This window comes from Malus sylvestris, chromosome 15, assembly GCF_916048215.2.
Source record: "Malus sylvestris chromosome 15, drMalSylv7.2, whole genome shotgun sequence".
Classification (NCBI taxonomy): Eukaryota; Viridiplantae; Streptophyta; class Magnoliopsida; order Rosales; family Rosaceae; genus Malus; species Malus sylvestris.
The window spans coordinates 8,681,863-8,819,359 of NC_062274.1; the positions used below are offsets into that span (position 1 = coordinate 8,681,863).

The 137,497-nt window shown below is 38.6% G+C and overlaps 14 protein-coding genes, 3 long non-coding RNA genes and 1 other non-coding gene across 23 annotated transcripts; 10 read left to right on the forward strand and 8 right to left on the reverse strand.

Annotated features, from left to right (window-relative positions):
- Positions 1 to 10,008: 10,008 nt before the first annotated feature.
- On the forward strand, positions 10,009 to 12,852 carry LOC126603287 (uncharacterized). 2 transcript variants are annotated; one of them, XR_007616230.1, is made up of 5 exons: positions 10,009 to 10,217; positions 11,336 to 11,383; positions 11,472 to 11,688; positions 12,115 to 12,222; positions 12,344 to 12,852. It is a non-coding gene; the product is annotated as an uncharacterized LOC126603287 (long non-coding RNA). The 2 variants fall into 2 exon arrangements; XR_007616229.1 differs by having other exon boundaries at positions 12,115 to 12,852.
- A 7,461-nt stretch (positions 12,853 to 20,313) lies between these two features.
- LOC126603288 (uncharacterized) lies at positions 20,314 to 22,224 on the forward strand. The gene is made up of 4 exons (XR_007616231.1): positions 20,314 to 20,496; positions 20,575 to 20,681; positions 21,283 to 21,345; positions 22,027 to 22,224. It is a non-coding gene; the product is annotated as an uncharacterized LOC126603288 (long non-coding RNA).
- A 105-nt stretch (positions 22,225 to 22,329) lies between these two features.
- LOC126602623 (G-type lectin S-receptor-like serine/threonine-protein kinase SD2-5) lies at positions 22,330 to 23,751 on the forward strand. The gene is made up of 2 exons (XM_050269545.1): positions 22,330 to 22,910; positions 23,439 to 23,751. Exons 1-2 carry the CDS (start codon positions 22,330 to 22,332, stop codon positions 23,749 to 23,751), a joined length of 894 nt encoding a protein of 297 aa, XP_050125502.1.
- A 3,036-nt stretch (positions 23,752 to 26,787) lies between these two features.
- LOC126603275 (uncharacterized) lies at positions 26,788 to 28,672 on the reverse strand. 2 transcript variants are annotated; one of them, XM_050270083.1, is made up of 2 exons: positions 27,562 to 28,672; positions 26,788 to 27,220 (listed from the first exon to the last, which is right to left on the reverse strand). In XM_050270083.1, the coding sequence occupies exons 1-2, from the start codon at positions 28,592 to 28,594 to the stop codon at positions 27,183 to 27,185; spliced, it is 1,071 nt and encodes a 356-aa protein (XP_050126040.1). In that variant the 5' UTR covers positions 28,595 to 28,672; the 3' UTR covers positions 26,788 to 27,182. The 2 variants fall into 2 exon arrangements, with proteins under 2 accessions (XP_050126040.1, XP_050126039.1); XM_050270082.1 differs by having other exon boundaries at positions 27,532 to 28,672.
- A 4,340-nt stretch (positions 28,673 to 33,012) lies between these two features.
- On the forward strand, positions 33,013 to 58,038 carry LOC126603286 (uncharacterized). The gene is made up of 3 exons (XR_007616228.1): positions 33,013 to 33,112; positions 56,833 to 57,746; positions 57,965 to 58,038. It is a non-coding gene; the product is annotated as an uncharacterized LOC126603286 (long non-coding RNA).
- Positions 35,204 to 40,855, reverse strand: LOC126603270 (UPF0481 protein At3g47200-like). 4 transcript variants are annotated; one of them, XM_050270067.1, is made up of 3 exons: positions 40,792 to 40,828; positions 39,547 to 39,637; positions 35,204 to 36,856 (listed from the first exon to the last, which is right to left on the reverse strand). In XM_050270067.1, the coding sequence occupies exon 3, from the start codon at positions 36,820 to 36,822 to the stop codon at positions 35,410 to 35,412; it is 1,413 nt and encodes a 470-aa protein (XP_050126024.1). In that variant the 5' UTR covers positions 36,823 to 36,856; positions 39,547 to 39,637; positions 40,792 to 40,828; the 3' UTR covers positions 35,204 to 35,409. The 4 variants fall into 4 exon arrangements, with proteins under 4 accessions (XP_050126024.1, XP_050126023.1, XP_050126025.1 ...); XM_050270066.1 differs by lacking the exon at positions 39,547 to 39,637 and having other exon boundaries at positions 40,792 to 40,855; XM_050270068.1 differs by lacking the exon at positions 39,547 to 39,637 and having other exon boundaries at positions 35,204 to 36,826; positions 40,792 to 40,843.
- Positions 58,039 to 63,330: 5,292 nt separating the features above from the next.
- LOC126605551 (uncharacterized) lies at positions 63,331 to 66,014 on the reverse strand. The gene is made up of 3 exons (XM_050272965.1): positions 65,723 to 66,014; positions 64,366 to 64,597; positions 63,331 to 63,843 (listed from the first exon to the last, which is right to left on the reverse strand). Exons 1-3 carry the CDS (start codon positions 65,848 to 65,850, stop codon positions 63,541 to 63,543), a joined length of 663 nt encoding a protein of 220 aa, XP_050128922.1. The 5' UTR covers positions 65,851 to 66,014; the 3' UTR covers positions 63,331 to 63,540.
- A 1,218-nt stretch (positions 66,015 to 67,232) lies between these two features.
- On the forward strand, positions 67,233 to 69,428 carry LOC126605782 (protein OVEREXPRESSOR OF CATIONIC PEROXIDASE 3-like). The gene is made up of 4 exons (XM_050273216.1): positions 67,233 to 67,587; positions 67,678 to 68,091; positions 68,555 to 68,884; positions 69,005 to 69,428. Exons 1-4 carry the CDS (start codon positions 67,393 to 67,395, stop codon positions 69,143 to 69,145), a joined length of 1,080 nt encoding a protein of 359 aa, XP_050129173.1. The 5' UTR covers positions 67,233 to 67,392; the 3' UTR covers positions 69,146 to 69,428.
- Positions 69,429 to 72,583: 3,155 nt separating this feature from the next.
- On the forward strand, positions 72,584 to 75,189 carry LOC126605783 (transcription factor HY5-like). The gene is made up of 4 exons (XM_050273217.1): positions 72,584 to 72,772; positions 73,243 to 73,423; positions 73,538 to 73,694; positions 74,609 to 75,189. Exons 1-4 carry the CDS (start codon positions 72,676 to 72,678, stop codon positions 74,666 to 74,668), a joined length of 495 nt encoding a protein of 164 aa, XP_050129174.1. The 5' UTR covers positions 72,584 to 72,675; the 3' UTR covers positions 74,669 to 75,189.
- A 2,853-nt stretch (positions 75,190 to 78,042) lies between these two features.
- LOC126605780 (cellulose synthase A catalytic subunit 1 [UDP-forming]) lies at positions 78,043 to 85,027 on the forward strand. Its single transcript, XM_050273214.1, has 14 exons — positions 78,043 to 78,311; positions 79,215 to 79,410; positions 79,507 to 79,688; positions 79,985 to 80,066; positions 80,153 to 80,339; positions 80,476 to 80,742; positions 80,847 to 81,192; positions 81,638 to 81,775; positions 81,862 to 81,987; positions 82,368 to 82,580; positions 82,683 to 82,947; positions 83,230 to 83,426; positions 83,532 to 83,882; positions 84,043 to 85,027. Exons 1-14 carry the CDS (start codon positions 78,231 to 78,233, stop codon positions 84,628 to 84,630), a joined length of 3,219 nt encoding a protein of 1,072 aa, XP_050129171.1. The 5' UTR covers positions 78,043 to 78,230; the 3' UTR covers positions 84,631 to 85,027.
- A 507-nt stretch (positions 85,028 to 85,534) lies between these two features.
- Positions 85,535 to 87,365, forward strand: LOC126605785 (uncharacterized protein At2g34160-like). The gene is made up of 5 exons (XM_050273218.1): positions 85,535 to 85,793; positions 85,964 to 86,012; positions 86,288 to 86,350; positions 86,443 to 86,507; positions 87,036 to 87,365. Exons 1-5 carry the CDS (start codon positions 85,665 to 85,667, stop codon positions 87,138 to 87,140), a joined length of 411 nt encoding a protein of 136 aa, XP_050129175.1. The 5' UTR covers positions 85,535 to 85,664; the 3' UTR covers positions 87,141 to 87,365.
- A 379-nt stretch (positions 87,366 to 87,744) lies between these two features.
- LOC126605781 (adenine nucleotide transporter BT1, chloroplastic/mitochondrial-like) lies at positions 87,745 to 90,970 on the reverse strand. The gene is made up of 3 exons (XM_050273215.1): positions 89,923 to 90,970; positions 88,903 to 89,064; positions 87,745 to 88,822 (listed from the first exon to the last, which is right to left on the reverse strand). The coding sequence occupies exons 1-3, from the start codon at positions 90,469 to 90,471 to the stop codon at positions 88,352 to 88,354; spliced, it is 1,182 nt and encodes a 393-aa protein (XP_050129172.1). The 5' UTR covers positions 90,472 to 90,970; the 3' UTR covers positions 87,745 to 88,351.
- A 5,982-nt stretch (positions 90,971 to 96,952) lies between these two features.
- On the forward strand, positions 96,953 to 98,177 carry LOC126602051 (EG45-like domain containing protein 2). Its single transcript, XM_050268864.1, has 3 exons — positions 96,953 to 97,334; positions 97,579 to 97,861; positions 97,983 to 98,177. Exons 1-3 carry the CDS (start codon positions 97,199 to 97,201, stop codon positions 97,987 to 97,989), a joined length of 426 nt encoding a protein of 141 aa, XP_050124821.1. The 5' UTR covers positions 96,953 to 97,198; the 3' UTR covers positions 97,990 to 98,177.
- Positions 98,178 to 99,490: 1,313 nt separating this feature from the next.
- Positions 99,491 to 100,042, reverse strand: LOC126602624 (uncharacterized). Its single transcript, XM_050269546.1, has one exon. The coding sequence runs from the start codon at positions 100,040 to 100,042 to the stop codon at positions 99,491 to 99,493; it is 552 nt and encodes a 183-aa protein (XP_050125503.1).
- Positions 100,043 to 109,821: 9,779 nt separating this feature from the next.
- Positions 109,822 to 111,480, reverse strand: LOC126604070 (probable sugar phosphate/phosphate translocator At5g25400). Its single transcript, XM_050271147.1, has one exon. The coding sequence runs from the start codon at positions 111,258 to 111,260 to the stop codon at positions 110,211 to 110,213; it is 1,050 nt and encodes a 349-aa protein (XP_050127104.1). The 5' UTR covers positions 111,261 to 111,480; the 3' UTR covers positions 109,822 to 110,210.
- A 9,766-nt stretch (positions 111,481 to 121,246) lies between these two features.
- TRNAG-UCC (transfer RNA glycine (anticodon UCC)) lies at positions 121,247 to 121,318 on the forward strand. The gene has a single exon. It is a non-coding gene; the product is annotated as a tRNA-Gly (tRNA).
- Positions 121,319 to 124,361: 3,043 nt separating this feature from the next.
- Positions 124,362 to 126,796, reverse strand: LOC126602625 (probable L-type lectin-domain containing receptor kinase S.5). Its single transcript, XM_050269547.1, has 3 exons — positions 126,502 to 126,796; positions 125,406 to 126,143; positions 124,362 to 125,173 (listed from the first exon to the last, which is right to left on the reverse strand). The coding sequence occupies exons 1-3, from the start codon at positions 126,794 to 126,796 to the stop codon at positions 124,362 to 124,364; spliced, it is 1,845 nt and encodes a 614-aa protein (XP_050125504.1).
- A 3,089-nt stretch (positions 126,797 to 129,885) lies between these two features.
- LOC126602627 (uncharacterized) lies at positions 129,886 to 130,764 on the reverse strand. Its single transcript, XM_050269548.1, has one exon. The coding sequence runs from the start codon at positions 130,762 to 130,764 to the stop codon at positions 129,886 to 129,888; it is 879 nt and encodes a 292-aa protein (XP_050125505.1).
- Between the last annotated feature and the right edge of the window lie 6,733 nt (positions 130,765 to 137,497).

Here is a 137,497-nt window from a genome sequence, read left to right on the forward strand (position 1 = left end):
CTTAAGAACTCAGAGGGTGGCTCTATGTTAAGAGTCCATGCTTATTTTTAATTTCACACTTCCTGGTGACATGCACTTTGGTTTGCATGGGCCCGTAACCTGGCTTTGATACCATGTTGGAATTTTAGATCGACGGGTCTGGGAGGGTCCTAATTTAACGACACTGATACTGTCCCCCAACTTGATAATTACCACTTGCCCAATCCATCAGGTGTGGGGTTTTATCACCAAAAGCCTCAGTATTAGTTAGAGTGAAGTAATCATATTTAAACTCATTAAAATTTCTTTACCACATCGATAGGGATAGCCAACAAGCCCCGCACGTGGAACCCCATTGAGTGGGTCACACGTGGAGATCCATATATCGGCAATTGAAAATTAGAAGTCGGCTCCAATGGAATCCATAATTGTTTCTTGAGGATTTGTTTTTAGTGCTTCTTGGAAACTTAAGGGCGGCTCTATGTTAAGAGTCCATGCTTGTTTCCTAGCCCACACTTCGTGATGACAAGCCTTTGGCTTGCACGGGCTCGTAACTTGGCTTTGATACCATGTTGGAATTTTAGAGGCCTAGGGGCCTACTCTAGCGACACCGATATGGTTCCTAGCTTCGTAATTGTCACATGCTTAATCCGTCAGGTATGAGGTTTATCACAAAAGGTACCAATATTAGTTAAAGTGGGGTAATCATATTTAAACTTGTTGATGCACAAAATCAGCGAGGACTTTGGTACAACAGAAAATGTTAAGTTTGTGACCTTCGCTAGATTGCTCCGGTCACTAGTGTGGATAAGTATGTAAATAGATAGAGACAGGGAAGTAAACACAAGATGTACGTGGTTCACCCAGATTGGCTACGTCCACGGAGTAGAGAAGTTCTCATTAATTCTGAAGGGTTTACACAAGTACATAGGTTCAAGCTCTCCTTTAGTGAGTACAAGTGAATGATTTAGTACAAATGACATTAGGTAATATTGTGGGAGAATGATATCCTTTTATAGAAGAGTTTCTAGCTTTGTTCTGACATTGACACGTGTCGTGTTGTGATTGGCTTCTGATGTTGACACGTGTCGCACTGTGATTAACTTCTGATGTCGACACATGTCACACTGTGATTGGCCTCCTGGTTGGAGGGAAACTCTTTTGGGTCCTTGACGGTATAACGTTGACCGGTGCTCAGTAGTTTCGGGATTGGTCAAGTATGGTACAAACAGTGCTCCCCTAAGTTCTCGAGTGAGGGAAGCTCCTCAGTTGGGGACTTGCAAGATCCAAGCCGCTGAGTAATCACGAAACTTCTAAGTACCGGAGTGTGGTATCGTCTTCACTTGCCTTATCTGTCTCTGAAAGTACTATTCCTCCATCCAGGGGTGGTATCTTTAACTGGTGGAGATGCACAAGGTAATGTATCAATTTCACTTGAAGCTTACTTGTAGTTTCAGGCTTGGTCAAACGCGATACAAACCATGTAGTAGGAGTCCCCCAAGTCGCCGAGCTAGGAGATCTGCCAAAAAAGGTGACAGACAAGGTAAGCAATCAGAGCTCCAAACAATCAGTCCTAGATCAGAAGTTTGATTTTGAGTTCCGGCTGATTGCTCTCATTCTCCCTATCTTACAGGCAGCATGAAGGATAAAGAGAAGAAAAAGGAGATGAGATGATATGAGATACTTTTGCTTTTGAAGAAGTAACTTTCCACAGGCTTATTCTTGAACTGGGCTGGAGGGTTTTCTGGTTTCCTCCAGAGTATAAGGCCGACTCACGAATTTGAGGATCAAAACAAGTCCATCAAATCTAGAGTACGTTTGACCTTGATGATATGAGATACTTTTGCTGTTGACAAAGTAATAGATGAATCGGCACGTGTTATGTTGCGCTTGTCTCCACATGCTTCCTTGTATCCTTCTCACTTGCCCTATCTATTCCTCAGGCAGATGTGGTATCTTTTCTGGAAGCATAAGATGTTGAAGATGAGTACTCGAGAGCAATGCCAGGTAAGTAATCAGGCAAGGAGTTCCAGGTAGTCAGTTCTTGACTGGAAGCTTGATTCCAAGTGCTGACCGATTGCTCTCTTTCTCCTTGTCTTGCAGGTAAGAACAAAGCCAAAGGAAAAGACAGGAAAAAAGCATGATATGGGATACTCTTGCTTTTCAGTCTGATGATATGAGATACTCTTGCTCTGGTGTGGCTGGTTTGCATAGGTAATATTGGGGGGAAGAAAGCTGAGTATTTCGAGAGGCTTCGTTAGGAGTGCCCTCTCAGATACGAGGAAGGGTTGAGCATTTTTGTTGGTCTGCCTGTCCATGGAGGATAGAGGTCGACATATATAGGAGTCTCCCTAACAACAAGTAGTAATGCTATTCCTTTACCCTTCTTGGTCATAGCAATGTAGTGGGAGCTGCAAGCTTCACATGTTTTAACTTTGTCAAAGCACTTTGAAAAAGTGGTCTGTGGTATCTGGAAAGCTGATGTTGCGTGTGAAGATTGCAGACAAGCTTTATCCAAGGAAATTTGGCTCTCGAAGTTCGGAGAGCAGTGCCTCTTCGGTTTTTGAACAAGCAATCCTATTGGGGATCTGGCTCTCGAGATTCGAAGAGCATTGCCTCTTCGATTTTTGAACAAGCAATCCTATTGGGGATCTGGCTCTCGAGGTTTAGAGAGCGGTGCCTCTTCGATTTTTGAGAAAGCGATCCTGGTAGGAGTCTAGCTCTCGAGATTCGGATAGCGATGCCTCTTCAATTTTTGAGAAAGTAATCCTGGTGGGAGTCTGGCTCTCAAGATTCGGATAGCAGTGCCTCTTCGATTTTTGAGAAAGCAATCCTGGTGAGAGTCTGGCTCTCGAGATTCGGGGAGAGGTGCCTCTTCGATTTTTGAGAAAATAATCCTGTTGGGAGTGTTTTCTCGATGTGAGTAAAGGTTGGGCATTTTTGCCAGTCTGCCTTGCCACAGAGCACAAAAGTTGTCACACATGGGGACTTTCCAGTTATCAAGCAGTGGTGCTGTTCCTTTACCTATATGGGTAATAGTAGGGTAGCTGGACCTTCAAAATTTATGTGTCTAAACTTTGTCAGATATCTTTGGCAAAGTTATCTATGGTACCTGAAGAGTTGATGTTGTGTGTGGAAAATGGTGCCTCTTCGAAATCCGGAGAGTGGTGCCTCTTCGATTTTTGAACCAACGGCCATGTTGCCCTTTCTTTTATAAGGGCACCAATTGTGTGCAAGAAGTACATTCAGAGAGTTATTGCTTGTAGGAATTTTCCCCTTATTTTTGTACTTCAGAGATTTATTGGACCTCATTTCTCCTTCATCATTTCTGAAAATGTCTGGCCCATCAGACCGTCGTTTTGACTTGAACTTTGGTGAAGAGGCAACTATGTCTCCTCAAGACAACATATGGCGCCCATCCTTCTTATCCCCTACTGGTCCTCTTATCGTTGGAGACTCTGTGGTATATGACCGCTACGGTGGTGGCCAGGAACCTTCTCACTTCCAAAGATAACAGACTACTTTCCAAACGGTCTGATGAGTTGGCTGTTAAGGATTCCCTGGCTTTCAGTGTTCAGTGTGCAGGTTCTGTGTCTAATATGGCCCAACGCCTATTTGCTCGAACCCGCCAAGTTGAATCATTGGCGGCTAGTGTTCTAAAAATCGGCCTAGGCGGTGGGCAACCACCGGGATTAACGTAAAATCGGAAGAAAAATCGGGACAAGGATTAGGCGGGTGTCGAGGTGGCCTGAGCGGCCCTTGGGTGGCCTAGGAGGGCAACTGGGTGGCCTAGGCGGTCTGAGAATTTCAATTTTTTTGTGTTCGAACTTGAGAAATGATGAATGCTTCTGGTTTTTCTGGGCTTCTGGTGGTCTGTGTTCGCAAAGGAGGAAGAAGATGAGAGAATTAGTTTCTCTCTCTTCTTTCCACACCCACCCACGTGATCTTTTAAACTTTTTTATTTTTATTTTTATTTTTTATTTTTTATTTTTTGTCCATTCAAATGTGGACAGCTAGCCTTGACTTTTCTTAAAGAATAAAGGTTGTCAGGATATTAATTTTTGTGGCATCCATGAAGTGCTATGGATTTTTTTGTAGATAGCGATGGAGCACTCATCTCTTCCTGGACAAAGGGCAGACTAGCTGCCATCTATAAAAAATTAATAGCCTGACAAAAAATTAATTTTTTTCTCATTAAAAAAACATTGATTGTCAGGTTATCAGTTCATAACATCAAGTGATATGGATTTTTTGGACTTGTTAGATAAGCATTTTATTATTCTTTTACTATCTTATTCAGAGATTTCATATAAGTATAATTTTTTGTAAGTATCAGTATACATTTATTTACAAGATATATAAGAAATTTACCTAAATCCGCCTAGGCCGCCTAGACCCCGCCTAGCCGCCTAGCCGCCTAGGCGCTAGGCGCCAGTCCACCGCCCGACTAGCGCCTAGCGTTTTTTAGAACCTTGTTGGCGGCTGAAGTGATAAGTCTCAAACAGGAGATTAGAGGACTCAAGCATGAGAATAAACAGTTGCACAGGCTCACACATGACTATGCTACAAACATGAAGAGGAAGCTTGACCAGATGCAGGAATTTGATGGTCACTTGATCATCAAAGGTTTATGGGTTTGTTCCAAAGGCATTTATTGCCTTTGCTTCTGGGGCTATACCGCGTAATGAAGCTCCAAATGATCAACCTCTGATGCCTCATCCTTCTGGGGTTCTGTCCAGTATTGAGGCTTCGAATGATCACCCTTCGGTGCCTTCTCTTTCTGGGGCTCTGTCGACTACTGAGACTTCTCCTAAGCAACCTTTGTGAAGGCTCTTTCTTGTTTGTTTACTTTGACTCATGTATATGTACATATTTGTAACTTATCAGAGATATTAATAAATAAGTTTTGCTTCATTTCAACGTATTATGTTAAATACACCAAAACCTTCTTCATTAAGTTCTTTGAATTTTTTCTTTTGTTGAAACTTGTATGTTGAAGCTTTGTGAGTGCAGCATGTATGTTGAGGTATTGCTCTCTTAATTTCCCAAGTGAGGAAAACTTCTCAGTTGGAGACTTGAAAAATCCAAGTCACTGAGTGGTCGTGAGACTTCCGAGTATCAAGGTGCAGTAGCATATGGTAGGAGTCTCCCAAGTCTCCAGTCGAGGGAGTTAACGAAAGAGGTGTCTTGCTAGTAGCCAAGCTTCTAAAGTAACAAAACTTCACCATTTTCCTTTCTAAGTGGTAGCCCAAAACTCCCCCTTCATATATTTGTTATGAAAGTTGTTAGGCCCAAAGAAGAGGAGGCCTAGGCAAATTTTTATTTTATTTTATTTTTTGAATTTTTTGAATTTTTGAATTTCCAAATTTTCAAATTTCTGAATTTTTGAATTTTTGAATTTCTGAATATATATATTTTAAGCTTTGTAGGTGAAGCTTTGGTGTTGAAGCTTTGTTGGATACCATGAATTGATTTTACTTCACACTATCTTGATCAAAAGTGTGTGAAGCTTTTGTAGGTGAAGCTTTTGTAGGTGAAGCTTTTGTGGGTCAAGCTTTTGTGGGTCAAGCTTTTGTAGGTGAAGCTTTGGAGTTGAAGCTTTTGTTACTAGAGCTCTGTAAATGTGCTTTCGAAGTTAGAGTTCTATAAATGAAGCTTTTGAAGCTAGAGCTCTGTAAATGAAGCTTTCGAAGCTGGAGCTTTTGTAAATGAAGATTTTGAAGCTAGAGCTCTGTAAATGAAGCTTTTGAAGCTAGAGTTCTGTAAATGAAGTTTTTGAAGCTAGAGTTCTGTAAATGAAGCTTTTGAAGCTAGAGCTCTGTAAATGAAGCTTTCGAAGTTGGCGCTTTTGTAAATGAAGCTTTTGAAGCTAGAGCTCTGTAAATGAAGCTTTTGAAGCTAGAGATCTGCAAATAAAGCTTTTGAAGTTAGAGCTCTGTAAATGAAGCTTTTGAAGCTGATTAACATGAGTGATGCTCATGAATGTTTATGTTGATTGACATGTGTGATGCTCATGAATGTTTATGTTGATTGACATGTGTGATGCTCATGGATGTTGACATGAGTGATGCTCATGAATGTTGACATGAATGATGGTCATGAATGTTTATGTATGATTGACATGAGTGATGCTCATGAATGTTTATGTATGATTAATTGACATGAGTGATGCTCATGTATAATTTGAAGTACTGGGCGTACTTTTGATCACCTGGTTGGTGGTAATAGCGGCAGGTTGCCGAATAATTTTGGAGTACTGAGCGTACTTTTGATCACCTGGTTGGTGGTAATAGCAGTAGGTTGCCGAATAATTTTGGAGTACTGGGCGTACTTTTGATCACCTGGTTGGTGGTAATAGCGGCAGGTTGCTGAATAATTTTGGAGTATTGGGCGTACTTTTGATCACCTGGTTGGTGGTTGGTTAGTGGTAATAGCGGCAGGTTGCCGAATAATTTTGGAGTACTGGGCGTACTTTTGGTCACATGGTTGGTGATAATAGCGGCAGGTTGCCGAATAATTTTGGAGTACTGGGCGTACTTTTGATAACCTCGTTGGTGCTATTTTGGGCTTATGGGCATTCACCCTCCACACAACATTCCAACCCATTTATTTTGGGCTTTGCCCTTTTTATTTTTTTTATTTTTTTTTATTATTATTACCCTCTGATGGGGTTTATACAGACATCTCCGAAAGATTCGAAAAATAAATTACATCATTCAAAAATAAGGAAAGCAAACCACATCATTCTGGTGGGGTGTTTATTCCTTGCTTTTGCAGTGTGTGTTTATTCCTTGCTTTTGCTTGTGTTTTTTTGCTGCACTCTCTCTGTCTCTTCATCTTGCAGACATAAGGAATCATAATAATAGGAAGATCTTTTGCTTTTCTTCCTTTCTCTTTTCCTTTTTCTTTTCACTTTTGCTTTGCACATCTGTCTCTGCTTTTCTCCAGACATCATTCTACTTTTTTCTAACAATCATGGCTGGTCTTAGTTTGAAGCCATGATCGATGGTGATGCACACAAAAATGTAAAAGAAAAACAAGGCAAGGAATGTATACGTACCAGGCTGGAGGAGGTGTGGGCGGGGTCGTCAGATAAGTAACCATCGCGAACGTGAACCGGGTCATGGAGTGGGTCAGAGCTCGAAGAGTCCATGTTCGGAGACGAAGAGTGGTAGTGCGCCACCGAGTCATTGTGCCCGACTCGGGTCGAGCCAGGCCAAGGATTAGCGAGCGAGAGGGCGAGCTGAACATTACATCATACCTGTGTGGTCTGCTCCTCCATCTCAAAATATCTCTCGATTGAATTCTCAGAGAAATTAATCAGAACGGCCAAGAGAGATCGTCCTCCTCCTGCTCCTTGATCAATATCCCTCAATGTATCAATGTTTGCCTCTAACTTAGAACAACTGATCAACAGAGCAGCTCATCGCCGATCGCCGTCGGAAAGTGCTATCTCTCATCCGTCTCTCTGTGTTTCTCTTATGAGACTGGAATTTGAAGACATTAGTGTCAGAAGAGAAGAGAAGACTGCATCACCAAATTGATTCTGTCCTGCATCGCCAACACCTCCTGCATTGCCACGTCAGCATCCCCTCTGTTCTTTTAGGAGAATCTCTCCCACCTGGGCCGGCGTGAGTACCCCGCCCGACCTTCTCGAACATCCCGCGGTTGGCTAAGGTTTCTAGCTCCTTCTGCAACTTGGCTTTGGTGTAGACGTCGTCGGGTCTCAGGGATACCATTTCGAAAAATGAGTCTTTGGTGCCGACGATGCTCTATAGCCGCCGATCGAAGAACAAGATCTCGGAGACCTTGTATTTCTTGAACCCACCAAGCTTGTTGAGTTGGACAACAATGTTGGCCGGTAACCCATGCGAGTCCTACTCTTAGGACTGAGGCTCGTCTGCAACGACCGTTTGTGACCCAAACAACAGCCTCTTCAAAAACCCACCAAACCCATCTTCACCGCCGCCGAACCCATCTCCCCTTCCACCTCCGCCACCGCCGGAATTTTCGTTCCCGGAAAAAGATCGTAAATTTAAGATGAGGATGATGGTGGAGGCGGCTGCAAGAGCTTTGGAGGGGAGCACCGTGGGCTTGGGGTTGAGGTAGGCGGAGGAGGGCGCCGCTGCAAACATTATGTTGGGGGTCTGTGTGGGTAAGACCAGGAGAGAAAACGTGCATTTAGAGAGAGAGGGAGGGAGGAGAGGGAAACAACGTCGTCTAGATTAGATATGAGACTCCATTAACAAGCTTATTTGTTGCAAGTATGCAGATGAGAGAGAAAGTAGAGAGAGGGAGAGATGAGACTGAAGCAGGAAGTGAGTCAGCTGATTTTATGTTTGTAGAGGACTGGTTTATTAGGTTTTTGTGTTTGTGGGGATTTTCTGGAAAAGCTCAAGGAGGTTTTCTGCAGATTTTGCAGTGTTGATTTTGTAGATTTTGCAGATTTTACGGTGGAGCTGAAAAAATGAAAAAGAACCGATATAGTTTTTTGTGTCGTTTCCCACAGACGGCGCCAAATGTTGATGCACAAAACCAGAGGAGACTTTGGTACAACATAAAGTGTTAAGTTTGTGACCTTCGCTAGATTGCTCCGGTCACATGTGTGGATAAGTATGTAAATGGATAGAGACAGGGAAGCAAACACAAGATGTATGTGGTTCGCTCAGATTGGCTATGTCCATGGAGTAGAGGAGTTCTCATTAATTGTAAAGGGTTTACACAAGTACATAGGTTCAAGATCTCCTTTAGTGAGTACAAGTGAATGATTTAGTACAAATGACATTAGGCAATATTGTGGGGAATGATCTCCTTTTATAGAAGAGTTTCTAGCTTTGTTCTGACATTGACACGTGTCGTGTTGTGATTGGCTTCTGATGTTGACACATGTCGTGCTGTGATTGGCTTCTGATGTCGACACGTGTCGCACTGTGATTGGCCTCCTGGTTGGAAGGAAACTCTTCTGGGTCCTTGACGGTATAACGTTGACCGGTGCTCGGTAGTTTCGAGATTGGTCAAGTATGGTACAAACAAAACTCATTATTTTTCTTCCTCCACCGATATGGGATAGCCAACAGAAACTCCCATATCTCAACTACGGCAACAAACAAGTGAAACACAATGTTAGAAACTTCAGCAACTATTACTTAAGAGGTCACAAGTCCAACCACTTGAGTACCAGACCATCGGTCAAACAAACTCCACAAAAACCTTCTCAAAACTTTAGGGCCAACAACATGCCATTCCCATCTTATCCATGTGGGCATCAACATGCCCAACAAGTATTTTTCTTTTCTTTTTTACTTTATTTCCAAATTTATGCGGTTTGGTACGGGCACAACTGGTGCAGGACATATTTGGAGAGTATGATTCTCTTCCCTTTTTTTCCCTCATATTCCCTCCTCTCCTATTTGAACGGTCACGGTTACGCCACGTCAACATTTTATATTAATTTATATAGAAAGAGAAAGACAAAATAGAGAATATGAGATGAGGAGATGAAAAAGGATGAAAAGAAGAAGGGAGAGAATTTGATTAAGAATCGGTTGAGTTACGAAGCTTTGAAAATTGCCTAAAGAGTTTTTAACGGAATGACTAAAATCATGGATGATGGACAATCTCAGGGACCATTTCTATTAATTTTCAATTTCAAAGACCATTTCTATTAATTATGCAAATCTTAGAGACCATTTTGACTATTTAGCCAAATAAAAAAATACCGAAGGAATAACATTAGAACCCCAAATTGTAAAGGAGGTGGATTGTCTGCCCTCCCATTTCCATACTCTTCCCATCCCCTCCTGTTTTGTGTGGTCACGGTTAAGCCACGTCAACATTTTATACTCCTATTACTTTTTGTTTTATTATTTTTATAAAAAAAATCAATATAAAATGTTAACGTGGCTTAACCGTGACCACACAAACAGAAAGGGATGGGAAGAGTATGGAAATGGGAGGGCAGACAAACCACTCCAATTGTAAAACCTAATTCCTTCTGTTCTCACTCATGCCTGCTATCTTCAGCTTCCCTTTCTTAACTCTCTCACCCTGACTCCGACAACCAACCACATGGTGGTTGCGAACAACGCGACCACCACCTCTCCTTCGTCTCCCTACCTTGGCCACCCTCTCACCCCCTGCTGCTCATTTTATAAATCTCTCCTCTCTCTGACATAACAAGACCCAAATTGGGGAAAGAGAAATTGGGTTTTTTTATCGAGTTCTTCAGTCGCAACAAGGTATCTATTTCTTTCCCTATATTTCTTTAATTTTTTTTGGATTTTCTTCTTCAATCAGTTCTTTGGTTGCCAAGCTTAGACATCCAGTTATCAATTTTCTCTTTCTTTTGAAGATCAATGATGAAAAATGGGGTGAATTTGTAGAAAGAATAAAACGAACCAATTTATTGTGATTGTGTATTTATTTTGTGGAAGAGCGATGTGGTAGATCAATTTGTAGGAGTCAGTTTAGTATGCGAGACGTTCTTCAGTTTTACCCAGGTCCATAGAATGTGAAACTATAGTTTTAATTTGTCACTATTTCTTTACCTTCCTTTTTTTGGTCACGGCTAGTGGCGACCAATAGAAGCAATGAGCAAATGGACATGGGAACTATAGAACTTTTTGAATGAATGTTAAGAAATTTGGTGTACACCTTCATACATACACTCAACCCTTTGTAATTCTGATGTGCTTTTTTTTTTTTTTTAAATACAGACTAATTATGGGTTTACACTAGTTAATTTATCCGTCTATTATCATATCAAATCCTTGTCACCAAATACCATAGACCAAATGTGAGGTATGCAAGTTGAGTAAGGTAGTGTGCTCATCCATTTGCACTTTAAGTTCGAATTTCCCTTTCTGTAGTTTAGAATATGATCTTGTGAAAAAATATCAAAGACAAAGGCACCATCTATTGATATATAATGATGTATAAGTTTGGTGTTTAATTGGGTCAGCCTTAAAAGGCGCTAGATTAATACTAGAAAATCCTATGGTTCAACAATTGAATTGATACTAAATCATTTTGTTGACTTGGAATTATAACAAGTAAACATTTTTGGCTTCCCAGTTTGGTGGTGCTCTTGTTATGATGAATGTTGTTGCAGAAATGTGTTATGCCAGTACTCTAATAAGTAGGTTAATTATTAGGGAATAAGGAAGCTGTGATTTGATACATGGAAAATCTTTTGTTGGGGGGATAGGAAGCTAAAACTAGTAAATTGATTTTACGTCTATAATTTGATAAGTCAGCTTTTAAAATTTCTATATTATGCTCCCATCTAATTATGCTTTGATGCAGATTTACTTTTGTATATACATATATGAAATTCTTATACTTTCATGATTTTTAGGATTGAAGGTGCCTAAGCTCTGATGCAGATTTACCTTTCAAGTTGCTTGTGAGTCTGAATTTAATTCAATTTATATATAGTAATTTCAAACACTCACTTGCATATATTTGTGTTCAATAATACGTATTATTTGTAGTGGACCTATTCCATAGAAAGATGATTGAATACATTGAAAAGAAGATGGCGAAGTTGTACTCTCAGTTTAGGCACCGGTTACATTGGCACTACTGGTCATGTGTGAAACACCTGTGAGAGGATGAGCTAAACTTCCAAATGATCTAATGTGGAATGGGAGACCAAAGAGTCATTGGGACTGGTTATGCGATAATGTTTACACTACTACACTTTTTTTGGTATGTATTCTATATAATATTTCCTAGTATAAGTCCAAGTTAGATACCAACATTCTCTTATATAGTTGAACAACAATTTTTTATTAAGAGAGAATTTTGTGATAAAGCTCTAATAATCTATATAATGTTACCGTATGGTAATATAAAGGTGCTTTACATGTATTTTGTTAACATTAGGCATAACCATATGCATATATTGGTTGCATTCGTTATGCTTTCTCATCGCTTTTAATTATGCATTTCAAATTGGTAAAATTTGAGTGAGTACTAGAGCTGAAAGCATTTTATAGTGTTTATGAAAATTTGAATGAATATGTACAACTGAAATATGTGACATTATATATTACTAGTATGGGATTTTGGAACTTTCCAAATTGTACACATTTTTAGTTAACTAAATCTTCTTTTGTATGGCATATACCACAGTTAATGTAAGAGCTTTCAAAGCAAAATGCTGATAATTGGAAGAAACAAAAGTATCACCACAAGGGAAGGGCAAGGCTATTCATCCAACATGCTAGGAAGGCTCCTGAGGTAATGAAATTAAATTTCTTATAATACTCATTATGCAGTTTATGTATTCTAATATATGTTTCTGCATTATTGAACATGATCTCCATTATATGTCATTGACAATTGGGGGCTCTCCACAAAGACAAGAACGGCCAATGGATCAATGATGTTGCTCGAGACAAATATTTAAGTTATTCACTTCACGGGCATATCATTTTTGTCATTTCAAGGAAGTTGGAGATTAACTTGCAACTCCCTTGAAATGACTAGCTAGAACTTTTGGAAGAAAAAAGACAAAAAAAAAAAAAAACTTGATATAACTAGCTAGAAGCTAAAAGGTTTAGAGTCGGCCTTTATGAAATAAATTACAATTGTGTTCTTAATTAGTTTATGTTTTTCTTCATTTTGTTTGTCCCACCAGTAAATGCTTATGCTATTGACGCTTCTTGTTACTTTTTGAGAAAAACTTTTAGTGCCTAGTTCAATTTAACCCACGTTCAAACAGAAACTACAAAATAATATGTGAAGACAGGTTATACGTACCTGGTGATTTTCTTTTTACATCCGTTAAGGATCACATACAAATGGTTAAGTTGTGTTTTCTTAAGCATATTGTAGCTGATCTGGTCGAAACATATAAAACTGATATATTTCTATTTTATTAAGGATAACATCAAGAAAAAGAAAGAGGAAGTTAGGGAGTAGCTTCCAAGAAGCACCTAGGGTACTCCATTAGATTTCATGCAAGTGTCTTTATATGATGAGTTTGGAATCATGGCTGAGCTTGAAGCATGCACATGGTAGACCTCTTTGGTTAGCACCTCAATGTGTCTTAGCATTTTTTTTTTTTGGTTAATACCTCAAGCTGTTTATGTATAGACGTTGGTGCCCTTCATGATAATTTGCTATTATTGAGATAGGTCACCATGAATTAGATTGATTTTGGGATGTTTATGTTATTTTGGGGGTGTACGCTTGGTTAATGTATTCGACTGAAGTATGTGTTTTAATTGTTGACTAATGAAAGTGCGGAGTATTACCTTATGTTATGAATTACAATTCTAGATTACGAAGCGGGAACAAGTAATTAATTTGTCACATATTATTCTTAAATAGGTATTTGATTTTAACATATGCGAGACATAAGTTGCGCCACGTATCAATAGAATATGTGACGATTTCAGCATGATTTAGACCATCTCCAATGGTGGGCTAAATACTAAATTCCCCCCCCCCCAAACCCAATCCAACCCAAGGGGAAACTTTGGGCTAAAAGCTAAATGGGAAACTGAGGCCAGATTCCGCCCAAAATTTAGCCCAAAAGTTGGTGTGGGCCCCACCGAAGGGATTGCATTTCAGCATTTGGGCGCCAAACGCAACCCACTGAATCGCCCAACGCGCCTAACACGCGAGGCTTCCGACCGCTAGGGACCCACCCACGTGGGCCTGTCGGCCACATTCTGCATGAGCCCAACGACTTCTTCCATCCAACGATTGTGATCATCAGGTCGTTGGTTAATCCAACGACCTAGATTCAAATTTTTTTTTGTTTTTATATTTATATATTATTGAATCCAATGGCTGAAATCGAATATAATCAAATCTAATTGTAAAAAAAAGATCTAACGGCCCAAATTTAAATCAAACGCTAAAATAATTAAAAAAATTATTTAACTCAAAATTCGCCCAAAAACTCTATAAATACCTATGTATTTGTTCAAACATTCATACAAAACTCAATTTTCTCCTACAATTCTTCCAATTTATCTTTCTACCATTTCTTTCCATTTCCAAATTGTTCAACATGGCAAGAGAGCATATTAGAGGTCGTAAAATTTAGTGATTTTTCAATATTTATCGGAATTTAAATTTTTTTAGATTAAAATGTTCATAAAATTAATTTACGATAGTCTACATATTTATTTATTTTTTTTAAATTTAATTTAAGAAAAAAAAAATCACCTAAGTTCATTCTTTAATAATCCCGGACTAAAATTTTAGGCCAGAACGGTTGGAGCAGAAAAACTACTTCTGGGCTAAAAGCTAAATCTTCCGGGCTAAAATATTTGACTTTTAGCCCAACCATTGGAGATGGTCTTAGTGTAAATTATATCAATCTGGGATCATATTGGGTGGCGATAAAATCATCACTTATAAGTCTGATATGTGACGAAAAGCATTGGTCATTGACTTTTTTATTTTGTGACACTTATTTCATCACTTATAAATCTTAATATGTGATGAAAATAACATCACATAATAGGAAAATATGTGGTGAATCTAATATTTGTCATGTAAATTATCAGTGACGTTGTGTAGGTGACAATAATTGTGACGTTAGGATTTCGTCACATATCGTCAAATGTGATGAATTTTTATATTTATGTGACGAATGTATGTTGCCACAAAAGCCCTATTTTTCTGTAGGCTGCAAGAAGATAATAAAAAATGAAATGCGAAGTTGCAGATCGCAAATTAAGGAGGCGAGTATATACGTACCTGTTTACCAATGAACCAGTATTTGCAGAAGAATTCACTAGGTCTAGTCTCTCTTTTATTTTCCTCCTTCATGATAAGGATGGCGGTGGAGCACTTTATGGACGATGTTTGGTTCGGTGGTTTGTGCTAGTTTTCTTCAGCTCTAGGTAGTAGGTATTCAATTTGGTGAGAGTTTCGAGCAGTTTGAAATGTGCACTTCTTCTGGTCAGAAGAAACAAATAAAGTTCATATAATCATTAACGAACGACGCAAGTATGATTAAAATGTCATTGCTCAAATCCGACAGGCAGCCGACTCGACTTTGGATCTCATTATTGAGCACAGAGTTAAAGTGACTTAAAAGTTAGAAAATTAGCCAAAATAATCATTTTTAAGACTAATTACCAAAATGATTAGTTTTTATGGTGTTGTAATTGTTATATTGTCAATATTTAATTTTGATCAACTCGCAGTTGAGCATTGATCTCCTCCTGATCAAATAATTTGGGCCGTTGGATGAAAATTCAACGGTTACAAACAGGAATGTCTCTTTAAAGTTATAATAATTATAGCCGTTGGATTTTCATCCAAAAACCCAAGTCCTTTGGTCAGATCCTCTCCTTGGGCTCAGGAGAGGATCCAAGTCCCATCATTCTAACCAATTTCTATAAAATTGCTATTTAAGCCCAAAACATGGGTTTAATTAACAACTTAATAAATTGAGACTATACCTTCACTGTGTAGGCTTATTTTAGGCCATTACTCGACCCAAGTCAAATTCCAATCCAAATCCGTCCCAATAAATACTCCAGGTCAAGCCAATCTTACATAAAATGTGCCCTAAAAGTGAAACTTGTGATAATCTAGGTACAATTGCATAGGGAATGCATCGGTGATTTTGGTATATACATGCAGTTGATAAAATGTGCAACAAGCTTCACCAGCAAAGATTATATTCCACAAGAAAGAAATATGAGAACACATCATGAATGGTCATAATTCGATTACACTACACAATCACTCTTCTTTGCCTTTAGACTTACAAATACATGAGCAACATACACAAATCCATGAACATCAAATTGATGCAACTGAATATATAGAAGCTGCAAAATAATTTATTTTGAAGCACACATTTTACATGAAATAGTCGTGGTTGATGCTTAGGGGACAGATTAATTAGAGCACGCTGTTTGTATGAGAGTGAGTATGAGGAGAGTAATAGTACAACAATAACAACAAAGCTTTATCCCACTAAGTGGAGTCGGTTATATAAATCTTAAGACGTCATCGTCTTCGATTTTGTGTCATATTAAAATAATGGATCAAGACATGTAAAATAATTTTGTATCAAATTCGACATTTATTTGTATATTCAAGTTCTGCAATAATTGTTCAGGTCAGCACTTACCACTGTAAAGGGTATTTTGGTCATTTCAAGATTTGTGTAGAAATAAATAAAATAAAATTAGGATTGGGTCTTAACAAAAACTGTTCAAGAGCCGCAAGATTACTGATTGTAACCTGTACTTACAGTAAAGACATGCTTTCCAGAAAAGAAAATTAAATAAATAAATAAATAATAATTTGTTATTCAATGATCAAAACTTTTTTTTTTGTTGTTGATATAAACGATATTTTATACCAATGTAAACCTGCCATATTGTATATCAAACTCATGGAAGTTGAATCTGGACCTTTCTACTTCGAGTAAAGATACATGCTCCCACTTGGATACAGTGAATATTTTGCTCACCATCTGATGGTGATACTCGGTACTTTCTCTATTATTATTGCATGAATTTAAATTTAGAAATTAATATAGTGGATAGATATAAATCTTAAAATTTAAATTTATGCAATGATAATAAACTAAGTGGTGAGCATTACTACTCCTTGAAAGTGGTGAGCAAACATGCACTCCTTTCTCCTTCCTTGATATATCATATAAAGAGATTTTTCAATGTGATCGTCATACAAGATGGTACATCATGTATTCCTATATAAATGGTGAGTTATATGTATTAAAAGGTTAATAATTTAAAAATTAAAATTTTTCATCACTTGCATAAAAACATGTGGTACACTATCAGTGTTCGCATCACAACTAAAAATTTATCTACCATATATGCTTGATTTGGGACCCACACCGTTGAAATTGCTTCAACACCGTAATCGATATGGCACTTGACTAAAACTTTAAGGACCCTCTCTCACCTCACTCCAAACCAAACCGATAAAGTGTCCCATTTTTCAATCATATTAGGATTATGCAAGAGGAGTCATCAACCAATCTTGACAAGCGAAAATTTCCAATTATATAAATTCGAAACACAATTGACATCATACACTTCCGAGTCCATACATAACCATTAATGTTTTTTTCAATTAATTTAAATTTAACTCTTATTTGTACAGTTTGAACGTGTAAACTCATTAGAACTTAAACGAGTAAAATGAAAGACTAGACGTCATTAAACACACGATGATCAATAAAATGTATCTCTTTTCTTCTTCAAAATTGACATATATGTTGTGCCTTGATCCGTTCGTTAGTGCGGAACCAAGATTCATATTACAACCTCACCAAATTACAATTGAATAGAATAAAATACAAGAAATAAGGATACCGAGAAATTTACGAGGTTCGGCAAAAATTCTGCCTACGTCCCCGGAGAAATATTGTTTTTCACTATGAGAATAACAGTACAAGTACACATAAGTTAAATCGACATAACCCAATCTCGAATCCTTTGTACACCCACTTATAGAATTTTCCCAAGAGTCTCACTCTACCCCAAGAGTTATTTCACCAGAGACCTTTCACTCTAGCTCTCTTGATTTCTCTCACCCGTGCCCATGGTTTCCCATGGGAGAGCCGAATGCTCTCCCCCTTTGGATGCTCTCTGATGCAAGCCTTTTCACTCGGCAAGCACACCTAATGCAAGCATTTCCTTGCATTAAAAAAGGCCAAGCCATCATCACATTTCTTGCATAATGCTGCTAAAGTTAAAAGGTAAACTCACTTTTGCTTTTACTTTGCAGCAATTGTCTATCACTTTCATGCAACCCACACCATGTGATATTTCCACCGAAAGCAAACACATGCACTTCATTGTTGCCAGCTTAAAATATGAGCCAATCACAACAATCTCCACCTTGGCGAATACACTGTGCAAAAAACCTTGCACCCATCACCAAAGCCCATTGGCCTTATGTACTAGCATGCACACCCTGAATCAACCTCGTTAGTCCTGTTCCGATTCAGTCACTGCCAATGCATGTGCAGCTGCTGCAAGCTAAAATCATCATTTAGCTTCAGACAGGATCTCGACACATCCTCGTCTCCTCCAGCAGGTTTTCCTCCTCTTCATTGTCTGCAACTTGGAAACTTGTCAGTGCACCCATTTCCAGCAACACCCGTCGAGCCAGACAAACATTCCTCACACTTCTCCTCCTTTAGGACCATCTCATCACCTGTGAATCCCATAACTCCACCTGCTGCAAAACCCCTGCAACACTTGAGACTATACATCACCAGGAGAAGTGTTGCTTCGAATACCTAGAGGGCATACTCGAAGTCTTCCACCACAAAATTACTGCAACCCGGACTTGCACCTGTAGCATTGTGGACCCTTGCCTCCGGAACCGGATCTGAACCTGCTGTCTCTCTCAGATCCTCTTTCCAATTTTCTTCCACGATTCCAACCTTGAATAGCTTAAGCAGTCTCTTGCCCACCATCATCCATGGTCTCCTTTGTGTATCATTCCACACCAAAAAAGCTTGCACCTGCTCCAAACTTACTGTATCTTTCCATGCAGTAAAGTTTCACAAGGTTCTTGTACGAATCTGGAAGTGAGGTAAGAAGAAAGAGGCCTTTGTCTTCTTCCTCAACATCAACTTTCGCAGTTGATCAAGCATCCCATGAACATGTCTTCTTCTTTAGGCTTCCATTACTCTCATTTGCCAAGAGTTAAACCGCCTCTTCCTTTAAACTACTCAACTGAAAATTCCATGGTGGATTACAAATCTGGACCTCCAACGAACCAAAGCCCCCAACGATGTTCTGATACCAATTGTTGTGCCTTGGCCAATTCGTTAATGCGAAACCGAGATTCAGATTACAACCTCACCAAAATCACAGTTGAACAGAATAAAATACAAGAAATAAAGACATTGAGAAATTTACGAGGTTCGGCAAAAATCCTACCTACGTCCCCGGAGAGATATTGTTTTTCACTTTGAGAATAACAGTACAAGTACATATGAGTTAAATCGAATGCTCTCCCCCTTTGGATGCTTTCTGATGCAAGCCTTCTCACTCGGCAAGCACACCTAATGCAAGCATTTCCTTGCATTAAATAAAGGCCAAGCCATCATCACATTTCTTGCATAATGCTACTAAAGTTAAAAGGCAAACTCACTTTTGTTTTTACTTTGCAGCAATTGTCTACCACTTTCATGCAGCTCACACCATGTGATATTTCCACCGAAAGCAAACACAGGCACTTCATTGTTGCCAGCTCAAAATATGAGCCAATCACAACAATATAATCATATATAAATATCAGCAGAAAAGTACGAGTCCAATGGTTCAGTTTAGACTTGTATAGTTGAAAATGTATCATTTTTCTTTCTGTAAACTTGAAATGTTGGTCTGTTTCTTCCATTGCATTGTCATGTCTCTTAATCTCACATCTCCAGTTTAAGGATTTTCATCTTGATCCTTCCTCTGGCTCATAGTTGTCTGCTGCTTTTCACTGGTAACTCCCCCCTCCCCCTCTTCTCTCTCTTTCTTTCTTTCTCTCTCTCTTAGCTTGACATGCAAAGTTTATATGCTTTCTTTGGTGTTGTTTGGTTATGTCTTGATCCTTTTGAACAAAACTGGGGATTATGTGACAGATTCAGTTTCTGAGCCTTCTAGATTCTGTGATTTGATTAGTTGTATTGCTCTTTAATCTCCGAACTTTAAAATCCTACCAACATTTCATAGTAGCAAGCAATGGGAGATCGGAACTTCATTCATTGAACCATTTCACGGGCTTCATATTTTTTTTCTGTTATTCTTCTCACTTCCGAAACTTGCCTCCTTATTAGAAATTTTGGCACGATTAATCCGCCGTTTCAAGGTGCTCAGATAAATTGGATTGATAATGGTGGGTTGTTTCTCTTATCTAACCAGTTCGAATTTTGGCTTCAAAAGATTCAAAATTAGTCCCCAAGATCGATTATTTCTGCTTTTTATTGTTCACATGGACAGTTCGAGGGTAGGTTGGACCGGGAATAGGGGTTCCCCGGTTTTAAATCCTGATAAATTTGTGTTTAATGCTAAGAGGGGTGTGTTCTTGCAAAGCGACGGAAGTGTGGTTTGGTCTGCAGATACTGGTGGTGTAACACCCGCCCCCATTTATAAAATTATATGTGTGTAATGTTCCTTAAATATTCTGAATCTATCAATTTTACCCTTTTTGGACTACCCTATCAGGATCTAAACATTGGATCCCTTCTTTCTTTTCAAGCTGCCACGTGGCAGTTCCCTAACAATTTCCCTTTCTTCTCTATCTGTCCCCCCCCCCCCCGTGAATCCCTTCTTCTTTCTTCTTCTTTTCTGTTTCTTGTCTTTCCTGTCTCTATCCCTCTCGGCTCTCTCTCATCTCTCACTTTTTTCTCTCTCTCTGCACCGCAGCAGCACGCACGCACGCACCCATATCCCCGCACGAGGAAGCACCATCTCGTTCTTCTCTCCCTCTGTCCCGTGCTGCAACCCCAGGAAACCGGAAAGGAACTCCGGCGAAACCTTTATATTTCCCGGTTGGGTAAGCTCCAAACCTTCACTTTTTCGTTCTAAAATCTGGTGAATGAGTTTTAATGGAGGTTATTTTGTGATTTTTGAGGTTTTTAGGACGAATCGAAGCCAGGTGTAAGCACACCCAACTCTGGCGATCCCGAGGGTGTCGGGGCTTTTTCCGGCCATCTCCGACCGTTCCACGACGAAAGGAAGGTATAAAAACACTCTCTTCATCTTGCTCTTCGTTTTGGTACCTAGATCGGGGTCTAAGGTTATGTATGGTGGTCGGCCGGAGCTGTTGAAGCTCCGGTGGTTCTTCCCGTCGACGCCAGGCTTTCTAGGCCAGTTTCAAGGACAAGCGGGCCTTAGGCCTGTGTGGTGAGGCTAGCCAAGCCCAAACCCATTTCCTTTTTATATGTTTTTATTTAATTATTTGTTAAGACCAAGGCCCTCGGGCCGTTTATATTTAGGGCCGAAGCCCATTAGCCAAACCCAAAACCTTTTCAGGTTTTATTTATTTTCTGCTATAGGAAAAGGCCTTGGGCCAATCTGAGTTGGGTTTTCAACCCAAACCCTTAAGGCCTTTCGGCCCAACCCAAATTCAAAGCCCAGTTGACTTTGACCTCTGACTAGTTGACTGTTGACTGTTGACTCGGTCAACGGTCAACGTTGACTTTTTAGTTGACTTTTCGGGGTTTCGTTCAGGACCTCTCCTAGGCTAATTTCGACGTCCTGGACCCGTTTTTGAAGTCCGTTTTCCCAAATTCAATCGTTTGAATAGAGTTTGACCAAAGGTACTCCTTTATGTGAATAGGTGCAATTATTAACGGTGATTCCGTGATACCTTTTTGGTATAGCTTTGCACCATCGGTGTACGGTGAGTGGACCCCTTCAAAAGCATGTTTTAACAATAGAAATGCATACATGAAAAGCATGATTTAATACTTATGTTTTATGAAATACTTTATGATATAATATGCTTACTGAGGCTAGATTGAATTATTACTATTTTTCCTATAACCCATGTTCTTATAGAATATCCGATGGATGACGATATGATATTTAGAACATGTTTAGAACACCTCTTTGTAGTATAGATGATGGATGACTTTATACTACGAAGTTGTTTTTCAATATATATGTGTTCAATGGTTTTGTACTTACCTAGTGGTCATTTCCGCTACGGGACGTAGAGATAGATTCTGGTCCGTCCCAGGCGACAGTTTGGTGTTGGCATAGGGCCTGGAGTGTGTTTCCTCTGGCTATTTAGCACAGGGACGGGGAGCCGGCATGGGGCCTGTAGTGTATTTTCCTCTGACTGTCTGCTCAGAGACGGGGAGCCGGCATGGGGCCTGCAGGTTATCGGACAATTCACTAGAGTGTTTATTACTTATACAAGTTATGAATTTGAGATATTGCACGGCATGCTAGGTTTCGGAAAACCTATTTCGATCATGATATATATGTTTTCATAAACCTGGGGGTTTGTATGTTGATAACTGTTTTATTATATTTATATCAAATTGGTCCACTCATGTTTGTTTTGCGCCCCCTTCAGGACCTACGAACGAGGATTACGATATAAGCTACGAGGCATTTCCCTACCAGTGATCCAGTGTTATATTTCTTCTGCTTCGATATCTATTGTAATATAGCACATCTCTATCTTAAATTCTGTTTGTACTCTGTAATAGACGTATGCTCTGACATTATGCGTTGATCCAAATGTTATTAATTAGAAGTTGAATTTGTAGTATTATTGTGGCTAGTCTTGCTGCCTGTTTTAGCTTATTTTTTAGCTTTTACTTAAATTAATGGCTTTCGTCACCCTTTGGGTGTCGGCCAGCACGTGATCATCCCGATGTCACGAGGACATCGGGATCGGGGCGTGTCAGGTGGCAAAAGAGGATTTGCAATAGAGTTGCAGGACTCTGGAAATTTGGATTTGCATGGTGATGACGGTGGAGTAGTTTGGCAGAGTTTTAGCCATCCAACTGATACCCTATTATGGAACCAGGAATTTTCAGAAGGAATGAAGCTGGTAAGCAATCCTAGCTCCAACAACTTGAGTTATATTCTCCAAATCAAGTATGGCGACTTAGTTCTTTCATCAGGTTACCAAACACCACAGCCGTATTGGTCTATGGCGAAAGAAATCCGTAAAACAATCAACAAAGACAGTGGTGTAGTCACTTCAACAACTATTAGTAAAAATTCATGGAAGTTCTTTGATCGATCCAAAGCGTTGCTATGGAAATTTATTTTCTCGAGCAATATTGATGCAAATGCCACATGGATTGCAGTTTTAGGAAGTGATGGATTTATCTCTTTCTACAGTCTTCAGAATAGAGGGTCAAGTGGTCCTTCAGGAACAAAAATACCAAGCGATTCGTGCAGCACACCAGAACCTTGTGATTCTTACTTGGAATGTTTTAGTAACAAGTACCAGTGCCCTTCACGTCTCAGCTAGCGTTCTAAATTGCAAGGCAGGGGTTGTCTCCTCATGTGATCCTTCAAGGGGTTTTACAGAGCTTGTAAATGCTAGGGACGGGCTCTATTATTTTGCGTTGGGATATATTCCACCTTTTTCGAAGACTGATTTGAACGGTTGCCAAACGTCTTGCCTAGGCAACTGTTCGTGTGTTGCTCTGTTCCTCCAAACCAGTACAAGAAATTGTTCTGTTTGACAAATTAGGTAGCTTTCAAAATTCTGACAAAGGCTCTGGCTTTGTTTCTTATATTAAAGTCTCGAGGGATGGAAGCAGTGGTACTGGGGGAGCAGAAGCAGCCAGAAACGCTTCCCTTATGTTATGATCATAGCCATCTCAACAGTACTTGCAATTATTTGTGGCTTACTTTATGTGGGATGCCGATACTGCTGGAAGAAGAGAAAATCGCCAGAATCCCCTACGGAGCCATCACAAGAAGGAAATTTCTTTGAAAATTTGACCGGGAAGCCCGTCCGTTCAGTTACAAGGATCTTCAAACTGCAACTAATAACTTCTCAGTAAAGCTAGGGCAAAGAGGTTTTGCTTCGGTTTACCAAGGGATTCTCCCAGATGGGACTCGACTTGCTGTGAAGAAGTTGGAAGGCATTGGTCAGGGACAGAAAGAGTTTCAAGCCGAAGTTACCATCATTGGCAGCATCCATCATCTGCACTTGGTTTGGCTCAGGGGCTTCTGCGCAAATGGCTCCCTTGATAAATGGATTTTCATGAAATACAACAAAGAATCCCTGTTGGATTGGGAGGACAAGGTTCAATATAGCAATGTGTACAGCTAAAGGACTAGCTTATCTCCATGAAGATTGCGAAAGATCGTTCACTGTGACATAAAACCTGAAAATGTTCTCCTCGACGAAAATTACCTAGCTGTCGTCGACTTTGGTTTGGCAAAGCTAATGACTAGGGGGCAGAGCCATGTTTTCACAACGCTAAGAGGAACCCGGGGTTACCTTGCACCAGAGTGAATCACCAACTCCCCCATATCAGAGGAGTGATGTGTATAACTATGGAATGTTGTTGCCAGAGATCATTGGTGGGAGAAAGAACTACGACAGGACAGAAACTTCTGAAAAGTCTATTGAATTTTGATGTGTATTTGATACTTCTAACAATTACAAGATGAAACTTATATATAGGGAAAAGAAATAGGACATAAGCCTAACTTGCCTAACTTGCCTAACACTTGCCTAATTTTCTAACTTGCCTAACTTGCCTAATTTACACAAAGAATGTTGACTAGCCTAACTTCACTAGTCATCCAACATGTTTATTTCATGCATTTTAACACTCCCCCTCAAGTTGGAGTGTGGATGTCAATGACACCCAACTTGCTAAGTAAGACCTCAAATTGCGTCGAGCTTAGTGGTTTGGTGAACAAATCTGCAGGTTGATTCGAGGTTCGTATGTAAGCTATTTGCACCATTCCCATCTGAATCTTCTCACGTACTAAGTGACAGTCGATCTCTATATGCTTCGTTCGTTCATGAAACACTGGGTTCGAAGCAATGTGCATGGCAGCTTGATTATCACAAAACAATGTGACTGGTTGTGCATGATTCACTCGTAAGTCCTTCAAAAGGTTCTTTAGCCATATAACTTCACAACAGGTGATAGCCATAGAGCGATATTCTACCTCTGCACTAGAACGAGATATTGTGCTTTGCTTCTTCGTTTTCCAAGATATCGGTGCTTGCCCAAGGAAGATACAATAACCGGTTATTGACCTTCTAGTGTCTTTACACCGAGCCCAATCAGCATCACAAAAAGCTTGTAACTGTAGTGAACCTGTAGAAGGCAAAAGAATTCCCTGGCCAGGAGATTGTTTGATGTATCTGAGAACCTTATGCACTGCATCAAGGTGTGGTTGTCGCGGCTTGTCCATGAATTGGCTTAACATATTAACCACGTAAGTCAGGTCAGGCCTCGTGATGGTTAAGTAAATTAGCCTCCCTACGAGTCTCCTGTATGAAGAAGGATCATGTAGGAGCGTCCCTTCAGTTTGTGTAAGGGACAAGTTTGGTTCCATCGGCAATCGTGAGGGCTTCGCACCAAGGAACCCAGCATCTTCTAGTATCTCCAACGCATATTTGCGTTGGCACAAGGCAATCCCTTGTTTAGATCTTGCAACTTCTATCCCCAAAAAATATTTGATTTTTCCCAAATCCTTTAGCTTAAAATGTTGGGAAAGGAAGAGTTTAGTTTCTTCAATTTCTCTCAAATTGTTACCTGCAAGTATCACGTCGTCAACATACACAAGTAATGCCATGAAACTGCCTTGACGGTTTCGGACGAACAAGGAGTAATCTGACCATGATTGATGAAAACCAGCAGTCTTGAGAGCACTAGACAGCTTGATAAACCACTGTCTTGAGGCCTGTTTTAAACCATAAATGGATTTGTGTAATTTGCATACTCGTGTCTCCCCCTTTCGTCCGAACCCAGGAGGTAGGGACATATAAACCTCCTCGTATAAGTCACCATGCAAAAATGCGTTGTTTACATCAAGTTGGTGAAGATGCCAACCACGGATGGAGGCAATACTGAGGAAGACACGGACAGTGGTGAGCTTGGCAACTGGAGCAAATGTTTCCCGATAATCAAGCCCTTCAATTTGACTATAGCCTTTAGTAACGAGACGGGCTTTGTAGCGTTCAACACTGCCGTCAGGTTTAAGCTTCACCTTATAGATCCATTTGCAGCCTATGGGATGTTTGTGAGGTGGTAAGGGCACAAGAGTCCAAGTGCGATTGTCATGGAGGGCAGCAATCTTTTTTTGCATGGCGTCATGCCATTTTGGATCCTAAACAGCCTGCGAAAAACTGGTGGGTTCTTTGATAATGGTGAGGGTGGTGAGAAAGGTTTTGTGAATGGTGGAGACATGGTCATAGGATAAATAACGAGATAGGGAGTGAGATGTACCTGATGACTGAACCATGCTTGTGGAAGATGTGGGTGCAACACGGGATGGGAGGGCCACCTCAACATGAAAGTTCTGCAAAAATATGGAAGGTTTGGTTGGTCGAGTGCTACGACGGAGTGGAGGGGGTGGATCTGGTGATGGAGTGGTTGGAGGTGGGGAAGAGTGTAGGGTAGGTGAAAGTGTGGATAAGGTATCTGGTGGTGGAGTTGTAGAGGGTAAAGGAGATGATGGTGGTGTGATGTCGGCAAGTGTGGGAGATGCGGTGTTTATGTCTGCTGGTGCAAGGCTTGAATGCGACTCTATGGGAGAGGTCGAGTCAAACAGGATAGGTGTAGTGTTTGATGGTGACGGGCAACGGAAGTGTTACAATTTTGGAATGGAAAATGATCTTCAAAAAATACGACATCCCTAGAAACAAAAGTCTTATTGTGTTTTATATCAAACAATTTATAACCCTTTTGACCATAAGGATACCCAAGAAAAATGCATTGGATTGCACGAGGGTCGAATTTAGAGGGCATTTGGGCATGTGTAGAAGCAAAACACAAGCTACCGAAAACCTTCAAATGAGAATAGTTAGGTGCTTTGTGAAACAGTTTTTCGTAAGGTGTTTTACCTTGGAGAAGTGGAGTGGGTGTTCTATTGATGAGGTAGGCTGAGGTTAGGATTGCATCTCCCCAAAAACGTTTTGGCAAACAAGCTTGAAAGAGCAAAGCCCGAGCAACATTGAGCAAGTGCCGGTGTTTACGTTCAGCAACACCATTTTGTTGTGGTGTGTTGACGCAACTAGATTGATGTATGATGCCTTTGAGAGCATAAAATTGCTCAAGTTTAAACTCAGGGCCATTGTCACTTCGTATGATTTGAACTCTGGTATTGAATTGAGTCTCAATCATTTGAATGAATTTGACTAAAATGTCTTTTGTGTCAGATTTATGTTTCATCAAATGAACCCAAGTGCTTCTAGTGTAGTCATCTACGATGGTAAGGAAATACTTGGCACCTGAAATAGAAGCAACTTGATAACCACCCCAAATATCAATATGCAATAATTCAAAACATGATTTGGTAGAAATAGAGCTCAAAGGAAAGGGTGATCGTGTTTGTTTGGCCAATGGGCAAATTGAACATTTTTCCAAATCACAAGCTTTATTGTTAAAGAAAGGTAATAACGAAGTGGCTTTATGAGATGGGTGTCCTAGGCGTTGGTGCCAAAGCTTTGGTGCGATGGTTTGAATATTGTTGCATGTTCCTTTCCTTGATGAGTCGAGGTAGTAGAGTCCCTCCCTTTCAGTTCCCATCCCAATCATCTTCCCCGAGCGAAGGTCCTGAATGACACAAAATTGGGTGAAGAAAATTGTGACAGATAAGGAATCATAGGCTAGTTTACTGATGGATATTAAATTTAATTTAAAGAACGGCACACATAGGACATTGTCAAAGATAAGATTATGAGAGAAAACAACTTGTCCAATTTGAGTGACTTTGGCAACAGAACCATTTGGCAGTTCAACTGTATGATTTTCAACTGCTCGTGAGTGTGTAAAGAGACTAGGGCTGCAAACTATGTGATCTGTGGCACCACTGTCCAGGATCCAAATACTTTCAGTTCCTTTATAGGAAAAAGATAAGGCTTTACCTGAAAGTTCTTCATGACTAGAATGATTACCGACTTGATTGGCAAATGATGATTTGTTCTTGTTCAACATTTGAAGGATTTGCTTGCAATCCTGCTGAGAGAACGGGAAATTGGGCAACGTCTCTTGCTTGTTACTTTGTGAAACTTGATTCCCTTTTGAAGAAAAAGGACGACTGCTTTCTGTTTCTGTGGCTGCTTTCCGTTTTCGACAGAAATCGAAGGTGTGACCTTTCCATCCACAAAAAGTGCACTTGAGATGTGCAAGACAGTTTTTGGTGATGTGATTGGTTCTATTGCACTTTCCACATCGCATCTCTTTGTCTTCCGGTGTAGGTTCTTGCGACAAATTCTTCATTGCAAAGACAACAGCCTCTGGTTGTGTACTCTTCCCATTGGAAACCTCTGTCTGGCGTTCATGTCGAATGACCAACGCATATGCCTTGTTCACCGTAGGCAGTGGTTCGAGAAGAAGAGTATTGCTTCGAACCGTAGCATACGATTCGTTCAATCCCATAAGGAACTTCATGGTTTTCTGAGTTTCAACATATGAGTTCATCTCATTCTTTGTTCCACAACTGCATGCTGGAATGGAACACAAAGTATCACGTTCATCCCATAAACTTTTAAGTTTAGTGAAGTAAGAACTTACACTCATATTGCTTTGGACGCAATCATGGATCTCGTTCTCAACATGGAACAGCTGAATTATATTCACATGTGAGAACCTCTCCTGCATATCGGTCCACATTTGTCGAGCATCCTTGTAGTTGATGACACTCCCTGAAATCTCCTTTGACATGGAGCCTAGTAGCCATGTCTTGACCAAGTTGTTGCAGCGATTCCATTGCTGCAGCTCCTCAGAATTGTCCTCACTTGGTTTGTTAATTGTCCCATCAACAAAACCAAGTTTGTTCTTGACCGTTAAGGCCATACTCATGGATTGAACCCATGTGCTGTAGTTGTCTTCCACCAATGGTTGTGGTACAAGTATTGCACCAGGTTGGTCCGAGTGGTGGAGATAGAGTGGGTGGTTGGGATTTTCCCATTTTGAATGAGAAGCCATGCCTGGAATGGTTGACCTCGTGACTGCCTTAGAGCTTGTGTTTTGTGGTTTTCCCAGATCACAGCTCTGATACCATATTGAATTTTGATGTGTATTTGATACTTCTAACAATTACAAGATGAAACTTATATATAGGGAAAAGAAATAGGACATAAGCCTAACTTGCCTAACTTGCCTAACACTTGCCTAATTTCCTAACTTGCCTAACTTGCCTAATTTACACAAAGAATGTTGACTAGCCTAACTTCACTAGTCATCCAACATGTTTATTTCATGCATTTTAACAAAGTCAAACTTTCCATCCTATGCCTTCAAGGCGTTGGGAGAAGGAAAACTGAAGGACATCCTCGATACGAAGCTAGGGATAAATAAAGGCGACGAGAGGGTAGAGACAGCCATTATGGTTGCACTGTGGTGCATACAGGAAGATACGTCTTTGAGGCCATCAATGACTAAGGTTGTCCAGATGCTTGAAGGCCTCTTTCTTGTTCCTCGGCCTCCAACCTCCATTGCACGGGGATCTTAACTTTATACAGACGTCTTTAAATCGGACTGCAACAATTCTGCAGTGTGCCTTTCAGGGCCAACAAAAAATTTATTGAACATGAGAGACGTGTGACATATATATTCTGTGCATAAGTGATAAACTAATGCCTACTCCAGCGTATTTAGATACTGTGTTTTAGTTAGGCACTTGTACGATGTGTTTTTCCATGGTTGATATGCCACATAGACTGTCATTTCTTTATTTGTACCAGTATCTCCATATTCGACAAATCTAACTTAACATTGATGCTTAGCGATCACCTCGGAAATAATTGCACACACAATTTGTATGAAAGTGCGTATGATGATAAAAATAGCGTTAAGGACAGAAATAGTTGTCCTAGGTGTGTGGAAATATTTTTGTTTCAGATTTGCCTTCCATTTGTTCAACGACTTTTTGTAGTAGTTGTGGAGCTCCTATGAAAGAGTAGCAAAATGAAATCTTTCTTTGTCCAACACAACACCTTTGCCACGGTTGTAGTCAGAGAGTAGACACCTGATTGTTGTCACCAAGCATATTTTCAACAATTATACGGGTTTGATCTCCACCGAATGTCCCTAACAACTATCTAACCCACTAACGCTATCATTGTACTAAAAAAAAATTCATGTGATCAGATGTATACAACAACAACAACAACAACAAAGCCTTTTCCCACTAAGTGGGGTCGGCTATATGAATCCTAGAACGCCATTGCGCTCGGTTTTGTGTCATGTCCTCCGTTAGATCCAAGTACTCTAAGTCTTTTCTTAGAGTCTCTTCCAAAGTTTTCCTAGGTCTTCCTCTACCCCTTCGGCCCTGAACCTCTGTCCCGTAGTCACATCTTCGAACCGGAGCGTCAGTCGGCCTTCTTTGCACATGTCCAAATCACCGGAGCCGATTTTCTCTCATCTTTCCTACAATTTCGGCTACTCATACTTTACCTCGGATATCCTCATTCCCAATCTTATCCTTTCTCGTGTGCCCACACATCCCACGAAGCATCCTCATCTCCGCTACACCCATTTTGTGTACGTGTTGATGCTTCACCACCCAACATTATGTGCCATACAACATCGCTGGCCTTATTGCCGTCCTATAAAATTTTCTCTTGAGCTTCAGTGGCCTACGACGGTCACACAACACGCCGGATGCACTCTTTCCATCCAGCTCGTATTCTATGGTTGAGATCTCCATCTAATTCTCCGTTCTCTTGCAAGATAGATCCTAGGTAGCGAAAACGGTCGCTTTTTGTGATCTTCGCTAGATTGCTCCGGTCATTAGTGTGGATAAGTATATAAATGGATAGAGATAGGAAAGCAAACACAAGATGTACGTGGTTCACCCAGATTGGCTACGTCCACGGAATAGAAGAGTTCTCATTAATTGTGAAGGGTTTACACAAGTACATAGGTTCAAGCTCTCCTTTAGTGAGTACAAGTGAATGATTTAGTACAAATGACATTAGGAAATATTGTGGGAGAATGATCTCGTAATCACGAAACTTCTAAGTATCGGAGTGTGGTGTCGTCTTGACTTGCCTTATCTGTCTCATAGGTAGATGTGGCATCTTCTCTGGAAGTACTCTTCCTCCATCCAGGGGTGGTATCTTTAACTGGTGGAGATGCACAAGGTAATGTATCAATTTCACTTGAAGCTTACTTGTAGTTTCAGGCTTGGTCAAGCGCGATACAAACCATGTAGTAGGAGTCCCCCAAGTCGCCGAGCTAGGGGGTCTGCTGAAAGAGGTGACAGACAAGGTAAGCAATCAGAGCTCCGACTGATTGTTCACCTTCTCCCCATCTTGCAGCAGCATGAAGGATAAAGAGAAGAAAAATGAGAAGATATGATATGAGATACTTTTGCTTTTGAAGAAGTAACTTTCCACAGGCTTATTCTTGAACTGAGCTGGAGGGTTTTCTGGTTTCCTCCAGAGTATAAGGCCGACTGAAGAATTTGAGGGTCAAAACAAGTCCATCAAATCTAGAGTACGTTCCACCCTACTGATATGGGATACTTTTGTTTTTGACAAAGTAATGGATGTATCGGCACGTGTGCTGTTACGCTTGTCTCCACATGCTTCCTTGTATCCTTCGCACTTGCCCTATCTGTTCCTCAAGCAGATGCGGAATCTTCCCTGGAAACATAAGATGTTGAAGATGAGTACTCGAGAGCAATGCCAGGTAAGTAATCAGGTAAGGGGTTCCAGGCAGTCCGTTCCTAGCTGGAAGCTTGATTCCAAGTGCTGACTGATTGCTCTCTTTCTCCTTGTCTTGCAGGTAAAAACAAGGCCAAAAGAAAAGACAGGGAAAAAGCATGATATGGGATACTCTTGCTTTTAACCCTGATGATATGAGATATTCTTGCTCTAGTATAGCTTGTTTGCAGAGGTATTATCGGGGGGAAAGAAAGCTGAATATTTCGAAAGGCTTCGTTGGGAGTGCCCTCTCAGATATGATGAAGGGTTGAGCATTTTTGCAGGTCTGCCTGTCCGTTGGGGATGGAGGTCGACATATATAGGAGTCTCCCTAACAACAAGTAGTAATGCTATTCCTTTACCCTGCTTGGTCATAGCACGGTAGTGGGAGCTGCCAGTTTCACATGTTTTAACTCTGTCAGAGCACTTTGAAAAAGTGGTCTATGGTATCTGGCTCTCGAGATTCGGAGAACGATGCCTCTTCGATTTTTGAGAAAGCAATCATGCTGGGGGTCTGACTCTCGAGATTCGGAGAGCAGTGTCTCTTCAATTTTTGAGGAAGTAATCATGTTGGGAGTCTGGCTCTCGAGATTCGGAGGGCGGTGCCTCTTCGATTTTGGAGCAAGCAATCTTGTTAGGAGTGTTGTCTCGAATGTGAGTAAAGGTTGGGCATGTTTGCTAGTCTTCCTTGCCACGAAGCATAAAGGTTGACACACAGGGACTTTCCAATTATCCAGCAATGGTACTGTTCCTTTACCCTCTCTTCGATTTTGAGAAAGTAGTCATGTTGGGAGTCTGGCTCTCGAGATTCGGAGGACGGTGCCTCTTCGATTTTGGAGCAAGCAATCTTGTTGGGAGTGTTTTCTCGAATGTGAGTAAAGGTTGGGCATGTTTGCTAGTCTACCTTGCCACGAAGCACAGAGGTTGACACACAGGGACTTTCCAATTATCCAGCAGTGGTACTGTTCCTTTACCCTTGTGGGTAATAATATGGTAGCTAGACCTTCAAAATTTATGTGTCTAAACTTTGTTAGTGTTGTTTCTTTGCTATTCTTTTACCTTTCTTGGTCAGAGCGATGTAGTGGGAGCTGCAAGCTTCACGTGCTCAACTTTGGCAGAGAACTTTGGCAAAGTTATCTGTGGTACCCATGAGCTATTGTTGCGTGTGGGAAGTGGGTGATTGAACAGTAAGATTCATGTGCTTTCTACTTCACCAGAAGTCTTCGACGGAATGCCCATAATTTCTGCAAAGCTGAGTGTGCGTGTGACAGGTGCTGACAAGGCTAGAAAAGTAGGTGCCTCTTCGATTTCTGAGATCGGCCCTCGTGGTCTCTGAGCAGCCCAGCTTTTGAGAAAGCGAGCGTCTCTTCGATTGATTCAGAGAACGATGCCTCATCGATTTTTGAGAAAGCAATCATGCTGGGGGTCTGGCTCTCGAGATTCGGGGAGCAGTGTCTCTTCGATTTTTGAGAAAGTAATCATGTTGGGAGTCTGGCTCTCGAGATTCGGAGGGCGGTGCCTCTTCGATTTTGGAGCAAGCAATCTTGTTGGGAGTGTTTTCTCGAATGTGAGTAAAGGTTGGGCATGTTTGCTAGTCTACCTTGCCACGAAGCACAGAGGTTGACACACAGGGACTTTCCAATTATCCAGCAATGGTACTGTTCCTTTACCATCTCTTCGATTTTTAAGAAAGTAGTCATGTTGGGAGTCTGGCTCTTGAGATTCGGAGGACGGTGCCTCTTCGATTTTGGAGCAAGCAATCTTATTGGGAGTGTTTTCTCGAATGTGAGTAAAGGTTGGGCAGGTTTGCTAGTCTACCTTGCCACGAAGCACAGAGGTTGACACACAGGGACTTTCCAATTATCCAGCAGTGGTACTGTTCCTTTACCCTTGTGGGTAATAATATGGTAGCTAGACCTTCAAAATTTATGGGTCTAAACTTTGTTAGTGCTGTTTCTTTGCTATTCTTTTACCCTTCTTGGTCAGAGCGATGTAGTGGGAGCTGCAAGCTTCACGTGCTCAACTTTGGCAGAGAACTTTGGCAAAGTTATCTGTGGTACCCATGAGCTATTGTTGCGTGTGGGAAGTGGGTGATTGAACAGTAAGATTCATGTGTTTTCTACTTCCCCAGAAGTCTTTGACAGAATGCCCATAATTTCCGCAAAGCTGAGTGTGCGTGTGACAGGTGCTGACAAGGCTGGAAAAGTAGGTGCCTCTTCGATTTCTGAGATCGGCCCTCGTGGTCTCTGGGGAGCCCAGCTTTTGAGAAAGCGAGCGCCTCTTCGATTTCTGAGATCGGCCTTCGTGGTCTTTGAGCAGCCCAACTTTTGAGAAAGCAAACGCCTCTTCGATTTCTGAGATCAACCCTCGTGATCTCTAAGCAGCCCAGCTTTTGAGAAAGCAAACGCCTTTTCGATTTCTGAGCAAGCGCCTCTTCGATTTCTGAAGCTCCGTCGAGTGCAGATTTTTATAGGGGTTGGCATTAAGTTCCAAAGCACACTTGAATCTCCACCAGTAGAAGCTTCATTCTTGCACTTCTAAGATCTTGATTTGTCCGACCTCTTCTCTCTTCAACACCTTTGAAAATGTCTGGCCCCTCCGACCGTCGTTTTGACTTGAACCTTGTTGAAGAGGCAGCCCCGCCTTCTCCAGACAACATATGGCGCCCATCCTTCGTCTCCCCTACTGGTCTCCTTACCGTTGGGGATTCCGTGATGAAGAATGATATGACCGCTGCGGTGGTGGCCAGGAACCTTCTCACTCCCAAAGATAACAGACTACTTTCCAAACGGTCTGATGAGTTAGCTGTTAAGGATTCGCTGGCTCTCAGTGTTCAGTGTGCAGGTTCTGTGTCTAATATGGCCCAACGTCTATTTGCTCAAACCCGCCAAGTTGAATCATTGGCGGCTGAAGTGATGAGTCTCAAACAGGAGATTAGGGGGCTCAAGCATGAGAATAAACAGTTGCACCGGCTCGCACATGACTATGCTACAAACATGAAGAGGAAGCTTGACCAGATGAAGGAAACTGATGGTCAGGTTTTACTTGATCATCAGAGATTTGTGGGTTTGTTCCAAAGGCATTTATTGCCTTCGTCTTCTGGGGCTGTACCGCGTAATGAAGCTCCAAATGATCAACCTCTGATGCCTCCTCCTTCTAGGGTTCTGTCCAGTACTGAGGCTCCAAATGATCCCCCTCCGGTGCCTTCTCTTTCTGGGGCTCTACCAACTACTGAGACTTCTCCTAAGCAACCTTTGTGAAGGCTCTCTCTTGTGTGTTTATTTTGACTCATGTATATGTACATATTTGTAGCTTATCGGGGATATCAATAAATAAGTTTTCCTTCATTTCAACGTATTGTGTTAAATACACCAAAGCCTTATTCGCTAAGTTCTTTGAATTTTCTTTTGTTGAAGCTTGTATGTTGAAGCTTTCTGAGTGGAGCATGTAGGTTGGGGTAGTGTTCCCTTAATTTCCCGAGTGATGAAAACTTCTCGGTTGGAGACTTGGAAAATCCAAGTCACTGAGTGGGATCGGCTATATGAATCTTAGAACGCCATTGTGCTCGATCCTGTGTCATGTCCTTCGTTAGATCCAAGTACTCTAAGTCTTTTCTTAGAGTCTCTTCCAAAGTTTTCCTAGGTCTTCCTCTACCCCTTCGGCCCTGAACCTCTGTCCCATAGTCGCATCTATTAGCAACAGGGAAATCTTCGATCCTGTGTCATGTGATCAGATGTATAAGAGCAGAAAATAATGTCAACTCATTTTCACGAAAAATAGGGAAATCTTCGTAAGTTTTCTTAGAATACACACTGGTGAGAAAGTTTGTCTCTGTGTAGTTGTCTTTTTCAATGGGTCTAACTACCTACAGGTGAAATTGTAACAACTTTTTTGACATAATACTTTATAGATGAGAAATTAAGCAGAAATAAAGTACAAATCATAAAACAGACCGTACAGCTCTTATTAGCAACAGGGCTTACAATGTGTACAACCCAAACATGAATCTCAATATGGAACAACCAGACAAACAAATAAAAGAAGCAAATAATACGGAAAGGATAGGAAGAAAACGGCGAATTAAGGAGACGACTAATGAATGGAAGAGATAATAGAACACACTGTTTGTATGATAGCGAGTACGATGACAAAACCAGCTCCAATGACAGAAATAATTGCCCAAGGTGTGTTGAAATACTTTTGTTTCAAGCTTGCCTTCCATTTGTTCCACGGCTTACGACAGTAGTTGTTCAGCTCCTTAGAAAGATCAGCAAAGTAGTAGTTTTTGTGGTTCCAAGAAACCCCGATGCAAAGCTTGTTAATCAGTCTAGAAACCTTATTGTTGTCGCCGAGCGCATTCACAATTATTCCATACTCAACAAGGAAATCTACATCCATTGGGGTGTTTACAAAACCATCCAAGATGCAGAAATAATCGCTTATGTGATTCTCCGTGCAATGGCATTGTTCAAATGCAAGGAGATTTCTGAGTGTAAGCTCCGTGTAATCGTTTATTTCTACTTGTGGAATTTGCAGAATACCTTGATTATCGAATTGTATATCAAACAAATTTTTGCTTGAACTGATCTCAAACTTGACTCCAGCCTGGTGTAGCTTCTTAGCGCTTGGTGTATTTAGAGTACTTGGGAGTGGCTTTTCAGTTTGTGACTTTTGAGATGGTAGAAACCTTCTTCTACGATCACAGAAGTGCTTAACCTTAGGAGTACAAGAAGATGTGGGCCCTCCAGTTTGTGTGCTCTTCAAAGATGGTAGATGTAAAGTTCTTATCAAATCAACAAAGTGTTTTACTTCCGAAACAGACTCCAAATTGTCTTTTTCCCCCTGTAAACGCACCGTCTCCTGGAAGAACTTGTAAGAGAGCTCTGTTATTGAAGGCAGCTCATCTTTTTGCCATTTAGATTTAACATCTGCGAAAAGATCTTCAAGAATGAAAAATGGCAGCTGATTTTCAAGTAAAATCATGTCAGGCGCTATATTTTGCAACATCCATGTTTTCTTGAATATCCAGTCACTATCATCCCTCAAATCCTCGAAAAAGTTCCTCAATAAGAGCTCAATCATGAAGGCGGCATCAACTAAAATGATACTTACAAATACATCACTCTTAAACTCACTGGCTTTTCCTTCATAACAACCACGCAGTCTTTCTTCTTGGGCCTTTATTTTCTTCACATAATCCTCCAAGCTTACCCCAGTCCGATGTAGAAATTGTTGTAGGTACCTCTGTTTGTGTTCTTCCATGTATAACAAGTCTTTATTATCATAGTGGAGTGGGCCTACTGAGACTACTTGAGGTGTGTAGGCCTTCTTATTCACAGACCGTAGTCGCTCAGGAACTTTGTAGATACAACAGTAAGGGGACAGGGGTGACAAGCCTTTCAACCGCTCTGTCATCGAAGTCACTAGTACTACTGAGTTGCAGGCACTTTCTATGTCATCTGGAGCTTTATTGGTGCTATGTTCCACTTTCTTCCTGGGCGGCATTGTCCTGATTTTAATAGATGAGGATTATAGATCACTGGCACCATAATAAAAAAAAATATTTCATTCATTATTGACATTCCAAGATGTTCGGACAAAAATTTAGAAAACATGCATCACGAAATACCAACTCAAACGATACATACATATATATATATATATATACATATATATATACATATACATATATATATATACATACATATATATATATATATATATATATATATATATATATATATATATTCTGGTAAAAAATTACAAAGTCAATCTCAATGCTATCATAGAAGGTTGATAAAATCCACAGATTGAAAATACTTTCAATTTGATTGATGACTGACTAAAGTCTAAAGCCCAATCAAGGTAAGCAAAGGCTATACATGTTTGGTACGTCATTGTGGCATCCCCGACCTATCTTGAATCACTGCATGTTTTAACTTCTTTACATGACAATGCATATAGGTTTACGACCTATCATCTTATCAGACATGAAATTGTAAGTCATTCCCATAGACTCAATATGTACAAGTTAATCCAAATTAAAATCAATATTTTCAGAGGGATTGAGACTTCGAGCTGTCTTTCTCCTACAAATAGGTCACTCTATATGCTTCAATGAAAAATGCTATGTGTGTTCCTTCTCAGATCTCAAGCTTCCAGTCAAAACATGCAAGAGACAAACAAAATTCTACTAAAAGTTAAAATAAGACGTGTTTCCATAACTACGTAATCTACCTTTCCTTATAAAAAGTAGATTTTTGTTTGCCAAAAAAATGAAAGTAAATTTTGTTTTATATATTTATGAGGAGGGCATTTAGTCAGATTGAATTAATTGCTTCTATTTACCCTTATATTTTTTAGGATCAACGTGGGATGAGAAGAAAAAAAAAAAAACTGGTATGAGAGAAAAATATAAAACATAGTAATATTTGCAATATAGAGCAAAATAATGTCATAAACTTGTAGTCTCGTAGTGGGTTGTCATGTTCCACTAGAAAGAGATTTTTTGGTACCTTGATATTTTTGGCAACAACCAAAAAAATAAGACCCAATAAAACTAACAAATTTTCGACAATAAAAAAAACTAAAAAATCATTGAATTGTTCCTCTATACAAATTGGTCAACAATTGATCTTTTGTCTCTACAGGCAATTGTCTAAAAAAAAATATTAATTGATTTAACAAACCAAGATGACGTGACGTCCCTTTGGGATTGCGACATAACACTTTACTTCATCACCAAGTACTCAAGTTGGCTCAACACAACCTTCTGAGACCAAATCTTCTGCATTCAAAATGGATTTGGCATCTCTGTGGTTTCAATAAGTATCTGATACGTATTCAATATCTTAACTTTTCTTAATTTTATTAACATGAATTTAATATATGTTAGACACTTATTGGGACCATAGAAATACCACACTTATTTAAATGCAGAAGATTTGATCTTAAGAGGATATGAAGAAGTATTCCAATAATTTAGGATCATAAAAGCAGTTCACTCCTAAATACACGGAGCCTTTTGGTGATGAAACACAATAATTAAAATCTATTATCAATACTATCTATATATTAATAAATCTAAGTGGTTAATTGAAAAGTTAAACATATATACACAACTAAACTATTCTAAAAGATATTAGAGCAAGTCCACCCATGGACCTTGCTCGGGGGATAGGGGAGAGGAAAGGGCTCGAGGCCCTATGAACTTGCTCCAGCGTTGAAGGAGCCCGAGCGGAGGTGGAGCCCGAGCTCCGGGCCTGTGAAGAGTTGACAGCTCGAGTGGGTGTGATGCCAGCACTGGCGGCTGACCCTTTTTTTCTTTTTTTCTGTCAGGCGCGTGCACCCCACTCGCGTGTGGGGGCGCTTTGCCGGACCATTTTTCAAAAAAATCAACCGATTTTTCAGACAGAAAAGTTACCGTTGGGAAGCCACGTGGCTTCCCACGGTCCGTTCGATCTCAACGGCTCTTTAACTTGGACCGTTGGATCTCAACGGTAAAAAAAAATCTTATTTAATATCAACTGTTCGATCTAAGATCAACGATCGATATTAATATGCTTTATAAATAAAAAAAAAGTTTTAAAATTAAGAAAGGTTACAGTTGTGACACGTGGCACAATCTGGAGTGTTGGAATTCAATTTTTTTTTAAATCCAACGGCAGAGATTAATTATTTGAATAAAAAATTTTAAAATTGTAAAAAATCCGAAAAAATATCTGATTTTTTTTTAAAAAATGTCGTTTTGGATAAATAACACGTGGCGCAACGAGAACGATTTAAAATATCTTATCCGAAATTACAAATAAATTTATTTAGTATTAGTTTGTAAAAAAAAAATTAATAATATTTTATTGCCTATTGCCATGGCTATTCAAGTGCAACGGTGAAAATGCATATGATAATTACTGTTCACATGGTGGATTAAATAGTGGATTGCCTGGGGGGATGGCTCCAAGGGCGGGGTTGCTCTTAAGAAGAAGGCTGCACCATTCCATTTACCGGTAAATATGAATCTAAAAGCTTCAAAACTATGGATATGTGCAAACATAGCAATGGAGAAGAAACAAGCGAGATGAAAGATTATAAATTGAAAAGTGAGTTATTATTGGTACTAAAAATGAGTCATCTAATACATTTTGAAGTGAGATTAAAGAATGAGTGCGTGATAATTTTTTGAAGTGTCAATAACAATACTTAAAAAAAAAAAAGTGAATTGATTCACACCTGCTCCTATGGGGAAAAGGATCATCTCCGGATTCCTTCCTCCTAATCCATCAAGTTCGGGGATCTGAGTCGTTGAAATCTGATTCAACGGCTACAAACAGAGGCCCACTTTAAAAGTTATAATAATTTTAGAGGAAGGGATCGGAGATGATCCATTTCCCTCCTATGGTAGATGAAAAGTATATCATATCCAGATTGAATAATTTTTTTTTTTGTTGCATACATGATCTTTAGATGATGATAGTGAACGGTTCCGATTACGAAGTTCATACATAGATATATTAATCATAAGAAAAGAGGGGGAGGTTGGGGCAAAAAAGTTCCCCATGGAAGGAACAAAAACATTATCCGCTATCTAATTATGATCATTATTCATGGATGGTTAAAGTTTAGAGTAAATTGTAGCAATGGTCCCTGAACTTTACTCAAATTGGAGCAATGGTCCCTCAACTAAAAATTCATTACCATTGGTCCCTCAACTTATCAAAATGTGTAGCTATAGTCCTTTTCATTAATTTCTTCAAAATTTTGTCAAAATATGTTATGTTGGAATAACCATTTATTTAATTAGGGTCCCTCAACTCATCAAAGTGTGTAATTATGATCATTTTTGTCAACTACGTAAAAAATTTTGTCAAAACGAGTTATGTTTGAAGGATCATAGCTACAATTGAGATAAAGTTAATGGACCATTTCTCCAGTTGAATTAAAATTGAGGGACCAAAGGTAATGGATTTTTAGTTGAGGGACCATAGCTGCACGTTTTAATGAGTTGAAGGACCAATGGTAATGGATTTTTAGTTGAAGGACCATTGCTCCAATTTGAGTAAAGTTCAGGGACCATAGCTACAATTTACTCTAAAGTTTATTTTGATTAAGAAAAACTTCTACTATTCATGGGAGTTCATACGAAAATGTTATCAGGATGGATAACTTGAAGAAATTTTTTTAGGCGATATGGAGGGAGAAACTTAGAAGAAAATATGTGGATTTGGCAACCAAGCCAAAAAAATTGAAAACATTTCAGTCCATGTATATATATATATATTTTTTTAATCAAATTATGATGCTGTATTAGAGATAACTAGATGAAGCACATTTGATGACTAATCATTCAAATTTTAGCATACATAATTTAATAGTCTAAACAAATAATTATACCTTATAACCTCATTGCCTACTGTCCTAGCTTTTTCACAACATCAAGGCTTTAATAATAAACAGATATGTGCAAGAAGAGCTTACCCGAAATTCAAGACTTCCTCTGTTGGCGAATTTGAGGCCTGCAAGTTATAAGTTACTGTAAACAAATAAAAAAACAATACTACCATATAGTGACACAGGCACTCTTATATACTGGAGATAAAGTTAATAATATTCTTAAACTATATTTTAATCCACAGAGGGGTGGGGAGCATCGAAAAGCTACTTACTTGCCTTTGGGTGCGGAGGTGCTCTGCAACATCGGCAAGAAATCATCACAGATTCCTAAACCATTTTCAAAGCATTTAAATTTGAATGAGTATCATTTAGCAGAAAAGTGGATGTACTTTTCTATTTTTCCAAACATAAAAACGAAAAATAAAAAAGAAGAAAGATTTGCCTTCCAGTAAGGTTGTTTGATCATAGTCGATTAGACCCTAATATTTTTGACCAATTCACACCTGCTCACGAGGGACTCTATAAGATATCTACAGGGTGAATAGATTATAGGAGTGACGATATGCACATGATCAGTTAGTCTTGTGACGTCACTCTTTATTAGTTGGATCGTTAAAGGAGGTCTCCTTCAATCTTTTGGAAATGGGTTTTTGAACGTTAGTCCTTGAAAAAGATTAAAATATAAAAAAAAATTATTGGTGTTAGATTACATATTCAAATTAATCCCTTGAAGTGTACTTTTATTAAAATTTATATTCTATTTTTATTATTTAATGTCTCGACATTAAAATTTTGATTTTATTAATATGCACATATTGGTTCTTTCAATTATAAATGAACCTAAATGAGAAAATATTAAAAGAAATTAGTGACACATAAATACTTAAATGCATAAGAGTACATAAATGACTATACCGACATATATTAAATTGACTTCTTTATACCGAAATGTCTGTACCTAAATGTTTGGAATGAAATATATTATAATCAACCTAAATTTATATACCTAAATGTATGGACTGAAATGTATGTACTGAAATGTATTATATACCTAAATGTCAATACCGAAATGTGTGTATCAAAATGTACATACCGCAATGTATTATATTGAATTAATGTATCTAAATATTTGTATTGATGGATATACCAAAATATATCAAATGAATTAATGCGCCTAAATGAAGTACATACAAATTGTATCGGAAAATATTATATAAAAAAATTAGTTTACCTAAATGTCTATAACAATATGTCTTATGATGAATGAAACAAAATGAAATTTAAATGTAATTAATACATTAAAATTAGGAATAAAAAGAGAAAAAAAATCAAAATATAATTAATAACATGAGATGATTAAATGTATGAGGGATGAAAATCAAATTTTAATCTTACACAAGGTTATAGTCTAAAACTCATTTTCTTAAGGATTAAAATGAAGTTTTTTATTTTGTAAAGAAATATTATATTCACACACCTCAAATTACTTCCCTCGCACACATTTTTATTTTTTAATATTGTTGATATTCTACTCACCACTAAACACTTGATAAAAATTATTAAAATATTAAAAATTTAAAAAAATAATAAGGAAAGTAATTTAAGGTTTGTGAATATAATATCTCTTTTGGATTGCCAAAAAAAAGAAAAATCTCTCTTTTGGAGTTGTGTGTGGGTTTAGCCATGGAAGTGCGACAAGTGGCTCAGGAGTACTTGTTAGAAGAGGGGTCTCCATCTCCATGGCTTTAATCTCTGTTGAATGTTCATGTGGATGTAATCATGTCGTCTTCTTAATAAAATCTTGAACTCAATCCAAACAAAACCAAAAATTACATATAAGATCGAGAGACCATTATTTATAACAAGGAAAATTTAAACAAGTTCATGAGATTGGTCACACTACAATCATGTTCTTACATATATACAAAAGAAAAAAAAACAAATAAGCTCTTCAATCACAGCACAATATTGAGTTTCATATCCCCGTATACTTGAAGAACACTTTCCACTCGAAAAGCTCTAAATTCCTATATTCTCTTTGTCAGTTATTTCATCCCTTTCTTTAGGTGCTATTAGCTTTGTACCTAAGTTTTGACGTCCGCCTCTTGTTGGATGAATTAAGGTTAACACAGCTGGGTCTTGTAAACTAAATGGTCATGTGGGTAGTGGTAGTGTTTTTCATGATTCCAATGGACCTTTTTTAGGGGCGTTTGCTTCCTCATTTTCTTATCCAATTGCAATTGTTGCTGAGATTGTTGGGGTGATCAAGGCAATTCCTAATGCATGGGATACGGAGTGGCATCATATTTGGTTAGAGACAGATTTCATATATGTCATCTAGCTTCTATCACCTCGTTCTATGGATGTCCCATAGTTTCTCAAAGTTTCTTCGGCAAATTGTTTATGTTATAATGCTTGCTTGCACTTCAATTTTTCACACAATTTCATGAAGGAATTTTTTTTTACGGATTCTTTTGCTAATTTTGATGCAATGAATAGTAGTTTTACGTGGTGGGACTTGATACTTGATTTTGCAGAGACATCATTGTGAACACGAAAATTTCCTAAAATGAACGAGACAAGAACAACGTGCACAAAATAATATTTGTATTTGATGATTTTGGGTTACAATCTCTCTCAAATTTGATCCTCTGATTCGATCTCCGTAAGGTGTTGATTTATGGATGTTGTTGATCCAAGGGCCGTCGAGGCTTGATCTTGGATGAACGGTTGAAAGTTTCTACAAGGGCCGTTGAGGCTTGATCTTGAATAACGGTGATGAACAGATCTTCAAGGGCTTTTGGGCTTGATCTTGAAGAACAGTGATTGATGGATCTTCAAGGGCTTTTGGGCTTGATCTTGAAGAACAGTGATGAACGGATCTTCGAGGGCTTTTGGGCTTGATCTTGAAGAACAGTGATGAACAGATCTTCAAGGGCTTTTGGGCTTGATCTTGAAGAACGGTTGGATGTGTGGATTTGTTGATGTTGTTGATCCAAATGGTCGTTGGGGCTTGATCTTAAGATGAACGGATGATGAACGATGAACACTTTCTTCAAGGGCCGTCGGGGCTTGATCTTGAAGGTGGATGATTGTTGATCCAAGGGCCGTTGGGGCTTGATCTTAGAAGAACGATGAACGATGAACGAAGAACGAAGAAGGCTTTCTTGATTCTTCGGGATGAACGGATTATAAACGATGAACACTTTCTTCAAGGGTCGTCGGGGCTTGATCTTGAATTGGTGGAAGTTCTTCAAGGGCTTTTGGGGCTTGATCTTGAATTGGTGGAAGTTCTTCAAAGGGGTCGTCGGGGCTTGATCTTGGAAGAACGATGAACGAAGAACGAAGAAGGCTTTCTTGATTCTTCGGGAACCTGGATGCTTGAGAGATTCGGAGTTTAAGAGCTTCAGAGTTTCAAGGTGTAATATGAATTGGTTTCTTGAAATGAATGAAATTGGCTTCTATTTATAGAATTTTCCAAGGCCTAATTTTGAATATAATATTCCAGATAAAATAAGTTGTTTCTGCCAGGTGTTGACACGTGTCCTGTTTGATGACTTTTCCAACTTATTTCGTTTTTTGTTTAGACACACGCTACGTGTAAAATTCATGTAATACATGAGCGTTGAAACTTTGATTTATTGGTTAACATTTATTTACCGAAATTTCGATGTCTACAAATGCCTCCACTTCAAGGCGCGTCGTATACATGTGCTTGTCACGTGTAGGAGATGCGTTTTGAAGTCCCTTACTGTAGAAGTCGATCCAGGGGCCATCGAGGCTTGATCTTGAATTGGGTTGGAGATTTCTTCAAGAGCCGTTGATGCTTGATCTTGAATTGGGCTTGAGATTTCTTCAAGGGCCGTTGAGGCTTGATCTTGAATTGGGCTTGAGATTTCTTCAAAGGCCGTCGAGGCTTGATCTTGAAGGTTGAAATTTGGACCACAAGGAGCTTCATGTGGTAGATGATCTTTGGTTTTGGTAGTGGATGAATCGGCACGTATTTTGTTGCACTTGTTGACTTTCCACAGCTTTGATCTTGAACTGGGTTGGAGGATTTTCTGGATTCCTCCAGTTGTTGACTTTCCACAGCTTATTCTTGAACTGGGTTTGATTCAAGGGTGGCAGACGCTTGATCTTGAATCTGACTTGTGATTTCCTCAAGGGCCGTCGAGGCTTGATTCTTGAAGGTTGACTTGAACACATGGCAAGCAAGCACGAGGTGAAGGTGACGACTTGTTGCTTTATTCAATCTTTCTAATTCACACCTGAGCAATTTGGTCAACGATATAATCTTCAAGATTGATGGGCTCTTCTTCCAGTTTGTGACTTGATCTTTAAGGATTTGATTCAAGGGTGGTGAATCGGCACGTGCAGCCCACAACGCCTAGCGAGTCAACCCAAGAATTTGAGGGTCAAAATGAGTCCTCCACCCATAGTGATTGCAACCCTGATGATATGAGATACTTTTGATTTTGAAGAAGTAGCGGATGAATCGGCACGTGCTTTGTTGTGCTTGTCTCCACATGCTTCAATGTATCATTTTCCCTTGCCTTATTTATTCTTCTGGCAGAATATGGCATCTTCTCGAGTTCCACAGCTCAAACTCCTTCTGCTGAGTTGACTGTGCTGGCTGCATTCTTCTATGCTTGTTTCTTTTGCACGTTGTCTCCACATGCTGCAAGGTATCATTTTCACTTGCCTTATATGTTCTCCAGGAAGATGTGGCAGCTTCTTTGGAAGTACAGCAGCAGTGGAAGACGAGTACTCGAGAGCGGTGCTAGGTAGGCAACCAGGCCAAGGTTCCAGGTAGTCAATTCCTTACCTGGGTTTGAGTGGAGGTTCCGGCATATTGTTTTCTTTATCCTTGTCTTTGCAGGTAAGAACAAGGACAAAGGAAAGGACATGGAGAAAGCATGATATGAGATATTTTTGCTTTCTACCCTGGTGATATGAGATACTTTTGCTTTGGTGTTATTTGTTTGCAGAGGTACCCCAAGGAATAAGGAACACTGAGTGACTCGAGAGGCTTCATTGGTAGGCATTCTCGGAGATGAAGAAAGGTCATGTATGTCTGCCTTGCTATGGAAGGTGAAGGTAGACAGTTATAGGAAGTTCTTTAATACCTGTAGAGGTACGATTTTTTCACTCGTGTCGGCAACCATTGAGTGATTGATCAGTATGGTTTCACGTACTTTCTTCTTCATCAGAAATCTTTGACAAATTGTCCGTAATTTTCGCCAAGCTGAGTGTGCATGTGACAGGTGTTGACGAGGCTGAAAAAGAATGGCGCCTCTTTGATATCTGGGATCGGCGCTTCGATAAATTGCCCGTGATTTCCGTAAAGCTGAGTTTGCGTGTGATGGGTGCTGACGCATTTGGAAAAGCAAGATACCTCTTCGATTTCTGAGCTTGCCTCTTCGATTTTTGAATTGACCTCTTCAATTTCTGAGCTCTGTCGAGTGCAGAGGTTGCATGTGACAAGTGCAGACAAGTCTGGAAAGGAAGATTAGCCCGTGGTTTCTGAGCAAGCCCAGCTTTTGAGAAAGCTAGTGCCTCTTCGATTTCTGAAATCTCGTCGAGTGTTGATTTTTATCGAGGTACGCAGGACGTTTCAAAGCACACTTGAATTTCTGCCTGTAGAAACTCCCTTCTTGCACTTCTACGATCTTGACTTGTCCGACCTCTTCTTTCTTTCAACATCTTTGAAAATGTTTGGTCCCTCCGACCGTCGTTTTGACTTGAACCTTGGTGAAGAGGCAGTCCCGCCTTCTCCAGACAACATATGGTGCCTATCTTTCATATCTCCTACTGGTCCTTTTACCGTTGGGGATTCGGTGATGAAGAATGATATGACCGCTGCGGTGGTGGCTAGAAGCCTTGTCATTCCCAAAGATAACAGACTACTTTCCAAACGGTCTGATGAGTTGGTTGTTAAGGATTCTCTGGCTCGCAGTGTGCAGTGTGCAGTGTGCAAGTTCTGTGTTAAGGATTATCTGGCTTTCAGTCTATTTGCTCGAACCCGTCAAGTTGAATCATTGGCGGCTGAAGTGATGAGTCTCAAACAAGAGATTAGAGGGCTTAAGCGTGAAAACAGAGAGTTGCACATGCTTGCCAATAGTTACTCGACAAGCATGAAGAGAAAGCTCGACCAGCTGCAGGAATCCGAAGGTCAGGTTCAGAGTTTACCATCCGAAGGCACATATTGCCTTCGTCCTTTAGAGTTCTACCGAGTGTTGAGGCTCCAAACAGTTAACCTCTGGTGCTTCTTCTTCCTGGAGCTTCGCCGAGTGGTGAGGCTTCAAACAGTCAACCTCTGGTGCCTCTTCTTCCTGGAGCGGTGAGGCTTCAAACAGTCAACCTTCGGCGCCTCTTCTTCCTGGAGCTCCGCCGTGTGGTGAGGCTTCAAACAGTCAACCTCCGGTGTCTCTTCTTCTTGGAGCTCCGTCGTGTGATAAGGCGCCACCTGATCATCCTTGAAAATCCCCCCTATAAATTTGATTTGACCTTTTTTTTTAAAGGTATGTATAATGCAAATTTATGTAAAATTTCCAGAAAAAATAAATAAAATGGACTTTTATTTCTCTTAGTGCATTTGTTTTTCTTCTCTTTTTTTTTTTTTTTTTTTGCTGGTGTGCCAGATGCTCCACCATTTTTTTTATCATATATATATTTTGCACATGGTGCCAGATGCACCATCCATTTTTTTTATATTTTCTTTTCTTTTCCTTTTTCTATTTTTTTTTTTTTTTGCACATGGTGCCAGATGCACCATCACTCTTTATATATATATATATATTTTTTCCTTTTCGCGTGGTGCCAGATGCACCATCACTCTTTTTATATATATATATATATATATATATATATATATATATATATATATATATATATTTTAGTGGTGACTGCCACTTTCATCCATTATCTTTTTGTTATTATATATTTTTTTATATAAATTGTAGTGATGGGATGAAGAACTTGCAGGGAAGGACGAAGTCAAGGGAGGATGCAGAGCACAACAAGGACGGACGCACAAGCATCAACTGCCGAGGATCCTATTGCTCTGAGAAGGTCACGAGTATGGTGATAAAGTTGGAGGTTAGAGAACGAAAAGCAAGTTGTCCCAAGATCACCCCGAGATCACTGGAGCTCCGACGAGATCTGATCTGGGGTCGAGGGAGATTGCCTTGTTGCTGCCGCTAGCGTTGATCAACGGTTGGTGCTGCATCGACACTCTGCTGCTATCGGCTGAGCAGGGAAGAAGTAGAGTACCTCTCAAGCTTTCTTCATGGGTCTCGGTGAATAATCTGGCAGAGAGAATGGTGTATTGCAGTTGGGTCTTGTCTAATGTGGCTTCATCTCTCGCAGCCATGACTCTACAATCCCTGTGTATTTCTCAAACCCAGCAAGGTTTTCAGAAACCCAGCAAGAAGGTTTCAAAAATCAGCAACTATGCTCAACTTCTCGACCACGCTCTTTGCCAGCGGAGTGCCACTGAGCCGATCACTTGCAGGGAGTTCAAATCGCAGTCGTCCATCTTGTTTCTGTCCCCGTGTTTCAACAAAGTTACGACCGTCGGTAGGGCACATGCTATGTGGATGTTTTGGAATCGCTTGATGGATCTCGCCAGACACCAATTTCCCCTGATTTACGACCTTCGCAATCTAATGAGCGAAGAGAGAGTCGACGTTATGCAGGTTACAGAATGAAGTGGAAGAATGAGGGATCGAGGCCGTGGTTCTGGGCCTGACCTGAGGTGGTCTTGCAGTTGTTGACGATAAGCAGGAGAGATAGCTATGGTGACGAGTGACCTGCAGCAGGTGTCGTAGATGATGCTGATGGCTAGGCGGACCCAGAAAAGATTTGAATCTCTCAGAGTTCCAAGTCGAGCTTATCCAGCTTGCACCCCAGCTTAATGGTGATCACGTCCTCAGCACTTACCCTAATACTGGCGAGACCATGACAGTGCATGAAGCAAACATTTACGCGGAAGTTCGTGCATGAAGGTTCACGAAAACGGCGATTGGGGTATCTGCCGTAGCTGCACATAAACTTGACTTCGTAGGAGGAGGAAGAGAACAGTAGGAGTAGAAGTTGGTGGCATCGAGAGTACTAAAGCTTTGGGGATCCATAGAGGAAGAGCACCGGTGGGCCTGCTTCTATTGAATAGAAGTTGGCGGCGATTTCTATGCAAGTCACAGCTTTACAAACCTCATCGACGCTGATTATGGAAGAGTCGAACTGGATGTCACAGAGATGGTGGAGCTTAGTGGTTCGTTGGATGACGTGCTTGGAGTCGTCGAGGTCGAGCTTCGAATCTCTCTGCACACCTATTCTCAAAAGCTTCCTCTGGCATTGCGGCGATGGGCCTGATGTTGGTCTTGATGCAAACTTGGGCCTGGTGTTGCTTTGGAGAGATCTAGGTTTGGGCTTCTTCTCATATGAAGAGCCGAATTGGGCTTGTGGCTTTAGCCTTTTGTTGCAGCTAGGCCGAGACACCCATACATATACATTATTTCTTTTTCTTTTCTTTTGTTTTTTTTTTGTTTTTTTGTTTTTTTTTTTTTTTTGTTTTTTTTTTTGTAAATACATAATAACATATGTATTCATTTTTTTTTTCTTTTGTAATATAATTGACTTTCTTTAATAAAACATTTATTATTTTTTTATTTTGATATGACTGAACTCGAAATTAAATGTTCGAGCCGCCTACGTACCCTCAGTTGAGGAGGGATCAAGTCATAACGTAGTTCAAATGAGTGATGAATTTAACAATGATTTTGATGATGATTTTTCCTACAGAGTTTATGCTCTTGTGGGCCAGGAGCTTTGGTTCATGCAGTTTAGGCTCGTGTGAACAAAGAGCATTGGTGTCACCTTTTAGGCTCGTGCGAACGAGGAGCATTGATGTTGCCTTTTATGCTCGTGCAGACGAGGAGCATTTGGTGCCATTTACAGTTTCAACTCATGCAGACGAGGAGCTTGGGTTCTCGCCTTTTATGCTCGTGCAGACCAGGAGCGTTGGAATTGCCTTTTATGCTCGTGCAGACCAGGAGCGTTGGTGTCCTGCAGTTTAGGCTCTTGTGGACAATGAGCTTTGTGAATTTGTCAAACGATCCTGGAGAGGCATTCCTTGTAATTTTCATAGCAAGGAGTCTTGACCGAATGATTGAAGAAGTCTTCAGGAAAGAAATCGCGTATCGTGATAGGGATGGACGATCTATGTGTCGAAATTTCATCATCTTCAACACGTTCACGTTGCTTTAAAGGTTGACAAGAGCTGCTTTGCCCCCTTTCCGATTGTCGGACTTGTGGAGGATTCCTTTCTGAGCCAGTTTCATGATGAGATCTTTCAGCATGAAGCACTTTTCTGTCGAATGACTGATGAAGGGGTGGAATTTACAGTATCTTGGACTGTCGGTACGATTCATCTCTTCCGGCCGTCTGCACTCAGGCAAACCGATCACCTTCTTGTCCAACAGGTCATTCAGCATGGCAACCACATCAGAGTCGGGGAATGGATAAGTCTTCTCATCAAGCTCCTTCAAAGTGCGTCTACGCATCTCTTGATCACGAAAAGCTTCGGTTTGAATCGCCTTGCCTCGTGTGAAGATTTTGACGGGAGATGTGTTGACCGTCTTTACTTCCTTGGTGGGTTTCCATGCAGCCTTATCCACCTTTGGCCCCAAAACTTTGTCGTTCTTGTAGTCTTCGATTGGTTCTTTCTTCCCATGATGGGCGATGCTTAACTTCATGTCATGGGCGCGAGTGGCCAATTCCTCGAAGGTCTGTGGTTTAATGCCTTGAATGATGTATTGCAAACCCCAATGCATGCCTTGGATGCACATATCGATTGAAAAGGTTTCCGAGAGCCTGTCTTTACAGTCAAGGCTTAGAGTGCGCCATCTGTTGATGTAGTCAATGACTGGCTCGTCCTTCCATTGTTTTGTGCTCCTTAGCTCTAGCATGCTCACAGTACGGCGGGTGCTGTAGAAGCGTTGAGGAATTCCCGCTCCAATTGCTCCCAGTTGTTGATGGACTCAGGCTCTAGGTCCGTGTACCACTCAAAGGCGTTTCCTTTCAGCGAGCGCACAAACTGCTTGGCGAGGTAGTCCCCTTCGGTCCCTGCGTTGTTGCAAATTTCAACAAAGTGGGCAACGTGCTGTTTCGGGTTTCCTTTTCCATCAAATTGCATGAACTTTGACGGTTGATAACCCCTCGGCATCCTTAAGGCGTCAATCTTCTTTGAATACGACTTCGAGTACAACCCGGAGGTATTTGAGCTCCCTTCGTACTGTGCCTTGATGGTGTTGGTGATCATCTCCTGCAGCTGCTGGATAGAAAGAGATCCCATGAGTGCCGCTGCTTGGTCTGGCTCCCGCTTCACATCGATTCTCTCCACTTGAGGCTCATCTTCTCCGCCAGCTCCTCTCTTTAATGGATCATCCTCCAGGTCGGGGTTCTCGCTGTCATGTGGCTCCAGTCGGCTGACGAGTGCAGCGATTTGCAAGTCTTTTTCTTCAACAATCCGTGTTAGCCTTGTGATCGCTTCATTCATTTGAGCCAACTTTTCTTCAATGGAGGTAACGCCGATGGTCATGACTTGTGCAACCATCATACGCGACTCTTCAGGCATCCAGGGTGCTGATGAATGACCCCGTTGGCCGCTTTGGGATGTTATCTGATATGCCTTAATGGCATGCTTCGATGCCCTAGCGAGGTTAGGTTGATGACAGGCTCGTGTCTTTGATGCTCCACTTGCTCTCTCAACGACACCGACTTTGAAGTGGTTTGTTGAAGAGTAGTTGTGGCGCCAATGGATGCTCCGTTCATGGTGGAAGTGCTCATGCTTCTTCCCTTTGTGAGAACGGCTTGTCCTTTGCTTGATGCCATTGATTTTGGAAGTGTGCTTGAATATCTTGAACAGAGAAAGAGATAAGAGGTAGAGATTGTCCCACTGGGCGTGCCAAATTTGTGAATACAAAAATTTCCTAAAAGGAACGAGACAAGAACAACGTGCACAAAATGATATTTGTATTTGATGATTTTGGGTTACAATCTCTCTCAAATTTGATCCTCTTATTTGATCTCCGTAAGGTGTTGATTTATGGATGTTGTTGATCCAAGGGCCGTCGAGGCTTGATCTTGGATGAACGGTTGAAAGTTTCTTCAAGGGCCGTTGAGGCTTGATCTTGAATAACGGTGATGAACAGATCTTCAAGGGCTTTTGGGCTTGATCTTGAAGAACAGTGATTGACGGATCTTCGAGGGCTTTTGGGCTTGATCTTGAAGAACAATGATGAACAGTTCTTCAAGGGATTTTGGGCTTGATCTTGAAGAACGGTTGGATGTGTGGATTTGTTGATGTTGTTGATCCAAAGGGCTGTTGGGGCTTGATCTTAAGATGAACGGATGATGAACGATGAACACTTTCTTCAAGGGTCGTCGGGGCTTGATCTTGAAGGTGGATGATTGTTGATCCAAGGGCCGTTGGGGCTTGATCTTGGAAGAACGATGAACGAAGAACGAAGAAGGCTTTCTTGATTCTTCGGGATGAACGGATTATAAACGATGAACACTTTCTTCAAGGGCCGTCGGGGCTTGATCTTGAATTGGTGGAAGTTCTTCAAAGGGGTCGTCGGGGCTTGATCTTGGAAGAACGATGAACGAAGAACGAAGAAGGCTTTCTTGATTCTTCGGGAACCTGGATGCTTGAGAGCTTCAGAGTTTAAGAGCTTCAGAGCTTCAAGGTGTAATATGAATTGGTTTCTTGAAATGAATGAAATTGGCTTCTATTTATAGAATTTTCCAAGGCCTAATTTTGAATATAATATTCCAGATGAAATAAGTCGTTTCTGCCAGGTGTTGACACGTGTCCTGTTTGATGACTTTTCCAACTTATTTCGATTTTTTGTTTAGACACACGCTACGTGTAAAATTCATGTAATACATGAGAGTTGAAACTTTGATTTATCGGTCAACATTTATTTACCGAAATTTCGATGTCTACAATCATATAGAAGAGACCACATTAGACTTTCTTTTTTAGTTCGAGGTAATCTTTTTCGAATATGGTTTTGTAGATTGTCGCTTGGTTGTAGTGACTTCTATTATTTGTCTATTGTGAAAAGCCTGTATTTGAATGAGTTGTTAACCATTGCATAAGACTTGGTTAAATTCACAAAATTTGTCTATAGTGAAAGGAAATTGTTATTGGCATTCCAAAATCTCATTTGACACTCCAAATTTCTATATTTTAAAAAGAAAAATACACTTTTGAGGAGTGCCAAATGAGATTTTTAAAGTGCTAATAATAGTTTTCTTGTGAAAAGCCTCTATTTGAATAAATTCTAACGGGATGGGGATGGGGGATTGTGGCAATCCCTCTAGGAATATAGCATGTAGAATTCCAATCATTTAGGGTTTGTAGAGGAAGAATGTTTCTTTTGCAAAAATTCATTCGACTTGAGATATCATCATGAGCTTAGCCTTCGGCCATGGTCATATGGTCTTCACCTAGATACCAAAACATGAAAAGGCTCTGAAATGTAGACCGACTAGCAAATGCAGTTATAACAACTTTCTTCACATCTATCTCACAAGAAAGATAATACACTGCAAGGATCACAAACATGACCAGTCGTCATTAGATAACAATACAACAAGGCTTTTGACATACACGTTTATGTTTCCGAAATCCACTAATCACATCAACTTGAGGCAATAAAATAGAAAGCTACAAATGAATTAGTAGCTCTGTCTGAATCTTTTCGAGTACCCGAGTACGAAGACCATCCCAAGAGTGAATGATCGGACCACCCCGCTCATATTAGAAACGCGTAGATAACGTTGTCTACGACGACAGCCCTCCCCACGAAAGAAGGATAAGGATTAGTAGCACTGATATCATCACCAACTGTAGGTATGTAGACTGGATGCCATGTTTCACTGGCAATGTGGAAACCCACGAACTCCGATGGTCCACAGCCGTACATATCGAAATCAGAATACAACCGTAACAAACAGCGTCCATAATCTCCACGTATGACTGTCCCATTTTCTGACCTTGTTCTGGAAAAGGTTTGAGATGCTCCCAAGTGTCCATCACGGGATCATAACATTCGAACGACTTATTTATCATATATATGGGGGAAGGATGCTGGATCAGTAAGATTATAAAAGCTTTCTGTACGCAGCTGTAGGTAACGAGGATCGCTTAAATGCATTCTGATGAATTGTTTCAATGATTTTGTGACCGTGTCAAAAGTATACAAATGGTGCCGGTCTCCATCGGGGACCATATCTTGATTAGGTCCTGGAATCGGCAACAAGTATAACTTGGAGGGGCTGCCGAACGTCACACCGCCCAATATAGTCTAGTCTCTGACTGGAACTGGGAACTCAGATGACTCTTTTGGGTCAAAGAACCAGTGAACAGGATCAAGTGGTTGAGTTTGAGCTTCTCCTCCCATGATTTCTCCTGCATGGTTGATTTTCAACTCGTATGAACAAAGTTCATCAGCATGGATACAGATGCCGTAGTCCTCTCCTTCTCCATGAGCCGTGGCTGGTGAGTGGAAGAAAATCCGATCCAGTAAGTGTGTTGGAGAGAAATCGGACGGAATCAGTGACAGGAGACTGATCGACTGTTATCAAAATATAGACTGAACACTGAAGTCTCCTCCACGCAGTGGCACAGGCTTGGAAAACTTGTCCGGCCAGGAAAAGGAGAACTATAATAAAACCGGATAACTCCTACTCCCATCCGAAGTCCAATTTAAGAGATAATGATAGGGAGACAAAATTTGTAAACTAAATAATGTGTCACCAATAGGAATAAACACGTTTATCAACGCTTACACTAATGAGTTGCTTATTTAAGTTGTTATAAATATTTAATTTCTTCTAATACAACAACAACAACAACAAAGCCTTTTCCCACTAAGTGGGGTCGGCTATATGAATCCTAGAACGCCATTGCGCTCGGTTTTGTGTCATGTCCTCCGTTAGATCCAAGTACTCTACGTCTTTTCTTAGAGTCTCTTCCAAAGTTGTCCTAGGTCTTCCTCTACCCCTTTGGCCCTGAACCTCTGTCCCGTAGTCACATCTTCGAACCGGAGCGTCAGTCGGCCTTCTTTGCACATGTTCAAAATCACCGGAGCCGATTTTCTCTCATATTTCCTACAATTTCGGTTACTCCTACTTTACCTCGGATATCCTCATTCCCAATCTTATCCTTTCTCGTGTGCCCACACATCCCACGAAGCATCCTCATCTCCGCTACACCCATTTTGTGTACGTGTTGATGTTTCACCACCCAACATTCTGTGCCATACAACATCGCTAGCCTTATTGCCGTCCTATAAAATTTTCCCTTGAGCTTCAGTGGCCTACGACGGTCACACAACACGCCGGATGCACTCTTTCCATCCAGCTCGTATTCTATGGTTGAGATCTCCATCTAATTCTCCGTTCTCTTGCAAGATAGATCCTAGGTAGCGAAAACGATCGCTTTTTGTGAGCTTCGCTAGATTGCTCCGGTCATTAGTGTGGATAAGTATATAAATGGATAGAGATAGGAAAGCAAACACAAGATGTACGTGGTTCACCCAGATTGGCTACGTCCACGGAATAGAAGAGTTCTCATTAATTGTGAAGGGTTTACACAAGTACATAGGTTCAAGCTCTCATTTAGTGAGTACAAGTGAATGATTTAGTACAAATGCCATTAGGAAATATTGTGGGAGAATGATCTCGTAATCACGAAACTTCTAAGTATCAGAGTGTGGTGTCGTCTTGACTTGCCTTATCTGTCTCATAGGTAGATGTGGCATCTTCTCTGGAAGTACTCTTCCTCCATCCAGGGGTGGTATCTTTAACTGGTGGAGATGCACAAGGTAATGTATCAATTTCACTTGAAGCTTACTTGTAGTTTCAGGCTTGGTCAAGCGCGATACAAACCAGGTAGTAGGAGTCCCCCAAGTCGCCGAGCTAGGGGGTCTGCTGAAAGAGGTGACAAACAAGGTAAGCAATCAGAGCTCCGACTGATTGTTCACCTTCTCCCCATCTTGCAGCAGCATGAAGGATAAAGAGAAGAAAAATGAGAAGAGATGATATGAGATACTTTTGCTTTTGAAGAAGTAACTTTCCACAGGCTTATTCTTGAACTGAGCTGGAGGGTTTTCTGGTTTCCTCCAGAGTATAAGGCCGACTGAAGAATTTGAGGGTCAAAACAAGTCCATCAAATCTAGAGTACGTTCCACCCTGCTGATATGGGATACTTTTGCTTTTGACAGAGTAATGAATGTATCGGCACGTGTGCTGTTACGCTTGTCTCCACATGCTTCCTTGTATCCTTCGCACTTGCCCTATCTGTTCCTCAAGCAGATGCGGAATCTTCCCTGGAAACATAAGATGTTGAAGATGAGTACTCGAGAGCAATGCCAGGTAAGTAATCAGGTAAGGGGTTCCAGGCAGTCAGTTCCTGGCTGGAAGCTTGATTCCAAGTGCTGACTGATTGCTCTCTTTCTCCTTGTCTTGCAGGTAAAAACAAGGCCAAAAGAAAAGACAGGGAAAAAGCATGATATGGGATACTCTTGCTTTTAACCCTGATGATATGAGATATTCTTGCTCTAGTATAGCTTGTTTGCAGAGGTATTATCGGGGGGAAAGAAAGCTGAATATTTCGAAAGGCTTCGTTGGGAGTGCCCTCTCAGATATGATGAAGGGTTGAGCATTTTTGCAGGTCTGCCTGTCCGTTGGGGATGGAGGTCGACATATATAGGAGTCTCCCTAACAACAAGTAGTAATGCTATTCCTTTACCCTGCTTGGTCATAGCACGGTAGTGGAAGCTGCCAGTTTCACATGTTTTAACTCTGTCAGAGCACTTTGAAAAAGTGGTCTGTGGTATCTGGCTCTCGAGATTCGGAGAACGATGCCTCTTCGATTTTTGAGAAAGCAATCATGCTGGGGGTATGACTCTCGAGATTCGGAGAGCAGTGTCTCTTCGATTTTTGAGGAAGTAATCATGTTGGGAGTCTGGCTCTCGAGATTCGGAGGGCGGTGCCTCTTCGATTTTGGAGCAAGCAATCTTGTTGGGAGTGTTGTCTCGAATGTGAGTAAAGGTTGGGCATGTTTGCTAGTCTACCTTGCCACGAAGCACAAAGGTTGACACACAGGGACTTTCCAATTATCCAGCAATGGTACTGTTCCTTTACCCTCTCTTCGATTTTGAGAAAGTAGTCATGTTGGGAGTCTGGCTCTCGAGATTCGGAGGACGGTGCCTCTTCGATTTTGAAGCAAGCAATCTTATTGGGAGTGTTTTCTCGAATGTGAGTAAAGGTTGGGCATGTTTGCTAGTCTACCTTGCCACGAAGCACAGAGGTTGACACACAGGGACTTTCCAATTATCCAGCAGTGGTACTGTTCCTTTACAGTTGTGGGTAATAATATGGTAGCTAGACCTTCAAAATTTATGTGTCTAAACTTTTGTTAGTGCTGTTTCTTTGCTATTCTTTTACCTTTCTTGGTCAGAGCGATGTAGTGGGAGCTGCAAGCTTCACGTGCTCAACTTTGGCAGAGAACTTTGGCAAAGTTATTTGTGGTACCCATGAGCTATTGTTGCGTGTGGGAAGTGGGTGATTGAACAGTAAGATTCATGTGCTTTCTACTTCACCAGAAGTCTTCGACAGAATGCCCATAATTTCTGCAAAGCTGAGTGTGCGTGTGACAGGTGCTGACAAGGCTAGAAAAGTAGGTGCCTCTTCGATTTCTGAGATCGGCCCTCGTGGTCTCTGAGCAGCCCATCTTTTGAGAAAGCGAGCGCCTCTTCGATTGATTCGGAGAACGATGCCTCATCGATTTTTGAGAAAGCAATCATGCTGGGGGTCTGGCTCTCGAGATTCGGGGAGCAGTGTCTCTTCGATTTTTGAGAAAGTAATCATGTTGGGAGTCTGGCTCTCGAGATTCGGAGGGCGGTGCCTCTTCGATTTTGGAGCAAGCAATCTTGTTGGGAGTGTTTTCTCGAATGTGAGTAAAGGTTTGGCATGTTTGCTAGTTTACCTTGCCACGAAGCACAGAGGTTGACACAAAGGGACTTTCCAATTATCCAGCAATGGTACTGTTCCTTTACCCTCTCTTCGATTTTTAAGAAAGTAGTCATGTTGGGAGTCTGGCTCTCGAGATTCGGAGGACGGTGCCTCTTCGATTTTGGAGCAAGCAATCTTATTGGGAGTGTTTTCTCGAATGTGAGTAAAGGTTGGGCATGTTTGCTAGTCTACCTTGCCACGAAGCACAGAGGTTGACACACAGGGACTTTCCAATTATCCAGCAGTGGTACTGTTCCTTTACCCTTGTGGGTAATAATATGGTAGCTAGACCTTCAAAATTTATGGGTCTAAACTTTGTTAGTGCTGTTTCTTTGCTATTCTTTTACCCTTCTTGGTCAGAGCGATGTAGTGGGAGCTGCAAGCTTCACGTGCTCAACTTTGGCAGAGAACTTTGGCAAAGTTATCTGTGGTACCCATGAGCTATTGTTGCGTGTGAGAAGTGGGTGATTGAACAGTAAGATTCATGTGTTTTCTACTTCCCCAGAAGTCTTTGACAGAATGCCCATAATTTCCGCAAAACTGAGTGTGCGTGTGACAGGTGCTGACAAGGCTGGAAAAGGCTGGAAAAGTAGGTGCCTCTTCGATTTCTGAGATCGGCCCTCGTGGTCTCTGGGGAGCCCAGCTTTTGAGAAAGCGAGCGCCTCTTCGATTTTTGAGATCGGCCTTCGTGGTCTTTGAGCAGCCCAACTTTTGAGAAAGCAAACGCCTCTTCGATTTCTGAGATCAACCCTCGTGATCTCTAAGCAGCCCAGCTTTTGAGAAAGCAAACGCCTCTTCGATTTCTGAGCAGGCGCCTCTTCGATTTCTGAAGCTTCGTCGAGTGCAGATTTTTATAGGGGCTGGCATTAAGTTCCAAAGCACACTTGAATCTCCACCAGTAGAAGCTTCATTCTTGCACTTCTAAGATCTTGATTTGTCCGACCTCTTCTCTCTTCAACACCTTTGAAAATGTCTGGCCCCTCCGACCGTCGTTTTGACTTGAACCTTGTTGAAGAGGCAGCCCCGCCTTCTCCAGACAACATATGGCGCCCATCCTTCGTCTCCCCTACTGGTCCTCTTACCGTTGGGGATTCCGTGATGAAGAATGATATGACCGCTGCGGTGGTGGCCAGGAACCTTCTCACTCCCAAAGATAACAGACTACTTTCCAAACGGTCTGATGAGTTAGCTGTTAAGGATTCGCTGGCTCTCAGTGTTCAGTGTGCAGGTTCTGTGTCTAATATGGCCCAACGCCTATTTGCTCGAACCCGCCAAGTTGAATCATTGGCGGCTGAAGTGATGAGTCTCAAACAGGAGATTAGAGGGCTCAAGCATGAGAATAAACAGTTGCACCGGCTCGCACATGACTATGCTACAAACATGAAGAGGAAGCTTGACCAGATGAAGGAAACTGATGGTCAGGTTTTACTTGATCATCAGAGATTTGTGGGTTTGTTCCAAAGGCATTTATTGCCTTCGTCTTCTGGGGCTGTACCGCGTAATGAAGCTCCAAATGATCAACCTCTGATGCCTCCTCCTTCTAGGGTTCTGTCCAGTACTGAGGCTCCAAATGATCCCCCTCCGGTGCCTTCTCTTTCTGGGGCTCTACCGACTGCTGAGACTTCTCCTAAGCAACCTTTGTGAAGGCTCCCTCTTGTGTGCTTATTTTGACTCATGTATATGTACATATTTGTAGCTTATCGGGGATATCAATAAATAAGCTTTCCTTCATTTCAACGTATTGTGTTAAATACACCAAAGCCTTCTTCGCTAAGTTCTTTGAATTTTCTTTTGTTAAAGCTTGTATGTTGAAGCTTTCTGAGTGGAGCATGTAGGTTGGGGTAGTGTTCCCTTAATTTCCCGAGTGAGGAAAACTTCTCGGTTGGAGACTTGGAAAATCCAAGTCACTGAGTGGGATCGGCTATATAAATCTTAGAACGCCATTGTGCTCGATCCTGTGTCATGTCCTTCGTTAGATCTAAGTACTCTAAGTCTTTTCTTAGAGTCTCTTCCAAAGTTTTCCTAGGTCTTCCTCTACCCCTTCGGCCCTGAACCTCTGTCCCATAGTCGCATCTTCTAATCGGAACGTCAGTAGGCCTTCTTTGCACATGTCCAAACCACCGTAACCGATTTTCTCTCATCTTTCCTTCAATTTCGGCTACTCCTACTTTACCCCGGATATCCTCATTCCTAATCTTATCATTTCTCGTGTGCCCACACATCCAACGAAGCATCCTCATCTCCGCTACACTCATTTTGTGTACGTGTTGATGTTTCACCGCCCAACATTCTGTGCCATACAGCATCGCCGGCCTTATTGCCGTCCTATAAAATTTTCCCTTGAGCTTCAGTGGCATACGGCGGTCACACAACACGCCGGATGCACTCTTCCACTTCATCCATCCAGCTTGTATTCTATGGTTGAGATCTCCATCTAATTCTCCGTTCTTTTGCAAGATAGATCCTAGGTAACGAAAACGGTCGCTCTTTGGTATTTCTTGATCTCCGATCCTCACCCCTAACTCGTTTTGGCCTCCATTTGCACTGAACTTGCACTTCATATATTCTGTCTTTGATCGGCTTAGGCGAAGACCTTTAGATTCCAACACTTCTCTCCAAAGGTTAAGCTTTGCATTTACCCCTTCCTGAGTTTCATCTATCAACACTATATCGTCTGCGAAAAGCATACACCAAGGAATATCATCTTGAATATGTCGTGTTAACTCATCCATTACCAACGCAAAAAGGTAAGGACTTAAGGATGAGCCTTGATGTAATCCTACAGTTATGGGAAAGCTTTCGGTTTGTCCTTCATGAGTTCTTACGGCAGTCTTTGCTCCTTCATACATATCCTTTATAGCTTGGATATATGCTACTCGTACTCCTTTCTTCTCTAAAATCCTCCAAAGAATGTCTCTTGGGACCCTATCATACGCTTTTTCCAAATCTATAAAGACCATGTGTAAATCCTTTTTCCCATCTCTATATCTTTCCATCAATCTTCGTAAGAGATAGATTGCCTCCATGGTTGAGCGCCCTGGCATGAACCCGAATTGGTTGTCCGAAACCCGTGTCTCTTGCCTCAATCTATGCTCAATGACTCTCTCCCAGAGCTTCATTGTATGACTCATTAGCTTAATACCCCTATAGTTCATGCAATTTTGTACGTCGCCCTTATTCTTGTAGATAGGCACCAAAGTGCTCATTCGCCACTCATTTGGCATCTTCTTCGTTTTCAAAATCCTATTGAAAAGGTCAGTGAGCCATGTTATACCTGTCTCTCCCAAAAGTTTCCACACTTCGATTGGTATATCGTCTGGGCCTATTGCTTTTTTATGCTTCATCTTCTTCAAAGCTACAACCACTTCTTCCTTCCGGATTCGACGATAAAAAGAGTAGTTTCTACACTCTTCTGAGTTACTCAACTCCCCTAAAGAAGCACTCATTTCATGTCCTTCATTGAAAAGATTATGAAAATAACCTCTCCATCTGTCTTTAACCGCGTTCTCTGTAGCAAGAACATTTCCATCCTCATCCTTGATGCACCTCACTTGGTTTAGGTCCCTTGTCTTCTTTTCCCTTGCTCTAGATAGTTTATAGATATCCAACTCTCCTTCTTTGGTATCTAGTCGTTTATACATATCGTCGTAAGCCGCTAACTTAGCTTCTCTGACAGCTTTCTTCGCCTCTTGCTTCGCTTTTCTATACCTTTCACCATTTTCATCAGTCCTCTCCTTGTATAAGGCTTTACAACATTCCTTCTTAGCCTTCACCTTTGTTTGTACCTCCTCATTCCACCACCAAGATTCCTTTTGGTGTGGGGCAAAGCCCTTGGACTCTCCTAATACCTCTTTTGCTACTTTTCGGATACAACTAGCCATGGAATCCCACATTTGGCTAGCTTCCCCCTCTCTATCCCACACACATTGGGTGATTACCTTCTCTTTGAAAATGGCTTGTTTTTCTTCTTTTAGATTCCACCATCTAGTCCTTGGGCACTTCCAAGTCTTGTTCTTTTGTCTTACTCTTTTGATATGTACATCCATCACCAACAAGCGATGTTGATTAGCCACGCTCTCTCCTGGTATAACTTTGCAATCCTTACAAGTTATACGATCCCCTTTCCTCATTAGAAGAAAATCTATTTGTGTTTTTGACGACCCACTCTTGTAGGTGATCACATGTTCTTCTCTCTTCTTAAAGAAGGTGTTGGCTAAGAAGAGATCATATGCCATTGCAAAATCCAAGATAGCTTCCCCATCCTCGTTTCTCTCCCCAAAACCATGGCCACCATGAAAACCTCCATAGTTGCCTGTCTCCCTGCCCACGTGTCCATTTAAATCTCCTCCTATAAATAACTTCTCCGTCTGAGCAATTCCTTGCACCAAGTCTCCAAGATCTTCCCAAAATTTCTCCTTCGAACTCGTATCCAACCCTACTTGAGGTGCGTACGCACTAATCACATTGATAAGTTCTTGTCCTATTACAATCTTGATTGCCATGATTCTATCTCCTACCCTCTTGACATCTACAACATCTTGTACCAAGGTCTTGTCCACGATGATGCCAACACCGTTTCTCGTTCTATTTGTGCCCGAATACCAAAGTTTAAACCCTGAGTTTTCTAGATCCTTTGCCTTACTACCAACCCACTTAGTTTCTTGTAGGCACATAATATTTATCCTTCTCCTCACCATAACTTCCACTACTTCCATAGATTTTCCCGTTAAGGTTCCTATATTCCACGTTCCTAAACGCATTTTGCTCTCTTGAACTCTACCCTTCTGTCCTAGCTTCTTCACCCTCCCCCGTCTAATAGGATCAAAGTACTTCTTTTGTGTGTCCCGGGTAAAGTTGATAGGAGCATATGCTCCCAAACAACTTTGAGTGGAGTCGTTCGAAAAGAAGTTTCTATGGCCCCCTTGCTCATTTAACACTGCATCCGGGTGCCGATGGAGATACAGCGACCCTTGCTCACTTATCACTGTGCTCAGGCCACACAGCGCGCCACTTACGGGTGACGCCCTAGCTTTAGCGCGATTTTGTTCTGGATTCATTTTCATAAGGATTCGACGTGATCATGGAGTGCCGGCTGTCGACTACCTGACGCCCTCCCCCTCCTCCTTTATCCGGGCTTGGGACCGGCCATGTAAGACATAGGCGGAGAATTTCATAAGGATTCGACGTGATCATGGAGTCATTTACACTAATGGTGGGAAAATTAATTGGTTCGAACCCGTCGTCAACGGGATTAGAACCTAAGACGTTTGAAAAAGAATACCTCTAAACCATAGCTTTAGCATTACAAATATTTGATTTAGAAGTTTTATTTAATTACAGAGATCCAATAAAATTTGGGTGATCGACCACGTAATTTTCTTACAATTTATCTTAATTGATACAAGTCGGAAATAATATCCAATACGAGAATGTGCATGAAGATTTTGCACAAGAAATTAACAAGAAGTTGACAGATGCCCTCGGATTGGAACATTGGGCAAATTATCGGGACCAAATTCCATGCAATTGAAAATATAGGTACGGAATTGAATCTTTGTAGATGTATTTTAACAGGAAGCATAGAATCAACTGTAATTTTTACATGAAAGATTGGAGAAACAACTGTAATTTTCAATACTGACGATAATTTTTTTTCAGAAACACAACATATTGGAACCAAAACGTACAGTTTCCTCACGAACCCCGAAAGGTTGAACAAAAATTTGATGGATTACATACTTTAACTCATTTCAGCTTAGATTTTGAAGACCTTTGAAGAGGCTTTGCAATGGGCCTTGCTGCAGGTGCACTTCTTGCAGCAGCCTTCTTCATATTATACTTTACAGACGAGAAAGCAGCGATTACAGCAATGAGCATGGTTGGGTAGACAAACACAGCTTTTGTAGGGTCTGTGTTCACGGGCTTTCCGAGAATCCCTTCTTTGATGAGGCCCCAGAGAACTAGAAGCATCCCGAACATGCTCATCCTCCCTCGTTTTAGAATTCCCACAAGAGCTCCAGCCACAGCGAAGTAACTTCCAGCTAGAACCTGGTGAATTTATCGAAAAACAGATATTAGATTACTACTTCAGATTGTCAAACATGAAATCCTATTGGTTTGCTAGTGCTGATATTGAACTCTATGTGAACTCTAGGGCATATCTAATGCCCGTCCAAGGAAAATCGCGGGAGAGGAAATTTCAGCCAGGTACTTTAGTATGAATATGGATCCTAGATGCAAACCATCTGCGTAAAAGAATCCCTTGACAGCATAGAACAAAGTATAAAACAATTACTCGATCGTCTGATTTTCCTAAGTTAACTCAGGTTCCTATCATACTCATTAATCATTATCAATCCAACTGGATAAGAAAATTAACCTTCCTAAAGTAGACACGACTCCCAGTCACAGTTGGAAAATTGAGTGGAAAAGAATACAAATAGAACCAAAAAGTAATAATTCGTAAGACAGCAACACTGAATAAGCAAGAAATTGGAGGCTTCCTCGATATAGAATTTGAATATCCATTTAAACAACGGAAAGGGGAAAGTGTCAGTTGAGAAATAGAACCTCTAAGCGCTGGAGATCAGTAACCGGAGAGGCTTCCTTTGCACTAGTCAAGTTATAGACTTCCAATAGGTTATTCCAACTTGGGACAGTCATGTTTTTTGCAAGTCCATTTGCAACAGCTCCGGGGTAGAGGAGGGCCTTAACTGCAGCAGCAGGAAAGATTTCACTTGCAATCAGCTGGGAAGATGTGACATGCAACGGTGTGGTACACATGCCAGATCTGCATGGAACTCTGTAACAATAGAAAAGGAAGAGACAGAAAATTATCAAGACGAACACAGAGAGTTATAATTTTCCTTTTTCTTCTAAATGCATCTGCACAGGCATTAAATGAACAAAGATTTTAAATGATTTTGATTTTCTTCTTCTGATCAAGACTATCCAGAGGAACAAAGTGTCTTTTGAACTAAGATGAAAATGGTGCTCAATTATGATACGAAAAGGTACTTAACGGTCACCACCCATGCAGATGCAATGAGAGAATAGATGCGTGGAGGAGATAAATTCAGAACAGAGTAAAAACAAGTTATGAGCATGTGTATGAAGTATGTACTAAACAAGAAAGCCAAAAAGGATGCATAATCCTTCAGTAAATAATGGAGGTTCAAAGAACAAAATAGATATCGTATTACATGAATACTAAAACTTAACAGCTCAATACCAATACAATATATCAGTTCAAATAAATACACTGCGGAACACCTAAAATTCCCAAATAAGTTTTCTACCACGGGAATCAACCTCCATTTCCAGATCAATACAGGTTCCACATGAACCTATAAATATGGATGCTTGAAAATCAACGCAATCCTACCCGCTTCTCAGAAATAAGTTCCCTAAAGAAGTACTTTCAGTAAATATACACTTCCTCTGAGCACAAGTCAACTCTCACTACGCCTATCTCAGTTCATCCACTGCTGTAAATTGTCTGATCCAGATTCCGAATGGTTTTAAGTGAGAGGTGTATCAATTCAACTGCTAAACTAAATCCCTTTTTGCAGATCCAAAAGCCAAACTCCGGGTATCACAAATTTCAATCGACCAATCTAAAACAAATAATATACTTAATCCTTCAGAAAAATCTAAGTCCAAATCAACAATACGGTCCCAATAGCTTCAAAATGTGCATCCAAATTCCAGATAAACCCACAGAGGGTTTCAAACTTTAACCAACCGAGATTCGATAAACCGAAAAACTACCAATTACCCAGATGCAAAAACATGGAAATTAGCAAAATAAAGCAAACCCAGATAGCCAAGCAAGTTGAACAACTAGGGATTATATCAAAATTAGAAGAAAATTACACAGATTTGGATACAGAGAGTGTGGGGATTAATGGAGTGAGAACTGGAGTACCTGAAAAGCGGGATCTGAAGAATGATGAGGAAGAAGTAGACGCGAGAGGCGATCGCTGAGATGCTGTTTATCCATCCCTTTGACGATTTTGACGATGCGGATGACGATGGAGATGGAGCCGTTGCCATATTTTCGGTTTACTTCAGACAAAAACTATGACAGAAACGAGTTATGAGACTCACTTTGGTATGGTAGAATTATTATTGGTGCTCGTTTCTGTGGACGGCAAAACCAAAACGACGGAGTTCTGCTCCAACGCAGCGTCGTTTGTCTTTGAAGAAGCGGTTTCGGGGCCTTTGGGGCCGGCTAAACTAACATTTTACCAACTCAAGTTTGTGTTGATTTTTAAACTATACCGGCGGATTTTTATTTTCTCATATTACACTTTTAAGTTAAAAATTAAAATAGCATAAATTTGTGTGTTTTCATATATTTTTATTTTACAGCCCTTATTACAAAGTGATTTAAAAATTCGACAGTTGAATGTTGTATGTAACTTGAATTATTAAGTGAGATACAACATTTGTAAATCATACCTGTATTTTTTACAACGTGATCGTCTCATCTTTCACTAAGGGCTGGTTTGGTATTGTTGTGCTTTGAAAAAAAACTGTTGTGAGAATAAGCGGCTGTGCTGTGAGAATAAGCGGCTGTGAAATAAATCAGCTGAGTGTTTGGTAAACTTTTTTGTAAAAGTGCTTTTGGAAAAAAAAAAACAGTTTGATAGTGGGTCTTTTCATTAAAGAAGCACTATAGTTCCGTGTGCTTTGAAAAAAAAAGCCAATTTTCCAAAGCTACAAATAGCAGCTTCAGCTTTTTCCTTTGATTTCAGCTTATTCTCACAGCAGCTTCTAAAATAAGCCATTTTTTTCAGTTTACCAAACACCTAAAACCCTCACAGCTTTTTTTCATGGGTGCTTTTTTTTTAAGCACCTCACTCCCAAACTAGGTCTAAGTACGATGGGGTAGGTGTTAAATTGATTTTTATATAAATTTTTACTGCTTTCTTAATTTGTAATGAGTCTCAAAATAACAATTAATCACATAATTTGACATAAATAATGTGGTGACCATAAAAAAGTTAGAAATCTAGTATTTATTAATGAATTCGGGTTCTTTTGTGAGGATTCTCGAGATCCGTGAATCATATATGTCGACTATATATCGTATGGTCAAAAATCATACAAACAGTACTTGACATAAACTGACAGTACGATGTATGATGAACGGACATGTTTTATAGATCTCCAGATTCTCACCAAAAGGATCCGAAGAGGATCATGTTGGTTTATTAATTTAACCCAAGAATAGAAAGACCATTGACGAAAAACATAAAATGATGCGATTTTGTAAAAATGCAATATGAGAATTGCGTTATTTTCCCCAAGAGGAGTAGAAGGTAATTAGCGCTATAGGCTAAAGCCTAGCCTACAGCATACTGAAGCTTTAGCACGAAACGCGCGAAAGTACGGTCGTTTTGAATACGCTATAGACAGTTTACACGGACACTGGGAAATAAGTAGATAAATCCTGAACCCAGAGGCAGAAAGGCGGCGCTGGTTTATTTCATCGGCGTTCGGGCAGGAAGCGGTGTGGTTCTGCGACCTTTAAAACGGTACCGTTTGGCGGCAAAAACATACCCATCCCGTATTCTTTGTACTTACAGCAAAATGGCTTTCGCTTCGGCGCTCAACACACCCAAGGGGCTTCACTTTCTACCGTTGCCGTCTTCCCTCAGAGAACGGCCACCCACCAATCTAGTACTGCCACGTCATTTTCCGACTCGGTTTTCTTCCACGCTCGCCTTGGCTCGCCGCCGGAACCACCGCGCCGAAGTCGCGCCCTCCAAAACGAAGATAAGGAAGGTAAGAACTCAGAAATGAGCTTTTTTGTAAAGTGCTTTCTCTGTTTTGAAAAAAGCTGAAATTCTGCTTTTTTATTGTGGTTAAATGTAGAAAATTTTGGGGAAGAAGGAGGTAAAGGAGGCGGAGGTGGAGGAGGAGGATGTGAATGAGGATGCGATAGATGCGCTATTTAGGCTGCTGGAGGAGGATCTCAAAAACGACGACTCATCGTTTGACGACGAGGATTTAACGGAAGAAGAGCTGGCGAAGCTCGAACAGGAAGTTGCAGAGGCACTGGGAATTGACGGTGACGACGATGATGTTGATGACGACGATGACGATGATGAAGAGGAGGATGATGACGCCGACGACGTTGTTGTTGAGAGCTATGCCGAAGAAGAAGAAGAAGACGATGATGATGATGAAGATGAGGAGGAGGAGGAAGAGGAAAGTCCGGTGAAGTTGAAGACTTGGCAGCTGCGGAGATTGGCGGCGGCTTTGAAAGTTGGTCGGCGCAAAACCAGCGTAAGTGTTTCCGTTGGTCTTTGAATATGAGATTTTGTTTGATGAATATGTGAAAGGTTGTGTAATTGTTCATAATTTTCAAACATTTACTGTACTGGAGAGTGGAGACGAAATTGAAGATAAAGGATGCTTCATATCCTGCTAGATAGTGATTCTTTGATTCGAAAATTAGTTTTCGAGTTCTAAGGAGGCCGAGGAAATGTGGCGATTTTACTACCAAGTTCGAAAAATAGAAAAATATTTTTGACTACCAAGTTCGTAATCGAAGTGTGGATCAATGAGAAATAGATAGGAAACACATATTTTTCTATTACTTGGTAGTCAAAAATAGATAACCAAGTTATGTAAACTCTGGTTTAGTATTTGTGGCAATTTGCTTCCCGATATTTGGGGGTTTTTCGTTTATGCTGGCAAGTGTGATACTGTAATCAATTTCAATTTTCGCTTTTCCTTTTTGTTGCAGATAAAAACTCTTGCAGCTGAGCTTTGCCTTGACAGGGCTGTTGTTCTCGAATTGCTTTGTGAACCCCCTCCAAGTCTTTTGATGATGTGTGCTGCTTTACCTGATGAACCTGCTACAGTGATATCTGTGTCCCAAACAAAGTCTGTAGAAACTGTTGTGGAAACAACTCGAGAAACCGTGGTGGAAACGGCTACAGATTCTGTAAAGCTTGAACCTGCAGTGAAGGTGCCCGTTCATGTCAGGCAACAAAAGTTTTCTGCTCAAAAGAGACTGAAGAAAATGCAAGTTGAAACTCTTGAAAGCGTTTATAGAAAAACAAGGCGGCCCACTGTAAGTGAATGTTTTATGCTGATTGATTTTGAACGATATAATGCACTTTCATTTGATATTTGAGTTAAAAGAACTTGTTCGCGATTTCCTCATGCTCTGTATGTTTGATATGTGATACAGAATGCAATGGTCAGCAGCATAGTGCATGTGACAAACCTTCCCCGCAAAAGAGTTGTGAAATGGTTTGAAGACAAACGTTCTGAGGAAGGCGTTCCAGATTCTCGGGTTCCCTATCAACGGCCTGCCCCTAATACTGTCTAGTGAACCGATGTATAAATCAGGTACTTAAATGTTTATAATGACATCTGATAGGGTTTAAGTCTCACCTTATTTTTGTTTTTGTAACATCTGTGTTGGCCTCGGGCTAGCTCGATGATGACGGGGTGGGGACAAAATTTGGATTAGGGAATGTTAGCTCGGATTATGGTTTCATTCACATCCAATGTACCCAAAAGAAAAAGATTAGCTGAATGAAGTCTTCCCTTAGTTCGAAATAATATTTGGTATCAGAAAACGTTGGTAATGAAAAATATTTGACCTCTAATCTTCTTCGTTTGCCTAGAGAGAGCTTTGATCTTACACTAAAAGACATAAACAGAATATGTTTACAACATTAGTTTAATAGAAGCAACAACTTCAAGCAAAAGATTAGACCGATCGAAAGCGTGTTATTCGTTTAGATGCCATCCCCTGACCTCTTTCGGTTTCTTCTCCCCTTGGAATCTTCTCTCTTCCTCTCTTATATATAATAGCCTAATCATCTAGATTGGTATTACCACAATTCCTGCACAAACCAAATACCATCACAAGTTCACGACTGTCCAAGAGAAGGCCATGGCAACGTTAGCAAGGTCTGCATCCACATTTAGGAGGCAAGGATCGTCGGGGTTGATATGGGACGATAAGTTAGTGTTGCAAAGAGAGGGAGGCAGGGCCGACTCAAGAGAGCTGAGGCCCTGCCAAAGTGCCAAACCCGGTGGACTCGAGGCCTATAGCCATTCAAATGCAGCACTCGCTGCATGCCCCCGTAGCCGTTCTGTCCCAACCAAGAACCCTAATTCTTTCAAAAGCAAATTCTTGAAAATGTTTCGTGCTCTTTTCCGAAAATCCGATGCATGAACCCAGATGCCTTAGTTTGTAGTGCATTTTATGATGTGTGATTTTAGGCTTTCATTCATTCCTAGTCATTACTTTTGTGCGTATATAAGCTGCTGTATAATAGAACAAGCAATCTCCGAGTCTTCCCTTCTCCAATATCGTTTGTATGAATTCTTATGCCGTATGGATATTATATTCAACATGTTCGATGAAATTCTTGTAACTTAAGAAATGGTGTTCCAACATATCACCTCTTGTAATTATTTGGCATTTCATATCAATCGAGGGTACCGACAAAGTGGTATGCCGACGGATTAGTTTGATGCCCAACGTTGTAGTGAGGAAATGGTGGGAGAAGCCCATCTCCATTTGCTTCTGATTTAGAAGAAATACACAAAGCTTTTACAAGGTTTGGTAAAGTATATTTACGTATTAGATCCATCCGTTTATTTTAATTGGATTCTTCAACGCATATTTAATCGGTTAGGTTTAGCAATGTATGTCATTTACAGATTCTAGCATTTGTACTATTGTTAGTGTAAACCATGGGTTAAGTTTTTTTTATATTTTATTTGACAAACGATACTGTTTAAGTTGTTAGTTGTTAGAAGGCAGGGAGACTGGTGAGGATCAAACATGCACCATAGTAAATAGGTATGATTGATTTTTGTCACTGCAGTAAAGCATCATAATTAAGTTAATTATATATGTTTTTTTTCTTTCTGTTTTTTAATACAACGATGGATAGGATATTTGAGCTAAACTACAAAATGAATTTGACATAATAATTTGGTGGAATTTGGAATAGAAATCTTTTGACAGCATTTTTTTTAGCAAACAAATATTTATACTTAACTTTCTTTATTATTAAGGATAGAGAAACAAAAACTCTCGACCCAAACACCGAAGCCAGGAAAAGAAATAAAAAAGAAAGTGTGTAGTTAGATGTTTTCTATCATATTCTATAATTAATATTAAACTCATCATTCACGATAATTGAATTTAAAATATCTCACAAGTAAATAAGCAAAATAACTAAAAAGCGCCTTTTTTTTTTTGTTCCTTATAGTTGTGGTCCAACACTTGCATGTTGCATATAAGACACCAAAAATGAAGTTACATTGTTGTAAATTTGGAATGCAACTTCGCACTTAACATCTCAAGTTGGTATCTTCAAAGGGGATATCTAGAGATATCTAATGTCTTTTATGTGACGGTAGATTTATATGTTCTAAAATCAAAAGAGAGACTCATGTTTCAGAAATCACGAATCTATGGAGTTGTCAAACCTAACTGGTATTGGGTCGTCTTCGAGTTCTTTACCTCCACAACTCTGAAAAGAGCTTCATTAGGCAATCTACCATTCACCCAAGGGAAGGTAGATCAAGAGTGAAAGACTTATCACCCTTATCAGGTAAAAATCGAATCATCATATACGTTAATTTAGCACACTCGTTAGAGATTTTAAGTTTGAATCTCCTCATATATGCAAACATGATTAATATGTATTCAGCCGGTACATTGTTACCTCAAATGTAATGTAGCGCAAACGTGAATCACATATCTAGGATTTTTCTAAATGGGTTTTTTATAACCTTTTTTTTGTTAATAGACTACATGCATAACCTATCTCTGAAAACTGGCTTGTAAGGAACACCTAAACAACTTCAAGATATGTTATCTTTTCGAATTGGTTAACATTTGACCATGCTTCTGTACCCAACGTCCTTGTTATAGTTAGCTCACTTTATAAGCATTGGTCTAATGATCTCCCTTGCTTTCCTTTGGGGCAGCTTTACTCTTCTATATGTATTCAACGACTCGATAATATGCACGTACGTTATAACGATCATATTAATCAGCATATATATTGCTCGATCTCATAGATATAATACGTCATTTTAAACTGATGTGTAAGAGAAACACTCAATTACGTGGTGTAATTAAACTTTAGTAGCAATGATTTACTATTAGACTAATAGTTGGCTGTCCATATCCAGAATTTATGCAGTTAGTTAATAGTCATGTTAGCGGTCAATAAAGATTATCAAGTTATGGACATCTCGCACACGTTACCTCAAAGGTATGGAGTATCCAAAATTCCATGGCAAACCTAACTCTGGATGCTTCCCCAAAATGAAGAAACACATGCACTTTACATCTAGCACACAATGTGGAGAGATATTTCGATATCACTGTCATACAAGATAGTACACCACGTATTCTTATATAAATTGTGGGTTATGTGTGTTAAAAGGTTAATAACTTAAAAATTAAAAATTTTCATCACTTGCATAAAAACACATGATATATCATATGTATTCCCGTTATAACTAAAAATTTCTTTACAATGTGGACTTCTGGTTCCACACTGTCCCAGTTCACCGCACCACCCTCGCAACCCTCCACATCGGCCGTTCGATCAAACCCCAATCCAACGGTCACCAAACCTCCACGCTCCCTCCCTCCAAACCTTTGATTACTGCCACACCTCATGGCTCACAACTCTCCACGCTCACACTCCCACAACCCTCAGATCTGCACAGTCTTTGACGGCTGCAAATCCACCTCTCTCTGTTATTTACTCGCTCAAACATTGTTGTCCCGCTCTTTTAATTTTGTTTCGGCAGAAAGAAGCCGCAGAAAGTTCGATTTTATTTCTATCCCTGTTGGATTGGATTTAGCTGAGAAAAATGCAAGAGCAGGCGACGAGCTCCCTCGCTGCGAGCTCTCTGCCTTCCAGCAGCGAAAGGTCTTCCAGCTCCGCATTTCATCTTGAAGTTAAAGAAGGTTTGATTTTTCATTTCGTTTAGTAGTTTTTTGAAGGGTTTTTTTTTTCTTTCCAGAAAGTATATCTTTGGTTTGTTTCAATTTGTCTACTTTATTTGCTAATCCGAAGAATTTCGAGATTTCGCATCTGGGTTTTGTTATATCCAGGATTTTCTGAGCTCGGTAGTTGTTATTTTCCCGGGAAAATGCTTTTTCGGATGGAAAATCTTTGCTCTTACATTGTTCCAGATAATAAGTTGAAAGCTTGAGTTCAACAAGTATATCTTTATAAATCCAAAGAACTTGGAAATTTCCCATCTGGTTCATGTAGAATCGACGATTTCCTCAACTGGCTGGTTGTTTGTTTCCCGGGAAAACTCTGCCCTGTTACATTGTTCAGATGAAAAGCAGTTGACTTTCTACATTTCTTATGTTTTTTGTTTTCGTTTATTGGATCCAAAAAAAATAAAAATTTATTTGCCTAAATTCAGGCATGGAAAGTGATGAGGAGATCAGAAGAGTGCCGGAGATCGGCGGAGAATCGGCGGGAGCGTCGGCTTCCGGCCTGGAAAACGGCTCGTTGGCCGGCCCAGACCGGGTCCAAGCGGCTGGTGAGAGTCAAAGAAAGAGAGCAAGAAATCCAGCAGACAAGGAAAGCAAGCGGCTGAAGAGGTGGGTTCAGATGCACCTCTTTCTGGATGATTTTACCGTTCTGCCCTTTTATTGTGCGATGGGGTCGTTGATATTTTGGTGAATTGTCTAAATATGTGGGTGCAAAATTAATAGGTTGTTGAGGAATAGAGTTTCAGCACAGCAAGCAAGGGAGAGGAAGAAGGCGTATTTGAATGATTTGGAAGTGAGAGTCAAAGAATTGGAGCAGAAGAATTCTGAGCTTGATGAGAGGCTTTCCACTCTGCAGAATGAGAATCAGATGCTTAGACAAGTATGTGTATCATTACCCCATTATCATTATGTTTCAGTCTTTCACGGCACGAAATCGAAATCCAACTCCTTAAAATTTGATGCCCATTTCTTAAAGTTAGTGATGCTATGTGCATACAAATATATGTTTTCAATCAACATAGAGTCACTAGTTGGAATGTGTTTATATGTGACAAAACAATTGGATATGGGGTACTGTGGGAAAGGAAATTTGATGGGATAAATTTACAGTTCTGTTGGGGAGGGCCTTGGTGTCACCTTATCACTTGTTATCAAAAATGGAAAGTGTAATGAATGGGGTAGGGGCTGTGGGGTCTACCCCACCAAATCCATTACTTTGCTTTGCTTGATAAGAAAGAAAGCTGCAGAGGTATGGGGAGTTTATGGAATAGAATTATAATGGTGCCAAACTCCCTTTGGTCCACTGACTAGTTGCTTCAAATTTATCCCAGTTAACATGTTTCATGTAGTTTACAATGGTAATTCATAGTAATATGTGATTTTACTTACAGTAAAAGATTTTTTCACACATCATACCATGTTGGGACGGCGCAGAAATGTTCCGGTGCTTAGAGCCAAATAGTACTCTTTTTGCTATCCAATTCACAAGCTATGCACAAGCCATTTTGCAAAAGTTTAGACGGCTTGGAACATCAATATGAGTCCCAAATTCTACACCTTGTCATTGTTCGAATTGGAAAATATTGAGTAGCGTCCAAGTTCTTAGCATGATTCGAAAGTGTTGGTCGATCAGAAACCCTGACTGAGCTTTTACTGAAAGTCTTAATTGTTCACTAGACAGGGGTTGTATATGCTAATATTGTTATATTCCATTTTTATGTAATTCGTGGCGAGTTTGATGTAACGCGGCATTTACTCATTGGTAACATTTGTCATTTTAATTTTTTGTGGCAGATATTGAAGAACACAACAGCAAGCCGGAGAGGAGCAGGTGGTAGTGCAAATGCGGATTGATCCATGTAGGACTATTTGGGATCCGAGTGTCCATAAGAAGTTGCGAGTGCAAAGTGGAGGCGATACAACTTTAGTGTTCCAAGCGTCCATTGAAACATCACACGCAAAAGGACTTAGGCTTCTGAATCTTAGATTAGCTTTCGTATTAGTTATCTTCACTAGTACCTCGTTTGCTTCCCATTTCTTGTACTCTGCTGTCGTCGGTATGGCGCAGGCTTTGCTCCGACTGCGGCGACAGCAACCGAGTGTAGATATGACTCAAAAATGAAAACACTAGTAGAATTGTGTGCAAAGAGTGCCAAGTCCAGGAGGAACGCTGATTCATGAGAGTGATAATAGCTCAGAGAAAGAGCAAATGGAAATAGTAGAGGTGGCTATAAGAGGATATGGTGCGTTGTGTGGCCTCGTTAAAACCTTGTCGGAGCTTTAAACCTGTGGTTGAAGGAGAGTTAATTGCGTTTTAGTCTACTCAATACGCAATTTATCTGCATGGAGTGATGGAAATAATGTTTTAACAGTAATTTTTCTAGTATCATCAACCAACTAAAATGCCCATAAAATTGAAGTTCTGATGTCATACCATGGATGAATCTAAATTTAAATTCCATCCAAGAACTAAAATATAATATATATTTTACACAAGCGATATTGAATGAAAGAGATTGGAAAGAGAACCCGGGGGCATGGGTAAACGCTTTTAACACATTTGAATTACAAGTTTTGTGCAAAGTTTAGTATCTCTTAAAATAGGAATTGTATTGTCAAAATTTGAGAATCCACTTGGTAGTTACATTTGCGGAAGAATACATGAATCTCAAATAAGAAGAGTGACAAAATAAAATACAATATATAATGAATGTTTTCACTCTTAGGATCTCGAGTCATTTTGTGATAGAATTTTAACATTTGTCTTGTATGCGCTAAGTTGATGAGTTTGAGGCAATATCAATGTGGTTGGTACTAGATCGTTGTTGTAGCATTCAAAATCTTACCATATCTGAGCGGGTTGATTGGTTTTGAGTTTTTATCTTGTCTTGCCCGAATTATCAATTTACTACTTTGTCTTGCTTTCACGCTTAAATGGTTGATGATGAATTTGTACATGTGGCCCACTAGAACACTATGTGGTGATCCCATATGAACGAGTATGTTGAATTATATATGAATTCCACATCGATAAGTTACTTATTAGTTAAGTTGGGATCCGAAACAATGTTTAACCGCTCATGGATGAGGAAGAGTTCCTCAAAACATTTAGTGATTGATTCATAAAACGTCGTGTCTATAATCATAACTATTCATATTATTTATCACTTTATAGAAATTATATATGCAAAAAACCAATTAAAACTAAAATTATTTAGTCAATCAACTTTAACAAACAGATGTGATCGTAACAATGATATATTTTTATACAATTGGACGACAAAACGAACTCATTATTTATTGATTTTCTTTTGCAGAGGTAAGTATTTTGTGAATGAACTTCTCTTGATTCTTAATCGGTGGATGTAGGGGCTTTTCAGTTCTCGTTGAAGAAGATTTACTTTTACTACGGGTGGTAAAATTGCAAAAAAATCCGGACGGCGGAGCCAAACAAGCCGCTGTAAAATGGGGGAGGAAATAAGCCACCGACACCTCCCACTACGGCCTGGTACCAGCAAACAATAAATTACAAAAATTAAGACTTAAAAAATACACAACAATTGTTGATTGTTTCCTCTCTCTCCTCCTTGATGGAGACCACCCAACCGGTTACATACACGTGTCCGTGTACAATTGGACTGAACTGTCTCAAGTCAACAAAGCAACTCAATGAGGAGAAATTTTCAATAGGGCAAGGATTGTATGCCCACTCACTTCTGTGTCCTTTCGTGCCCTTCTGTTTTGTGTGGTTATTATTAAACCAGATCAACATTTTATAATGTTTTTTCATAGAGATAATAAGATAAAAATGAATAGTAATATAAAATGTTGATATGATTTAACCATGACCATACAAATAGGAGGACACGGAGGGCAGACAATCCTTGTCCATTTCAATATGCCGGTTCATAGTTTGGTACACTATGTGTCATAATACAATTAATTAAAAAATTTATTTTTCAATGTTGAACTAATTGTATTATTATACTTACTGTATCACCATGTTTTGAGTACACCAAATACATGCTTGCTGTTATGTTGCAATTTTATTTAATTACGATGTCATCGTTTTTAAAAAAATAAGTAAAAATAATTAGGAATGGTGTTATCACTAATCACATTTCTTGATGTGGATATGGCTTGAACCACTATCTAAATAAAGAGGAGGTTTCCGCAACCACTGAAATCAAAGTTGTTACGACTTACGAGGATAATAGAATTCAAGTCATGGTAATGACCCTCTAACTAAAGCATTGAATTTTGAATGCCAACAGAAGTGTGGAACCTACAAGAAACATATATAATTTCTTATGTTCAAGCTATGCCCAAGACAGGGAGCATTTTTGCTCACCACCATAAACTATGGTGTATGCTTACTATACATCTAATCAATTGACATATGTCATTTCACTTAATCTTGGTTAATTTTTTTTCAAAATTGAAAAAACTAACATTTAATGTGAAAGTTAACTAGAGTTAAGTGAAATGACATGTGTCAATTGATTAGGTGTATGATGAATATATACCATAGTTTATGGTGGTAAGCAAAAATGCTCCCGCCCAAGACATGATAACTGAAACTTTCAAGCATGAAAAATACATACGTATGTGTATAACATATGTATAAAATGTTTGATTTGATTTGATTTTCCAAAAAAAATAAGACAACTAATGATAAGTTACGATTATCTACCTCTTTTGAACTCAAAGAAATTAGGGAACTTTAATGAAAAGCATCCGGTACTGTTCATTTTAACGAAAAACCACATTTTTACACTAAAAAGTCAATCCTTATACTATTCACTTTACCCTTTATTTTGTCCTTATCATTAAAACTCAAAATTTTCAAATCCTTTTTATTAATTTTTCTAAGAAATTATGAGCAATTTCGCTTTAACTGCCACAATCAATAAAAAAACGTACAAAAATAAAAATATTTAAAAAAAAAAAAAAAATATATATATATATATATATATATATATATATATATATATATATATGCATGCACCAAAAAAATCTCTTAAAAAATAAAGAAAAAGAAAATAAGAAATAATTCCACCCAAAAAATAAAATTAATATTAAAAAACGTGATAACAAGACAAAAAGACTGCATCACTGATTCACTGTACATTGATACAAGGACTTAAAAGCGAGATGTCGGTTGATCCGGTAATGATAAATAAAATAAAAAAATACAGAAAATATAGCGATAAAAAGACAAGCAAAGAGAAAGCAAGCTGTCATTAGTAGAGAGAGAGAGAGAGAGAGAGAGAGAGAGAGAGAGTGTGGAGATGTCGTAGTGAACGGGCGACGAATTTGACAGCTTCTTCTGCCGACAGATCTCTCTCCTTTCTGATATCCCAAACCGCTGAATCGAAATCTCAGAAAAGCTTGAGAATTGAGGGGGCCAGCAGCCATGGAAGCCAATGCGGGACTGGTGGCCGGCTCTTACAAGAGGAACGAGCTCGTTCGGATTCGCCACGATTCAGATAGCGCGGTAAATTGTGTTTTTGGAGCTACCCATTTTGTTTGTTTTTTTTTTTTTTTAATGGTTTGTGTTGTTTTGGATGTGGGTTTTTGTGGAGTGTGTGGATCTGGTGGGACTGAGTTTTCAGTGAATTTTTGTGGGTTTTTTTTTTTTTTTTTTACTGAATCGGAAGTGGGTAGGCTTTGGATTGGATTTTGAGTGTTGATTGAGACTAGGGGAGGCGATGTTGGAGTCAAAGTTGGAGATTTGAGTTTGGATTAGTTGAAGCTCTGATCTTTTGTGGAAATTTGTGTGCTTTCTGAATAGTTTGGGAATAATAAATGTAATTTTAATCAGGTCCTAGAAATTTTTAATCTTTGATGTTTATAGCTGTATTTGCCGATACTTGTTGACAACCCAATCTAATTACTATTAGTTTTGTAAGGAATGTTTTGTAGTTTGAGGTTATCTTAATTTTCGACAATAAATCTAAGATATTGATATTTAATCCTCTATTCTCGGTGATCGCAAAATCGCAATTGAATTAAGCTCATGTCCACTTAACGAAACTACCGCAATGTAATTTCCAGCTTTATAACATTTAACACATCCCTGAGATCTGTTTTCTTAACTCAGCTGAGCTTTGAGCTGAACTGCTTGTTGTGCATGGTGGTTTACGTTATATGCGACTGACAATGTCAATTTACATATGTTAATTTAACGTTACTTGATGTGAAATTCTGAAGTGATTGATTGATTAAGACTTTGATAATGGTAACTGCGTGCATTCTTTGAGTTTCTTTATTGCAACATTTACTATTAGAACAGAACCTTTTTGTTTGCTAAAAGCCCAGAATATTTGCAGAAGCATATCAAATTCCTTGCTACTTTCAATGAATTGCCCTGTAATGAATTTGAACATCTGTGATGCAGCCCAAACCCGTAAAGAATCTGAATGGGCAGATATGTCAGATCTGTGGTGATACCGTTGGAGTTACAGCCACCGGTGATGTCTTTGTTGCCTGCAATGAGTGTGCCTTTCCAGTCTGTCGACCTTGTTATGAGTATGAGCGGAAAGATGGGAACCAGGCTTGCCCACAGTGCAAGACTAGATATAAAAGGCACAAAGGTTCGCTTGTTTTTTTCATTATCTCAATAGATTCCTACTGTTTTGACTTTTAGATATGATTCTTGAAATGAATTTAATAAAACTGATGTCCTTTAGGGAGTCCTCGAGTGGATGGAGATGATGATGAGGATGACATTGATGATCTGGAGAATGAGTTCAATTATGCGCAAGGAACTAGCAATGCCAGACGCCAATGGCAAGGAGAAGATGCTGATCTCTCATCTTCCTCGAGACATGAATCTCAACAGCCGATCCCCCTTCTCACGAATGGGCAGTCGGTAAGCGATTAGCAATGAAACTTCTTCATATCGCACATTTATCTCTGAAATATTGTAAAAATAAAAATAAAAACCTCTCAAGTTCTTGGAGATGAGCTGGTTGATTCTCTGGCGCTTCTTTTAATTTGATACTACAAGTAACACGTGTGAACGGAAGTGTTTCTAGCTCCTCTTTTGTGTAAATTGGAGTATTTGTACTCTTAGGTGAAATTACTGTTTCTAACTACAGTACAAGTCTTTTATGATTTGCATTTCTTTTCAATCTTGCTTTTTAACTTATGCTTTAATTCCTTCAGGTGTCTGGTGAGATTCCCTGTGCCACACCTGATAACCAATCTGTGCGAACTACATCAGGTCCTTTGGATCCGCGACAGCCAGGTACAAATTAATTACATTCCCACAAAAAGTCCTCTGATAATTGGTTTGTTCAAATAGTTATCTGATAATATTATTTATTATTGCAGTTCCAGTAAGAATAGTGGACCCATCAAAGGACTTGAATTCTTATGGGCTAGGAAATGTTGACTGGAAAGAAAGGGTTGAAGGCTGGAAACTCAAACAGGACAAAAATATGATGCATATGACTAATAAATACGCTGAAGGAAAGGGGGACATGGAAGGCACTGGTTCAAATGGTGAAGAACTCCAAATGTGAGCTTCCTGAGTAAAAGCTATACTTAGCAAGCATTTTTCCTTCACATTATAGATAACCGGAATGAAAAGTGTTTCATATGATGCAAATATTCCTTGATAATGACATTTTTGTTTTCTTTTGGCTTCCTCTCAGGGCTGATGATGCTAGACAACCTTTGAGTCGCATTGTGCCTATTTCTTCATCTCATCTGACACCTTATCGTGTTGTGATCATACTCCGGCTTATTATTCTGGGTTTCTTCTTGCAATACCGTGCAACTCACCCAGTGAAAGATGCATATCCATTATGGTTAACATCAGTCATCTGTGAGATTTGGTTTGCTTTATCCTGGCTTCTGGATCAGTTTCCAAAATGGTTTCCCATTAACCGTGAGACCTATCTTGATAGGCTCGCACTGAGGTTGGCCAACTTTGCAATATTTGTGACAATCTATAGTTGTTGAGGTTTAAAATATTAGTTTCATTATTGTTTTTATTTACCTAAACATAGTTTTCGCCATGCAGGTATGATCGTGATGGGGAGCCATCCCAGTTAGCTCCCATAGATGTGTTCGTCAGTACAGTGGATCCCATGAAAGAGCCTCCTCTGATTACGGCTAACACTGTTTTGTCCATACTTGCTGTGGATTATCCAGTGGACAAAGTCTCTTGCTATGTTTCAGATGATGGGTCAGCAATGCTTACATTTGAATCTCTTTCTGAAACTGCGGAGTTTGCTAGGAAGTGGGTACCTTTTTGCAAGAAACACAACATTGAACCTAGAGCCCCTGAGTTTTATTTTGCCCAAAAGATTGATTACTTAAAGGACAAGATACAGCCTTCTTTTGTAAAAGAGCGTAGAGCAATGAAGGTGAGTGCACGCAGGTTCAATATTGCATAGTTTCTCAAAATTAGTTAGTACATGATTCTTTCTTTTGTGCTATTTCAAACAGGATTATTATTGCAATTCTTTGCATATCTTGCCTGCTTAAAATAACATAATCATCCTTGTAGTGGTGCATTACTTTTAAAGCAATATCAGTTCCCATCTGATTTTCAGCTTTAAAACATTGATTGATCCTGATTGATCCTGCTTATAATTTGAAGTTTGACGCTAGTGCACAAAAGGAAAATGAAACACAGTGTTATGCTTTGGTAGATTATTGCTGCAATCCGTTCAAATAGTTTTAAATTTGAAATCGTGAGTTAATTATACCTAAGAGAGTTAACGGATGTTTAGAGAGCAGATTGTGGTAAACTTACATTCATTTTTAGCACTATGAATGGAGTCTCAATGCATTTTGTTTTTCCCACAGAGAGAGTATGAAGAATTCAAGGTTCGGATCAATGCCTTAGTTGCCAAGGCACAGAAAATGCCTGAAGAAGGTTGGACAATGCAGGATGGGACTCCATGGCCTGGGAACAACTCTAGGGACCATCCAGGAATGATCCAGGTACTTGGATTTTTATCCAGTGCATTTGGGTTTCTGCCTCCTCTTGCTTTCATACTAATTTAGTTTTCCATCGTGTGGAAGAACAGGTTTTCTTAGGCCACAGTGGGGGCCTTGATACTGATGGCAATGAGCTGCCTCGACTTGTTTATGTTTCTCGTGAGAAGCGACCTGGATTCCAGCATCACAAAAAAGCTGGAGCAATGAATGCATTGGTTTGTTTCCCCTCAAATTGATTATGATATAATTTTTCTTTTCTCGGTGGTAATGCCAGTGGTTTGACTTGTTTGGAACTATACTTTGTCAACATTTATGCTAAAGCTGGACAAATTCCAAATTGACCAGTTAGAACCCTCAATATTTCTTTGGCCAAGTAGGATCCTCAATAATTTCTTTTCCAATTAGGATCTTCAAAATTTCCTTTACCAGTTAGAACCCTCAATATTTCCTTGATCAATTACACCATGACACATTTTATGGTACAAAATGTCAGTCTCTTAAACAAGTTTAGTAAGATAAGATTGTTCCCTGATGAATTGAAGTCGGTACCAAAACCATTGTGATTTTCTAACTTGGTTCACCATGTGCCATGTAGATTCGAGTTTCAGCCGTCCTGACAAATGGTGCATATCTCTTGAATGTCGATTGTGATCACTACTTCAATAATAGTAAAGCTCTTAAGGAAGCCATGTGTTTCATGATGGACCCAGCTTATGGGAAGAAGACCTGCTATGTCCAGTTCCCTCAGCGATTTGATGGCATTGATTTGCACGATAGATATGCCAATCGGAACATTGTCTTCTTTGATGTATGTGCTACTTGATTTATAACTACCAGTTACTAATATCACTCTGAAAGTTAGTATGGATACACTCTGTTAAAATACATTCTTATTTCATCTTACTTGCAGATCAACTTGAAAGGGCTGGATGGCATCCAGGGCCCAGTCTATGTGGGAACTGGTTGTTGTTTCAACAGACAAGCTCTATATGGGTACGATCCGGTTTTGACTGAGGAAGATTTGCAACCAAACATTATTGTCAAGAGTTGTTGTGGTTCAAGAAAGAAGAACAAGACTAGCAATAAGAAGTATATTGACAAGAAAAGGGCGGTTAAAAGAACGGAATCCACCATTCCCATTTTTAATATGGAAGACATTGAAGAGGGTGTTGAAGGTCGCTTCTTATTATCTTTTTTATTTAAATTATTTTCTCCAAATATCTTACCGCGTACAGTAATGTTGTGAGTTATTCATGAAATTGTGTCCTTTGCATCACATATAACAAGGAAAATTTTAACAATTTTGCTCATTTGACAATACTTAAAAAGAAATAAAATTATTCGGAGTTTGATAGAATTAACAGAAACAAAATGATCTTTGATTAACAGAAAAACAAAATGATCTTTGATGGATCCATGCTTTGCAAATTTGACAGAGATAACTTCATATTCTGCAGGTTATGATGATGAGAGGACTCTTCTTATGTCCCAGAAGAGCTTAGAGAAGCGTTTTGGTCAATCACCAGTTTTTATTGCAGCCACATTCATGGAACAAGGAGGCATTCCGCCTACAACCAATCCTGCAACTCTTTTGAAGGAAGCCATACATGTTATTAGCTGTGGATATGAAGACAAGAGTGAATGGGGAAAAGAGGTCAGTATAGCGATATAGGTCCTAGTAGCCCTTGTTCCAAAAATACTTAATGAATGAACTTGTGATTTTAGATCCACAATAATTGACATTTTGTTTTGTCACCAGATTGGATGGATCTATGGCTCCGTGACTGAAGATATTTTAACTGGGTTTAAGATGCATGCTCGTGGTTGGATATCAGTCTATTGCATGCCTCCCCGCCCAGCATTTAAGGGCTCTGCTCCCATCAATCTTTCTGATCGTTTGAACCAAGTGCTTCGATGGGCCTTGGGTTCCATTGAAATTTTGCTCAGCAGGCATTGTCCCATATGGTATGGCTACAATGGCAAGTTGAAACTTTTGGAGAGACTTGCATACATCAATACCATCGTTTACCCCCTCACATCTATACCACTGATTGCATACTGTTTACTTCCTGCCTTTTGCCTTCTCACAGAAAAGTTTATCATTCCTGAGGTAAGTACTGGTTCTGTGTCGATCTTACTTGAAACATAAAAAAAAAAAAAAATACTAATTCTGCAACTTTTGGAAGAATTCATTAAGATGATTCTTTAGGCTTTTCACATTCCAGATCATCATTCTGGGCAGCCACTAAATTTGTTGAATGTTTATGCAGATAAGTAATTTCGCTAGCATGTGGTTCATTCTGCTCTTTGTTTCTATTATTGCAACCGGTATCCTTGAGCTAAGGTGGAGTGGAGTTAGTATTGAAGACTGGTGGAGAAACGAACAGTTCTGGATCATTGGAGGAACATCAGCTCATCTCTTCGCTGTCTTCCAAGGTCTCCTGAAAGTTCTTGCTGGGATTGATACCAACTTCACTGTGACGTCAAAGGCATCTGATGAGGATGGGGATTTTGCTGAGCTGTACGTGTTCAAATGGACATCACTTCTCATCCCTCCAACCACGGTTCTTCTTGTGAACATGGTAGGTATTGTGGCCGGTGTTTCATATGCCATAAATAGCGGTTACCAATCTTGGGGTCCACTCTTCGGCAAACTGTTTTTCGCCCTATGGGTCGTAGCACATCTGTATCCATTCTTGAAGGGTCTGTTGGGTCGGCAAAATCGCACCCCTACAATCGTCATCGTGTGGTCTATTCTTCTTGCATCAATATTTTCCTTGTTGTGGGTGCGCATCGACCCATTCACTTCGGACAAGACAAAAGCTGCATCAAACGGTCAATGTGGCATCAACTGTTAGTTCATTTGAAATACAATAATTTTGTGGAACCGGCATCTCTCCACACCATCAGTGTGTATATACAAGAAATCAAGTAAATCGTCGACTGAACTTGTACACAGGGTCTCCTCATCCAAAAGGGAGTCAGGTGGAAGAGAAACGAGAGAACGCCTTGTGTATCGTTCTTATTGTCCCCTTGTCTAGTATTTATTGTTCGCTACTGAAGTATGTTTTCTTGAACTTTGATGATCTTAGCCATTGTTTGTTGTGCAGTATTGTTGTAATGGTTGTTGTCAAGGACTCGAGGGGAGGATGTAGAAAGCTATTTATTTCAGTAATCGGTCTGTTTTTAAAGGACAAGCTTTGTTTTGGTCGATGTAAGCATTACAATTGAAATACTGATTCTTTCATTGAACAAGCCTATGTTCCTAAGTTCATATAGGTTGAACACAATAACCATGCAGCCACTTTTTGTTGCAAACATATTCACAATCGCATGACTGATGCTCTGATGAAGCACGGAGAAAAACTTGAGTAGTACAGCTTGACAAGCTAGATGACTAGCACTCCTCCGGCAAACGGATCCAAGTGCACTTGGGTACCAACTTTTAATGCGCGGGGACTCACCGTTTGTGAGAGTGATTTGATTAGCTGGTTAATTAGGTTGTCTTATTCAAATTTTTCTCGATCATACCATATTACCACCACTAAAGTAGCAAAGTACATCATGCTAAAACAAGGCCGCATTTGTGAGAGCTAATGTGCTCCCTTATGTATCGAATTTGAATCTTCCTTTACGTAGTTTAGATTAGTACACTAAGTTGAACACCACCAGTGAAAGTAAAAAAATAAATTGGGAGGGCAAATATGTCATTTCGGCAAGATTGAGTTGTAAAACGGCTTGTTGACTTGTAGAGCCAATAGGACTGGACTGGAGCACTTCTTCAAACCCCCTCGGAACCTTCGGTAGTCCAACAAGAGGAATTAGGGTTTTTCTTCTCCCTCTCTGCAGAGCCAAACAAGAAGAAGAAGAAGAAGAAGAAGAAGAAGAAGCAATGGAGGGTCTGGCAGAAGAAGTGAACAACTTGCAAATTACAGACGCATCGTACAACAAGAACAATAAGAATCGCATCCAAGTCTCCAACACCAAAAAGCCCGTCTTCTTCTATGTCAATCTCGCCAAGGTAACAAAAACCAAATCCAAAAACCCTTTTCTCCTTGTTCATCTGTTTCGCTGTCGATTTTTTGGTGGCTGCAGACTTTTGTTGATTTCATCTTGTATTCATGTTTATTCTTACTTACAGTAGTGTGTGTGTTTTGAGTGACTCAGTGGTTTTCAATTTGGTATTTGCAGAGGTACATGCAGCAGAACAACGAGGTGGAGCTCTCCGCTCTCGGAATGGGTACTGTTTCATTACCTTAGCCCTTCCTTTTTTTCTTTTCGGTAATTCAGTTAGGTTATTATTGGGTTGTCGATGCTTTTATGTCTTCATTTTGATTATCGTCTCTCTTGTCATGAGTGCGCTTATGGATCAGAACTGTAACGCTGCCTAGGCATTGGCTTTTCCATAATCATTTCTCGACCGTGTCAAATCGTTCATTATATTTGTTATTTTTGAAGTGGAAGCTTTGTATCTTTTGTGTACTAAGGATTCACAATTTGCTTGTATATCTGCAGCTATTGCCACAGTGGTTACCATTGCCGAGATTCTGAAGAATAATGGATTGGCCGTTGAGAAGAGTACTGTTCTTGTGCCTTTCTGAAGTCCTTTTCTTGTGTAGTAATTGTTCCTCATGTATATTTCAACTTGCTGTTGTATGCAACACATACAGGAATCATGACTTCGACAATTAACATGAGGGAGGATGCAGGAGGGCGGCCAATTCAAAAGGCAAAGGTAATATGCACCAAAGTAGGGGATTCTAGAAACATTGTTAGATGCTAGCAACGAACCTTATAGGTGAACGTTAAGATGGGCAAATATAGTTTTAATGGTTTGAAAGAAAAGGAGCTTCATATTAATAAAGTAGTGCTTGTTCTCGTAAATGGGGCATCGTAGTTTTCATAGTTTGCTTGTTTCTGAATTTAATCAACTACTGGCTCGTGCACAATGTTGTGTCCATTCTTCGGGGCATGGACATGGTATTGGAATATATTAGATATCCGACTCTCTCGATAATTGATCTCATTAATTGAATTGTCAGACCTTCAAGGCAAAGTGTTGGCTTAGTTCTTTCTGATTGTAAAAATATATTCTCTGCTCCTCCTTTTACATGTGAAGTGCTTGTTTAACCAGGGTTTGTTCTTTAAGTTGTTTGCGAGTAATTTATGAGTTTCAGAGTTGGTTTAATCATTCTGCTCTTTGATTTTCTCAGTTTCTAATTTGACCTTACAATGTGATTCCTTGTTATTCCTTGCTATTTAGATTGAAATACTGCTCGGAAAGTCAGAGAAGTTCGACGAGATAATGGCTGCTGATGCTGCTGCAGCTGCTGCTGCCGAGGAAGGCATTGAGTACGAGCAGAGTTGAAACATATATCTGATGTCCGACTTTTGTTCTTAGATTCGTCTCTCTAGTGGCGTTTATTTAGCTGTGATAAAATTTCTTTTAGGAATTGGTGTAGAATACCGTTATTTCTGCTACCAAAAGATTCAAATTGTTCCTAGGTTCGTTGTTTAAGCCGGCATTTGTGTTAGAATGTTGTGAATTTGAAATGCTCTTCTAGTAGACCAATGACATTCCTTCTGCTCGACATCTAGAATGCGTGTGAATCTGGTGTTTGTATTGCTTCTTTCTGCCGGTTGTTGGCAAGTGAACCCTAAAGTGAAATTATTGGTTGCCCCCGCACCGCTCTCATTGTTACCGGTTGTTTTCTCCCTTGTGTCTATTTCTAAAATGAGTCACGTGACGAGAGACGTACGGAAGATAACATACAACTGTGATAGCTGAGATTTCCCCCATTGTGGGGTCCCCTTTGCATGTTCAACAAATTAGAAAGGTGAGTTAGACAGAGAACAAGTACAGGCCTATTGGAATTGGATGTGTTGGATGTGCAATCGTGTACCCTTCCTTATTAAGTAGTTGTGAGCAGCCAGCCTTCAGAGAAACAGAGAGAAACAGAGAGAAATCAAAAGGCTCAATAGTTGAAGGTGTGCATTAGCTAAGCAGTGTCCGCAGCAAAAGATTATTGTCCGGAATTATGTCACATGATATAATTTATTCACGTGTTATAATACAAATAAGGAGCTTATGCTTAAGATCATTCCCGTACCATGCAATAATTTCTTGTCACATACAACCCAATCAGTAGTGGCCTTTCGGCAGTGTACGTCCCCAATGGCGACACGAGCTGACATGCAAGGACAAGGATAGCAAAGGGAATTGCTGGCAAATCCTCCAAAGCAATAAATAAAGAGCACCCCACAAAGAAATGCATGCGTACAATGTGTCCACCCTTGGAGCCGCATGTAACATATCAAGTCAACAGTAATCTGCTCACTCAGTTAATGACGAAAAAAGCCAAATGCCATTCAAATTAATCCTCAAAAGCATCAAGTCTAACCTCTTGAAAAACAAGGCTCCCCTCAACTCAATTGCAAAATGTGAAGGAACGAAAATAAATATCCAGCAATCAAAAGAAGAAAATGGGCGAGTAAACCTGTGTCGGAGATAAGTTATCCCGTGTCCTTACCACTGCTAGGACCGATATGTAATATTAATTTATTTCTCAGGAAAGTATTCTATTCTTCCTCTTTTTCCTCTACCAGTATCCGCTTGCATGCTTCGTAGCACATAAAAGAAATCCCTGCCGCAGGCACCAACTTCATGCAGCTCGGGCCTAGCCCTTTGTATAAACCCTCAACCCCCTGCTTCTCAAGTATACTGGTGAGGGCGTGAAGCATATTTCTATGTTGTGTTCCATTCACGGCTCCCGCCTGCATGTGCTTGCGTGCCACCTCAAGTGGGAATGTCGCAGTACTTGAAATAGCACCGGCTGCTGATCCAATTAAAAGGGTTTCAATGTTGCCGATCTTCTCCTGCTTGAGAAACTTGCGATAGGCTTTCCGTAATGTATCATAAGCATAGTAATTGGTGGCAGCATATGGAATTACTCCAATAAGACTAGGGGCAAGACCTCTGTAGAGTTCTGCCGGTCCCTCTTCTCGCACTATTTTTAAGAATGCATCCAGAAGACCGTCATAAGCGTCTCTCTGCAAATATAATGACATAGTTATGTGATTGCTACAGCCATACTTGAGATAGGCACACACTTCTGCTAATCGTTACGTACCTGAATGGTTAGCCGCGTCTTAATTAACTCAAGAGGGTATGTGCAAATTGTTGAGCTCACTCCAGCACAAGCACCTGCAATTAACGAGGCAGGAATTGGAAGTATGGGCTCCTCTCCAGGTTTTGGTGACAGTTGCTTGTTAACCGTATCATAAGCAAACAGCTGCCACAAAAAAAAAAGGTAGCAGAAATTCAAATACAAAACCAATTAAACATGCAGAATTGAAATCTTTAAATCTTTGTAATCAAAATCATATTCATGCAGGGAAGTTCCAACTGATTTTCTCGCCAAATTTGCGTTAACATAACATGTACACACAATACAACAGCTATAGTACATTGAACAGGGTGCCTTAAATATTATAGTGCTTCTCCTCAATGATCAAATGGAGAACTGATTAGCACGTTAAATCAACAAATTGCCCCAGCATTTCCCATTCTATAACTACTGAAGAGCACCATGCAACGAATTCAATTTCTCCAATTCACACAAGGTTCCTCCTTGAAGTTCTGCATAAAGTAGTTTACCATACCTTGCAGAATGCAGATCATTTGACTAGAATGAAAAGCACAAACACGTGCAACTAAAAGCTACATCATACTACATGATTGACAGTGAGAAAACAACTCTGAAAAAAGACCTGTGATCCCATAGAAAAAACATCATGATACCTTGTGGAACCCAAAGGCCAAGCTTTTCGGATTAAATAAGAAATGTTCTCAATTATTAATTTCACCGACTGCTCAATGCTTATGGGACGCCCTTGATATGTTCAGAGAAACTAAATGCCACATGAAAAAGTATGAAACTTGACTTGCTCCTAGTTTCAACAAACAAAGGGAAACCAGCAGAACCCATATTACATCAAAAAGAACTTGACACTAATGCATTAGTTACACCTAAAACAGAACAAATCAAATCACTGACAAGATAAGCACACAAAAGTAAATATGATACAAGTTGAAGATACCAGACATGTCATTCACCTAAAACAAGTTAATACGAAAGAAATCTTCCTACCTCTATCGCCTTGCTCGGTGCAACCCGAATCACATTGACTAGATTTCCCCTAAACAACCCCTTCCACCCATCAATTTTCATTATATCATTGAAGACCTCAGTAGTAGATTTCCCACAATTCCCAACCATCAAATGAGTCCTTATCGTCTCCAATGGCGCCACAGCCGTCCGTGAAATTGCCCCGGCTACTGCACCACTTATTAACCTCCTCAGTGAAGGGTTAGCAATCTTAATCTTCAATTTAAGACCGCCCTTCTTATTCCTCACCACCTCTTTCTCTTCCCCAACCCCAAAACTCTTAATCCCCTCCACATACTTCATGTATTGCTCGGCATACGGAAGCTTCACGGCCCCGCCATCACGTCGTGGATTGGGAGGGTCTGGCGAGACCCCGAAGCCCATCCCCACTTGGCTAACGCTTGCAAATAAGCCTCCGGGATGGTAACCCCCCTCTTCGGGACTCCATTGAAATCCCAAATTTCCCAAATTGGAAACAGATAGAAACCCATCACTCTTATCATCGATAACTTGGATTTGCTTCCTACCCATTGATCAAAACCTAATGTAAAACGCTTTCTTCTATGGCTTAGTGACAGACACTCGCATTATCTGCCACGGTTTCAAGCGGATTCACAGTGCTTGAGAGGCAAAGATTCGACTTTTAGCAAATGGGTAATCGAAGAATCCATTTTTATTAGATGAGTGAGAGGAACAAACAGCAGATGGGGATACAGAATTTGGGTTTTGTTCTGATTCGGAAAAGGAGGCGATAAAAACGAAAGGGGGAGGAGGAGTGAGAGAGGAAGAGAAAAATAAGGGGAGAGGGAGGGAGAGAGAGAGAGAGAGAGAGGTAGGTGGGAATTGGATTCTCTCTCTGCTTCTCTCACACACAGTCGCTGCCCCCACTCTCTATTTCTGTGTGGGGAATAGGAATGGTTTGGTGGGGTGGTGGCTCTTGAGGTGGGTGATGATGGGGAAGGGGAAACGGAAAAGGGAGTTAGGTTTTGCGTCCAGGTTCGTAAAGCTACTTCTCTCACTTGAGTAAGCAATGGTCGCGTTTGGGTTGCTCGAGGATTGACTCACATTTTTTCTTTTTGGTTTATTAAAAAGATAAATACTAAGCAGATTCAGTGAGATTAAAATTCTATTACTTTACAATTTAACGTTATTTTATTTATAAATATTATAAAATGTGTAAAAAAAAATATGAAGTGTCAGAAAAATCTACTTAACATTTTTCTTTTATAAATAGGCATAATTTGTAGATTTTTTATAATTATAAAATACTTTTGCTCATAATCATTTTTTTACTAAAATCGTTTTCATTAAAATAGTTATGAAATTTTATTAGAAAACCTGTTTTCTAAAAGAGCACTAAGTGCTAGTTGAAAAAGCTTCTAGCACGTGCTTCTTCGAAAATCGGGTACTATAACTATAACAATAAAACCATTTCTGATTTTTGAAGTTTTCGTAGATTTACACCTAAAATTGTTTCACTTTTTCAAAATTCACCATGACCTTTTATTTCAGTCAAATACCTCTATATACACCTTCATCAATGGATTTGGATCCTCGTCAGATCCCTCCCTGGGGATACTAAAGATCAACGCATACGGGCTGTTGATAAAAAAACCTGCGACCATAATTTTTTTCTTTTTTATATTTTTCACGTAAAACAAGATTATTTTACTTTTAAAAAATATAAAAACATTAAATTGTAGCCGCACGATTTTTTATTAACGGTTTGTGTGCTTTGATCTTAGGATCCCCAGAGAGGAGATCCAGAAGGGATCCAATTCCTTCATCAATTACCTTCTCACTGTTCTATTACTCAATATTTTTTTTTGTTGACGAATTCTATCAGTGTTTTATTATAGCAACTCATCTAATTGCAGAATAATCACGTTTTTATACCCTATTAAGTGGTTCACGTATGGTCCAAGTGATATGGATGACGTTTTTATCCTATTAAGTGGTTTATTTGTTGTCCAAGTGATGTGGAGGGAAAAATGAGTGAAAATTATGAAAAATCTGATGATGGTATGGCAATTGGATATTTGTAAGAGTTTAACGGGATGATTGGCTAAAATAAAAGTCTAGGGTGGAAATGAACATGACTTACAAGTTTATGGAGTAAATAGGCGAAAATGTCTAAGTTTGTCTAGCATACACAGTCAAAATGTATTTTGATGGTTAGAAAGCAATTTCATCCTTACCAAAAGCAAATCCCAAGTGATTTTAGTGTCCTATCCCTACCTCACAATTCTACCACCCCCAATTCACTCCACATGAGAAGGACTTGCATCCTCCAGATGACGTCATGGCATTCCAAATCAATAACACATCACCACATGTTTTTAAATTTTAAACATAGCGTAACATGATTGGTTTGCAATATTGTCACTGTAACGTCTTAGTTTGATGTATGATCTTCCTCACTCACACACTTAACCGCACTTGATTATGAGTGTTGTGAATTGATTTCAGATGTACTTGAATAAATATTTTCTCATATATAAAATTTTGAATCCGAATCTCCCCTTTTCGTTGCCAAACCAACATGTCATAAACCTACTTCTTGATGTCCAATGAACAAGTTGAACTAACCCGACATTGAATTGTTTGGTTCTCATCAGCTTGTTTACCAGAATATGTGATCACCCAATTTGAATCGAACTATTTGATAGTGATCCGTTTAGATGACGGATTGATTTTTGTTTTTGACATAATTAATTGAAGGAAAAATGTGAGACACAAGTTAAGAGAATTAAGTAATAATTTTTTTTACGATAATTATGAATTATACTAATTGCTGTATCTGGTTTTTTCAAAAGCGAATTGTTATTAGCATTCCAAAAATCTCATTCTACATTTCTCACAAGTGTACTTTTATTTATAATTATAGAAAGTTTGGAGTGCCAAATGAAATTTTTGGAGTGCTAATAGCAATTGCCTTTCGAAAACCTGCACAAGCTTGGATGCAAAATGGGAATATTGACAAGCTAGCTTTAATGGTGATTTTTGCTACACTTTTTGAGAAATCTAATTTCTTTCAGCATATATCACTCATCACTTGAAACTTTCCAAAACCTAAATTAGAAAAAAAAATTGTATTTGTGTGAGGATATGATGAGAAAAGAATGAAACAATCAAAACAAGGTCGTTTTGAGTTGTTTACATGGGGAGTTTGATGGTGGGAAAGAGCTTCAAACTCTCGATTTAACCCTTTTTAATGTTTCTCCACAACAATGTATATCTTAACTCCATAAATTTATATTTAAAACTGCAATTTGATTTAAATATGGCCATAGTTTAGAGCTGCCAAATAGAGGAGCAAGTGAAGAGAGAACCAGGACTACAATTTGTCCCACATCGGCTATAAACAGCTAAACACAAAGCTTTATATACCTTGAGCAAAGAGCACCAATCGCCGAGCTAATTAACGCAAGCTTATAACCCGAGTGGGGGCATCAAGGTGTTGGAACGCTGGTCTGGTCTCAGCTGGTCGGGTCTGTCGTGGCTCTATTCTGGCCCGCCCGCTCCAAGCCGGGTGTTGAGCCGTGTGGATTGGGCGAAGGCTCAGGCTTCACGGTTCCTAGAGCGGAGGGCACCGCGTAAGGCTGGCTTCACAGAGCAACGATCACCTCCCGCCCTCGGTAGTGGAAGGATAACGGGTCGGTGCCACCCGGATCCATCATGGCCCGCTGGACCGTTCCAATTGAACCAACGCTTTTTGTATGTTTTTTGCTTTCTTTACCGTAAATCTCTGTTTTAATTCGAATGCTTTTGTGGCGTATACCAAAATCCCAAATCATCTGACTCATTTAAACATCTGTGGTGCTGATTTTGGTGGTGCCGGCGACGCATTGCCGGAGCAGTGGTGGTGCAACAAAACTCGGAAAAAATGTTGACTTCGCTGAAAACATAGTTGGCGCAAATGCAATCGTCTTCCTTTTCGACAATGGCATTACAGCAATCTTGTTGAATGGCCGGTTTTCGAGTCCGATAAGATACACAAATCTCATCGTAACAAGTAGCAGAAGCAGTGTGGTAAGCTCCAAGGAACTTTTCAAGCTTAGGATGGGGAGAGAGAGCCGGTGTTTTGGGTGGAGCAGGAGAGCTGGAATCGGAAGCAGCCAAGCGTTGTGTCAGTGCTTAAACAAAAGAGAAGGAAAAACACAGCAAGCACTCCTCCTTTCATCATCTTTGCTAAATTTGATGAATCACAAGTGAAATATAAGTGAGTTGAGTTGCATGGTGAATGTCAAAACTTAAATTGATAATTATCAACATTTAAATGAGATTGATTTGATTGTATCGATCCAATTAGTTGATCGGCGTTAGTCTCATCTCCTCCAGAAGCAAAATCCAAGTGTTTTAGTGTCCTTACCCAACCTACAGCCGCATCACCCCACTCGCTCCCACACCAGGTAGTTCTAATGGTGCTTCCTTTTCTTAACACTGAGTAATCTTATTATTTTTAATTTCTTGCAGGAACTTTAATCCATATACATGATCACTTGAAATTTTACCCTTCAATAAAAAGAAATGGGAAGATAATTGTGTGAGAGTATGCAGAATCTAAACTTTAGGAACACCACTTGTCGTTTTGAGTTTTTTTCTTTTGGGAGTTTTAATTGTCGATTCATCCTTTTTTTAATGTTTGTCCACAACAACGTAAATCTCAACTCCCGAAGTTGCGATTGAGAAATACAATTTGATTAAATGTGGCCAAAATTTTGAGTTGCCAAAGTACAAGTTAAGAGAGAAGAACCACAACAACTACAACTTGTCTCACATCGACAATCAGCAGCTATAAACAACGCTTTATATGTTGTGCACAAGCCGCACATCCCGTCGAGCTTAGCAACGCAAGCTTGTAACCCGAGTGGGGACATTAAGGTGTTGGGACGCTGGTTCTGTCTTAAGCCGGCCGGGTCCGATGTGGCTCTTTTCTGGCCCGCCCATTCCAAGCTGGGAGTTGGGCCGTGGAGCTTAGGCGAAGGCCTGGGCTTCCTGGTTCCTAGAGTGGAGGGCACCGCGTAAGGCTGGCTTCACAGAGCAACGATCATTTCCCGCTCTCGGCGGTGGAAGGATAACAGGTCGGTGCCACTTGGATCCATCATGGCCCGCTAGGCAGTCCCGATTGAACCAACACGTTTTTTTCATGCTATTTCAACTTTTCGTTATTTTTAATTCTTTTAGGGCCTCCTGGTGCCGGCCAATATCTTATAATGGGTTTTTTATTTTTTTTTTATAACAAATGATATTATTTACACTAAAGAGATTGTGTTAAGCCTCATAATGATCTAGCAATAACTTGGTTAAAATTCGCCTATGATGATAATCGAATATAAGAGATCTCACTTACAAGTGAAGACATATCATTAGATTGTAGTACTAAGTGACAATGTTTTTTTTCTTTTTTTTTTTCCCAAATGAAATTTCAAACTCTGAGTGCATAGTGATATGCATATGTGGTTAAAAATAAGAAAATTTAATTTTAAACTTTGTAACTTACACGCAAAAAAGGGATTAAGAATATCCTTAGAGACTTTGTTCCGGCTTAAGTGGCTTGGCACAATTTCAACTTCGTCCAATGGTAGCGCGGAATTTGTATCAAAGATTACCATTTATCTTATTTTTGTTTGACGGAAAAACTTAAAACATATTGTCTTGTGTTGGCTTGCGGACTTGAATTCAATCTTTCGTGCATCAACTATTTGACGAAAATGTAGATGAATACGAATTTATAGAGTACATTCTATATTTTGACAAAACGGTAATTTAAACTACTCTAATCTATGGAGGAATTAGGTCAGTGTACTAGATCATATATGATCATGTCTATCCCAAGTTGTTCCAAACTTTGGACATTGAAATCCCTTGCTTTTGTGTGCACAATGAGGAAGGGAGGCCTGGAGAAAACAGTAGGATTGGAAACGCAAACTTGATCTGGAAACCAAAAGAGATTGCTGCAATCTTTCATATGAGGATGAGGATCTCCAAAGCATAATTGTATCGGTAGCTCCGGAAATCACTAAAGGATAGATTTTAATCAAATGGTCAAAAGTTGTATAACTACTACTTTTAAATTTGTTGAATTCCAACCTATCTAAGTTGTCATCAATTGTCGAGACTAGATGACAGATGTTGGTTAGATCAGTTAGTTAAGCCAGTGGCACTCAAGTTCGAATTAGATCGGTTAGTTAAGCCAGTGTGCTCACTGCACTCAAGTTCGATTTCTTTTTCTCATAAATTAGAGTTGTTTAAAATATCATTATGTTAATTAAAAAAGAAAGTTTGACAGTATGCTGTAATTAGCGGGTTTGGTCACTTCTATCATGTTCATACACAGTGCCTAGTTTGGCTTGGATTTTCTCTTCTATATACATGAAGTAAAAAAAATCAACTAGTTCTTAGCCTAAGGTACATTGATCCCTTCTAAACGTTGAAGTCTCAGGTTCAAATTTTCCATGCTTCCATTGATGAAAAAAGGGTACCAAAAATAGTTCACAATTAAATGATTTATAAAAAAATTTGCGTTCACAAGACTGATTGTTGGTACATTTCAGAGTCACTATCACCTTCTAACGTCGGCATTTGCAAAAGCAAATTTAAATTAGTAAAGTGCTTCTGACATGTTTTTTTTCTTTCTTTTAAAAAGCAGGAATTAACTTGGCTGCTAAATTGTTAACTTGGCTGCTGAACAATTCAACAGCCAGCTTATACTCAATTTCATGTAAACACGTATTTAAGTTTTGATTTTTTTAATTAAAATTTGAACACGTGTTCACATAAAATTAGGTATAAGCAAGAGTAGCTGCTAATTGTTGAGCAGCCAAGTCTTGTTCTAAAAAGCAGCATTCACATTACTTTCGTGTTTCGTCCAAAAAAACTTTACTTTCATGTGATGTTTTTTACTTTATGTCATGAGACTTCGTAATTAGCTCATATTTTCCGAGGTAGTTAATACCCTTTTCTGAAAGAACCCCATGACAGCTTTAAAAGGCTGAGAGGAATAAGGACTCATATGCAACCCCTGGGCATGCCAATGACACTTTTGACATCCTGAGAGATGCATGCAAGTATCCTTACTCTAGAAGATGTTGAACTGTTTGACTTGATTTTTCAACCTGCGAATGATTCTTACTCCATCGCAGAACAGTTTTTTAGCAGTTGAACATTTTTAAATCTAGAGAGAGAGAGAGAGAGAGAGAGAGAGAGAGAGAGCGAGGAGCTCCAATGCCTTTATATATAGCCATGCCCAAAACGAATGTATATGTTTTCTAACTTAGTTGTGAACATGAGGCTCTTAGTCATGTCAATAGTGTTAAGCTTATTCTGCAGAGACGTAAGGCTAGTCTCTGGTGATATCGGCACTGCAACTTCCTACGGTCCTCCTTACATACGTGAGCAAACAACATATTAATTCAACGCAATGAAGATAAAGATATCCAATATGTTATGTCATCAAAGATTGTGAATTAGAACTACATACACATTTATTTATGATTTTGATTAACAATTTGACAACGTAACATGTCTGATACTTTGCTAAAAACATATAGTTTAGGTTATATATGCTCTATTTCTTAACTGGTCTATTATGAATGACAATTCATTTTTCTTAATGCCATTGTAATTGTTGTGCAGCTACAAAGTGCTTTGGGAGTAGGCAAGACCAATTCCCTCCGGGGAACCTGTTTGTGGCGGTGAGTGAAGGATTGTGGGACAATGGTGCTGCGTGTGGAAGGCGATATAGACTGAGGTGCCTGAGTGGACGTAATAAACCCTGCAAGGGTGGTGCTACGGTGGACGTGAAGGTGGTTGATCTTTGCAAAAAATCACCTTGCCCTTCTACAGTAGCAATGTCAACTGATGCTTTTGCAGCGATCTCACACTCTCCTTCTACACGAATCAACGTCGAATATGTCCAGTAAATATCTCTACAAACTTTACACTCTCTTATAGTTCTACTATTCATTTTCCTTATATATACATACATATATATACACACACACATACACTAATATTTATGTCGATGGTTTGATCTTCAGGATATGAAATCACCTGAACCAGATATATGATGACCACGTACAGCTGAGGATATTATCAATTATACTGGCTTTGTAGTTCATCTTGAACTCAAGTTTATAATGATAAGAGAAACATTGTAATATTAATTTGATACTACCTTTTCTTAGTTTGTCCATTAGTCTTCAATAAAATGATATGCAGAGTTATTATTATTATTTTTATTATTATTTTTTATCATACATCCACATCCCAATTAAAACAAAAATAACATTACTTATGTCACGTTTACTAATCATAATGGAAACCACGCTCCCGATTAGTTTTTGTACTATGCTTATAAATAGGAAAATGATAACAACACTTTTCGTACATATCCTTTTTTTTTCTTGGGGATGAGACTAGACTATACTTGAAGATGCAAAATCTAATACACGACATAGCCACGGATACTAGTAATACACCACATAATTAATGGAGATTGCTCTCTAGATCATCCAATTAATTTTGAATTGGATGATCTAGTTCTGTTCTACTCAATTATTTTGTAGCCCTTAAACGTGTTTCATTTAGCACCTAATCAACCGTACTTATCCATCTTGCCCATGACAGTCACTATGCAGTATTGACTTCCTTTCTTACATACAAGGTAGATGTCACGGTAATAATATTTCAAGTCAATTATGCATTATTATGTGTTATAACTTTTTTATATAAACAGTGTATGATTACTTAAGATACATCCAAAGTAACATCCATTGGAAGAAAGAAGGAAAAGGTTTGGCTAGTAGCTAAAGGCTTTACTTGGAAAGGGGCAACCCGGTCCTCTATTGCATCCCCTGTCGTATCTGTGTAAACAGTTCGTTGTTTCTGGATTGATTTGTTTTCTCCACTTTGAGCCATGAGCGGAATGTATCTATTTTAGCCACGAGTGGAATGTATCTATTTTAGCCACATGCACCTTATCGAAATGGAACCTCCACTGAGTCAAAAGACAAAACAGTGGTCCTAAACAAAACGGAATGTGCATGGTTTTGTAGGCTTGTAGCCCTTTTTCAACAAGCTAGGCGTCTTATTAGGAATTTAGGACTCAAACAACTGTATCATAATTGATGAGTGGGATGATGTGTGGTGTATTATCATGTCCACTACTGCAACTAAGAACTATCTGATCAATTTTACACATAGTTTTTTACATCTCTGCTTCTGGTATATGGCCACTAATTAATCAACTTTTGGATGCATGCTACATTTTCACGAATGCTTGAATTAATTATGTAATTTCACAAGACTCGGTCCTCTTACTAAATGTATTCGATAATACACAAAATTTTCTCACACGATCCCAACTTCCAAATATTCCTCATCATGCTTGTGTTGAGTCGGGCCAGCTCAAATGGTTGTACTTAAGATAGAAAGTAGTAAACTTTGTTTCCAATATCATCCAAGGAAAGAACCCCTATTCACTAGCAGTTCTAACCATAATTTAAATAAACAGCATTTTCTGCAAGTCGGCAATACTTAATTGCCTTTAATTTAAATAAGCAGTTCTAACCATATAAGTGGCTCCATATATACATTTAATTGCCTTACAGAAGCACTTCAGGTTCTCAATAGCAGTACTTTCTGCAAGTCGGCAATACTCGTCAATTGAGTATGCAGAGCACCCATTAGCTAGCACGCAAAAAGCAGATGTGAGCTTCTGATGAGGTGATAGACCTTGTCGGCTTACGGCATCTAGCCTCCTTGCAAAGTAATGGTCATGATTGACAACTGCGTTCAAGATGCTTTCAAAAAGCTCTCTCCTTATCCGAAACCGCCTCCGAAAATCATGAGCAGGAAATCTCGGACACTCGATGAAATAATCTTTCATCATTATGTCATGACACTCTTCTCTGTCACGCTGCACATATGAATGCCCCGTGACAGAACCACAATGGCTAGATTCGCCATGGTGCTCAGATTGCATAAACGAGTTGACAAGTTCAACTTCGGCGTTGAACAATTCTGCATCCTCAATCTCGATCCTTGCTTGGTATTGTGCCATCTGCATTGCCATGCTATGCCTTCTTCTATCACCCATTGATGAGATATTGAGGATTTTTAGGAAACAAAAACTCTTTGAAAGTTGAAAGATTGGTGAATATAGAGGATGTTTGAGGGTTGAAAGGTTGTGTGATCAACAAACATTGGACATATGTTTATATAAAGGATGATTGATGAAAGTTGAACGGTTGGTGAAAGTTGAAAGTTTGGTGTTGAACGGTTGGTGAATTGAAAGTTAGCCCAAGGTTGAAAGATTGGTGAAAGTTGAAGTCTTGCTTTGTGGAAAATTTAGTGATTTTTCAATATTTATCTGAATTTAAATTTTTTTAGATTAAAATGTTCATAAAATTAATTTACAATAGTCTACATATTTATTTATTTTTTAAAAAATTTAATTTAAGAAAAAAAATAGTCTAATTTCATTCTTTAATAATTCCGAACTAAAAGTTTAGGCTATAACGGTTGGAGTAGAAAAATTGTTTCTGGGCTACAAGCTAAATTTTTCGGGTTAAAATATTTGACTTTTAGCCCAACCATTGGAGATGGTCTAAAGGAAGATGAATTATTCTATTAAAAGAGGTGGGAGGATTGAGCTAGACCGCACAATAGGTCAACTACTAAGTATTGAACTCAACACATATAATACTTTATCGTCATTTGTGTGAGTCAAATATGAAACTTTTCTTTACTAGTAAAAAGAAAAATACCGTTAGATTGTAGTACTATTTAATAGTATCTATTCCTTATTTAGCCGCCAAACAATTAAATAATGGAGGCAAATCACGATTAAAGGCTTGAGATTAACTTCAAGTCATCAGATTCAGAGAATCATGATTTCACCAATTTAAAAGATAGAAAATGTGTTTATCGACTTCAAAAGTAAGTGGCATGGTGGTTATCTCGCGAGGATCAATAATCTCATGCTATCCAAAACAATAATTTATTTATTTTATTATTTTCTTATAGACTGCGAGGTCAAAGAGTCAAAGATGATACCAACTGAAAGAGTAGCAACCAAAATTTCTTTTTCGCATCTACTTTACGTACACCTCATTCCTTATGCAAGCAAAACCATGTGATTCTGATCAATTTCCCTTCTGCTTTGGTTTCTTGTGCTAGAGTTTTCAAGGAATTTGTATTCACAAAATAGCGTGCTTGTTAGAGACTAACAAATATTTTATAATTAGTAACAACGTAATTTTTACAAAAACAATATATATTTTGACACTAATTTATAAAAAAGAGAATTCAAACTTAGTTGCAATGAATTTGTTATAAAAAAATAAAAAAAATAAAAAAAAACTTTGTTGCAATGAATTATTTTCAGAAGCTATGTCCTTGTTTCGCTAGTTTGTTTGTTTTGTTGAAGATTTGTAGCTATTTTTTGTTAAAACTGTGTTGTTATTGTTATTCCAAAAATGTCATTTATATTGCACCATTCACGTAGAAATCCATCGCCGTGCTTGAAATTGCAGATAATGAATGAAAAATCATAAAATGTACAGGAAGGAGCAACATTGGTACAACAATTCTACGGCTTAGTACGACGACTGCCGCTGTATGTTCCGTGAAGATATATTTTCAAATCCTTGGCGTTGTTTCTGGAAATAAGGATGAAGACTATGGACTCCCTCTAGACATACCGGTATCTGCATTTCAATCAAGCATGACACCTACACAGATAATTCATCCTCAGTGCACAGGAAGACCAAACCCTTACGAGTGGAAAAGAGAAAGCAATCGGAAACAAGTGTACTAGAGAAACAGGACACCACTTACTGCTGGACGGAAAGCAAACATCTCTTCTTGACCAGATAGCTGGGATATTATACCGGTTGGGGCACCTCCAGAACTCACATTACCTTCTGCTAAAACATCGCGGCGAAGTTTTGAACCTTCCGTCTCTGTTTCAAACTGTTATGATATGAATGATTTCCTTCCCATTTGGTAGCATGGTGATCGTTGACTATCAACGTTTTATTCTTTCCTTTTGTAAAAATATTTACTTAGCTGATTTGTAGGAATTACGGGATGTGATTGTATCCTTACAGTTTGTATAAGAACTCTAGCCTAGCTTGTATATTTCAATGAATCAATACATTCTATTTTTAAGATGGTACCAGAGAGTCCAAGATCCTAGGATTTTTTTTGTTTCCTTGGTTTCTCTTAGTTCCTTTTTCTTCGGTTTTTCTTGTGAGCAAAGTTGTCTTTTTTTGCCATGGGAGACTCCAAGTCGGTTGAGGTGTTGAACGATCCCTCAAGCCCTTTCTATATTCATCACTCTGATAATCCAGGGATGCATCTTGTTTCCACTCCACTTACTGGAAACAATTATAGCACATGGTCTCGTTCAATGCGTATTGCCCTTAGCGCAAAGAACAAATTTGGTTTTGTTGATGGGTCTGTGAAGAAGCTGTCAGACAACAAAGCAACTGAAGCTGCTCTTTGGCAGTGCTGTAATGACATGGGTCTCATGTGGATTTTAAATTCTGTGAGTTCTGGGTTATCAAACAGTGTGGTTTGTGCAGAAACTGCACATGCTGTTTAGGAGGACCTCAAGACTCGTTTTTCGCAAGACAACGTCCCGCAAATTTTTGAGATTCAGCGTGACATTGCACGCCTCACTCAAAATCAGATGTCTATGTCTGACTATTATTCCCAATTGAAGGGTTTATGGAATGAATTATCTTCTTACGGCAGCCATAAAAACTGCTCATGTGGTGCCATGGAAGACCGTAACGAGAAAGAGGAGCAGAATAAGGTTATGCAATTTTTAATGGGGCTTGATGATTCATATGCAACAATGAGAGGTCAGATTCTGCTTGTAAAGCCATTACCTTTAGTGCTCAAAGTTTTTTCAATGGTTAACCAAGAGGAGAAGCAACGTGGAATTGCAGCCATCCCACAACCAAGTGTGGAAGGAGCAGCCATGGCAGTTCAAGGTGGTCGAGGTAATCAACACAGTCGTGGTAGCCAAGGGAATCGCAAGCCGCTACATTGTGATTATTGTGACATGGACCATCACACCAGGGAGACTTGCTACCAGCTTCATGGATATCCCGAGGACCATCGTCTCTATAAAACAGGGGGAGCATTTGGTATGTCGCATTCACAAGTCTTTGTATGGATTAAAGCAGGCCTTTCGGCAGTGGTTTTTTAAGTTTTCTGAGGCTATTTGTGCAGCTGGGTATACACAGTCCAAAGCCGATTATTCCCTTTTTACAAGAAAAGTTGGCAAACCATTCACAGCTCTCCTTATTTATGTTGATGATATCTTGATCACTGGTAATGACATGACGGCTATTGGTTCTCTTAAATCTTTTTTGAATAAACGCTTCCGCATCAAAGATTTAGGAGCCCTTTAACATTTTTTAGGAATAGAGATTGCCCGTTCAAAAAAGGGGATCTTTATTTCTCAAAGAAAATATTTATTGGACATTTTGAAATATGTGGGTCTTTTGGGAGCACGATCAGCTAGCTTCCCTATGGAACAAAATTTGAAGCTACTTCCTGATGATGGAGATTTGCTTCACGATCCATCCATGTATCGAAGATTGATAGGACGTTTGATATATTTAACTATTACTAGACCCGATATTACTTTTGCAGTGAACACGTTGAGTCGTTTCATGCAACATCCTCACAAGCCTCACTATGATGCAGCTTTACGTGTTTTGAGATATTTGAATAACACTCCAAGTCAAGTTATTTTGTTTTCCTCACAAAGTTTGTTACGATTGTAGGCTTTTTGTGATGCCGATTGGGCAGGGTGTCCGGTGACTTGACATTCTACTACCAGATATTGTGTTTTCCTTGGAGATTCTTTAATTTCATGGAAAAGCAAAAAGCAGAAGACTGTCTCATTATCTTCTGCAGAAGCAGAGTACTGTTCAATGGCTGCTACCTGTTGTGAGCTCACTTGGTTACAAAGTCTTTTATGTGATTTACGTATTAAAGATATAGGCCCAGCTATTTTACACTGTGATAACCAAGCGGCTCTTCACATTGCCGCTAATCCTGTTTTTCATGAGCGGACACGCCATATAGAGATTGACTGTCATTTTGTTCGAGATAAAATTCAAGAAGGAAAGGTAGTCACCAAATTTGTTCCATCTTCAAGGCAAGTTGCAGACATATTCACGTAGCCTTTAGGAAAAGAACAGTTCCGTTTTTTGTTGAGCAAGTTAGCGATTTTTGACATTCACTCGCCAACTTGAGGGGGAGTGTTATGATATGAATGATTTCCTTCCCATTTGGTAGCATGGTGATCGTTGACTATCAACGTTTTATTCTTTCCTTTTGTAAAAATATTTACTTAGCTGATTTGTAGGAATTACAGGATGTGATTGTATCTTTACAGTTTGTATAAGAACTCTAGCCTAGCTTGTATATTTCAATGAATCAATACAGAAGATTATTCATACTGTCATTCTATTTTTAAGACAAGCTGGAAACTAAAAGCAACAATTGCACATGCTCTCAATATCATTTGTTTAAGAATTAGACCGAAATGTTACCAGCCATAACATTACTAAAAAATAACCTTTAACAGAAGTGAACACTCACCTCTCCAAATCAAAAGGAGCACCCTCTTCAGTTCCTTGAAATAATTCATCAATAGAAGATGCTGCCGAAAAAAATAGACGACAATGCAGCTGTGTTTCTCCTCCTACTCACTATCATTCGAACGGTCTGCTCCATTATCTCTATTACTTGATCAATCAGCAGTAAATGTCTCCTCTCCGTCTAGTCGTTTATCTTTTTGATCAACTCTCTCTGTATAGTCTTTCAAAGAGCAATCTGTATTGAGAGACTGAGTAATGTTTGTATGTACATGCGTACGTGCGATGATGAGTAAGATCCCTGTAATTTTTCCATGAAAGTGTGCTGTGATGTGTGCATTGTAAGAGTGATTGAACATTGAAGTAGTGAATTGAGTGCTTCTTCTGTTGCTTTCCTATTTTTTGTACTTGATTATCTCATACTCCCTATCCCTAACCTTGTGTGTGTTTCAACGAGGAATTCTTGACGTTGCATAGTAGAACTCATTAAAGCCCGATTCTCATCATCGAGGTCGATAAAAGAAATCAACGAAGCACAAACAGACAGAACTTTGAAGATAAACTTATTTGCTTTCAATAGTCAGGAACTATCAACGGCACTGAGCTGGAACAACCTGTTCTTCCTGAATATCTTGAGTCCTAAGGAACTTCATCTCCGTTTCTAAGAGCATGTTTGGTATTCTATTTAGAAACTTGGACTTGAAAATTTTGATTTGTTCAAAGAACATAGTTCTAACTACAATTCATAAGACTCAAAAATTCATTTGGTATGAGAACTTGAAACTTATTTTTAGATCACTATCAAATATTCTAAGACAAAAAATGCAGGCTGGGAGGCAACCGTGAATCTTCAAAGCTTGAGAAAGAAAAAAAAAAACTCAGATTGCCAAACAGTTCAAGTGCCCACTATGCGCACCACCATATCATGACTATAGCAGCAACGACGGAGTCGAATAGCAGCGAAGTTGAACTAATCTCAGGTTGAACGGCGCTCGTGGCGGATATCGTCCTCTGAAATTTGTTTGAGTAACCAGTGAGAGAAGTGAGGGAGAGAGAAGGAGAGAAAAGAGAGAGGACAGGGAGAGAGAAAAAGCAGACGAATGGTTCTCATCTAAAAACTATAAATTCTCACATTTTCTGTTTTCAGCAAGTAAAAAAATTTCTTCAGTTAGTTTTTAGTTGTCTTCTTGACAAAAATATACCAAACAAGAATTCTTCATGATTTTTGTTTAAAAAGCTGAATTTGAGATACCAAACAGACCCTAAAATCTTTCACATGGACATCAGGATATGGTTCTAGCAAGAAGATTATGAGAAGGGAAGGGAGGTGAAGCCGGTCATTGCTTTTGACCTCCGGGCGCATGGTGGCTTGGGACCGAAAGCGAGGTAAAACTTATTGAAGATGCACTCGAGGTCCTCTGTTTGATTGCTCCCAGCCTCTCACCCCGATATTACTAGTAACAAAATGCTACTTAACATTAGGGGTGGGCATAGTTCAGTTCGGTGAGGTTTTGAAGCCAAAACCAGAATGAAACCAAACTATTTGCTTCGATTCGGTACGTTTTCAAACGTTTTCCGTTCAATTTTTAAGAAAAAATACAATTTAAAATTTACACCTATGTATGCATTATGCATAAGACGGTCTCATTTCATTCATCTTAATATGTATTATTCTTATTCTTTGAGAAATTATCATGGGTCCAAGAATCAATGCATAACTGATGGTGGTTTTGAACTCTATTTCTATGTAATTGATTGTATGTCCAGCTAATGAATCGTGATCCTTTGTTAATAAGTAATTGCAGGGTTCTTATGATGAAGACTTCTATGCGGAGATACTGAACGATGATATAATCAAACTAGATGAATCTTCGGTGCATATGCTGCTCATATGATGCCGGTCGTTGCCAACAACTCAGAGCCTGAACATCAATCTCGACAACATATGCAAGCCATTTTGTCGCAAGAAGCTCCTTTCCAAGGTACTGCAAACCTAAGAATCCATTTGAGAAAGAGAAAGGAAAAGTTTCGTGCAGAGTCACAGGAATCTTCCAGCTCAGACAAGTAGCCAAAAGGCTTTAGGGAATAGGATGAACGATCGACATGTGTTATTATATATATATTTTTTAGAAATTATCTTGGGGTCCAAGAATGAATATTTAATCAAATGTTTATTAATATTTGCGGTGTGGTTCGGTATCGGTGCGTTTTCAAAAGTTAAAATCGAAATCAAACAGTCTCCTAGACTGCGGTTTTGTTACAAAACCGAAATTGTGTCAAAATTGACAAATCAAACCATTTGATACGATCTGATTTGATTCGTGTTTCGTTTTTGTTTCCAAGTGCCCCTACCTAACATTGAGCCGTGCGAATTTGATTATGGGCCTTGATAGAGAAGGGCCTTCTTGGGCCTATAACCAAGGTGGGCCCGTAGGGCTACAAAGGCGAAGAGGACAAGCAATAGACATGTTTCTCAATTTTCCACACAACCGAGTTTAATGTGGGGTGTTTACCAAAAAGTAAAGAGCTTAATGTGGGGTTTTTAAAACTTAAATAAAAATTAATAAGAAATGGATGATCCCTTGTTTGATGAAAAAGTTGGAATTACCCATTTGACCCTTACAATTTCCAATCAGGAATCCTTGTTACATTGATACAACGTTCAAATAACAGGCCAAATTAAGGCGGCATTCTAAAAATTAAAATATTGGTCAAGACGTGACACCTTATCTCATTTGTATTGTTGTCACCTGTGAGCATCTAACTCAATTTATCAACAAACGCACTTGTGGATTCTTTTTATCATCCAATCTTCCCCAATTTTAGTCAAATTTTTAAGTAGTACATGCTTTTTTGGGATTATGACTGATATGAAATAATCGGGGATGTGATTCTTAAGTCATTACAGTCTCTTCCTGGTCACAAGTTTGACTTCCATACCAGCAACGGGTTTCAAACCCAAGACCTCCAGTTTTTAATTTAAAGGAAGCCTTGCAATTGCCTTTTACAACTGGGCCACTAGCTCGTTGTTAAAATTTTCGGCTCGATACCTTGTTAAAATTAGGGTTGAAACACATTTTCAACACATATGATTCATTTATTTATTGCTTGTGTGGCAGGAAAACGGAAATGAAAATGATACCCATACCTTGCACTCTCATTTCTTGTCAGTATAAAGGATTGTTTGGCGGTGTATTTAGATTGGAAAGTTACCTTAGGATAACAATAAACGTTTATGATTGAGTTGGGCATAAAAGATTAAAAATAATTTTAAATTATAAAATCACAATTTGAGCGCCTTTTAGACAAGCACACAACATGTGATTCTTTGAGAAAAAAAAAAACTCGCATTTGGAAGAAAAAAAACAAAATTGATGTGTTTCGAACAAAGCGTTTTTTCCAAAAGTGTTTATAAGCAGAATTGATCTCCCAAACGCTAGAATAGCACAAACAATGCACGTATTCACGCTGAAATTGCAGCGAATGCAGGGCAAGGAAAAAATGAGCATTGTCCCAATGCCACTAGAACCACACGTATTATAATTTGTCTTTTGTCCCCCAGTTGGCAGAGTAAGACGGGACAGCCTCCCATGTGCTGCTGTGCGTATTGTTTGTTAAAATATGTTGACATCGAAAAACTCTTATGATTTTCGTAATAAGCAAGGGAGTCAACTCTTTAAATGCGACAAAAGACCGAAACTTCTACTAAACTAACCCCAATTAATTAACAATGATTTAACCAGCACAACTTCGCACAACCTCGCCTCGTGTCAGAAGCTCGTGATTTGTAGTCATCGACTCATCGAGGTAGTAGGAGGCTGTGATTGCTAACGGAGCAGGACTTGCATAGTACAAATACACTGTTAGTGTGATGTTTCACGCCGTGTTAATTGCTCTCTTGATAATGTCCTACATTTACCTCAGGGTTATATGATATAAGTACACTGCTGTTGTGATATCTCGTGCCGCATAAGTTGCTCAATAATGTCCTAGATTTACCTCAGTAACAACATTTTTACACGTTAATTTACCACCAAATGAACATTTTAACAGGTTCTAACTTTATCCAAAGAGAGAGAAGTTTTGGACTCCAATAGACGACATGTAGCAGAAAGAGTCTTGTACTCAAACGTCTAAAACAGAAATGCACGTTCAGTTTTTGTCAGCTAAAAGTTTCCAAAACTCAAGGTCAATAATTGTAGTTCAAATGGAGTTCCAAATCCAAAACAGACGTTCCAACCAACAGAAACTGCCCAAATAAACTCAGTAACTTACGTCATCCGGCATTTTCCGAAAACAGGTCGGTAAGACGATCTCAAATCCTTCGTTCCCTTTCGGGTAAACTGATGAACTAACATGGTTTGGTACGACTCAAATGACTTGGAGCACCTCAGGTTCCACATAACAGCTTTAAGCTTAAGGTAAGGAACCGAGCAAACCCAGCCGGTGTACAAGAAAGCAATCTAACTACCACATGGAGGATTACACCCATGCAAACAATTTTCTTGCAGGAAATACCGAAAACTTATACGGCATAAGACTAACATACCTAGACCGGCAAATTTAACCCGTCCTGGTCTATTAAGGGTTGGTGGATCGGATCGCATTGAGAGCACAGAACTGGTCAGTCTTGTAAGTATTAATAAGGTTTAAGATGACAAAGTTTAGTTACTGTGGAAATGTGAGATGGCAGCTTGGGGCAAATTTCTAGCTTTAACCTAACTCACTAACTTAGAGGTCGCACTTGGTGCGATGGCAAGTGCCTTCGCCTATGAGCGGTAGGTCTTGGATTCGAGACTTGGGAGCAGCCTCTTCATAAATGGGGGTAAGGCTAGCCGACATTCACCTCTCCCAGACCCTGCGTAAAGCGGGAGCCTTGTGCACTGGGTACGACCTTTTAACCTAACTCACTAACTTATATGCCCACAAGGAATTGGTCTTAGTCAAATAACACCCCAATTGTCATAACTATGGTGAGAAGATAAGATGACATCTTCAAAATCCATTGACAAACTGTTGTGTCGCCGTGAAAATTCTACGATGCTCCAGTGCACGGCGTACACCGAGGAAAGTATGGTTGGATGTGCGGTGCAGGATCTAGCGGCCAAAATCCCGGTGCACGCTATACACTCACAGAGGTGAGTCTTTTTGTCTAACCATTTCAGGAAGAAGTCTCTACTCAAACATGAGTGCAACTCAGAGAAACCAAAATGTGATCAAAGTTATAATATAATTTTCATCCACAGCAATCCCATTGAGACAGAAAGATAACGAATATGAATAAATAAGGAGTTCCTACACAAATACAAATAAAAAAGGAAAAATTCAGAAACAAAAGACAAGGCAACTGAGATTCTTCCTCTGCTAACATACATGATTTGGCAGTATAAGCAACACTTGCAGAATCTCAAATCCCTTAAACGATACTATATATTGCTAATCATAATAAAACCGAAATCCAGAACAACATACCGCAAACCCGAATTCCTCATCCTCAAGAAGCAGAAGAAGGCCGAATTTCCTCCGCCTCCGAATTGAACCCATTTTACGCTCTTCCACCACCTACATTCCCATTTTGTTTTTATTATCATAATCCAGCTCAAATCAGAGAAGTCACTGAATCAAATTATGGCTCGGAAAAAATCATTTCTGGGATTCATTCCTCTTCCCGATTCCTTCCCCTTCCCTCTCCTCCAAGAGCCTGCTGGACTCCTCGTCGGGCTGCGCGGCCTTCTTCTGCGCATCCTTGGCCTTCAGAGCCTGCAATTTAGAGTGGTTGTAGTAGGCAACCCCCAAAAACGCGAGGCCGTAGCCGAACAGATTGATCGGGGTCACGGTGTCCTTGATAACGGACCACGAAAAGGCGATCAGGAGCCAATCTTTCACCACTCCGGCAACATTCATCGTCAGCGCCGAGGTCTTTCCGACGAGCAAGAACACGGCGAGATTCAGAGCAAATGCGCAGACAGAATTGGTCCCAAAAATCACGAAATCGAAATGGAAGCTCGAGGAATCGCGCAGAATCGGGTACTCGACGAAGATCCAGGGGACGAAGAGGAAAGCCAGACAGCAAGGTGCGACGTAGTAGAGAGATGTTATGGGGTTGAGGGTAATGCCTTTGGATGTGAGGAGGATCTGGATCAAGACAAGGCGGGTGGCCTCGAATGCGACTGCGCCGAGCTGGAGCATGACGCCCCAGGTGTCGAATCGGGCCTCTCCGTAGGCGGCGATGGCGACGCCGATGGAAATGGAGATCATGTTGACCATGGTGTCAGTCTTGAAGGACTCCTTTTTGAAGGAGACGCCAATGGAGTAGACCGCGACGGGCATGAGGGCCTTGAGCATCTGGATGAAGGAGACGGAGAGGTAGATGTAGGCGGAGTTGGAGAGCCAGAGGGAGAGGGAGTAGAGAGCGCCGATGGGGACGACGGAGGAGAGGTAGAGGTCGCGGGACATGGTGACGGGCTCGACGAGGCGGAAGACGCGGACGAGGAGGAAGGCCAGGGAGGCGCAGAAGGACATGTGGATCATGGTGAGGGAGATGGGGAAGGGCCAGTTGTACATCTTCTTGTCGAGGATGTATTTGTTGTAGACGATGACGGTGAAGGAGAGGAAGATCCAGATGGCGACGTAGGTGTAGGAGAGGAGGATCTTTTTTATCACCCCCTCGCTCAGGGAGCCACCTTTGCCCATTTTGGAGGTGGGTTTTCGCCGGTGGTGGCGGTGGCGATGGCCGTGGTGGGGGAGAAAGGGAGAGAAGTGAGGAGGAGGAGGAGCAGGAGGAAGAAGTCAGATTCAAAGTGATGGAAGAAGGGAGTGAGAGCTGGATTTTAGTGAGAGAAACGGGGGTAATATAATAATTAAAAAATATTAACTTTGGGAGTGCATCTGGTGTGGAAGTTTATTTTTTATTTGGTGTGGGAGGGGAGGTGCTATTTATTTTAGGCTTTTGCGGGAAGAGTCTGCATTTTTGTGCAATTATGCATTTGATTTTGAGGTAGTCACGATTTTTTTGGATTTGGATTTAATTTGTACTTTAATCGTGGGATGGGAGGGTGGGGGGTGACAACTTTGAAACATATATATTACTGTCAGGCTTGCATTAACTTAAAAGATTATAGTGCTAATGCTTATGAGATTTTCTGTTCATATATTATTGTCACGTATTCATTAAAAGCATGTCTAACAGTCTAGTTAAATGCGAGGTTTTCATTATTTTAACAAAAAATGAAGAAAAATAAACTCTGACAGGCTAGCTAATTGACTACCAATCTTAACTATGTGAATAATAATTAGCTAAATTTAGTTAGGAGGAGACAGTTAAATTTTTGCTAAACATTAGACTATAAGATTGTATTGTTTGTAGGCTTGAGAAGAAAAAAAAAGGTTTGGGTTGTTAAGTTTAGGAAAATCATATTAAAATATTTTAACTTAAGCTAAAATAGTTAGTATTGTTGGATGTGATGACTAGCCAAATTAATATTTGGGTCATTTGTTAGCTACAATAACAAAAATTTAACTAGCATTGTTGGAGATACTCTAACTAAACATTAGATATTGCCATAAAAAAAAACAAACATAAGATATTATATTTGTTTTTAGTGATGAATCTTATGATAAATACAAAATGAAACAAGAAAATATACATTTACCGTGCCAATAATAGTTCCCTTAAAAATATACACATTTAATACTTCAATATGATGAAATTTTTCTTCACTTGTAAATAAAATGTCTCAAACTGGAATTCCATAAATAGTGTATTCGATACAAATTTCTTTCACATTTTAGTGTAAATATATCGTTATATAAAATAAAAAACAGATTACAATCACATATTACTACAATTTAGTAATATTATTGTGCATTTATAAAGAAGTCTTATGATTGAATCTTGTAAATCAGAGTTTGGTACTAATTTATCCACGCTATCTCTTGATGTAAATATATAAATTTGAAAGAAAAAATCAACAGAAAATATAAAAACGTCACGATCAAAATTTCTAGTGCACACAATTAAATGCCTTCCCAAAAATGAAAATCCAAACAGCGGCGAGCGTGTGGAATGAATGATGAAGTGAATTGAAATGTGAGTTTCAAATCCGAACGAAAGGGAGCATAGATTCGGATTTAAGGAAGCAGATCACAAGTTGCTTTACGCGACCTTGTATATTGTAAGTCGTTTGAATCCTCACGTGGGCTGCGCCACGTTGACGATCTGCGCCACGTGACCTCAGTATTCGGTATTCCTATTCAATTCAATACAAAACCGCAACCCTTTTTCTCTATTTTTGGGTCTGTGGGCTTTCGGGTACGGGCCTTCTTTTTCATTTCTTTCTTTTTAACTCTTCATCAGGGTTGTTGTCGGTGAGAAAATTCCAAATAAGGGAGGGGATATGCCTTATTGGGAGGGTTTATTGCATTTCTTCTTCTACCTGGTCCACATAAAATAATCATGGCATTGTTCTTCCAAAATAAAAATAATCATTGCATTTTTTTGCTATATATATGCGGTTTGATTGGGAAATGAAATCACATTATTTTGGCAAGAGAATAAAATTGATAACAGGCGGATTTAAACTATATTATTATATGATTGATATCTGATATATTGTAAAGTCTATCCCATTTATACACCTTTTAATGTAAATAGTATCGTGTATCACCAAAAAAAAAATATTACAACGAGACCCGTCCGGATCCTAAAACCATATATATCAAATTTTAGCATGAGAATAGTACTAAAAGGATATTGTTAAACCAAATACAAAAATGATTGTAAATATGTTCTAAATTTACTAATAGATCAACGGTAATATTTGTCTCTATGTATATATGATTAATAGAAAATGAGGAATTTGATAAAGAAGATCTCACATGTCTTCTTAAATAGTCTTGATTCTCCTTGGTATTCGAATTTGATGTTGAATTGCCTGAATTACTAATTTCCCTAATGGCTAGTTGCCCACCAAAACCCTTGTTCTTTCCCCAATTATTTCATTTGAAAACTCGACCTGGATTTTGACAGGTAACCAATTTGTGATGCGGAACGATCCCAAGTGCTTCTTGGTTGTTAAGTTCTTCTCAAATTAGGATTAATAGTCAGGCAAATATGTGTGATTTATTTGTGTTTTTTCTCTGAGCATTTTTTTCTGATATAATTCATTAATTCTAATAAAATAACTATTGAATAAAAGAGCTTAATGCAGAAGAACTTTTTAAAATGCTGAGCTGCTAGGCTGCTGAACGTGTTATATCACTTACTATAAAGTTATATAAACCTAGTGCACTATGCATCGATGAATAAATTACTTGTAAAGGCTTATAAAAGGTTAAATTACTCTTTATATTGCTAATGAGTTTTATGGTGGAACCTCAATTTTTTTCATAATATCATAGCGTGTTAGTCCACGTGTGAAGCTCAACGGCCGCACGTGCTTCACGTCACTCAATTCGTGTTGTCCACGTTTTTTGTTAGAACACACGTGTGAGGGGATGTGTTAGAAGTGAAGGTAAAAAGAGTCCAACGTTAATGAAATGAGAAGCCTTGTAAGAGTTTATAAGAGGTTAAGCTACATTCTATATTGCCAATTAGCTTATAACTATTGCTTTTTAATAAGTTTTTAGAGCAACTCCAGTGTAGGAGCCCTCCCCCCAGGCTATTCACTATTTAATCCACCTAGTGAACAGTCACTGCCCTTAATGAATAGTGCATTCCCCTGGCAATTGCCTTTTGCATCCCCACCCCTACACTGAATAGCCCTAGCAATTGGTAATAAAATATTATTATTTTTTTATTTATAAAATAATACAATAGTTTTATTTGTAATTTCGGATAAGATTTTTAATCGTTCTCGTTGCGTCACGTCTCATTATCCGAAAAGCCAATAGCAATAAAAAATTTTGTATTTTTGTATTTATAAAATAATTCAAAAGAATTTTATTTGTTATTTCGGATAAGATTTTTAATCTTTCTCGTTGCGTCATGTGTCATTATCTGCAAAGACAATTATTGGTGATGGATGTGAAGCGTTGTTTCGGTATCCTCCAAGCTCGCTAGGCAATCATCAGGGGTGCTGCCAGATTGTTTGATGTAGAGTCACTTCAATCCATCATGATAACGTGCATCATTCTTCACAACATGATTGTAGAAGATGAGTACGATTATGAAGCCGTTGATGAATATGAGCTAGACATGATGAACAATTCAAGAACATATATATATTGTGCTCATGACACCACCGATGAGCCCGTGCAACATGAGCCATTAGAAAGGGATGGACGTTACAATGAAAGGATCATTCAACGATATACTGCACTTTAAAGGCCATATATGCACAATGCCCGCCAAATTAACTTGATAGAGCACCAGTGGGAATTGAGGGGTGCTGAAGATACTTAAGTTCATTAGTGTTTGTTTTTATTTGGTGTGTTTATTTTATTTTATGTGGTGTGTTTTTTTAGTTCATTTAGTGAGTTGAAATGTAATTTTATTTGGTGTGTTTATTTTATTTTATGTGGTGTGTTTTTTTAGTTCATTTAGTGAGTTGAAATGTAATTTTATTTGGTGTTTGTTTTTTTTTGGTGTGTTGATGTTATTTTATTTGGTGTGTTTAAATGTGTTTTGGATAAAGTACTAAATTCAATAAATTGGAAACAACATAAAATACAAAATTCAATAAATTACCAAATGAAATAAATATACTTTTAGTTTAAATAAAGTATTAAATTCAATAAATTGGAAACAACATAAAGTACTATATTCAATGAATAAGAAATTACAACCCAAATAAGAAATTACAACCCAAATTGATTGGAAAATTATGGGTTCGTGAATGGATAACCATCACCTAACCAATTTGTGGTGTTAGGATGACCTTCTCTTGTCGTGCTAGGACCATCTCCTCTTGCTCTCGCTTCTCTTGCACGCCTCCTTCGCACCACGTCCGCTTTCTCTGACTTCCAAAAATATTTAGAGTCTAGAGACTTCCCTTCTAAAGGCTCCTTCATAATGTCACGATCTCGTTCAGCCATTCTTTCTTCTCTTCTATGTTCCCTTTCTTGCCGAAGTAGTTCTCTTTCTCTTTCATCAGCTTCAAATTTTTTTCTCAAAAGCTGCAGTTTTTGCATCCTCTTTAGCCTTATCAGCCTCAAATTTAGCCATTTCCCGGGCCAAATTCAATTCACCTTGGCGGGCAAGTTCTTCCATATACTTTGCATAATCATTCTTGGAAGCATTACCTTTTCTCTTTGAAGCCTTCTTACCTTGAGGCCTAATTGGAAAACGGCTTAACCCCAACGCTTGTTCAACGGGGGGCGTTTCAGGCACTTCTTTATAATCATCTTCATCATGATCATGTGAGGCATGCTCGGGTGTAGAGTGTAGAGGGGTGCTATTCATGAAAACTTCTGGACTGACATGCACAACTTTAAATTTAGGACAATCTTTGACAATATTCCAACATTCAAACCGGGTGAATGTTTTGTTTTTGCTTTTGGTTTTGGCACCATACCAAGCTTGTGCTTGAAGTTCCTACACAATGCGGGAGAATAAATAATTATAATGAGAATAGGTAACAAATAAATAATACAAACAAATAATTATAATGAAAGTAGGTAACAAATAAATAATACAAACAAATAATTATAATGAAAGTAGGTAACAAATAATACAAACAAATAAATATAATGAAAGTAGCTAACAAATAATTATAATGAAAGTAGGTAACAAATAAATAATACAAACAAATAATTATAATGAAAGTAGGTAACAAATAAATAATACAAACAAATAATTATAATGAAAGTAGCTAACAAATAATTATAATGAAAGTAGGTAACAAATAAATAATACATACAAATAAATATAATGAAACTAGCTAACAAATAATTATAATGAAAGTAGGTAACAAATAAATAATACAAACAAATAAATATAATGAAAGTAGCTAACAAATAATACAAACAAATAAATAATATATTGTTACCTGATCCGCTAAATTTTCCCCACTTCGAAGATTACCACTAGTTTGTGCCAAGGCGTCTCTCCACGTACTAAATGATTGACTAAGTAATTTCTAACGACTGGACATCGATTCTTTAGTTCTTTGCCCACCCATTTTCTCAAGATAATTCGTATGAATAAGACTCCACATTTCTCGCAACTGCATTTCATTACCCGTAATCGAATCATGAGTAACTTGAACCCAACTAGTACACAACGCAACATCTTCAAGAAACGTCCAATTCATACCTGCTTGAGTAGTCATTTTGTTGGAAAAAAATTGGATTGAAACTTTGAGAGAAAGATAGGAATGTGGTTGAAAGTAGTTGATAAAATATGAAATTGTGGTGTATGGTAGAAGATAATGAGAAGGTATTTATAGAAAAGTAAAATCAAATTTTTTTTATAATTTTTCATAATTTTTTTTTTGAATTTTTAAGAACTTTTTACATTTTTTTTAATTTTTATTCACCTAATTAATCTCTGCCATTGGATTTTAAAAAATTTTAATTCCAGCACTCCAGATTATGCCACGTGTCACAACGGTAACATTTTATATTTTTAAATTGTTTTTTCTTTTTTTTTAATTTACAAAGCCTAATAATGTGGACCGTTGATCTTAGATTAAACGGATGAAATTAAATGAGATTTTTAAATGTTTTTTACCGTTGGAAATCCAACGGTCCATAAAATAGGACCGTTTAAATCGAACGGACATGGGGAAGCCATGTAGCTTCCCCAACGGTAACTTTTCACAACTAACGTTGCGGGCCCCAGCCCTGTTTTTTTGTCGGAAGACTCGCGCCCATGCGGGCGTGAAACGCACGCGCCTGACGCAGCCCTCGGGCTCTCGGGCTGGCAATCCTCGACGGGCCTGCTCCTCGGGCCTCACCTGTCGCTCGAGCTTCCTAACGCTGGAGGTCATCCCCTCAGCAATTTGCTACTGTTTGGAGGCCTGGCCCCCGAGCAACCTCCCCCACTGGAGGTGCTCTTAGGGTAGAGATTTTCATAGAAACAACGTGAATTACTAGCAAGGCCCTTTCTAATTAAGAATCTTAATTATGGATTAAAGACTTAATTATCAAGATTTTGGAGTCGATACTGTTATTTACACTAATATTGTTTAATTTAACCACTTGCATAACCCAACAAATGATAAGTTGTCAAGTTTCTAATATAGAAATTAGTGCCTTCTCGAGATTAATATGAAATTGACCGGTCAGCCAGCACTCAAACTGTCAAACAAGTCCAAAATTTTGGACAAATGAAAGTGAAGTCTACGTTTGGACAAATGAAAGTGAAGGCTACGCTAAGAAAGTTGCAGAGCTTAATTAATTATTGCTTTGGAAATGTGTGTTAGGAGACAAGAATCCTTTGCAAAGAATGTAACTTCATGAAGTGTCAATTATGTTAGAAGAAAAATGTTTATTCCGTTCATATTTAGAAAAGAAATGGTAGTATCCTTGGGTTAGAATTTTGGGTTACAAGTTAAATATGGTAACGTATGGGGAGTTGTTAGCTTAGAATCGTAACGATTGGGAAGATGTGAATATGTGAGGAGAAATTACGCTTTATATGATTAAATTTTTAGAGTACTAATAATAATTATAAAGATGTAAAGAAATGTCTTACATTAGAAAGTTAAAAAAATAATATTATAATATTATAATTGGTTTTTATAAAATAGCTTAAAGCTGATCAAATTACCGTACTTTGTTGTTCTCTATTCTCATTCTTGTGTTTACTAACAATCAATGATTAGAAATAAATGAGTGATTCTCATTTATCTGTTTACTAACACCAAAAGAATGATAAAAATAATGCATCTAGTGACTATCCCATTCCTTTTAATGGTAAGTAAACATTAAGAGCATCTCCAACATGTGCGACTTGGTTTGGGTCATTCGGCCCCCATCTTTGTTTGTGCGGGTTTTGAACAAGGACAGACTACCTTGCCCACCTAGTTAGTTCTTTTGTTGGTTGTAAGGGATGGCATGGTTTTGTTTCATGCCCTTCAATCTCCCTTAGGCCATCTCCAACCGAGCCGACCAAAGGGTTATAGGCCAAAACATAGTCTGTTTTGACACAAAACCTATCTCCAATTAAGGTTGGGCTAAAAAAATTTAGGACCCACCATGCCAAAATATAACCAAATGGCCAGAGGGCTGGGCAAACTTAGCCAGTTAGCCAACCCTGAAAGTTGGGGCTAGTTGTGATGCTACCTGACGTCATATAGCTTTTTTTTAAGACAAAATAAAAAATAAAAAAATAAAAAATTCTAACTTTTTCCAATAAATACCTAAGTCATTTCCACACCATTTCTCACATCATTTTCACCCTTCCATACTATTTTACCTCATTTTAATGTCTAAGTTGTTCACATACAAGTAAAATTAAAATATTTAATAACATGAAACTTAAAACGACATTTAGCGATAAGTAGCCCTCAAAATATGTCCGGAAACCTTATTTTAATATGGAAGTTTAATTCAATAAACCAACAAAATTACAGAACAAACTTAAAATAATAAATTATTGAGGGGGCTAAAAAAATAGCCCCCTTCGGTTGGGGATTGTATATAGATATGGTCTGACATTGTTCATTAAAAAATAATTTCTTGCAAGGCTATAATCTGGACGGAGGCCCTTCAAGAAATTATTTTTTTATGAACAGTGCCAAGCCATATTTATATACCATATCCAACCAAGCGGGCCAAATGGTCATAGGCCAAAACATAATTCGTTTTGACACAAAACCCATTTCCAACCGAAGAGGGCTATTTTTTTAGCCCCCTCAATAATTTATTATTTTAAACTTGTTCTTTAATTTATTAGTTAATTGAATTAAACTAACATATTAAAATAATGTAAGATAGTATGGAATTGTGAAAAGAATGTGAGAAATGACTTAGGTATCTATAGAAAAAAAAAATTAGAATTTTTTTTTTAAAATTTCGTCTGAAAAAAAAAATTCAAATTCCAACGGCTACATGACATCAGCTAGCCGTTGCTAGTTGGCGTCAGGATGACGTCATGTTATCGTTGGACTGGATTGGGTTTACCCAAATCGGGCTAGATGGTTAACTTTCTTTGGCTACCCTGCAAGCCTTGTGGCTGATTTATGGCCTAATGGATCCCGCAAGCCTTTTGGCCCAACCCTCAGTTGGAGACGGCTTTTGTGTCAAAACGGACTATGTTTTGGCCTATGGTCATTTGGCGGCTCAGTTGGAGACGACCTTACTTCCAATTATTTTCCTATGCATTTGCTTGCCCTTAGTGGCTTTCTCGTTCTATTGGCTTCGACCCTGACAATGAAATATTCCCAGTTATAAAAAAAAAAGAAAAAAAAGAAAAGCATCTCCAACAGATAATTTGTTAACCCACATGACAATTTGAAAATTAAATTTTTTTTATCACAATTTTGCTCCACATATAAAAAATTTACTAAGTTTTATTAAATTAATAGTCTTATTAAATATTAAATTAAGACTCTTCTTATTAAATTAAGACTCTAAGGGATCATGAGAGAGCAGAACGTTTCGTCCTATCATAGTCACAAATTTGTTTATTGTCGCGATTGTTGTTATAGTGAACAAAGTTAAAACTTCTAAGAATAAAAATCCTAATGAACTTAAAAATAAAAAATAAAAACCCAACAGAAGTTACTTTTTTTTTTTAGACCAACTCAGCAAGTAATATGACTTTATAATAGTAAATAATTTTTTGGGTGTAGAAGAATAGAAGTTAAAAAGTTAGCTACGTGGACGAGAGATAATGTTAGGGCCCCTCCACAGACAAAGTGGCCTCCCTCTTCCCTGCAATTGCGATGCGACCTCCCAGTTTATTTATTTTTTATTTTTTGAGATTTAAATTAAATATTAAAAAATCAAGAAACAAAATTAATGCAGAACAACAAAAATCATTTCCATGTTTCTTTGACCACAAAACCCGTAAAGTTGTGTTTAAGTGGTCGTTCACCTTTTTCGAAAGATGTTTCAGTTTTTTTGGCCTTTTGCTTTTGTCACCACAATCATTTTCCATGTACTCGTTGTTTATTTTTTCCTTAGATTTGGTAACTTTTTTGAAAAGAAGCTTATGAGGAGGGTCCAGTTGGATGGACAAGGAACTTAAAAACACAAACCAAAGTATAAACTTCACTTAATATTGTCACAAAGTTTCATGTAATGTTGGGAAAAAAAATTGTTCAATTTCTCATGTGCGTATGTCTAGAATTGTAACATATTTACTTATCATGAAAGAAATATTTAGAGAGTCAGAGAACTCGAGAGTAGCGGAATGAATGTGAATCATATTATTTATTACTCCTAGTTTATTTCATTTCTGGTTTTGAAAGCATGGAATTACTGATTTTAGGGTAGGTTTAGTAAAATTGGGGTTTCTAATGATTTTACAATATTCAAGTGTTGAACTAATCAATTTTAAAAAATGGTGAGTCAATAAAGATGAAATCCGAGTGATGTGATGGGTTTATAAGAGTGTCAATTCTGTTTCACAATCAAGATTTAGCTTTTCATCATTTAAACTAGTTGCCAAATTATTATTTAGATGTTAGTTGAAGAAAGTCAAAAGTTGGAATAAATTATTAGTTCTTATAGACTCTATCCTTTTTGGGAAAGTAAATATATTATAAAAAAAACATGTTTATAAACAACATGCGTTTGTAGTCCAACGGTTAGGATAATTGCCTTCCAAGCAATAGACCCGGGTTCGACTCCCGGCAAACGCATTTTTGCATTACGTAGGCAAAATCTTCCAGTTTTCATTAGCTATAAGTAGGGGTGGATTTTTTTGCCAAATTGCCGTGCCAACCGAATTGCCAACCGTGCCATACCGATTTTGTGCCAAATTTTTCGTACCAATCGGTAATGGTACGGTATTGTATCGTACCGAAATTTCATGGTACGGTATTAGTAATAGATACCATTACCACGGTATTACCGTACCATACCGATAATACAATATAATATATAATTTATAAATTATATAATAGATAACTATATAACACATATTTATAATATTCCAATAATTTGAAAATAAAACCCTACTTATATTAGCATTGTTGTTGGTGACTTTGATCTCTTGAAATTGTGGAAATCAAACACAAAAGAGTTCATAATTCTTTTACAAATAGACAAAATATCTTTGTAACCCCCACTGCTACTTTTGCTAGTGAAAATGCATTTAGCCTAGGGAGGAGGATTGTGGACCCTTTAGGGTATCCTTGACTCCTAAAATAATGGAGGCACTAGTGCATACTAGTGGTTGACTTAGGGCATATGAAGTAAACTTCTACAAGGAACCAACGGAAGATATGCTTCAATTTTACAAGGAAATGGAAGAAGAGAAAACAAGAAAGATATGCTTTAATTTTTTTAGTAAATTTGTTATTAAATGGTTTTCAACTTTAATTCTTCTTGCTATTAATTAATATGTTTTCTTTGTTTGTAATGTAGGCTTGACACAAACTCAATCTTCTACAAGTTCAATGCCTCCTCCAAAAGCTTCGACATCTTAAGCTTGAATAACTGATCAATGAATTCTCATTTTTGAAGTTTATTTCCAATTTTCATTTGGTTTGAAACTTTAATTTCTATTTGGATTGTTAACTTCTATTTGTTTTGATTCGTAACTTCTATTTGGATTGTAAGCTTAATTTTCATGATGAATCTTGATGCATCATTTGAATTATTATATGTGTGAATTGTGAATGATGAATAATAGATGAATTTAATCTATAATGCATGAGATAAAGGTACAAAAAAAAAGTTTTGCCCTTGAATTGGGTTAAAAAAACAAAAACAAATTTTGTCCCAAAACAAAAACAAATTTTGTGGCAATTACCATTGCCATACCATGCCAACCGAACTTTTGGCAATACCGAACTTCGGTATACCGAAAGTTTGGTACGGTAACGGTAATAGATTTTACCAAACCGAAAGTTTGGTATGGTAATTGGTACACGGGGTTTGGTACGGTAACCGTACCGAACCCACCCCTAGCTATAAGCGATTGTTGCTCTATTATCTTCAATTTTTAATTTATATTATTACCTAGGCAAAATAATTCTCTTTTCTTGTCAAAAAGAGAAACAAATAAAACAAAAAATAATCTACCACGGCTGGAAGTTGAACCAAGATTTTACAAATTTTCCAGTTTTAATTTGCTACATTATTACGTAGGCAAAGTAGTTTTCTTTTTCTGTTCAAAAATAATTTTCCGCTGTTGGGAATCAAACCTAGATTAGACAAATTTTTCAGTTTTAATTTGCTATAACGGATTGTTGCATCTTCAATTAATTAATTTATATTATTACGTAGGCAAGTGGTTTTTTTTTTTTGTAAAAAAGATAAGCGAATATTTTATTTTTTCTGTACAAAAGATAATTTAAGCGAATATTTTATTTTTTCTGTACAAAAGATACTTTTTGGGAAAGTAAATATGTTAGACAAATTTTCCAATTTTCATTTTCTACAACGAATTGTTGTTTTATTATCTTCAATTAATTTATTTATATGATTACGTAGGCAAAATAATTGTTTATTTATTATAAATTATTTAATTTATAGTATTGCATAGGCAAAATATTTTTCTTTTTTCTATCTTAAATTATTTAATTTATAGTATTGCATAGGCAAAATAATTTTCTTTGTTTTGTCAAAAAGATAAACAAATAAAACAAAAAATAATTTTCCACCACTAGGAGTTGAACCTAGATTGGACAAATTTTCCAATTTTTACTTGCTACAACGGATTGTTGTTCTATTATCTTCAATTTTTTCATTTATAATATTACGTAGGCAAAGTAGATTTTTTTTTGTCAAAAAGATGAACAAAAAATAATTTTCTGCTGCTGAGAGTCAAACCCAGGTTAGACTATATTTTTCAATTTTAATTTGCTACAACGGATTGTTTTTCTAATAGCTTCATTATTTTGTTTATATTATTACATAGGTAAGCTACTTTTTTTTTTTTTTTTTCTGTCAAAAAGATAAACAAATAAAACAAAAAATAATTTTCCGCTGCCGGGAAGGGAGGAAGTGGTGGTGGGGAAAATAGTGGGTGGACAAGCTAAATTAGGATGCCTGACATGGAAAGAGCAGAGAGGAAATCTGAGGTGGAGATGGAGGGAAGGGGAGACCGATCGAGTTGCACAAGAAGAGAGAACAAAAAGGAAAATGAAAGTGAGGGAGAGAAGAAAAAACGAAAAAAACCACCACAGAGGGTGGAATAGCCATCACATAGGCAGCCACCACAAAATAGGATGGAAGAGCCATCACAAAGAAGGATGGAGGAGGTGCCGCCCCTTAGGGTGGCGGGAGAGGCGACCAACTGATCAAAATAGGGTTGTGCGAAAGTGAGAGATGTCGAGAGAAGGAAGAGCACTCACACCATTACATAAGCCGATCGAATAACTCAAAATATGTAAACAAATTAACTGTTCAAAGCTAGCAAGAATCCGCTGTAGCAAATTAAAACTGGATTATTTGATTGAAACCAAGTTGGGCTCCCGGCAGCGGAAATTTCTTTTTTCATCTTGCTTGAGTAGTTATTCTCTCGTGTTTCGAAAGAAGACTTGTCCTTACCTCTAAAATGGCGGTGAAATCAATCAGTTTAAAGATGAAAATATATGGTATTATTATTTTGTTAGTGCAGATTACATCACATTTTCGTGAGGAGAAAAAGTATGTACTTCACCAAAGAATTCACAAAATTTACTAGAAAGAATAGCTTAAAAAATAACTAATTTTGCTGAAAATTGAACTGCAATCTCATGAGGCAGTGTATGAAGCATTTCTAGAGCCAAATTCAGTCGTTGGAGCAGAAGAAGATACTGATAAATAAACTGCACTCGGCCTCGGCCTCGTATCCTGCAATTCGAATAGCTTCTCATTAGGGTTCATAAAAATTTGCACCACCTTCCTTATCTTTGGTCTTAGTATGGAATATGTGTGCAAGCATGCAAGCCCTACAATCAAGGTCCTCTTTACTTGTTCCTCCTCATATTTTCCGTCCAACGTTTGGTCCACGCAATCAAGCAACGCATTTTTCGCGTACAAATTCCAAACGTGTTCTACTAAACTGTGATCGTCCATGAACCCTTTTGATCTTCTCCCACATACCACTTCTAGTACCACCATTCCAAAGCTATAGACATCTGATTCTGGGGTAGCTTTCGCGGATAACCCTAGTACTTCCGGGGCTATGTACGCTGGAGTTCCTGCCAAAGGGATTGTAATTGATGAGTCTTGGAACATTAGTCTAGCTAGCCCGAAATCGCCTAGATGAGCATTGAAATTGGAGTCCAACATCACATTATTTGGTTTAATGTCTCTGTGCACCACGGGGTTGCCACACTCTTCGTGGAGGTATAGTAATGCTGATGCCAATCCTGTTAAGATCTTGTACCTTGTTTTCCAATCAAGGTAGGGTTTTCCAATGTATTGATCGAGGCTTCCATTAGGCATGTATTCGTAGACCAGGAAACGATGGTCGTATTCGTGGCACCAGCCTTGGAGTTGCACTATGTTCTTGTGCCTTAAGCGCCCAATGGTGCATATTTCTGCCAAGTACTCCCTTTCACCTGTTTTGGATTTTGAACATACAAATTGTCTCAGTAAACAGAAATCAAAAGAAACTATTAGGAAAATAATTGCAGTAAAAAATGATGCATTGATTATATTTTTGTACCATATTGTGTGTAACATTTGTGACATATGCGTGACACGAAATGTAGTACAAGAATGTGGTTTAAATAGTTGTCATGTAATTCTTTTCTTTCCGGTAAATTAGAAAACAATGCAACTAGAACAAACCTTTTTTGGAGGTTGCTGAAATCTTCTTGACAGCAACAGTTTTAGGAGGATGTGATGAGAGGATGCCTTTGTAAACAACTCCAAATGCACCTGCACCCAGCAGATTTTCCTTACTGAAGTTCTGAGTGGCAACTAAAAGCTGTTTGTAAGTGAACATTTCCGGGGCATTTGCAGCTGTTCTTGACTGGCTTTCTATGTCCTCTCCATCCCTATGATTTCTCTTCACAACTTTCAAAATCAAAGGGTAAGTGCAGGCTATCAAAATTGCCACACCCAAGAAAATAGGAAGATCAACGGCCCATATGTTCTTAATATTACTGTGATGATCTTTGTCAGGAGGCCCTAAGGGTATTCCTGGTAACTCCACTGATGTGAAAACCCAATCAAGGACTTGATGGGTCTCTTGGAGGGTCCCGCTGGAGGCGGTGAAGCCAACATAAACTGATCTTGGGACAACTTTGGACATGTCAATTGATTGGTTGAGGATGCTGATCAGTGTTGCTGGGATGTCAGTGTACCCAGCAGAAACTTGGAGGATCTGACTCCAAGCATCATAGCCAATTGTGAATCTGATGTCTCTTCCACTCTTGAGGTCAATTCCTGTGCTGTTGAGACTCTTTGCCACAACTGGGTTCATTACGCTTGTTGTGTCAATGGCAATGTGGTTCCCATCTGGATCATCAAATTCTTGGTTCATGAAAGTATCTAGCTCAATGGCCATTTGTTTAACCACCCCACCTAATTTTTAGACAACATCAATCAAGTATGTAAAAAAAATGTACATGCATATGCATAATACGTGTGCGCGCGCGCGCGCGCGCGCACATATATATATATATATATTCTACAATACCAGAGTTTTTAAATTTGGTAAATTCTATATTTCTAATCATGAAACGTAGTTGTAATAAACCACATTATATGACGTGTCAAGAGTTCATTATAACTGGTCTTGATAATAGACAAAACAAGTAAATTTTACGTTTACTGTGAAACTAGTGTAACTAGTAAATGTGGTCCGACTAGCATTAGTTAAAAAAAAATTACGCTGCCTTCCAAATCTAGAAATAAAACTTTAATAGGAAATATAACTAACCTTGAGTTGATCTATCAAGGAGTCCAAGCAACGAGCCATAGCTATCAGGTGGAGAAGGACTAGTGTCCTGTGCAAAAACAAATGCCATTCCATCCCCAGATCCAGTTGTGTTTGGAAAGGAAGAAATCCTAACAGTAAAGGTGGTGGAGATAAACGCCGGCCAGGCAATCACCGGGAGGTGATACAAAACCCTTCCAACCTTATACAATTGTAAGGAAGAGGATGAACTAGAATTGGCTTCTTGTGGCTCTGGTATGAGGTTCAAATATCCATTATTTGCGGTCACCGAGCCCATGCATATTAGGTCACCATTGTTACAGCTTTGAGGAGTGAAGGTGGGGAAGGAGAAAGTTGTATGTGTTTGATCGTTCATGGAGTACACAAAGGCTTGGCTGCTGATGAGAAAGGTAGAGAAGAAAAGAAAAAACATGGTTAACTGTAAATTGGAGGGAGCCATAGAGGCTTTGACTTAAAATTGGGTGGATGTTCGTATGTGCATATTATATATAGGGAAATAAAGTTTTTGTTATTTTAATATGGATTCCTACTGCTACTGAATTTTATGTTGTTTTTAGTTAATGTTTTTTTTTTCTTTGTAGTTTTGTGACAGGGGAACTTTGAATGGAGTTTTGGGTAATAACCCATTAAAATATTCCATTGTTTGTATATGGTTTTATTTAATCCTATTTGTACATGGTTTTTCCAAATCCTATTTTAAATGTTTTTATTACAAACGGATATTGTTAACCTTTTATTTGTACCTTCCCGATTATCTACTTAACTCTCATGTCCATCTTATAACGTTACTTGATGATGATAATTGTCTACTTGTCTAATTATTCTTTAAAAATCAACTAAATAGAAATAGTTTTACTTTTTATGGCTCGTTAAAAGTGATTTTAAAATAACTAAAACTGCTTTTTGTGAAATTGATTTTGAATTTCAAAAGACGTTAAGTGTTTTTTTTGAAAGAAGTACCAAATATGTGATTTTTGAAAGAAACACTTCAAATGCTTTTCCAAGATCCAATATTGGATTTTTTATAAGAATTGGTTTCAAAAATATTTTCACCAAAAACACTTCAAGTCATGTTTAAAACACTTCCAAACGAGTTTTTAATTAATATTTTCAAAATTTCAGTATTTACGTGAGAAATATTATTCATCAATTTATTGAATAACTGTTAGATGATTAAACGATTTTAAACTTAGTTAATATTTGAAATAATAATCTGTAAACACTGACTAATTTTAAATAGAATGAGAAGATTGATAGCGATTTCATTTTTTTAATCCTATTTGTATGTGATTTAGTGGCTGCACATACGACAGGATTTGACTGTTACATTGAGTAAAATTTTGACCAATGAACAAACTTTTGTTTTTTCAGATTTGGAGCTTTAAAATATAAATACTACCAGAAAAAGACAGAAGCTTGTTCAAGGGTAGCACCAAAAACCTTATCACCAAATTAAAAGCAGTAAACGGTAAGACCCCGCTGGTAATAGGAAACAAACGTAAGAATATAAAGACCTTATTGTGCTTTTCTTTTTTTCTTTTTTATTTTGGGTCTGGCAGTTGGTCCGACTGTGCACACCTGGTTTACATGCAAAAAAGGTTAAAACGACATTATTATGGCTCTTAAATTAATACACTTGGTTAACATGCAAAAAAGTGTGAAAAAAGCAAATCCAACTTAGCACATATAATCAATCACGCTTGGTATACATGCAACCATGACTTTGTATGTTCTTGCAATGTTGCGAGAGAGCCCGGGGCCACAAGGGGGAGGGAGGGACAGTGATTAAAATTAACACATATAGATGAAAATTACTTAGTGGTATTAGTGTATCACATAGTTTGTTTGACCAGTCAAAAGAAAGGCCTTCAAATAATGGGGTTAAACTTTTGCCTGTGAATTGATAGATAGAAGGAACTTGATATATGATGTAGATTGAAGCCTAAAAACTTATTTGTTTTTCGGTTTTAACATATAATATTTTTTCAGAAAATTCTATTCTAATCTTTGTCTAAGATTACTTTTTGAATAAAACCTTATCTAAGATTAAAAACTAATTCTAATCCTTGGCATTTAATTGTAACTTTTTAATATTAAATAGGTTGTAATAATTATTGAGTTTTTTGTTTGTAGGTTATATATTGACTCCCATAAATAATAAAAATGTTATTTATCATTGATAGTTATTATTAAGTTCCCATAATAAGAAAAGTCATATACTATAATATAATTTTCATTGTGCGTGAATTTCTCCATATAAATTATATGCATATTATGTACATATGTATGTTTAGATACTATAGTTACGTACCGATACATTTGTACCGACATTTTTGTACCAATACATTTATACTGAAAGTTATGTACCGATATATTCTTACCGAAACTTACAAACATATACTTCTGTACCTATGAGTAATATAAGGTACCTAAAGTTATGTACCGATACTTCCGTACCTATGAATAAAATAAGATACCGAATGTTGTGTATAAATTGATTTCGTTTTGTTGTTGAATTTTTTTAATAATGAGAATTTGAATTTTGAATAAATTTTTATCTATTAATATGATTAGAGCACAAAATAAAAAACATAATTATGGATGGGTAAAGAATTTCGAATGGTAAGTTTACAAATAATAAATGTGCTATAATTACTTAAATATGATAAGTTTTAAAAATAGGGATATATATTAGATTTTGAAAACCTTTCTGGTTAAAATCTAAAAACAATCTTATTGAAGCCTTAAAATCTAAAAGCCCCATATTTTTTTGAACGATTAGTTAAATCATACTTCTACAGTACGATGATGTAGTATAACGGTCTGACAAATGATTTTCCGCACGTATTAATAACTATTTGTTAGATACCGTTGCCAAACGACAAAGAAAAATATGCCGTTTTATTTTCTATGCATGAATTGTTAAATGTACGCTACGTCATATAGAAATTTGGGTGCGAAAATGCATACTATTAAATTATGGCATTCCAATGAATAATGTTAATTCTAATCCATGATTAAGCAAATAAAAAAATGTCACACTAACAAATAAGAGACTATGAATATGGAAGTTAGAAGTTAAAGTCTTTAGCTTGTAATTTTTTGTTTTCTTTTTTTCTCGACATCATTAACATATGAGTTAGATGTTCGCGAGGGTTCAAAATAATATACTACAATTCAGAATAGTATAGAACTTGAGAAGTAAAATAAGGAATTGCAAAGACTAAATCTGAAACAAAGCATTTTATTTTCATCCATATAGGATTTGAGTACAATGTCACAGCTCTAATGACAAAAAGATACAAGAAGAACCTGAAATCTTAAACATCAGAAACTGTCGAGCTTTGTTCTTTGAGATCATCACGTCTAATCCCTGCGTTCATACTTCCGAGCCCATATGTGTTTTCCATTGATCCTAAACTTCGAAACTCGAGTACCTTTCAGAACACGATCAACATAAACTACGGTACTCAACACCAATTTAGCAAACAAAGGTTGTTCGTTAGGAGGAACATTTTCCATTTGCACATTTTCCACACAGGTTTCAGATCCCAAAAGTTCCATGAATAACTCCTTGACCTCATATTGTGACACAGGGAAGCCTCTAGAAAATGTTAGGAACATAGTCCGATCATCCACGGACAGTTCAAGAAAGGGGCTCCAAACCCATAACCCTCCGGTGGGAACACCATGGTCGATGGAGCTATCGGGGTTCACTATTTTCACGTTACCAAACAGCCCGTTTGGGAATAACGGGATTACAAAAGTATCCTCCGGACTAAAATGTGCATGGGACAGAGGAAACAAAATCCTCTGCAAAATGTCGGTAAAAATTCTAGCACAAACATTGGTAACGAAATTTTTTACCCCACTGATTAATGTGTATCGGTTTACGCTGATGATTTGGAGTGAAATTTCCTTCCCCAGGAGCCTTTTAGTAAGGCGTAGGCTACCACCATTGGGTGCAGTTCTTGAAATGGTTCTAGGGCAATCGGTAGACTCTAGGTACTTCAAACATTGGACAGCTTCGTCAGCTAAAGCACTGAGTACAGCGTTTGGAAGCCTCACCATCCTGTGCACGAATTTGTTGTAGCCCTTCTCCTGAAGGAAGAGCCACAACGCCATAATCATCAAGGACTCCGCTACATCACGGTGGAGAGTGAGCACCAATCGAGAAAAAATTTCTCGATTAGTGTTGTTGAGAGTGTGGAGTGTCACTTGGCTAATTACACTGGAGGAGGACATTTTGATTGTGAGGTGGTAGGTATGTAAGAGAAGAACTAAGAATGTTGTATGGTAAATAACTGGTACAAAGCTACATTAAATAGGTGAAAAAGTGTGGGGTCCTTGATGTCACGTGACAACTCTCATTCATGTGATAGTTACATACAGAAAACAGTTCAATTAAAAAATAACATGTGTTTAAAATTGATAGTCACGTTAGGTAAGTTTTATGGCACCACGAAGCACACTAGGAAATTTCCTAAATTCAAAATTTTAGATTAGGATAATGCATAGCAAGTTGTTTATAAGCACAAATAGATGCATGACAATTGTTCTTCGAGTGCAGAAGTTTTTATAACCTCCCGTATATGATTTTTTTTTTTTTTCCTGGCATCCGTTCTTAAATTCACAACAACTATCACTTTGATTGGATTTCGTTCACGACATCCATATCCGGTGTAATTAATGTATTTAAATTACCTCTCTGGAGATAACATGCAAAGTGAGAAGCGTTACGGTTGTTGGATGCAGAAAATGACAACAATGTACACAGATTCATGTACGAGATTAGTTGTTTTTCTTCTTTTTATGAAAAAAATTAAATTTAAACCCGCGGCTTTGTTGAATTCAAGAACTAGTTACATTGACTCACCAAGTTTAAATGGAGACAAAGATGCTGTCAGAATGGCGCATGATTCACGTTCAAAGTAAAAGCTTTGCAACTCCATTTTTGAAGATAATCTTCTTAAAAATTGGGGTATTTGGATTTTCATCATTGGATAAAATTGTAGTTTACATTCAAACCAAGTGTTATATAATTTTGATTTTAATCACTATTCTATTTCATTATTTATTTTAGGTACAAATTGTATTTGTAGGTACATCTAAATTCAATCTAAAATTCAAATTTTACTGCAAAATCTTATTTAAGGATGACAGTTTGGTTTGTAAATAAATGATGACAGCTATACTGCTAATAAGGATTATTTTTAAGGGTATTGTTATTCACACTCTCTTTTTTTATCTCCCATACACCCTTATTGATTTTTGTCTATTGATCTTCTTCCATTCATTCGATCTGACGGCCGAAATTTGAGATGAATGTGTGAAAAATAAAAAGAATGCGTGGATAGCACCATCCTTTTTAAATCCATATACTCCACACGTTCTTTCACTTGGAACTTACAAAGATAATTTGTTGTTAGGGGACAAAATTGGTGCAGTCACTCACTTGGCCCCTATCTCTTTTGATTCAGTAAAAAAAAAAAAAAGGATAGCTAGAGGCCAAGTGAGTTACTACACCAAAATTTTATTCTATATCGATCAACAATTGAGTTTTGTTTTATTTTGTTATGAATTTTTTTTGGAAAAAATAGTATCTAGTCCTTAGTTACTAATGTTCATTGACTGAGACTTTATTAGTTTTCAAATTTTGATTGAAGTCCTTAGCATTAATGTGATAATGAATTTACATGTTAATTACATAATTTTTTAAAATAAAAATTAGTAATTGATTTAGGGTTTTAATACTCACACCTCTATTAAACTCCTAATTAATTTTTTATTCAAACATTTCCAAAATAAAAATTAGAATAAGTTTGTACCTATTAGTTTTTTTTTTTTATAAAAATAATCTCAATTTTTTTTAATCTTAAATGTACCCATTCATATAATTTTCAATTTTTTAAATCTTATATGTACCATTCTTAAATATACCAATTTGTTATAGGTAAAATGTACCCTTTTTTAATACAAAATGTACCCAATTTTTCAATATAAAATCCATTCAATTTTTTTAATCAATTTTTAAAATTATATGGGTACATTCTTTTTCGTTGATTTGAGAATGTATTCATGTCAAGTTTAATCACAAAAATTTACTAATGTTATTAAGCCTAATATCTTCTTTTTTATTTCCTCTGGTTTTGAAGAATGTACCCATGTTTTGGTACAATAATTTTTTTTTGTTAATTTGATGAATCTACCTATATATATGTGTGTGTGTGTGTATGCACACACTATAATACTGAGTATAATTTATATTTTATTATTTTTAATCCCACAAATTATGGGTTTTATTTAAAATCTCATTAATATAAACAAATACAAATACAATTTTTAATTTTTAATATAAAAACTATAGTAGCTTACATTATTCCATTAATGTCAGGGACTTCGATAAAAAACTAAAAACAAATAAGGTTTCAATCAAAGAATATTGATAGCTAGGGACCGCATTTAAAATGTCCCTTTTTTTTATTCCTAACAAAGATAATACTGTGATACGTAATAAAATGATTGATCGAATTATTAAAATTATATTTTGTAAATTATATAACGTGATTCTATATGATTGAATTATTACTTAAATGTTGATTGAATAATCCACAAGTATGTACTAGATCGCTCACATTTGTTGATCTTAACTTATTGAAGTACAGAATAAGAAGGATGGTTCTTTTGCCATTGAACAGTCTAATTTGGACCCTGAATAAGATTGATTAGTTAAAGGTCAGATGCGTAATCAAATGATTAATTGACACGTATGTGTAAGATACAAAATCAAAAGATTTCTCATATTTTCAAAATTTGAATTCATGTGATTGAATTTTTGGACACGTTAAGCACAATGCTGATTTGATTAGTTAAAGGTATATTCAGAAGCGAAATCAAATAATTGATCGACAATTATGTGTACAATACAAAATCAAAGATTTCTTATCTTTTCTTAATTTGGATTCATCTGATTGAACTTTTGGACACATTGAGCACAATGCTGGTAAAACAATAGACAAGGGATATTTTTAAGAATAGAAACATTGAGTAAACCCCAACAAAAGAGGGTTGATGTAAAACAAAAATATTTAACAAGAAATAACTTGCAAACAAAAATGAGTAAATAAAAAGTTCAACTAAAGAGCAGCTCCATTGGAAGCCAACAAAGAAAGAAATCCAAATTGGCTTTTCTATCATGCTTCAATTAGAAATCTTATGACATAAAGTAAACCTCTCCAATAAGCGCTCTCTCTTAGAGTAACTCCATTGGAACTCCTAGTCCGATGGACCGACGATTTTTGCAACCCAATAACCAGAGCTGCAAGCTCCAGTCCATGCAGGCGTGTGGATGAGGGGGGCTCGAGTGAGAGGCCCGGCACAAATCGGTGGCTCGAAAGCCCGAGGGCCAGGTGACGCCAAGTTGACGTCAGGGCGACGTCAGCCACAATATAAAATTAATAAAAATGTAAAAAATTAATAAAAAAAAGTAAAAAATTAAAAAAAATGTAAAACCTAGCAGGCTTCGAACTCAACGGTTCTCGCCGGAGTTCGTTGCCGAGGCTGATGATACACCCATAGACAAATGGCAGAGACTAAACCCAAGGGTTTCAACTCGAAACACATAAAAAACCAGAGAATAACTCAAGCAATTGAAGTAGGGCAATAACCTCACCTGGGTTTGAGAAATGGAAGCTTGAAGCTCTCGGCTTCAATGGTGGATCACCCAAATGGTGCTCTGGTGATGCATGCAAGGATATATTCGAGTTCCTCTCATCCAAGGGATTGATATTTCTGAGTTTGTTAGTTTGATTTGCTTCAGTTTCAAAGAAGAGGAAATATGAGAGCTCTTGAAGCTGTAGAAAGAGAATGAGAATGTTGAGAGATTAAAGAGCGAGAGAGAGAGGTTTCAGAAATGAGGGGGAAGGGTTGCGTCGGTAGAGAGAGAGTGAAAGAGAGAGAGAGAGAGAGCTAGAGAGATGTGGGAACCGACTGACATGGGAAAGATTTTGAATAAAAAATCAGAAAAAATTAAATTAAATTAAAAAAAATTGATTTAATTTTTTCTATAAATATGTTATCATCATCTTCCAACTTACACCATAATTTTATATTTTCTCAAATACTTTGGATTGTAATTTCTTATTTAATTACACATGGTACAACGAGACCGATTAAAAATCCTATCCGAAATTACAAATAAAATTATTTTGTTTTATTTTATAAAATAAAAAATACTAATATTTTATTGCATATTGCCATGGCTATTTAGTTTAGGTGTGGAGATGCAAAAGGCAGTTACTGTTCACTGGAGGCTATTCAATAATGAGTTGCCTTAGAGGGCCTTTGCAACACTAAAATTGCTCTTACTTTCACAGTCGGGCTGACTACATTGAGGTGGATTGCCTTATGGTGTGAGATTTAGTAACCAACAAATTTATCCAAGTTAGTTTTGTTTCCTCAAAAGATAAAATTGCATATTTATTTACTAAGTCACTATCTCTCAACAAGTTCTTGCACTTTGAAGAAAGTTGCTTATACCCTTCAACTTTAAGGGAAATTGATCCTCTCCAGATCCATTCCTCCTAATTCACCAAGTTCAGGGACCCACTTTAAAAGTTATAAAAACTTTATCCGTTTGATTAAATTTCAATGGCCCGGATCCCCGAACTTGGCGATTTAGGTGGAAGTGATCCAAAGATGATCCTTTTACAACTTTAAGGGGGTGATAGAGGACACGTGGCTTAGGGTTAGAGTTTAGGGATTGGGGTTTAGATTCTTTTTCAAATTTAATATATATGAAAGTAAAAAATTATTTGGTTGAATAAATCAAACGAATAATTTTATATATGTGTGAACTGTCAATTTAGTCATTGAATTATCACCTGAGTAAAAATTAGGTCCTTAAACTATTTTTTTTCTTCAGAAAAATGAGTCATTGAATTATAAAAATTTGCAAATTACATCCCCTAATATTAGATTCGAAGCTACCATATTTAATTTTTCGTCAATTTAAGTCACATTACTTGCAAGTGATACACATTGGAGAGTAGAGTGGTAATTTTTCATAAAGAAATAGTGTATGGAGTTAATTCTGAAGGGTAAATTAGACATTAGATTCACAACCTACATGAAATGTTAAGGGCTTATAGGCGAGAAAATGACGGTATTACACTCTAAAGTGTGTCAAGTGACTTAAGTTGACAAAAATTGGATAAAATAGCTTTGAATATAATAGTAGAGATGAAATTAGCAATTTTCAATGAATTTAGGGACTTATTATACTAAAAAAATTAATTTAGGGACCTAATTTTCACTAAGGTGATAGTTCAGGGACTAAATCGACACTTGACCCTTCGAATATTTTTGCTCACCACGCTCAAGTGATGGTGATGCTCACCACCTCATTTATCACCATTTGACTAGTTTAAATTTCGAGATCTGTGTAGTGGATAAATATAAATCTCAAAATCTAAACTCATTTAATAATAATACGTAGAGTAGTGAGCATTACAACCACCTTAAATAATGAGCAGAAATGCACCCATTTCTATTAGACCATTCAGGCAACAATTTTTAGATTAAATTTTAGAATTTTGACTTTTTAATTTAGGCCCAATTTGTATTTATTACTTTTTTTTGCCAGGTTCCTTTTAGGTTGTGTTTGGGTTAGGAAATTTCTTATTACTTTATTTCCAATGTTTGGCAAAGAAAGGAAAATGAGCTAATTTGAGTAATGGTTTGTGGACTTTAGTCTAATTAGAGCCTTGATCTTTGAAAAAAAAACTGTTAGTTTAGATAAAAACTTATTACAATGTGTAGCAATGGTGTTTTGGATAACTTCGTTAGAAATTTTGTCAGTTTTATTGCTCCTTTAAACTGCCTATAGACAAAATTTATAATGGAGTTAGAATTACTCTAGAAGACATTTGCTCTAACTTGTGAGTCCATACCAAATTCATAAATCAATATTTACGGATTGTTAGGTTATGCATCAAAACTCTAATTGGGCCATAGTTTAGGGCCAATACTCTAATTTTCACAAGCAAGATTTTGTAATAGATGCCCCGGATTTGCATTCTCCTCTTTTTCTTAATTTTATTATGTTGAAAATACTGGTGGGTAGTGAATGCCCACGGTACTTTGGAAGAGTTTTCAATGCCACACACAGAGATTTTCAATACCCATGCAAATTGAACTTGACTTTGGGAATGCAAGATATCATATTGTCAAAAAGGATGTTGTAAATTTCAAATGTAGTAATACGAGTTGCTCTATAAATAGAGCACTCGACTGCAATCAAATGACAGCAGAAAATAGAAAGAAAGAAAGAAATCTCTTCCTCCATCTTTTATTTGGTATTCTCTTGTGCTATCGTTTTCAGTGTGACATTTTATACCTGCTTCGTTTCATTCACTAAAAAGGTTATCCCTCTAACTCTTACATATTTATAACACGTTATCAGCGCGAGTCTCTAAAATATAACTTGTTGATGCACAAAACTGGATGTCTTGGAACAACGTAAATCCGACCGTGAATCTGCATAAAATGTAAATGACACAAGAGTTATCGTGGTTCACCCCAAGGTTTGGGCTACGTCCACACTGATAGTTGATTCTGTTTCTCTGTAAGTGTATGGATACAAGTGTTTGGGGGAAGTCCCCCGGAGAAAGGAGGGTGGGGGAGAAGGAAGGAGAGCCTCTTGAATTGTATGAGGACTCTCTCTCTAAATGTATGAGAGTTTTGAGCCTTGTAGGATGGCTTGGCTATTTTCCTCTTTTAGAATGAAGGTAGGAGTCCCCTTTTATAGAATAAGGGGCTCTTCCTCTTTTACAAAGTATGGGCTTTTAGTGTGAGGCCCAAATACACGAGGCCCTAAATATGGTATAAACAGTAGTCCCCCAAGTCTTCAGTCAAGAGAGTCTTTTGGCTGGAGACTTGAAATTCAGTCCATGTGTGGGCCGAAGTAACTGATGCTCGA

Coding starts and splice junctions, on each gene's coding strand:
- LOC126602623 (XM_050269545.1), top strand. CDS start 22,330: ATGTCACGAGGACATCGGGATCGGGGCGTGTCAGGTGGCAAAAGAGGA. Junction 22,911..23,438: donor TTGGAATGTTTTAGTAACAA/GTACCAGTGCCC, acceptor CCGTCCGTTCAG/TTACAAGGATCTTCAAACTG.
- LOC126603275 (XM_050270082.1), bottom strand. CDS start 28,594: ATGGCTTCTCATTCAAAATGGGAAAATCCCAACCACCCACTCTATCTC. Junction 27,221..27,531: donor TAGTCATGAAGAACTTTCAG/GTAAAGCCTTAT, acceptor TGTGTCATTCAG/GACCTTCGCTCGGGGAAGAT.
- LOC126603270 (XM_050270066.1), bottom strand. CDS start 36,822: ATGCCGCCCAGGAAGAAAGTGGAACATAGCACCAATAAAGCTCCAGAT.
- LOC126605551 (XM_050272965.1), bottom strand. CDS start 65,850: ATGGCAACGGCTCCATCTCCATCGTCATCCGCATCGTCAAAATCGTCA. Junction 64,598..65,722: donor CTTCAGATCCCGCTTTTCAG/GTACTCCAGTTC, acceptor CTATTGTTACAG/AGTTCCATGCAGATCTGGCA. Junction 63,844..64,365: donor CTGATCTCCAGCGCTTAGAG/GTTCTATTTCTC, acceptor TAAATTCACCAG/GTTCTAGCTGGAAGTTACTT.
- LOC126605782 (XM_050273216.1), top strand. CDS start 67,393: ATGGCTTTCGCTTCGGCGCTCAACACACCCAAGGGGCTTCACTTTCTA. Junction 68,092..68,554: donor TTGGTCGGCGCAAAACCAGC/GTAAGTGTTTCC, acceptor TTTTTGTTGCAG/ATAAAAACTCTTGCAGCTGA. Junction 68,885..69,004: donor GAAAAACAAGGCGGCCCACT/GTAAGTGAATGT, acceptor TATGTGATACAG/AATGCAATGGTCAGCAGCAT.
- LOC126605783 (XM_050273217.1), top strand. CDS start 72,676: ATGCAAGAGCAGGCGACGAGCTCCCTCGCTGCGAGCTCTCTGCCTTCC. Junction 72,773..73,242: donor TCATCTTGAAGTTAAAGAAG/GTTTGATTTTTC, acceptor GCCTAAATTCAG/GCATGGAAAGTGATGAGGAG. Junction 73,424..73,537: donor GAAAGCAAGCGGCTGAAGAG/GTGGGTTCAGAT, acceptor CAAAATTAATAG/GTTGTTGAGGAATAGAGTTT.
- LOC126605780 (XM_050273214.1), top strand. CDS start 78,231: ATGGAAGCCAATGCGGGACTGGTGGCCGGCTCTTACAAGAGGAACGAG. Junction 80,340..80,475: donor AATGGTGAAGAACTCCAAAT/GTGAGCTTCCTG, acceptor GCTTCCTCTCAG/GGCTGATGATGCTAGACAAC. Junction 80,743..80,846: donor CTTGATAGGCTCGCACTGAG/GTTGGCCAACTT, acceptor TTCGCCATGCAG/GTATGATCGTGATGGGGAGC.
- LOC126605785 (XM_050273218.1), top strand. CDS start 85,665: ATGGAGGGTCTGGCAGAAGAAGTGAACAACTTGCAAATTACAGACGCA. Junction 85,794..85,963: donor TCTATGTCAATCTCGCCAAG/GTAACAAAAACC, acceptor TGGTATTTGCAG/AGGTACATGCAGCAGAACAA. Junction 86,508..87,035: donor GGCCAATTCAAAAGGCAAAG/GTAATATGCACC, acceptor CTTGCTATTTAG/ATTGAAATACTGCTCGGAAA.
- LOC126605781 (XM_050273215.1), bottom strand. CDS start 90,471: ATGGGTAGGAAGCAAATCCAAGTTATCGATGATAAGAGTGATGGGTTT. Junction 89,065..89,922: donor CACCGAGCAAGGCGATAGAG/GTAGGAAGATTT, acceptor TTTTTGTGGCAG/CTGTTTGCTTATGATACGGT. Junction 88,823..88,902: donor AGACGCGGCTAACCATTCAG/GTACGTAACGAT, acceptor TTATATTTGCAG/AGAGACGCTTATGACGGTCT.
- LOC126602051 (XM_050268864.1), top strand. CDS start 97,199: ATGTATATGTTTTCTAACTTAGTTGTGAACATGAGGCTCTTAGTCATG. Junction 97,335..97,578: donor CTACGGTCCTCCTTACATAC/GTGAGCAAACAA, acceptor ATTGTTGTGCAG/CTACAAAGTGCTTTGGGAGT.
- LOC126602624 (XM_050269546.1), bottom strand. CDS start 100,042: ATGGGTGATAGAAGAAGGCATAGCATGGCAATGCAGATGGCACAATAC.
- LOC126604070 (XM_050271147.1), bottom strand. CDS start 111,260: ATGGGCAAAGGTGGCTCCCTGAGCGAGGGGGTGATAAAAAAGATCCTC.
- LOC126602625 (XM_050269547.1), bottom strand. CDS start 126,796: ATGGGCTCGGTGACCGCAAATAATGGATATTTGAACCTCATACCAGAG. Junction 126,144..126,501: donor CCTTGATAGATCAACTCAAG/GTTAGTTATATT, acceptor TCTAAAAATTAG/GTGGGGTGGTTAAACAAATG. Junction 125,174..125,405: donor TTCAGCAACCTCCAAAAAAG/GTTTGTTCTAGT, acceptor AATCCAAAACAG/GTGAAAGGGAGTACTTGGCA.
- LOC126602627 (XM_050269548.1), bottom strand. CDS start 130,764: ATGTCCTCCTCCAGTGTAATTAGCCAAGTGACACTCCACACTCTCAAC.